Consider the following 144179-nt stretch of genomic DNA (forward strand, 5'->3'; position numbering starts at 1 on the left):
CTGCAATGCAATGTGTGATTGGTAGGCACCCAGGCTCCCCTGACCAATAACAACCCTGCATTGGAGCGTTGTGATTGGTTTTGGTTTTGAGAGTCCTGGTTGGACGCTCAACCAGGGAATGGGAGCATGTGCTTGTTATCAATGCAGGCTGTAATGCAGCCTGCATGTGGAATGGGGAAGGTGTGCATGACTGGTTTGGGCGGCCCTAGAGGGCCAATCAAACAGTCATTGCGCACTTAGGAGTGGGAAAACCACTCCTCCCCTGCCCTGCTCCGATAGCAGAGCAATACCGCCCTCCTGCAAAGCAGCAGGAAGCATAAAATGATAATAACTTAAATTAATATCATTTTACGCTTCTTCTTCGCACTGCTTAAAAGCAGTGGGGCGATGTTCCTCTGCCAGAGTGGAGGAGCCGCCTGTCACTATTTGGACCCTTTTAGAGTCCCTGAATGTCAGGAAGATCCTCGATTCACTTTTAGGCCTTTTAAGCACTCTTGACAATGTTCTGGCTGAACCCATGAAAAATTGTGGAATTTAGATTTCGCCAGAATTGGACAATTACTCACTATGAATCTGACAGCAGATGGCAACATTGATTCGCAGACAAGCGGTACCATTTCTGAGTATATAACCTGCCCCATTCTCGACGCCGCTTCCCCATTCTCTCACAAAACTAGAACAAAAGTGTAAAGCCTGGGTAGCTAGCTGTGAGAGGAAAAAAATAATAGCAAAAGACAATCATGTCATCATGCCCAAGCTTCTATTTCATCAACATTTATTTAAGAATTGAGAATTCAAAGATTTGGGTATAAAAAATGTTAAAGTATGTATGCTGCTTATTTAAATAAGTAGTATTGCTCAATAACTATTGCAATTGCGTGCAAAAGGCAGATTGCATCTATAGGCAATTTAAGTTGTTACTTTTATTTATTTTTAACAACTTTCGTCTTCTGCATCATTTTGGTAGGTATTCCATTTATAAATTTGATTTAATGAAGTTTTGTCATCATAGTTTTAATTATAGCGCCGCTCTACTGTGCTCTGACAGATGTAAGCTACATGACACCGTAGCCACTGACACAGAGTAAACATATATCTCGTCACAAAACGTGTCATTTTCAGACTGACATCACCTTTACTACTTCAAAAATATGCCTTTGTTGTTAAAATAACCGGGTTAATCAATGAAATATGTAGGGTTACTAGAGCTCCAGATTGACTGCAGTTCTGATGTTTTTTTTATCAAACAGGATTTTGTGTATATAAACATGGTGTTATTAACATTTTCCTACCTAGACACATGAAACAGATAGCTTTATTTCATTTGAAGAGTGGAAGTGCATGTTTGTCAGCTAGAAAACGACATGGTGCTTCCTTGCAGTGCTGCTGGTCAATAAATGCACAATGCAGGCTTACAAGACTAAAAGAACAATGTGCTAATAAATTAGAAAGCGTGGGAAATCCTCGCGCACCCCCTCACCCGGGTAATTTTGTTTAGCTTTGGCAGGCACGAGCTCTTCGCAGGAAAGCTGCTGCCACTGTCCTCCGAATTTACATTAAACATACCGCGTCGTGATATCGTTCGCATGTTTAACATAAAGTCGGCGCAGCCAGGCTGCCTCGAACACGGGCACCTACGTGCCATCTGTGTCAGTCCTATTCCTGGGTGCCCCGGCCCTTGTTAATGAAATCTGGAAGTGAGACTGCAAATGAACTCGGTGAATGGTAGATGTCAGGCATTGCGTGATGGGCCATCATCAATCAACCATTGTCAGTTATTTCTGTCTCAGTGAGTAAGCCTTTATTTAAAGCAAGCAGCAAGAATGCTGCCAGACCACAGGAACAAGCCCTGAGCTGTTTGCAGGTGCTGCTATTCACAGCTGTCAATTAAACCCCTGACATTTCCATACTGGCCGAGAGGCAAAGCATATGCAACTGACATAAATATTATTTTAACAGAAAAATAAAAACAATCCGAACAAGTCAATTCATCATTCTCACTGAGAGGTGCCGCGTTCCTGCTTGGCGGAATGTGGAGCTATCTGAGAGGCTGCACGAGGCATGAGAAGAAAGTGCAAAAAGGCAAGCCCGGTTCCAAGATTTAGGAGCCGAGGCGCCGTGTCAGCGCGCCCGGTAATTGGATGGGCGGGGTTTGAAAGCACGAGGAGCTCTGTGCCTCGGCGATGCGATCTGATGAAGCATCAGACCTGAAGGTGCTCTTCGATTACACACCACAGTTCACCGTTTCCTTAGCTGAGCTCGCGGCCAATACAATTAGCTTTTACATTTAAAGATGTATTCCAAGGTCAGCAGTGAAAATAAAAGCATGCACTTGATGCTCTTTGTCTGCTCTGGAAGAAGCTGTGATGCCACATGCTCCTATAGTTCTAGCTATGCAATATTTTGCTGTTAAATAGATGGATGTCCTGTTATGCTGCATTAACAAATTAACAACAGACACCAGTTTTGGGAATTAAACCATCATGGGCAAAGCTAGTAGTTCTCTTCTTTTCAAGCCTGCATTTTTTTGCAAACATATGCCATAGGCAGTGCACGTTTAAAAGTGGAAAAAATACCACCCTCTAAAGGTGGCGTGCATATGATAGCACAAAAAGTAAAATATTGCTTATTCCAACCCCCCCCCCCCCCCAAAAAAAATGAAAACAAATGAAAGTAGAGCATTGGTTGGCTACCACACCTGGCTCCAAAGACCTACTACTTTTTAGGCAGATGTACATGTGTGCACAAGCAAAGTGCGATTCCTCATAGTGAAAACAGCCAATGGCTAAAGTGCAGTGCCCAAATCACATTTCATTTGATGTTTGCAGTGAGAATTGGTAACATAATGTAAATGGTGCTTGGACAGACCAATGGATTAAGAAGGCTAACATTTGTATGATGAAATATTCCAGACCACATTTTCGATGACAGACATATTGTCCAAAAAATATCGAGGACAAAAATATTGACTCTGCATACTTTAATATACAATGTCAAAAACTTCGACAACAAAAATAAAGAAAACCACAATGTTGTAAAAAAAATAGGTAAGTATATAAAATTTCAATTATTATATACTACATTAACTTTCAAACATATATTAACTTTAAAAAATATTATATTTAAAAAAAAATGCTTATAACATAAAATATCTAAAACGTGCATATCTTCCAAAAATAAAAATCCAAATATATCCATTAAAATAATTAGAAAAAAAACGTTATTAAAAAATCTATTATTTATGCATACATTATAAAAAAATTAGAATATTATAATTTCAATCACTAGATATTAAACATTAGAACAAATGATGCAATAACAACATTAAAATGAAAAAATACCAACACAAAAATACATATTAGATGAATAGTTTATGTTAAACAATCAACATTAATACAATAAATAAATATTAACACAATTCAAAAAATAAGACAAAAATAGATTTGGAGGTGTCAAATTTACTACTTCTACTTCAGCTTGACCAACAGTAGGGAAAGTGTTGGACCTTGGAGGAGTTAGATTTATTATTTTCAGTCCAACCTGAGAAATAGTAGAGAAAGAGTTGGACTTAAGAAGGGTCAGATTCACTTTTTCCATTCAACCATAGGCAAGAGGTTAGGGAAAGTGGAGGACTTTGGAGGACTTAAATTTACTATACGCATTCCATTGTAAGAAATAGTAGGAAAAGTTTTGGACTTTGGAGGGTTCAGATTTACTATTCTTACTCCACCCTGGCCAACTGCAGGCAAAGTGTTTGAGTTTGGAGAGGTTAGATTTATTTTTCACACGCCAACATGTTATGTTATGTTATAAAGCACTTCTCATGCGCACGGATACTCAGGAGTGTCCCGGCGCGGAAGCCAACTTCAGAAAGCCCAAAGCACGGAGCGAGGGGGAAGTCCAAGTTAGTTAAAAAACAAGGTATTTAGCTGCTTTTTAAACAGCTTAAGATCCTGAGTATTTCGCAATTCATAGGGAAGGGCGTTCCATGCTTTAGCTGCCCTAAAAGACAAAGAACTGCTCCCCATATGTGTGAGACGAAATCTGTATCATCAGTAACAGTAGGGTAAGTGTGGGATTTTGAAGGAGTCAGACCTACTACTCCCACTCCAGTGTAAGCAACAATAGGGATAATGTTAAGTTTTAGAAAGCTCAGATATAATTCTCCTTACCCTAAATGCAAACAAATTAAATTAAGCATATATGAAAGAAATAAACACAATACAGTTCGGTAAACATTTTTTAAACATTTTTTATATATTATATATGTATATAAATTTCTGCAAACTAAAAAAACAAAATTAACATATACAATTATACATAAAATTATATTAATATTATATAAATTACAAAAATACAATAAAAATATATTTAAAACACTCCATACGTCTTCACCCTAAAATTCCCCAAGACATGAAAACAAATTAAATTAAAAACGGAAAATAACAACACAATACATTATTTAAAACAATATTAGTATAAAATTAATTATAACAAAAAAATCCTAAACAATATATACTTAATTAATATCCAACTTATTAAACAACAATTATTGCAATCAATTATCTGATAAACCAATTATCTAACACAAAACAATGTATTACCTTATTTATAAGATTATCGATAAAATAACTAAAACACTATTTGCATAATTAATTATCTAATTACCAAACTAAATCTCAGTAAAAAATTATAATAAATTGAAAAATAAATAGTTAAAAAGCTTCTCACTCTAATCCCTTACAAACACAACCCATCAGAACAAATTGACATAAAATAAAAAAACTTTATTACACTAATAAAATAAATAACAATTCTTAACAATAAAAAAAATTCATAACACAAAACTAATAAAACTCAACTAAATCATTAAAATATGACATTAAGTAGAACTATATTAAAAAAGATGTAAACGAATTTAAAAAAATACATTCTTACCTTCTATATTCTGTTTCCCAATATGTTTGACATCACATTGTTTTTGACACAAAATTTGTGGCTCGCTATATTTTCTAATCCCAAAGCTGTAGGCAGTAGTGGATTGGTAGCCAGAAGATTTTGAAGCAATGTATATTTCTGACTAATGTAGAATGTAGTAGTGTCCAATTTAGAGTTGATTTATCTCATGCTGACATTGTAAGCGTGACTCTAAGGTTGTATGCCACTGTGACCATCTCAGGAATGTGTGTAGTGTATTTTACCAAACTATAGAGGGTTGTACATAGGGTCTGGCAGAAGGTATCTTTTGAGTGGCAAATTAACACCTGTCAACCTTTTTACTTAAAATTGGAGGTCATGTGAAATCTTTAGGAAGGTAATCCTTTTAAGGTGAATAAACATTTGGACAAAGATGTAGTGTATTGAGTTACTTCAAGTCCACATACCATATAAAACTCTGTCACAATGATTGGATAATGTCATCAGTGATGTCATTAATGATGTCCTTCAACATGCCATGAATGATGTAATATGAGAGGTCATAAGCGGTGCATGACAGGGTGCACATTATAGATAAAACTATAACTGGTGAAGTTCTGTGTTTTCTTTAAAACATTAGCTGTTATCTTATTTCAACACCTAACTATAACATCACTTTAAACCTTGTTGTTTGTTTTTTCACTACATATATAGTTACTGAAAAAAACAAAGGTTACAGGGACATTATAGTTAGGCTCAGATTTCACATGCACAAAACCATAGAAATTCTGCAGTTATAGTTACCTGAGATAACTATGACTTACACCCCCGCAATGCACTGCTTATAACCTCACTTTTAACATCACTCATTAAATGGTCAGTGACATCACTGATGTCATCACTTAGTCATGGGTCTGTGAGTGGGTGTGTCAATGCCTGCATACATTTGTGAGTGGGTGTGTGAGTGTCTATATGGGTCTGAGAGTGGGTCAAAAGCTTGCCCAGGTCTGTGAGTGGGCACGTAACTGCCTGTGCGAGTCTGTTAATGAGTGTGAGAGTATCTGTGTGGGCATTTGAGTGGGTCTGAAAGTTTTTATTCAAAGTGCATCAAGATTCACAAATCTGTCGCGTATTTACATGGGGCCATGGTGAGCCTTGTGCCAAATCCACAGATTCCAGAAGTGGAAAAAAAATGATGTCTCAATTTCGTACCCAACATAGGTCCCTCTAACCTTCCTCTAATACACGAATGGGGTCAGGTACCTCTACCCTGACCCTTCAATCATTTTGAGGATACATTTTAAGGTCTGTGACTGTTCGCTGATACTTAAAATGGCTGCTACAACCTCCCGATCAGGTTGTGGTCAGCCTATCGTGGCGTTGTTGCTGGCGCCTAACTTCGCTGATCTATCGCAGGGGATCCACGGAGGGTCCGTGTTCCTGGATAGCTATATTTCTTTTTTCTTTAATAACTCCACAACTACTGAAGAGATTTACACTAATTCACAAAAAGCACTTTTTGTGGACCAAGATCTAGCTTTCTGCCATATTTGGTGTAATTCCGTTCAGCGGTTCTGGCTGTAGTTGTGTCTAAAATCTCTATGGGAACTGACATGGGAAATAAACTTTTTTTGACCCTCTGCTTTTCCTCTTCCCCACTTGACGGGTCACCCCAAAACTGTCCATGCACAACTAGACCAAGTGGGGCACTTTTTATGGAAAATTTCATAAGAATGTGTCAAACAGTGCCAAAGTTATAAACAAGTCAAAATGTACTTCATGAACAAATCATGAAGCACCCAAAACCTCAACATACTTGTCATACGTTTAAGGAAAATTGCCAACAGTTTCATCATGGCTTTCATATCAGCAATGGACATGTCCAACAGTTCTCAGCAGGACAGTTATTCATGTATTTTACAGTACCAGTACTTATCAGTATTTATGTCATCACTTCAGGCCTGATTACGACTGACCGCCAGTACTGTTTGGACACAAATTCCTGTTTGCACCCATAGTAAAATTACAGTTTGGGCACAAATTGCTAGTATTTGCCCAGTTAATTTTCAGATAATTAAACTGTTCATACAGTTCTGGATTTAGGCCTTACATCATTGCTGAGCTAGAATAAAAGATGTTTGAAAACATGCTCATTAATCTAAAGGGCTAGTAGTGTATGCCTACTGCTTTCATTGTCTTTACAGAAACTTGGCTTATGGTTAGCAAGCTACAATTGTAGTCGCTTCATCCACTCTGAATCTTTGAGCATCGTCTTTCACAATTCACTTTGCTCTGTTCAGAACAGGATCATTCTGCTTTGAAGCCATTTCTTCTGTTGGGAATAATACTGACAGGACGCACAGGAGTAGTGCAGCTTCCTCTACATTGTCTTATATTTTTAGCAGGTTTTCAAGGTTGACATTTTATTCTAGCATATTAGTCATCTGACTTATTGGAAACTCATCCTCTACTATGTGGATTACAGACAGACAGATTTCTACAACAAGCCCATAAACCCACTGATGAACCCTATCAGCAAGATGGCAGAGGCATCTTATATTAAATGGTTCTTCTTCCTTCTAAGATTATAAAGCATTCTCTTCCGAGCATCCCTCTGGATAGCATATATTTAATAGCATCAATAAATCTCAAGGCGGAATGAGTCACATAGGTACCATTGATGCCAACCCCTCCAAAAAATGATGTGCATCATAGTAAGGCCAAGTTAAATCTTCTTGTAATAACCATCTGGTACAGAAGCTCTGTCCTCAAAAGGGAAAGGTTGAATTTTATGCAGTTTTAAATTTACGCAGTCAGTCTTCAAGAAGAAGGAATGACTTGATCCCATGATAGTAAAACAAAACAATACCTCGGAAACGAGTCCAGAAAAGACATTCAGTTTTTAACCCAACTTTTTGTAATTGATGAAAGGGGTAAGACTAATAATAATAATGATACTACTACTACTACTAGTACTACTACTACTACTACTAATAATAATAATAATAATAACAGTAATTCTAATAATAATGAGAATAAAAATATAAATGGTGGGAAAACTCAACATTATTTTTGAATGTAGATTGTTTACGAAGATCATGCTAGGAGGTTTTCCTTTACTTTGCATTCCATATATCTAATGAAATCTGAAATTTACAGATACAGTCGTATACTCATGCTATGGTTTTATAAAAATGAATATAAAGTGACCTACGGTTTTTGAAAACCACAGTAAAAACCGAGCTGCAAGGTTGGTGCAGGTGATTAGAGAGTAACGTGCCGACCCTCTCGGAACTGGATAGAGATGCACTGGACAAGGACTTAACAAGTGAAGAGATCAGGAAAGCCATTGGTCAAATTAAGTCTGGGAAAGCGATGGGGCCTAATGGCACCCCCATTGAGTACCTCAAAGTCATGTCCTCTCAGGTAGCCCCACACTTAAGGGCTATGTAAGAGGAAAGCTATGAGAAGGGACAACTGCCGGCAGACCAACGTTTAGCTATTATCGTTGTAATTCACAAAACTGGCAAGCCAGTTGATAACTGTGGATCGTACAGGCTTATCTCGTTGATCAATGTTGAAGCAAAAATTCTAGCCAAGGTTCTTGCTACATGACTCGGGACAGTGATCTCCTCTTTAGTACTCCCAGATCAATCTGGTTTCATGCCAGGGAGAAATACGGCCCTTAATATACGCCGTCTTCACAACGTAATGGCGCGCAGAGAATTTCTGGAAGAGGACGCAGTTATAATGTCCCTGGATGCCTCCATGGCATTCGATTGCATTGAGTGGCCATATTTATTTGAGGTCCTCGCCAGAGTTGGGTTAGGCCCCAAGTTTATAGGATGGGTGAGACTGTTGTATACTGGCATCCAGGGACAGGTGAGAGTTAATAATTATACGTCCCGAGCGTTTACGCTGAGAAGAGGCACAAGACAGGGATGTCCACTGTCCCCGCTTCTATTCTCCCTTATGCTGGAACCCTTGGCAGCCTGGATACGTCGGGATGTGATGGTGCGGGGCTTGTGATGGGCGGCAGATCATGAGGATCGAATATCCCTATATGCAGATGACATATTATTATATCTTGCCCCCCCCACATAAATCCATACACGCGGTTCTGAACATATTTACAAACTTTGGGAAGTATTCAGGGTATGCGATTAACTGGGGCAAGTCAGTGCTATTTGTACTGCAGGGACATACTCCCCGTCTCCCCAAAGATTGCAAAATAGAAGTAGCTGGAGAAGGATTTAAAAACCTGGGAGTTTTTGCTACAACAGACCCAGCTCTTTTCTATTGTCGTAATTTAGCACCCCCGCTGGCAAGGTTGCAAGCAGACTTGAAGCACTGGAGGTCGCTGCCTCTGTCTCTGGTGGGCCGAGCCGCTCTTTTTAAAATGCTGGCGCTCCCACGATTTTTGTACATCCTTCAGAATAGCCCAAATCGAGTCCCGAACGCATACTTAGCAGCAGTGGAGGGGGAAATACGAACACTACTGTGGGATGGACGGGCCCCTAGGGTGGCATTGAAAAAACTGACAAAAGGTTGGTACGACGGAGGAATAGCACTGCCAGACCTCAGGCTGTACTATTGAGCTTCACAGCTGGTGACTGTGAATCATTGGATGTATTTCCCGCCTATTGACCCGGCCTATGCCCTGGATAGATACCAGACAGATCGCTCAGGCTACTTGGGCGCCATGTACTCCCGCACTAAGAAAAAGAGGTACATTGGTCCAACACTGCATACGATACAGATTTGGCGCCAGGCGAACTCGCGATTGAGATGGGCTAACACCCTCACTAAGGCGACACCATTGTGGTATACTCAAAAACTAGGTATGTTGTGCTATCAACCGGGATTTGATAGATGGGATATGATTGGAATCTCAGTGGTGAAAGATTTAGTTAAAAGGAGTTCGATACTAAAATTTGGGGACTTCCAGAGGATTTATAAGTTGGCTCCCGGGGAGGCTTTCAGATACCTGCAAATAAGACATGCCCTGCAGGCAGCGTTTCCGAACTGTGCAGACATACCGGACTCATCACCACTGGAGGACAGCTTGCTAGATGGGCCACTGCAGTTCAAAGCCATATCCTTAACGTACAAGAAACTTAGCAATAATCTACCAGACAGTTTTGGCATACTCAAAGAGCAGTGGGAGAGAGACTTGGGACCGACAGATGAGGAGGATTGGAAAGCGGCCCTTATGTCACCTAGGGAGGCGGCCATCACGCTTAGATTTCGACTAATACAGCTCAGGGTTTTGCATCGGTCCTATATGACGGGGATAACCCTAGCACAAATAGGAGGAAGACAAGACAACCTCTGTTTGAAGGGCTGCCTTCTATCACATCCTTTGGGAATGTCCGCTGGTCCAGTGCTTCTGGGAGGGAACCACAAATCATATGCAGTCTGCACTGGGAAAGGAAGTAGGCCTGACACCGCAACTGGTCTTATTAAACATTTGGGCAGCCACTCACCGAACCGAAATCAAACAACAGCTAGTGACGCTAGGATACACTCTGGTTAAGAGGGAATTGGCGAGGGGATGGGGCGGGGTGGCACCGCCTTCCACACCGATATGGATGAAAGAACTGGACAGATGCATGATTGCGGAGAAATACGGTTTTATAACCCAGGGGTGCCCAAAAAAATGGGATGGAAAATGGTCAAATGGAATGTTTATAGAGGTGATATATGTGTATCCCCAGTGGTGGAGTTGGAAATGCGCAGAAACATGGACAGAGAAGCGACTTCTTAATGTGATTGCACTGTTGACCTCTGTATAATGTACCATGATGTGAGTAACCAGTCAGCATTATCAATCGGCCTGAGTCACATTTTACAAGCTGCTTATGTGGGTGGCATAATCAGTGCTGCAAGCCCACCAGCAGCATTTGATTTACAGGCCCTGGGCACACATAGTGCACTGTACTTGGGTCTGACAAGTAAATCAAATAGCCAATTATGGAAACACTAATCCATAACACAATTTACAAAAGAGAGCATATGCACTTTAGCACTGATCAGTAGTGGTAAAGTTTCCAGAGTCATAAAACCACCAACAACAGGTCAGAATAAATACAGGAGGAAGGCAAAACGTTCTGGGATGACCCTACAAAAAGGGCCAAGTCCAACACTAGGGATAACTATAACTGGTGAATGTGAGTGTTTTTTGTTGAAAAGGCTATGTTACCACCTACATTTTCACCTAACTATTGTGTCACTTCAATATTTGGTTTGTTCAGTGAATATATATATAGAGACAAAGAGAAAAGAGAAAGCTCAGCAGACACAAAATCAAAGAAACAACAAACCAAATAGAGATGCAAATTACTAAAAACAGCAACACTGTAATTAATCTGTCAAGTGTCAAACTCAATGAAGCAGAGATCTAATTGTTATCACTTGGATTAACCTATTGTCCAGAAAGTGGTTTTAACTATAGCCAAACTCACGTTGACGTATTCAAGTTAATTCAGAAATTAAAGCTTGCAAAATATCATAGACAAAGACAACAACCTGTCACAACACGATAGAAGGTCCACTACAGGATGTTAACCTGGACAATTTGCAAATATCGGATATTCAACTTATGTGTGATCTACATGCACTGCAAATTGAAGGGGCCACTGCTCAACCCAACAAATAATGCAAGAACAAGCTCTCAATGTATTTGGCTCTATCAAGACCACATTCAGACCAAAATCAACGTTATTTCCAGTGATGCCACATGATACTGTTCATATTTTCAATGACAAAGTAATAGAGGAAACTTAACCCCCGGAAGAAAAAATCATGTAGAAAATATGGTGAACATGATAAAAAATACTATAGCCTGATTCACAAGCTGCAAAATAACAACCAGGTCATAATCAGAAACACATATAAAGGAGGCAACATAGTGCTGTGGCCGAAATCAGCTTATCTAATGTAAGTGTATAGACACTCAAAAATGAAACATGCTATAAGAGGATCAATATACAATATAGTAGAGAGATAAAGATCAACTTTCAAGCTGATTTACCAAGGTGGAAAAATCTGGGACTATTAACGAAGGATGAACATTTGTTCATACGTAATGACTATCCTATAATGCCAGTCCTATATTTCATCCCTAAAGTTCATAAGGGCTTTGTTCCGATACCAGGAAGACCTATCATTTCGGCCAGAAACAGTATTTTTGAAAGAATGTCCCTATATGTTGTTTATTTTTTACAAAAATATGTTTTGAGTTTACCATCATTCAGTCAAGATACAAGCGACTTTCTCAGAGTAATATATGCCATACCAATGAATAGTTGAGACTATCCTGTTCAGGGTTAGCACAAATGACAGGAAGAAAAGCCAATATACAAAATACAATCAAAAGAGTGATTAGACCAATATGAGACTAATTACTACGCATAATAAACAAGAAAAACAGTTAAGGTCCATACTTAACAAACAATGGCTCATAGTCTTAGCTGATCCAACTATAGGACCTACACTTCCCAAGAAACCTGTTATTATATTTCGACGAGCACCATCTATGAGTAGTGCTTTGGTCAGGAGCAGTCCTAAATTAACACAAACTAGCAATTGGCTCAAATCAAGAAAGGGATTCTTTAAATGTAGTTCATGCAGGGCTTGCCGATTTGGGGTGAACACGATCCAATACAACACAGCATTCAGTGAGAGACCAGGCAAGCTAGATGGGCTGTTTACATGTAAAACTGAATTTGTGGTTTAAGTTTTAGAATGCACCTGTAAACTGCGGTATATTGGGAGTACTAAATTACAGGTCCACGTAAGGATTCTCCAGCATCTGAAAGCCATAGCAAACTCAGATCCTACTTACCCTGTTGCTAGGCATTTCAAACAGTACCATAACAACAATCTCAATCGTCTGAAATATTTTGTCATAGATACAATACCAAATTTGAGGAAAGGAGGAAATCGAGAGATATTGCTCTGACAATAAGAAAGCTAGTACATATTAGATCTAGACATTAAGCCGCCTAATGGTCTAAACATTGGTGGAGACCTACACAATTGTTTTTAATCATGGTTAGAATTAATTGTTGTACTGCAAACTGACTGCAATTCAGTATTCGTGTGAAATATGAGATGAACCGATTTGCACATATAAATTACACTATAGATATCTTATGCAGCTGGTAAATACTACATGTATTTTTTTAGCACTTCAAGCACTTTATTATAGATAAGGATGGTAGAACCAGACATATTTGTTAGAATTAGAAGTTCATGAATTATAGTTGTCGTTGCGCAATGGAAACATCAGACCATGGTTGCTGTTAAGTACATAAAAATTGTGGGGTACTTTAGTTCTCATACATATCAATGTAAAAGTTAGCTAATGTTAATTGGTTAATGAATTGGCTGATGCTTAATTAATAATTTGTTCCAATGTCAATGACAATGCCCACTAAGGGCACAATTTTGGGACCATTGGAAGAAATAAATAGCTAATATTGTCTATATATTTAGTAAGCCTATTTATATTCAAGCATTTGCTGTTTTTATGTTTTTTTATTTATGAAATTTGTGCCCAACCCGCTTTATATATTAATTTGGAGTGGCCTGCCCTTCACATCGCATATTTTTATTTCTGTGTAAAATTAATTCTTGATCTGCAGATTTTATGACTATTTATTTATATATGTCAAACTATTGATATATTGATATATTAATACCATGGAGTTAATATTGTGTCAACGTTTTTCACATAAGTCTGTCTTTTTGTAATAACGACCAAAAACAATTACATAGTCTGTCGTCAGTTACCGTCATGAAACACTCCATTACATGGTGAATATAAAAAGAAATGTTTAGCCTGCAGTGCGTATGTGATCAAGGGCAACGGATTTGGCCAAAACGCATCATGGACACGTTGCTGACAATAAAATGAATATGCAGTAATAAAATTGGAGTCTGTGCCCGGATCTGTCTATAGAAGACTTATGGGATTTGTGTTGATATTTCTATATATATATATTATACCAACTGGCGGTCGCCAGTAGGTAGTTATAGTTAGGACCTATTTTCCAGAGGAAATCCTCAGCATTCTATTTGAAATAACTTTGGCACCCGTTGACGAGTCTTCGCAAAATTTTCAAAACTTTTGGCCAGCTTCGGTCCGCTCCTATCCTGAAAGTCTCGGGATGATTCATGTAGCGGGGGCTGATAAAAAAAGGAGGTCCCAAAACATGTTTTCCCCATGCAATTTCCCATAGAAACTTTAGCCGCAGCTACAGCCCGAACTGCTGAACGGAATTACACCAAATTTGGCAAAGAGGTAGTCCTCAGTTCAGACTCGTGCCTTTTGCTTAAATGGTGTCAATCTGTTCAGTAGTTCCTGAGAAAATTACAGTTAAATGTACATATATATATGTATGGGCACGGTGGATCTGCACACCCTGTGCGCACCCTGCGTGCACCCTCCCGATCACGCGCTGAATGCTAATTGGCTGTCAAGTGGTTGTCAACATTCGAAACCAGGAACTGTTGGTAGCCATTTTGTGCCTCGGTAGAAGCGAGGCTGAAGAAGTCTGTGGAATAAGTGTGCAAAACGTATAAAGGGGGCAGGGTAGAAATACCCTGATCCTCTAGGCCTGCTTCGGGGGTTACAGAAGGACTCCCAGGGCCCCCCCAATTTTTTTATTTTATTTTTAAACCGCCAAGTGCGTGGAGGGTGCGTGGATCCTGCCGTAAAAATAAATAAATAAATAAAATGGAGCTTTGTTTATAATTAGCCCCCTGGGCGGCCAATTCCTGGGGGCAAAATTTTAAAATTTAAAGGGGGGCCAGAGGGGCTCCCCAGCCCCGGGGACCGCCACCCCCCCGGGGCTACAATATAAATTGTGAGGGGCTCGAAAGCCCCTCCCAGTATAATTTGTGGGAGGGCTCAACGGCCCCCCAAGCCCTGGGGACCACCTCCCCCTGGGGCTTTATGTATTGAGGGAGGGGGGCTCTGTGGCCCCCCTCCTGGAGCCCTCGAGGGCCTGGGGACCGCCACCCCCCAGGGCCAGCTCCTGCAGTGTCCTGGGGTGCCCACCCCCAGGACACTGTTGTTTGCTATGAGAGGGCGGGAGTCTCCCGCCCTCCCATAGCAAACTTCGTTTGGATTTTGAAAGAGAGAGCAGGGAAACCTGCTCTCTCTTTCAAAATCCAAACCATATTGCTTTTCCACACGGGGAGCTGCATGTTAGCAGCTCCCCATGTGGAAAAGCAATGCCGGCTCCTGAAGGATGCGGGGAGCCAGCTGGGACCGCGGGGGCGTTGCGTGTCCCCCCACAGTCCCCAACGTATTTTATAAGCCCCAGGAGATAGGGTCCCCGGGGATAATAGAAATTAGTGATAGGTGCTATTTTTTTTTCACGGTAAAATTAGGAGTCACGCATCCAGCGTGGCGCTCAGCGCGGCCCCCTGGTGTGCACACGTTGGGTGCACGAATCCTATCGTATTGGGAGTACGATTCCGCTTGCAGTCCCTGGTGTGTACGCGTTGGGTGGACGATTCCTCTCGTGTAGGGTGCGCAATTCCTACCGCGTTGGGTGCGCGACTCCAAGCAAAAAGCAATGAAATATTTTTGAGATAAACATCAAGCATATGTGTTTTTCGATCTTGAGTGGCTCTAAAAAGAGCCGTTGTGTTCATTGAGAGATTTTGGTACTTATAAGTATGTACCTATACAGAGTCTAAAGTTGTTGAGGAAGACTCTGTTACCCTCATCAGTAAAATGTACACCATCTCTCCTATAGATGCCTTGCATATTAATACACAGATTGTTGTTGTAAATGGACCCCATTCTATAGTCTCGGAGAAAAGCAGAAACAGATTTATTCACATGTTTCCTAGCTTTCTCAATCTGTGGACAAAAATGATTGGACCAGTTCCATTTCTGCCTTTGGCTTATGTTTGAATAGACAAAGGCAGTTTGAGGGAAAAGTGACATCAATTCTGTCCTTGATAAGCATTTCCAGACCTACCCCAGTCAAAGTGCCTAGATCATTGCCACCACAGTGCACAATTATGAGATCAGGGTGTTGGAGATGCAAAAAGGATTTTACCAATGGCATCAATTGGTGCCCCTTTAACCATCTCTGTCCAATCCATTTAATGTCTACATTTGGCAAACCTAGGTCTTTGTGAAGGCCTTTGTTTTCTGCATACCTTTGGCTCCAGAAAATATAGCTGTGTCCCACAATCCACACTCTAAGCATCTTGAAGGGAGGTCTGGATGCACACAGATGGTCTCTGTAAATGAAATGGCAGTTTGAAAAGTAAGATTTTTCTAAAATGGTGGATAAGATGCAGTTTTGAAAAAAGAAAATAAATTATTGGTTGTTTGACAACATTCTACACTGAAAACTAGGGTGCCTGTTTCTGTTTTTTAAACGCATGATTCTTATTGGTGAACAAAAACTGATTGAAAGGAACATTATATAGGATAAGCTGATATGTTGAAAAGTCAAGCACACTTGCTGTTTTGATTAGCAACATTGTGTGCTGAACTTGTGATCTGTGTGCTCAGTTAAGTGTTCCATGAACTGTTTCTATGGTAACGGGCAGGAGGCAGATTGGGGGTAGGGTTCAAAATTATGTCATTTGGAAAGGGTTGAAATGTGTAACCAATAGAAATGTGTGTTTGCTTTTGAATTAATGTGGGAAGCAATGTGATTTGATGTTTACATGTATATGTGTGTAAAATGAGAGGGAAACTTTGCCATTCTTTGGTTTTGCTGACAGGTGCACAGTGCAGAGATTCTGTATAAGAAAATCTTTTGTGTGACTGACATACTTCTTAATCTACAAAAAATGTGAAAGGTGACTTATTTAATTGTGAGGGGATGTATGTGATCCATTTTGATTTTAATCAGACTAATGTGTTTCTCCTGCTAAAGTGCAGGGAGTACTTTTATTTTGTCTATAATCGTATTGTCAGTGTGTGTGCATTTAGAAACCATTCTGAGATAAGCATTTGTGTTTTTCATGTGTTTGCAGACAGATAACTGTGCTATTTTCATGTTTTGGTAGAATTAGAAACCAGACATTGTTTATGTATTTGCAAAATGAGTCAAGTTTCTACACTAAAATGCAGTACTCTTTCTAGATTATGAAATGTGTTTTGGTAAAATGCAAGGGATAGTGTTGTTTGTCTAGAATCACACAGTGAGTCTGTGTGCATGTAGGAATCATTTTGAGAGAAACATTTTGGTACTAATGTGTAGTAGAAAATGTTGTGCAATATGTGCAGTCACCTTACATTTTGTAGACTAGTGAATGTATTTTTGTAAAGTGCAAGGGATAGTGTTGTTTGTCTAGAATCACACAGTGAGTCTGTGTGCATTTAGGAGTCATTCTGACAGAAGCACTCTATACAAATGTATAGTAGAACATTTTGTGGAATGTGTGCAGTCACCTTACATCTTGTAGACTACTAAATGTGTTTTGGTAAAATCCAAGGGATAGTGTTGCTTGTCTAGAATCACGCTGTGAGTCTGTGTGCATTTGGGCAACCATTGTGAGAGAAGCATTTGGTTACATCTGGTATTTGCTGAGAGATAACTGTTTTAAAATCGGTCATGTTGTCAAGTTTTAGTAGCATTACAAGCCAGTCATTGCTTATGCATTCAGAAATTGAGTCAGGCTTTCACAGTAGTGTGCAGTATTGAAATATGTAGAATCTGTGGAGTCACTTTACCCCTTCCAGACCAGTGAATGTGTTTTGGTAAAGTACAAGGAATAGTGTTGTTTGTCTAGAATCACACTGTGAGTCTGTGTGCATTTGGGAACCAATGTTTGAGAAGCATTTGGGTATTTCATGTTTTTGCATACACATAAGTGCTAAAAACCTATCCTGTTCTTACATTTTGGTATAAATAGAAACCATTTATTGTTTATGTGTTTGTAAAATGAGTCAGGCTTATACACTACCTCTTCAAGAATAGTAAATGTGTTTTTGTAAAATCCAAGGGATACTGTTTGTTTTCTAGAATCACACTGTGAGTCTGTGTGCATTTAGGAACTGTACTGAGAGAAGGATTTGGGTATTTCATGTGTTTGCAGACACATAACTGCTTAAAAACCTATCCTGTTCTCACACTTTGGTAGAATTAGAAACCTGTCATTGCTTATGTATTTGTAAAATGAGTCAGGGTTCTACAATAATGTGCAGTAGTAAAATATGTGGATTGTGTGTACTCCACATACCCATTCCAGACAAGAAAATGTGTTTTGGTAATAAGCAAGGGATAGTGTTTGTTGTCTAGAATCACACTGAGAGTCTGTATGCATTTAGGAACCATTCTGAGAGAAGTTTTTGGGTAGTTTATGGCTTTGCATACACATAACAGGTTAAAAAAACTCTAATCATTCACTCAGTACCCAAGTACTCATGCAGTGACCCAGTCCTTAGCACATGGACGCCTATCCACTATGCATGCAGGCCTCTAACCTACACAATTGTCTTTCACACCTTCAATTGCCCAGTCAGTATCTATATACTCCAATAAACACCCTGTCACTCCCCTTGCACACCTCCAGTGACTCATCCAGCACCATGTACTAATCTATTCACTGCGCCAAAACCCAAACCCTTAAAAGATTCATCCAGGCATTCTCCTTGCAGTACTCTAATCATTGAGTCAGTACCCAAGTACTCATACAATGACCCAGGTCTTAGCACATAGACTGCTACAAACCCATATCTTCAAAACACCCTGTTTATACATATGTAGTTTGGGAATCTCCCTGTCATAGGATATCATGTGACCTGCAAAAGAACAGATTTGATTGGTTCATAATATTTCCCATTGTACCTACTGAAGGACCGCAATAATTTCAATCATTCTTCTTTGAGCATCTTTGGAGACAAAACTCTGTTCTTACCTTAAAAGATTCATCCAGGCACTCTCCTTGCAGTACTCTAATGATTCAGTCAGTACCCAGGTACTCCTGCAGTGAACCAGGCCTTAGCACATGGACTGCTTCAAACGTCTATCCACTATGCATGCAGGCCTCTAACCATCTACACACTTGTCTTTCACACCTTCAATACCCCAGTAAGTATTCATGCAGTTCCCGCAAACACCCTGTCAATCCCCTTACACTTCTCCAGTGACCCATTCAGCACCGTGTACTAATCCATTCACTGCGCCAAAACCCAACCACTTATAAATTCACCGAGGCACTCTCCTTGCAGTACTCTAATGATTCAGTCAGTACCCAGGTACTCATGCAGTGACCCAGGCCTTAGCACATGGACTGCTTCAAACGTCTATCCACTATGCATGCAGTCCTGTAACCACCTACACACTTGTCTTTCACACCTTCAATTCCCCAGTCAGTATCTATACACTCCAATAAACACCCTGTCACTCCCTTTACACTCCTCCAGTGACCCATTCAGCACCATGTACTAATCCATTCACTGCGCCAAAACCCAACCACTTATAAATTCATCGAGGCACTCCTCTTGCCCTACTCTAATCATTCACTCAGTACCCAAGTACTCATGCAGAGAGCCAGGCCTTTGCACAAGGACTGCTTCAAATGCCTATCCACTATGCATGCAGGCCTCTAACCACCTACACACTTGTCTTTCACACCTTCAATACCCCAGTCAGTATTCATACAGTTCCCGCAAACACCGTGTCACTCCCCTTACACTCCTCCAGTGACCCATTCAGCACCATGTAGTAATCCATTAACTGCGCCAAAAGCCAAACACTTATAAATTCACCCAGGCACTCTCCTTGCAATACTCTAATCATTCAGTCAGTACCCAAGTCCTCATGGAGTGAGCCTGGCCTTAGCACATGGATTGATTCAAACGCCTATCCACTATGCATGCAGGCCTCTAACCACCTACACAATTGTCTTTCACACCTTCAATTGCCCAGTCAGTATCCATACACTTCCAGCAAACACCCTGTCACTCCCCTTGTACTCTTCTAGTGACCCATTCAGCACCATGTACTAATCTATTCACTGCGCCAAAACCCAAACCCTTAAAAGATTCATCCAGGCATTCTCCTTGCAGTACTCTAATCATTGAGTCAGTACCCAAGTACTCATACAATGACCCAGGTCTTAGCACATAGACTGCTACAAACCCATATCTTCAAAACACCCTGTTTATACATATGTAGTTTTGGAATCTCCCTGTCATAGGATATCATGTGACCTGCAAAAAAAAAACAGATTTGATTGGTTCATAATATTTCCCATTGTACCTATTGAAGGACCGCAATAATTTCAATCATTCTTCTTTGAGCATCTTTGGAGACAAAACATTCGCAAGCAATTTTCCAAACGGAAATATGTCACTCTTTGTAACAAAGTTATAGCGCAAGACAGTCTTTCATATTTACAAGGAGAGGAAAAGGCACTCTGTCTACCTTTTCTTCTCCATGTAAATACGACCTCATCATACATACCACTTTGCGTTGAAAGGGTGTTCTATACGTGTTGCTGTGTGTCTTTGCACAGAACACTCATAGAACAAGACACATCTCCAGATTTATCATAAATCATAAATCTGAACATGTATGTGAATGCTGCACCATCCTCCAATTGGTGCAGCAATGCACAACAAGGAGAATTGTTTTCACTTCTCCTCATTTTTTATCTTTCAATATATGCTATAATGCTCAGCATACAATGAAGGAGAAAAATGCCTTTACTGATTGTTTTTGTGCAGGAAGGTGTGTCTTCCTGCACAAAAACAAACTCCACATGACACAGATATCCTTGCACCATGGTACAAGGGTGCCTGTGTCACCACATGGCTGCAGTTTAAGCAGTCGTGCAGAGGGATGCATAGACTTGCAACATATTTATGAACATATGTTGCATCCCTGTGCTTTGGAAGTACCATGGCACACTGCAGTTAAAGAGCTTACTTTGTGATGCTCCTCATAGTTCTGCACTTATACATTCACCATACACTACTAATGCATTCGTTCAGTCAATTATGCACTACACATACATTCATCTAAACTTTCACACACTATCATACAAATATAGCTCTTTTTTAACCAGAGAAGTTAGTTCTGGTAAGAACTTTTTTTTTTCTTATTTTTTGTTTTATATTTTTTTGTGCTTTTTTCAACGATTTTGTGATTTTTTTTTTTAAACCAAAAAAGGGAACAGTATGAACAAAATAGTGAACTTCAGGGATAAAAAATAAACAAAAGTTTAACACTGGTGGTTTTTCTGTGCTCTGCAGATAAGGTCAATGGACTGCTCTCCATAGCAGAGCAGTTTGTTGCATTTAATGCAACTAATTTTAAGTTGTCCGAATTCGGGACGTATGTCTGGGTGACCGACATATGGCGATGCCGCAGATGTGCTTGCCACTGCTGGCGGAGGGTTGTCACACACTCTTCTGCACTCTTCCCTTGCCAGGTTGACGGGGTGCAAAGTCCTGAGGTGCTTCATCATACTTGCAGTCCTGCAAGGGTAATTCTTGGTTGGATCACCTCTCGACAGGACCCTCTGGCAGATTTTGCACGTGACTTTAGTTGCATTAGTTTTAGTTTGTCCTTCAGGAAAGGAAAAAAAAGATCCAAACCACTGAGGTGTATCGTTCAGGGCGTGGAAGTTCAGGAACAAACCCATCATCTGAAGAATGTTCTGAATATGATGGTGGCTGCTGTCCAGAAGCCATTGTCTTCAGATGGAAATGAATAGCAGCTGTGGAAATCTGCTAAAAAAAGTTCTTCGAGGTGTGAGATGTTCCTTAAAAGAAGCTCAAAGAAGAATGATGGAAATGGCTGGGATCCTTCAATAGTTACAATGGGAAATGTTATGAACCAATCAAATCTCTTTTTTTCAGGTCACATGGGGTCCGCGCACCCTGCGCATAGGCAGCACGCACCCAGCGCGACTTTGCGAAATCGCATTAAAAACTAATATAGGTTTATTAAAAGTAAAAGTATATTATTTTTATGATTAGGTCAGATAATGTCTTGCCTTAATATTTATATTGAATACATGTATATATCTTTTTCGACATAAATTTTTTTTGCTGGAGTCGCGCACCTACTGTGTCGAATACGTATATGACGTTAAATGGAAGCATGCGAGCGTCGCGTAACGTAATACGTATGTGTCGCATATGCGCCTGGAGTCACGTACCGGTCGCATAGCAATGACACAGGAAAATACGCACCCATCGCACACCCTACGCAGATCCTACACAACAATCGTGAAATGGTGACTAGGTTCCGCGCAGGGATCGAGAAAGGTATGCATTGGGTGCGCGAAAACATAATAATAAAAAAATAGTATAAATATATATTTTTTTAAATTAAATAAAATAAACAATATTAGAGTTTCAATATTTTTTAAAAAAAATTTTTTACATTTATATTAAAAATATGTAATTTGTTTTTTAAATATGTAAAAATAAATAGTTAAAAAAATGTAGAAAACAGTATCAAAAAACTATATATAACTATTTATATATTTAAAATTTATCATTTAAAAAACCTTTGAAATTCACTGAAAAAACCATAGGTTTCAGGGGCGTTATAGTTAGGAATTAGCATTTAAAAAACCTTTGAAATTCACTGAAAAATCCATAGGTTTCAGACATGTTATAGTTAGGAATTAGCATTTAAAAAACCTTAAAAATTCACTAAAAAAACCATAGGTTTCAGGGGTGTTATAGTTGGCTGGACATTTCACTCTTACAAAACCATAGAAATTCCTCCATTATAGTTAGTTCTGCTAACTATAACTCGCGCGCCCGCAATCCACTGCTGATGATGTCACATATTCCATCATTCATGACATGGTCAGTGACATCACTGATGATATCACTGATGACATCTCAAATGACATCACTGATGACATCACTGATGGCATCATTCATGTGACAATCAGATACACCTCATCAAACAGTAGTATAACCTTACATCACTCACTGTAAAATGCAGAGTACCATATTTGAATCCATTGACACACCAATACAAGTTTCTAAAAACCCACTCAGTGATTTCTAGATTTACACACACATCTAATCACTTACCTATAGATTCACTCATACATGCTGTCAATCATCAATAGAACACTATCAAATATACTTATACACCTATATCGTCATTACACACCAGCACACATCCTATTCACTTATGCAGTCATCCTACTCACTTATGCAAACAATGGATCATACTTACATTTACTCAACTACACACTTATACAAACACCACTTCATTTATTCATATAGATAGTAACTCATACTTAGTGTGTTATAAAATCACTATTACAAGTAAACAGTTATCCATACAGTCACTCATATAATCACTGAGTCTTATATATACTTATTTATATACAACGGTCACATACACTGTCTTTTATTTTTCTAGTTTGTTGGGCATGTACCATTGAGAGAAATATTTGCTCATCACCACACCCATAAAGACATTCACTCACCCAAACAACTGTTATAACATGTAGTCTTAACCTCATATACCTACTGAATCAACTATTCTCACATCTTTGGGTAGTCACACACCCCCCACAGAACCACAAACACATTCACTCTCCCATACAAATACTCAGTTAACTAATCAATAACTAATATAAACTTTCACGTAGCTAGTAACCAACTGGTGCATTAGTTTACACAACAACTGACAAAGTGATACAGATATTCACACAGTTTAGTCAGTATCCAATTTATTTAGTGAGACACTATAAATTAGTCAAGTAAACAGCCAATCACACTGTTACTAAATCCTCCATCCAGATATTTATATATCCACTCATTATTCAATGCAGATTGCTATATATATAATACATATTTAAATAACAAACCAAACCACATTCACTGGATGATGTCATCAGTGATGTCATTTGAGATGTCATCAGTGATATCATCAGTGATGTCACTGACCATGTCATGAATGATGTAATATGTGACATCATCAGCAGTGGACTACAGGCACGCGAGTTATAGTTAGCAGAACTAACTAAAACGGAGGAATTTCTATGGTTTTGTATGAGTGAAATGTCCAGCTAACTATAATACCCCTGAAACCTATGTTTTTTTAGTGAATATATATATATATATATATATATATATATATATATATATATATATATATATATATATATATTCACTGAAAAAACCATAGGTTTCACACAAGTTATAGTTAGCTGTACATTTCACTCGTAAAAAACCAATGAAATTCCACGTTATAGTTAGATCAGGTAACTATAACTTGCGCGACCGCAATGCACAATGTGTCATTTCAGATGTCATCATTGATGTCATGAGTGATGTCACTGACCATGTCATAAGTGATGTAATATGTGACGTCATCAGCAGTTTATTGTGGGCGCGCAAGTTATAGTTACCTGATCTAACTATAACGTGGAATTTCATTGGTTTTTTACGAGTGAAATGTACAGCTAACTATAACTTGTGTGAAACCTATGGTTTTTTCAGTGAATTTGTACGGTTTTTTAAATGCTAAGTTATGTATTCATTTTTAATTTTTGCGTGCACGGTGCGCTTCGCGCACCGTGCGCGCGCTGTGGGCACTCGATGCGCTTCGCGCACCGAGCACCCACGTTGCGCATTTCGTACCGTGCACGCCTCGACATTTTTTACAAAATATCAATTGTTTTTTTCTCCCTTGGGGGTCCTTAGATTTATATATTAAATGCGATTGGTAATTCTTTTTTTTGTTTTATTTTTTTTTACCGTATGCGTACGGTAAGCTTACCGTACGCGCACTACGCGATTTTCTTTAAAAATTATTACATTTATTTTTCATACTTTTTGGTCCTTCGTGAACCCCCTGACGAACGCTAGGGGGTCTGCAACTCTCTTCGTTGCCCCCTTTTCATGTTATCAACCTTTGTTTTTCAGTGCGAGAGACAGAAAATGGCGGCCGATACTTTCTGATTTCGACCGATTCGAATGTTTACAGTCATGTAACCACCAATCAGAATTGAGCTCGCGCACGGCACCGTACGCGTACGGTAAGCTTACCGTAAGCGCACGGAGCGCGCTTACAGATATATATATTGATTTAAATGCTATTTTCTCAGGACCTACTGAACAGATTTACACCAGACCTGCAAAAGGCACATCCCTGACCTGAGGACTACCTCTCTGCCCAATTTCAAGTAATTCTGTTCAGCCGTTCGGGCTGTAGCTCGGACTAAAGGTCCTATGGGAAAATACATGGGGAAAACGCGTTTTGGGACCCCCCTTTTTTCTCAGCCCCCGCTTGACGAATCCCCCCGAAACTTTCAGGGTAGGAGCGGAGCGTAGCGCCCCATTAGTTTTGAAAAATTTGCGAGGATTCGTCAACCGGCGCCAAAGTTATTCCAAATAGAATGTTGCGGATTTCCTATGGAAACACGGTCCTAACTATAACTATCTACTGGCGACCGCCAGTAGATAATATATATACACACACACACACACAACTGTAAGAATGGGTAGCAGTGAAATAAACTGAAGAAAATAGAGAACCACGTAGGACACCACACTTAAGAGGCCTTATTTGCAAGATCATCTGTAACCAAATAGATTAGCAAACTCTGGAATCGCTTTGGAAACGTGTTACAAGCACTGCTAGTTGTGTTCAGCGCAAGCACATTTGGGCCCTGAATATGAGTGTGTGGGAAGGGTATGTACTACTTATTGAGCCCCGGCGTTCAAAATCTATTGAGTGCTGTAATTCAAACCTATTCTCATTTATTGCGGTTCAACATGGATTTTGGTGTTTAGCGCACCAAAATCTGCTTGTTACAGTAAATACTGTAGTTTTCCTCTTTTAAACTCTGGCAGCTTTGACCGGCGGTAAGGACCAACATTTTTTACCCACTTTATATCACAGCCATGATGGTAGATGATGTCAAATGTCTCTGACTAGGGTATGACACTATCACGATTTGATATCATTCTCAGGCGTTTCCAGAATGTGACCATGTCTGACTCAGATTCGAAATCAAGTTGCAATTCAACTGATAGGGAGCACACAGGCACTGGCCAGTTAGGAACTGTCATGCTTTGTGATACATAGTTATAATCTAAATCACTTCATCAATATATCTTCACAGGGCACTAAAGTGCTTGTCACCTTCAAAATGCCTCCCTTATTTATTCAGTGTCTCTGTCTTGATATTTCTATTTAAAATTATACATGCGAGGCCATGTAGCATTTAAAGTTTTTATTACGGTCTGAGGGTAAATTTAACAAACATTACAGTCATCAGACAAACTACAGTCAAATATTCTACACAGAAAGCATTTGAAGCAATTCATTCAGGTAGATAAGCTCCCATGTCCATTGTAAAGTGCTCAAATGTCCAGGCTAAAATTGGCTCAGAGAAGTCTGAATCACTGGAAAGGTATCATTCAGAACTGCAAAAATGGTAAAAATATGCAAAATGTGTTCACCCCGTGGCCAACCTTAGTACTGCCCACAACTTACAATAACTTAGTGGCTTTGGCGGGCAGGACAAACTCTTATTCTATGTTTCATTCTGTTGCTAGGACAAATAATATAGTTTAAAACACACAGCTTACTAGTAAGTGGTAAACATTGTTTATTACCTCCCTTAGATTTAATTGGAGTGTTAGTTTTATAGGTAACATACCGTAGAAAAGTACAGAGTTAAAATGTTCCTGGCACCGAAATATCTGGGAGGCCTACCAATATTTATTGGAGTGATCAATATTGTAATACAGCAGTGCTGAGCACACTTCTGCACAAACTCATTTGGCTTTTCATATTGGATTGGAAATGCGAGAAACGCAAACGATACATTAATATGTTGGCTTTTAAGGATCCAATGAAAGCTATGCAGTAAAGACCATAACTCGAACTCTACTATGGATATTTGTCAATAAGCACATTAAGGGAAATTAAAGAGCAAGAAAGAGGCCACGAAAGCGAACTGCCTCTTTAGCTGCTGCCTCTCCTCCACTGTGGCTTTAAATGAACCCATGCTCTCAAATTGCAGATGTCAAAAAGGCGCATTATTGAGAAGTGCACCTTAAAATCTTTAAAAAGAAAATGAAATTACATTACTGAGTCATTTCTTTAGCACCGCAAGAAAACATCTCGGGAAGCGAAATGCTATTTGTACACTATCAGTGCTGGGAAAACATTTGCTTCGCTAACAACAGGGGATTACACAAGCAATACATTATTTACATGATTCTACTTTGAACATTGTGCCATCCTGGCCTGAAAGGAAACTGTAAAATGTTGCATTAAACAAACGTTTGCAACATTTTTTGTGAATGCATGAGTGATTTGCTTTGCATGTTTGCAAGTTATCTAACAGAAAGCTTCTCTTCATAATACTGTGAGCTAATTAATTTGACAGGTCTGGAAACTCGCTCTTCCTGTTCACACTTAATATTCATTTTCTCAGAATGCCCTTTAGGGTTATACCAGCCATTCAAACATGTCATTTGCCTCATTCACAGTATTTCGAGCGGTAATGCTGGCGGATTCGTGGCTCCTTTCTTTCCGGGCAATTCACATATTTAATAGCTATTCAGGGGTGGCTCCTCGGCTAAGGCGAAGGAGCGTCGCCCCACTGCCTTAAAGTAGGCAAAAAAATGGAAAAATAAAACGATAATAACGAGATGTTGTTATCATTTCAGTTTTTCTGTGCTGGGGCAGTTTTGTGGGACGGGGCTAGACTGCGTAGGGGGAAGGAGTGGTGGCAACCTCCTAAGTGTGCATGAATTTTTGGCCGGTCCTCTGGGGCGGGCCAAATATTCATGTGCACTTTACATGTTCTCCATCCAGGATGCATTACAGTCTGGGTGGAGAACATGTCCAGGCTTCCATTCCCCATCTGAGCACCGAACCACAGTGCTCAGACCAATCACAACACTGCATTGCAGTGTAGTGATCCGCTAAGGGGGGCTTGGGTGCTTACCAATCACAACGCTGCATTGCAGCATTGTGACTGGCTTTGGGGAGCCTATCCTGCTTCCTGCTCCTGCTATATATATATTTTCCCTGAAAGAAACAAAGGTTAAAGTGACATTATAGTTAGATGACATTTTCAGCTCCAAAGCAACATTTTAAGCTAAAAAATACCTCAGAAATTCAACATTTATAGTTATTTCTAGTGACAATAACCTGTGCCTTAAGGTAACTATAACTTTTGCCCCTGCCACATATGAATAAATAGGAATGGGGAAGAGGAATCAGAAGAGTGGAGACTCTGATAGAGAATAACATGGAATTAATAAAACCTTGGCTTTAAAGTAGAACTTTACTCAAAGAAGCGCCATTCCTTGAGATGAGTTTAGAAAAAATGTTTTAGATAGGCCTTGAAAGTGCTAAAAAGATAACTGGAACATTGATGCATAGACGGTCTGGGAACTGGGGGTAGCGGATCATTTGCAGATTCATTTAGAAATTATTGAATCCTATTTATTTTTTTCCTGTCATCCATTTTGGGTTCATAAGTTGACCCGAAGATTCTCATTGGCTGGCCTCAATACAGAACAATCTGTTGCATCCACCATTACACCATGCAGGGCTTCATCCCTACATCCTGGAAAAAAGGTGAAAGGAGTACTAAAGGGGCCTGTGGAGCATCCTCTGACTCCTTGGCACAGTTACTGGCAGGCCCAAATGCATTCCTCTTTAAGTTGAAATAAGAAAAGTAGATTTTTGTTGAGTGGTTCTCATACTCCAATACATGGTTCAGAAACTCCAGAACTGCTCCCATGACAGAATGTCCAACAATAATTTGTGGGTCCTTGTTGGACCCCTTCTCAAGTCTACTAACTGTAGTTCTGGGTCCTCAAACCCACACAGGTGTGTAGCCCTTGCTGGACCTCTTGCAGGTGTGGGGACCTGTGGTAGGATAAACAATGGCTCATAAGTCTCTGTGGGTTCATCAAACTAAACAGTGAAATACTGCTAAATGTGTTTTACACTACAGCAAGACCATTCCCTCCCATAGGTTAGCATTGGTACTGCCTTGTAACACTTTAGAAGTGTAACTACCAATTGGGAAAAGATAGCAAGAAGGAGTTTGGTGTCTCTGGACTCATAATTTAAAAACACATTTTTTAGTGAAGTTGCTTTGTAAATTGCAGATCTGAAAATGCCACTTTTAGAAAATTGGTACTTTCTTACTTTAACCATTCTGTGCCTCTGTCTGTCCCTAGAATATATGTCTGGGTTGGATGACAGCTGGGCTTTGCCAATTAACTTTAGACAGTCACATACAAAGGGAGCGGAGGTGTGCCCTGCACATCCTGATGAGGCTTACTGAGCTAGAGTAGTGTGAGGAGCTGACACATGCACCTGAATAGGGCTGTGCCTGTCCCAACACCAAGAGCTGCATACCCTCCTGTAGTGTGTCTGGAGCTGGGGCCAGAAAGTGCAGGGTCTTGTGCACTACAAAGACCTTTCTTTGCAATCTCCCTACTTTAAAGGCGGAAATGGGTACAAGTACTGTACCTCTGACACCACATACTCAGAACACTTCTGCACTAAGGACATTCTGCCAGGAAAAAAAAGCTGTTGTGCTGCCAGAAGAGACTGTCACTTTGCTGTTTGCTATGTTTGCCTGCTGCCTAGTGTTTTCTGCTTGGGACAGAGAGGACTGGACTTTGCTCTTTACAACCTGCATCTAAAGGTTCTGCAAGGACTTGTTGGGGCTTGCCTCCTGTTTCTGAAGTCTCAGGGACAGCTAGGATTTCACCTGCATCTGACTACCACCACCTGGGCTTCTCTGCTGGGAGTCCGGCTCTGCCAAGCACTGCCAACAGATCAACTTCAAAGCATCCTTCGGAAATAACGCATCTCTTCAAAATCAAGGCATCGCCGCTGTCTACCCCGAAGCTTGATGTTTCGCACTGTCTGTGCGACACATCAAGCTCCACTTCCAATGCCCCCTTGACTTTGCCGAGACTTGCGCCTCCGAAGAACCACTGCTGTGTGAGTCTTGGACACTATATTACTGACATCTGTGGTGCACCTTCAACCATGGATGACTGATAGATAACAAGGTAGTGATTCTAGTTGCAATGATATCTAATATGACTCTGAGCGAAGAACAAAGTGGCCGATGGATGTGGGGATTTGTTATTTGCCACCTAAAGAAGATTGAATCGGCTGGAGGTTTGACCAATCTTTAATTTGAATGCGCCACTCTATTCTTAGAATCATCCTGCTTTAAATGTTCTGTTCCGGTTTGACATACAATTTAACGTTTGGGTTCTTCATGCGGGGTATTATTGACGATGGAGGATCTTGTTGAATGATGGGGCATAAATGGAGATTGGGATTTTTTGTACTACATCATATTAGGAAGAGGTGTGGTGCAGCGGCCAGGGTGGCTGATTACAGAACACGGGGGCTCACGGTTCAATCCTTGGTGCTGGTGGCAGGTTAGCCAAGCACCATTTGACTCTGGGCAATAGCTCTCTTATTCTTCCCGACGGCCCCCAGTGCATTGCCACCCTCGGGTAATTGTTCACGCTGTACAAATACTGGTATTATTATTATATAAATCATGTGCGCAGCTATAATTTTAGTAATGCCCTTATAATAACCGTGGAATTTGTCACCTAACTTTTGCGTGCCTTGAGAGGTTCAATTGTTTTTTGTTTTTTTAAAGCTGTCTTCTTTTAGTCACTGTATATATCTTTTTAATGGATGAGCGGTGTCTTAAGGAGTTGCTTCATCCCTTGTGATAATCCCTTCTATCTGTGTATGGTCATCATATCATTATTTTTGTTGTTGTGTTAGATGTTTGTTAATAGAATATGTGTTTTTGTAATATGTATAACGTACTTTGTCTCCATGTGAATATGTATACATGTATTATTTTATGTATTGTCTTGCACCCCGATGAAGTTCACATGCAGTGAACGAAACGCGGTGGCTGTTGTTTGCTATCACCAATTATAGAATAAAGATGGTTTGAATCACATACAACTTTTCTTTGGATTCATATATGAATGGGCTTTAACTCGGCGGTGCACAACCATCTGTGCATTTTTAAAGATAAATAACATTACTGTAAATAATATTGGCCTTTATATGCATTTTGGTACTAATGCATTAACAAGCAATGCTCTCAAAATTTTGATTATGTTTATTAATTATCGAAAGTATTTAGTTTTTGAATTATGATGTTGAGAGCAATTTAATTTAGTTTGGCAGTTATATATAGTTAGGCAAAACATTATTTCTCATGTTTACATCATACATTTGTTTATATAACCCCATCAAGGGTACCTGTGAATAAAGATAAATTATTTGGGCATACCCTTAAGTATTGTTCTTGTAGGATCTGGACCCCTGTAACTATTCTGAAAGTAAAAATATCTAAGAACTGCCAGGCTTGGTTGAGTCCACTAGAGAATGATTAGCTTACTCTAGTGTGGGAGGGTTGCAAAGGATGAAGCATGCCACGAGAAGATGTAAATGAGGCAACCTCTCAAATATCTCTTTTGAGGCTGTAGGTTAGGACGTTTTCCACTTGAAGAAAACATTTCTTCACTAACTTTATTTGATACTCAAGCAGCATTTGTGCTTTCATTCAACAACTGAAAATTGTAAATATTGGGCAAGTATTAATGCATTTGTCAACAGAGCATTTATTTGGAGCATAGTAAGAAAAGAGCTTGTAATTCGATTACAAACAAATCGATTTCTTCTATGTCTATACTACTGAGAATGATCACGTGTCCTTGAATTTACATTGAGCACATTGTGAAAATGGCTTCCTATCATGATCATGGCCAGAATCCTTTTGACATATTGTTTAATGCAATTGGTCCGGAGGCTCGTGACTGGGCTGCACCATCCTCGGTTAGGGAGCCCGCTGTTACAACCGTCCCCGGGTGGATTAATTTTACATATATACTTCTTATTTGATAAATGTAATTATGACAGAACATGAAGGGCAGAGTGAATGTGATTCCAGTTCCCCAAGGTGCAAATGAGAAAGATTTAAGCTCTTTTGTGTGATTGCTGTTGGCACGCTCAACACTGCTCTGTGGAGGCTACCAGAGCATCAGTGAGAAAGCACCAGCCAATGATGCCTGAACACATTTTGCAGACACATTTATATTGTGCTACAATGTATTTCAGAAAGGGATTCTCAGAACAAATTAATCTTTGACAAGTGTCATTGGCCTGTCTTGTTGTGAGCCATACCTTTTTAATTGCACATTTCAGTCAAGCACCATTTGAACGCAAGTCAATTTGCAATTTCATTAGTGTGCAGAAAAAGCCTAGAGTCTAGTCTTGCGAGGAAGAGGGGGGTTAGCTGGCAAGAAATCAGAAAGGATGTTTATCCTTTAATTAATGCTACATTTTGAGCAAAACAGAACGTAGGCTGCAATTTGAGAAGAAGTCTTCCTGCCAAGAGAAACATCTTGTCACACCTTAGGAGTCCTATAAAAAAACACCTTACTATGAAATGTAGCAAAATCCACCGACACACAGCAGCAAGCATTTAAACTACTTTCACATGCCATTTGCATTGAGGCCGATTTATCTGTGCAAGCCACCCTTCGAAAGCTCAATTTAAGTGGCGTACGGGGCAAGGCCGTTTGAATACTGATCAATAAATACTAAAATACAGCATGTGGTTTTAGGATGTTAGGTGCAATGGCTGTTAACAATTCAACAAAGCAGGAAACTCGCAGTTGATAATGTTTCATTCAAAGCACAGCAAAGCTCTCTGCCATGGTAAAATATTTTGCACATTCTCAATGTCAGGCACACAGCACGTGCAAGTTTGTATTCCATGAAGCTAAAATGACAGACATTTCTGATGAGGGCTTCATTGATTAGCTCTCTAAGAAAAGCCTGGAAACAAAAGGACATTTTGCCAGCGTGTGCTGCACAAACTATTACGCTTTATTGAACAAGAGATGAAATGGACATGTTTATGTTTCATAGATTTAATATTGAGAATGTTTCCTTCTTTTTTTAATGTGAGTTTTCGTCTGAACCTATCATTCAAACTAACAGAGCTGCTTTTGCTGAAGCATGTCTCTGCTCATGTTTTTCAAGCAAATCACGTTTAATTTAATAAGATGCCAGCAAAGGAAGCAGTTAAGTGACTTATCAGGGGTTTCAGATGACACATTGATGAGCTATTGTACTCAAAAGTCAATATTTGCTAATCATGTTAGTTCAGGAACTCTTCGAAGCCTACAATTCCTGAATTGCAAGGACATTTAGGATTAATTAAAGCTATCTAATCTCCCTCGTGGTTTGGGCAAATCAATGTCACTGTAAGAGAAACCTAAGTAGTCTACAACATTAAATTTAAAATCTTTTGGCTCCTTAACCCTTGTCTGCACAACAGACATCTCATACAGGGATGCTTCGCAGCTGGAAAGACAGCTGTGATGTGGGTTAACGCCCTTGATAGACTACCGCATCAGGCGAGGAGGAAATATCAGATAAAAAATATAAGTACTCAAAAGTCATGGACAAATTATAAAATAAATGTTAGCAAAATTACCACAAAAAAAACACTACATGAAAGACGTCATTATTCTATTTGAACAACAAGGCCCCGGCTATGAAAGGCTGTGGGCTGTTCAAGTGACGCACTTAGCGTTTTCACCTAAGTACGCCATTATTAAGGCAGTTTATTTACACTCTTGGGAATGGACCCAAAGCACATTCCACAATAGCAAGCCAACCGGTGCACACAGTGTGCCTGCAAACGCATTCCGATAGGGGTGCCCCCTTATTTGCATGTAGACATTCTTTATATAAACAAGCAATCTCCCTTGCCCCGGATGTTAACCACGCGTCGGAAGTTTGCTGAAGCGAGATATCTCTCGATCCATCTTAAATGCACATGCTCTATTTGGCACGCATTCGTTCACACCTCTTATCTTGTTAGAAAGGTTCTACTCTCTCTAGGGGTGAGGCCAGCATTGCCAGAGTGGGGGAGAAAGTTATATACAATGTCCTGGTGCTTTTGAGCATGTGATTGGTTTTGTTAACTGGTGGGCATAATCGTGTGAAGCTGCTTCGAATGTATTGATAAAAGGCATATGTTGGTAAAATTGGATAGAATATGTGGGTAATTTATAGAGACCTGCACATATTTAATGATATTAGGCTAATACTAGGGATCCTCTTTCAATTGCACATGGGCAATCCTTATGCAAATGAGTCAATCTCAATTGCCCCGGTCCCAATACAGGCCAAACTTGAATGAAGCAAAGACTGTTAACCTGAGTGAAGCATAGGATGTTAACCACACGTCTGTGTTCTGTTGAAGAGAGATTTGTCTTGGTCTATCTTAAATGTACACGCTCTATTTTGCACGCAATTAATTCACAGATCCTATCTTATTGGAATGGTTCTGCTCTCTCTAGGGGTGTAGTCAACAGTGCCAGAGTGGGGGAGCATGCTTTACGAAATGTCCTGGTGCTCTTGGGTATGTGATTGGTTGATTACCTGGTGGGCATCGCATGATCAAGTGGAGATGGTTCAAATATAGTGACAAGCGGAATTGTGCTGAGCGTTATACATTGGTTCAAAAGATAGAATCAATGGATCATTTATAGAGGGTTACATATATTTAACAATATGTAACTAGTAGGGTAAAAATACCCCTTAATATGGGTACTCAAGTGCTCCGAAAGCATTTTCTTAGGTTCTGAATTCTCTTCAATAACATGGTCTTCAATATCTTATTTTCCAACATGTTTTCCAACCAAATAGTCTTTTTTTAAAGTAAGAATGAGTATCTTGTCATGCCTTATGTTTTTTAACATTCTTTTCAGTATGTTCCATATATCTGCCATTTCAGATACAACAGGCACAAACAGAGTTTTCCCAATGCCATAACAGCTTTTTTCCAATTCCAGTCCAGGGCCAACCATGAATATACAGAGTGCTATTAAAATGCCAAATACTTTAGAACCTGTGCAGCAAAAAAGCGTGCTTTCTCAAAATGAGCAGGTTGCTGGAAGTTTGTAAATCTGCACCAAACAATTTGTAAGACTATTAACACAGTAAAGTTAAAGCATTGGATTAGGTAAAACCAGCAAACATCAGATGATTCCTGCAGGTCACAAAACAAAATCCACACAGATTGATACACTTTGAAACTAAACTACAGAATCCCGCTGTTTACCATGCGATAACAGTCACTTAGTATTTGTAGGCGTTTGTTCAAATTATTTATCTGAAACTCCTATTCCCTTCAAGAGAAGGACAACTTTCTATGTAGTTTACTCCCATATGTTGTTATTTTAAGACATTTTTTAGGGGCATACATATATAACTCTCTATACATTATCCATGTATCCATTATCGAAGTTCCATTGCAGATGTTGAATGCACTAATTCAAACCCAATTTGGTTACTAGATAACCAAGCCAGCCCTCAATCCACATTCAAACCCCCAGCTAATCCTTGGAAACCACCAGATATCCCTAATACACTCTCAGCACCCCCTGAGACACTGCCAGAAGGCTCTCAGAGATCTTCAGCAAGCATTCTGAATACCAAATGGATAAATACACACTCTGAGTTGACTCTTCACCCACCTTTAGATAGATGTTCCTTACCAGAGACCTTCAGTCTGCCTGCAGAGACTGTTGGTCTGCCTCAAAAGCCTCTGCTTGAATTTAGATACTCCCAACTTTCCTTTAAGCATCCTATTTTATTTTGACCTACAGACTATCAGCACATCATCAAACACCATTATATCACCTCTGTAATCACCTGTAGCTTTGCTTCACGGATTCTAGGCATGCCCTGGGAGAACAGGAGTATGATTTTACAAAACCTCAGCCTGCCCTGAGACATTCCCAAATGGTCCTTACACTCCGCATACTGGCCCTTAGAGATCTTCGGTGCCTGTAAACACCTTTGGTAGGCCTCCAAGCCCTCAGCATTTGTTCAAGAACCTCACCTGTCCTTCAGACACCCCCTGACAATTAGTTGTGATCCTTACCTCACCTTCAGACAGCCAAAGTTGGTCCTTAGACATTCTCCTCAAAGAGGTTCATGAGCCACAAATTACAATTGTTAGTGTATCATCTTATACTTTGTGGCCCACAGCTTTCCATCAGATACCTCCAGCTGATATTTGAACACCCACACATGACCCTCAGAGACCCTTTCCTTGTCCTCAGAAATACGAGGATTCCCCGAGAGACCCTCAACCAAGCTCTAGAAATCTTTGCTTTGCCTTCAGACACCCTGAGCCAACACCCCCAGCGGTGCTCAAACACGTATGGCCCATTCTCAAATTCTATAACAGGACATCAGTTACTCTCCTCATAGCCTCAGAGACATGAAGGCTAAGCCAGCGTTCAGACATTTCTTTGTGTCATTAGGCACCTCAGCCAGCACTTGGCCTCACTGTAGACTTTCACACTTCTTCATTCAATTCCACCAGATTTTCCTGAAAGACCCTCAGTCTGCATTCAGACATTCTGAGCAGTTGTGTGGAGAGTTTTAGCCAGCCATTAGACAGCCTCCTGTGCCTTACAACATCCCATAGTTCTCTCAGATACCCCTCACCATCCCTCAGAAACATCTAGCAGGCTGTGCTCCTGCCTCCTAAAGAATTCCATTTGGCATTTAGACACTCCCACCTGTCCCTCAGCATACATTTAGACACTAATTTAGACACTCCCACCTGTCCCACAGCCTACATTTAGACACTAACATCTGGTATTTAAGAAACCCAGGTGTGCTCTCAGAGAGTCTTTGTATGCTGTGAGACACCTCCAGCATGATATTAGAATCCACAAGAGTGTACTCAAACTGCCTCAAACTGCCCATACCCACAGCTGGCCCTTAAACGCTCTCAGTTGGCCTGAGAGAACATTAGTGTGCCATCAGCTGCACCCAGCATGCATTCAGAGTATACCTTTGGTCACCCACAGTTAGTCCTAACCTTCCTCCAGTTAGCCTTAACAGACCCTATGTTTCCTGTCTGACACCTTTGGCAGAACTTTAACAGATCCTTGGTTCTGGCATGTATCTATCAATATGCCTGCAGGTCCAGTGGTACGAGGGACAGGGGTCTGAGGGGCTAAGTGCACCTGCACCCTATGTATGGAATCTTTTTTTCACTATCAAAACTGGAGATTTGGGTACTTTTATCTTGCTTGCATTAGTGCCTATAGCACACTTGCTACACCACTGCCTGGGTCTCACTGAGAGACTCTCTGTCGGCCTCATATCTCACCTCCAAACACAACCAGCTGCCAAGAGAGTGTCATCCTTCCTTGACTAATTCCATTTTGGTCCTTATACTCAAGTTCACCTGACCTTCCTTCACCCTCACATAATTGGTCTTTAAATGGCCAGAAATGTCCCAGTCTTCAGTGACCCTTGACAACCCTTTAGCTACTCCAAGGACTCTCAAATCTTATAAATGGACTAGACTTATAATGAAGAATCTCAACCCCCCATTCAGAGCTGTGCCTCCTTTTGCTAATATGTTGAGCATTTGTTACAAAGACATACCTCAGAAAACTACCCCAAGATGTCTGCATTGTACCAATAGAAAAGATTGTACCAAGTTATCATGTTAAAGCTGCATATTTTGACAGCCTGATATAAATGTAAGTATCATATACCCGCACATACTGCAAAATTCAGTCCTCACTCGTCTGCTTCTTTCATAACTGATGGTCGTATACAGATATAGCCTTGGAACTGCTGACTTTATTAATTGAAAGAATATAGATATACTTTTAGGTCCAAATTGAGAGTTCTATGGAAAGGAAGGTTCCATCTGTGTCCCACTATCGAAAAGGCCCAAGATCTACTACAACGGATTGCTCAATCAAATGTAAAATAATGGAACTATGGGTACTCAAGCAGAGACTTTCCCATTTCTTTTGTGCTCAAGATATGATGGTTATGTACAGCAACTGAATTTAAAGCTTGAGGCTTATTGTAGATTTCCCAGAAACTAAGTTTATTCTAGTTCTAATCCTACTTATTTCTGACATTGCTACCTTGCTCTTTTTTAGGAAGATGCATTTTGCACAACTGTTACCATCAGGTCATACTAGATATATTGTGTTCGCTGGAATAAGTATGTAGTGGTGGAGGAATAGACACCATAAGGGCTTAAGGGCCTACCCAAGGCTGCACTACTTATTGCACAAGCACTTTATATTACAGATACCCAGGGGCATAACTACCTAAATGGTATCGTTCACAGTGGTGAAGGGGGGGGGGGCACGTGCACCCAGATGCCAAGTTAAGGTGCCTTGTTGATTGAGGGAGGCTACGGAGGTGAGGTAAGGGCTACCTCCCTCCACAGACAGTCTGGGGCGGGCAGGGGTGGGGGGAAATGGGGGTGTAGAATTAAAAGAAATTAGGTGTATAGATAGCGGTCACACTTGGGATAATGGGCTCAATGGCAACACGTTCAAAGTTAGAGGCCAAGGAAAATTTGGCAGTGTTTAATCAAGGAGTTATATGTAACTTTATTAATAGAGCTGGTACACTTGGAAGATTGACATATGAGAGAATAAAGCAGACTTTTCTTAAAGTGGTATAATTTGATGGAAGAATGGTGCAACTACTGAAGGTAATTTCATATAATGTTAATGGTTTCTTGAACGTACAAAAAAGAGGAGAAATGTTAAAATAGCTAGGATCCTTCTCCACACAGGTGATTGTTTTACAGGAAACACATTTTAAATCCAACTCCCCCAACTTTACACTCCCCAAGAAGTATGCCCAAGCATACTTTGCATTAGCCCATGCGGCGGTGCGTGGAGTGGGTATTCTTTTGTCTTCAGAGCTAGATTGGCAGGTGGATAAGGTAATTTGGGATGAGGGAGCAAGGTGGATTCTAATAGAAGTCTCAGTTAATGGGATAGCTTTTGTCCTGCTTAACTATTATGGACCAATAGGGGATGACTCTACGGCCCTGAAACAGGTATACGATCTGTTTGTAAATGCGCATGGGTTTATAATTATGGGAGGAGACTTTAACTTAATCCAAGATTTGGGCCTGGATACCTCCAACAAGGGGAAAAGTAATTAAAACCTAAAACAGATAGACTTTTAAAAATTATGAAAGAGGATTTCGTCCTATTGGTCCCATGAAGGATAGACCATCCAGGTGGTGCAGAGTTCACATGCTACTCATCGAGATTTAAAACAGCATCTTGTCTGGACTTTTTTCTGATAAGCAATCTTCTTGCAAGAGGGGAATCCTTGATTCTCTCTAATCAATTTTCAGATCACTCTCTGGTCTCCTTAGTAATACACTTGCCCGCCCCCAAAAGAAAAATAATAACAGGTGGTATTTTGATAAAACATTGCTCTGGGACCAAAAATGAATTGACGAAACCCGTGATTTTATAATATGGTTTTTTGAGTAAAATGTGAACAGACCATCAGATTTTATGGTTTGGGAGGCTTTCAAGTCCACTTTTGGGGGACGGATGGTGGCATACAGGGCCAATCTTCACAAATTAAGGAAATTTAAGATTGCTGGACTCCAGGAGGCGGTGGAGCAGGCTAGGAGAGAACTTTTCGCCAGGTCAATCAGAGAATCCGAGGAAGAGGTTCTCAAGCAGGAATTACTAAGGGCAAAGGAGGAGTTGAAAAGTTTTTTCATTCTTGAGGAAATTGCTGGAAGTAAAGCTTCTCAACAAAAAATCTACGAAGAGAGCCAGCACATTGGTAAATTTTTAGCCTGGTCTACAAAAATGTGCCAGAGCAAGCAATCAACTCCACAAATTAGAGATCCCAGTACTATGTGCCTGGTTAATGACAAAGACGAAATTGCAGATATTTTTGTGTCTCATTTCGGTAAGATTTATGCGGAAGTCCAGATAGTTAGCCCTCAGCTCTTGCGGATTATGACAGTCCAGCTACCTATGATCCGTGAGGAGGACTGTATGTTCCTAAGTGAACCAATAACAACCACAGAATTAAGTGAAATCATTAAAAAAAGGCAAAGGCAAGTGGTAATGATGGGATCTCTATTGAAGTTTATAAATTGTTTTTAGAAGAACTTTCCCCGTTTGTGGAATCATTGTATAATCAAATTATGGCCGGAGTGGCGATCTCAGATAGATTTACGGAGTCAGTTGTGATGTCTATTCTAAAGGATAAGTAACTGAAACACCCAAGGTCTTACCGCCCAATAAGCTTACTAAATGTAGACTACAAGCTTTTTATGAAAATCTGGGCAAATAGGATCTTGGGCTGTGCGCAATACCTGATACATGCGGACCAAACAGGGTTGATGCTTGGAAGATCGATGGGTGCAAATACTTTTTATCTGATTCAGGTCATCTACTGCTCTTTTGGTAGAAGGGATGGTGCGGCCATTTTAACGAAGGACGCAGAAAAGGCATTCGATCTGGTGGACTGGCAGGCCCTTTTCTTCATTTTGGGGAAGTTTGGCTTTCCATGCCACCTGATCGATATGCTAGAAAGAATCTATAGGGGAGCTACCGCAAAAATAATTATAAACTCTGAGGAGGCGGGAGAAGTAGTGATAAGGCCTGGTACTAGACAGGGTTGCTGCCTTTCTCTCCTTTTATCTTCACTCTTTATTGAGCCACTAGCAATACAAATCTGTTCTAATGTATTAATCCAAGCACCCTTAGTTGGAATGGCAAAAATCAAGCTGTTTGCTGACGATTTGATCCTATACTTGAACCCAGAGAAGTCAAATATCCAGAGAGTGCTTGGAGAAATCCAGGCGTTTACAGAGTTGTGGGGTTATAGGGTAAATCAGTCCAAAACTGAGCTTCTTTTATTTAATGCACTGGGAATAGAACTTCCGGAAGGGATTACATTTCTGCCTCTCAAACCTATTAGATATCTGGGCCTGTACGTCACAGTGGACTTCCTTTAACTTTTTCATCTGAATTATGGTAGAACACTCGATAAAATAAAAGGTCTGCTAGAAAGATGGTCACTTTTACGTTTGTCGATAATAGGCCGAGTCTCTTTGATAAAGATGTTGATACTTCCCTTGCTGATATTCTTGTTTTTAAATCTTCCTCTAAATGTACCAATCTCGTATTTTAATGAAGTAGACAAGGTGATTCTGGAGTTTGTTTGGGCCAAGAATAAACCTCAGATTAAGCTATCCATTTTACAGTTGGATTTAGAGCAGGGGCGACTTGCATTACCTCATTTAGCTACTTATTACAGAGAGAAGCTACTCATCTTAACAACTCAGCTATTGGCCCCTATTTCGAAATGTGATAATTTTTTACTTGGTCTTATGCTAATAGAGAGTGCAATTAAGCTACCAGCATTACAGCGCACCAAGATATAAGGTTGTGAATACACTCTTACGCCATATGCAGCGATTCAATAAAAACTACAACATTCCAACATGCCATGCATACTCCTCTCTCTATGATTGTGAGTTATGGGGCCTTAAGCTCTCGCAAAAGGGGATCCAGCCATACAATATGCTAGGTTTTCGTAAGTTAGATGAATTTTACAATGGCAGCAATTTGATAACGTGGGATGCCTTCGTAAAACAATTCGAACCTCAGAGCCGCGATCTTTGGTTAAGCTTCAGGCAGATTAATTACATGCTTTCTCTTGACTAACTATAGAGAAATCAATGAGAGAGCTAAATTAATTTTAAAAGCAGCCTTTGAGGTAAATGTAACTGGTATTGGCAGTTGGTACAGGATATTGCGACAGGATTCGAATAAGAGCCTTGTGGAAACAATGCTCCCAAAAATTGCTCAGGAAACCAACTGCAGGTTCAATATCCAGGAATGGCAATGAGTCTGTGAGTTTGGACATGGGGCTTTGAGGGCAGCCAATATCAAAAGAATGTCCTTTCTCTCTAGACTGTTTCAGATGTAATTTGCCGGAGGCGGGTGATTGGACACATACATTTTTCACTTGTCCAAGATTACAATACTTTTGGGAGGAGGTATTTAGGTTTATTAGTAAATGTCTGCTAATAGATATCCTACCATGACCATCGCTGGCCTTATTTGTCTTTTCCTATGTAGTTGGCCATTTTTTGTTTTCCTAGCCATAGCAGTAGCCAGATCTTTAATACTGCAGAATTGGAGATCTCAGAAAATCCCTACACTGGATAAATGGCTACTTAAGCTGGATCGGACCTATGAATTTGAAGAGGCTTATGCGAAGGGGATAGGGGCATTGCGGAGATTTGGGCTGACCTGGGAGGGCTATGTGGCGACTACGCATCAAATGCTACTATGTAACTTTAGCGATCTTTTGTTTCAATTTAACATCAATGGTTATTAACCCCCGCATGTCTTCGAAACAGCCAAAAGGTGGGAAGTTCCCAGGAGAAAGCCTAGGGTGTAGAATCAAACTAATTATGAAGTACCCCTTTTCAAAGATGCTGTCAGGAATCCCATAGGTCGTCGAAGTTAGGGGTTACCTGTTATCATTGAGCTGCTATTTAGAATACTGGTACTGTACACCACGTAAAATGGGATATGAATTTGCGCTTTTTATTACGGTATGTTTTAAATATGAGACTGGAAATTTTACAGGTTTAATCCTTTTTTCTTGTATATCTTGCTTATCATATTTATCGTGTAAAAAATGGATTATGAATTTGTCCTAGTTACTGTCTATTTTAATATGAGATTGTAGATTTTGTAAATTTGTCTGCTTCATGTACCTTGGTTATCATGTCTGCTATTTTTATGCTCAATAAAATTTTTTTTTTAAAAAGACCATGTTGAACGATTCCCCTGAGCCAACAATGGTTTCGCTTATCCAAACAGAATACTCTATTATTCACCAGGGTAAAACTGGTGGAGGGTAGCAGTCATCAGTCATCCACCAAGACTATATAGTGATCAGGAGCCTACATAATGAAAAATTCTCCATGTTCAATGTCTTTTGGTGTAGATAAGAAAGACTGTAACAAAGATATCTTCTAGTACCAATATTTTATCCTTAAATGAGTGGTGATCACCCTGTACTAAATCTGGGGCAGAGACTAACACCGTGATCTTGTGGTCCAGTAGTTCATAGGCCGATTTGGAGAGAACATTTCCAGTTTTCACACACACTGAACTCTCCGTACAATCACATAAATTCTGAGGTTTTCTGCCATCATGTAGAGGAGAAACCATGATCCACTGTTTCAAATTCTGAGAATGTATCTAATAGAATTAAAAGGCAATTCTCATTGCATCAAGAATGTTTATGGCTTGATCAATTATTTTTACCATTGAGGTTTCTGTTTTATATCCTAAGTGGAAGCATGATTCAAAGTAAGCAAGAGCCTCTACAACAATTGCTAGACCTGTGGAGAGGAAAAAGTTCTGAAGGTGACTTTGGTCGTACCATGCATAGTGGACGTGTTTATGATTCCAAGCCAATTTGGTATCAGTGCTTGGCTGGCTTTGAGCTATGCAGCAGATTTGCGGAATCTGCTGCATAGCTCACATGTGAAAATTTGGTGACAGGGAGGTAAAATTACTATCTGACAAATATTATCTGAATATTTCATCTGTAGAAGGCTGCTTAATTAATTGTATTCATCTTTAAAGGAATACCGTGTAGTTTTTACCTCATTAAGCTGATAGTGCTTTGGATTGCAGCATAATATCCTTACATGTCATTCTTTTAGATTTTAATAGTCAGAAGGGAGTTTCCTCCACTTTCTTTCAATGCACGAAGGGCTCTTCTTTCTTCATCAAGAATTTGTCTAATACAAGGTTATGGACCTTCTGAATTTCCTCCTCTTTAATTTTATGGGAGTTACCTTGTCCTGTGAGTGTGCGACAATGTCTTTTTATTGGGAAATGAGCAGGAAGATGCCGCCACAATGTGAAGGCATTTATGCCTCCATGTTTAATTGAAATAGCATCCTTGTCCAGAAATCCCCAACACTTTCTGCTCTTAAACCAGTCTCTGATTGGCTCTTTATTTATGGAGGATTAGGCAAAATGCCTGCACCTACCAGGATAGAGGTCGACTTATAGCAGCCCTCTCTGAAGTCCTTGCTGAACTATACTTTGCTTGACTCAAATTGTTCTTCAGTGTCTATACACTACTGAAATTGCTTTCTATGAGCAGTGGCATCTCCTTGTCAGAGGCTCCAGGGTGAAGCCTCCCTACCTCCTGTGATGCCCCACATTCTGCACCCACCCTCTCAGAGTCCGGACACGGCACAATATTTAATTTAGCAGTGTTCATGAAAATACAACTTTGGTGTTTTCATGAACACTGACAGTGCGTAGGGCTGAGGGATGATTGAGGTACAGAGTGCTGTTGAAACACAACTGTAGGTGGTTGTCTAGACTGAACGTGTCTTAAGGGTGTGGTTCAACTGTGTCCCCCTCAGACAGGCACAAATCATTTTATTTAGTAGACATACTGCACGTCTTAGGTGCCACAGTATATCTGCAAAAATGTGCATGTCAGAGTGCACGTCAGTGCATCCCTGAGACCAATGAGAAGACACACAGAGCAGCAGAGGCAGGATCCACAGCTGTGCCACAGATTCTTATACAGCTGTGCTTCCAGTCCCAAGAAGCTGGGACAGTGCTAGAGGTGGGTCTTTCGTGCTTGCTGTTCTGGCTGTCTCCTCATTGTTAATCATGGCTGGCTGGCTGTAATGTCCAGCACCAGGTTTCTACTCTGCTACAAAGGAAGCAAAGGAAGTAAACCATGTTATCTCTGTTCTGTATGTATGTGTTTGTGAGTGATTGAAAGTGAATGGGATTGAGTGATGTGTGTGCATGTATGTGTGTGTGTTTGTGTGTGTAAGTGGGTTTGCGAGCATCAATGAGACTGAAATGAAGCGAGAATGGGTTTGAGTGTGTAGAAATAAGTTAAAGTGAGTATGAGGAGTGTGAGTGTGTTATAAAGAGTGAGTGATTGGAGATTGCGAAAGGGAGTGGGAGTAAGCGAAAATGAGTGAGAGAATGTGAGTTACAATGAATGAGGGGGCAGAAAGTAATTGCGAGAGTGAGTGAGTAAAGCAAGTTTTGACAAAAAGGGGTTAACTCCTAGCAGATATTCCACTCCAATACTTTCAAAGGTCAGCAGCCGCCACTGTCTAGGAGTCATTGTGACACTCATCTGCTCTAATAGCCAGTCTGATAAACTTGTGAGATAATTTTCCTCCTCCTGGCTGACATTCTATCACCCTTCATGAAACCTCCTAGCCACGCTGTGCTCTGTGGTTGACCGACCTTATCATAGTCCACAACATTTGCTTACATGGAGAATGAAATACTAAGAACCTGATGTTGATCATTGTTATACACAATTGTACATTGTTGTTTGCCCAGCAAAAGCATCTCTTTATGTTTTCTGTGTAATCTGATCCACTGGCACTGCTTGTAGCCAATGTTCTTCTCATCACTATTTGCTTTTACTGTGTAAATACTTTATTTTTGACTCTAAGCAGTACTCTATCCTCTGCAAACAGCTTTAGTGGAGATTGCTGCCTATAAATCCTGCAGAGATCAGGATTTATTTTACCTAATGTAGCCTGGGATCATTTACAAATAATTTAAGGATGATGTAAGCACAAAACCTTGATACACACATGTAGTATTAAGAAAGGGGTTACTCTGTTCAGCGATAATAAATGCTGATCAAGGTCTCAATGTACAGCAACTCAACTAAATTAAACATCAGAGGGTCTACAGGCAGTGCACACAATGTGCCTTAAAAAAAAAGCATGACCAAGTTAAAGCTGGCTCTTTAGTTGATGAAGACCAGGAATAGGTTTTCCTTTCTTAGATCTATAGAATATTTTAATAATATTAGCATCTTAAGCATTTTGCAATTGTAATCTGACCCCTACTGAAGTCTACTTTTGAGAATGATAAAACCTAATTTTTTTCAAACCATTTCCATTCTAAAAGACATTCTAAATATTTTACAGGTTGAATCAGTTGGGGACATGGAGTGAACATTTTAAGGAACAGATTTAGCCTCTTTCCTATGCCTAGGAATAATAACTGCACTTCTCAAGCTTTCCAGAATGTTAGAGGAGTCAATTATTGCATTGACGCTCTTGATCAGAAATGTAGAATAAATTACTATATACGAATAGAAAAATATCAGTAGGAATTGAATGTGTGCCCAGGATTTGTTTTTTGAGTGTAACAATTGGTAACTGATTACCTGGGTGAGATATAATTGCATCAGGGAACAAATACCCCAAACTTATTTACACATAATCTAATCTAATGTGCTCTCCATGAAAAGCATCTTTGTTGTATGGTTTTGTTAACTAATTCAACTGTATTGCCATTGTAAAAACTGAATAAAATCTGTGATGTTATCCTTTATACCGCAATTAAAGAGTTGCCAAAATGTGTGGGTGTCAGTATTCACAGCTGTGAAGATTTGGGGCCTCGTTACGATGTCGGTCGGAAAGGCTCTGAACGGCATTTGGATTTTCCTAACCCGTGTTGGAACCCATGTTGGGTCATTCTGAATCGGTTTGAACTGGCATTCAGAGTATCCAAGTCAGTCAGAGTCGAATTGTACAGCTCTATGGACCGCATTTCCGACTGATGTATTACGATGTTGGATTCAGACAGCCTTTCCAAATTGGTGTGTCTGACATGGAACGGCTGTCGGAAACTGACTTAGGGGCCCCGTAGCAGGCCTCCCTTCACCTGGAAGCCTACAGTTAGGGCCGTGGGGTTACCCATGCTTCCCCTCTTTACAACCATGCACAGTGTGGCAGGCACCATGAGGTGCCTGCGAAAGGGCGCAAGATTATCCACAAACACCCCTTTTTTCAATGGGAGGCTGTGTTGTCGGTCGGAACACAGTCTCCCATTGAAGTTAATGTGAGTCTGACCAAACAGTGTTCGGAAACATCATAATCAGTTGGTTGGACTCTCCGAACCCAAGTCGATCAGAACTGATTTCGACAAGGAGGCGGTTGGATTGCTTTCCAACTGACATCGCAATGAGGCCCTAAGTTGCAAGCTAGGTCATTTTTCTGTTCAATTTTGTTCATACTCAACAATCCTTATCAATTAATCCAGCTTGTGCTAGGGGCTGTCTACATTTTTCCTAATGCGGGTAAGCTTATTCTTTAACTCCAACATCACTCAGTCATATTCCTAGAGCAGAGTGGCTAATGAGCTATAAGATGGCATGCAGTCTTTCAAAATCACCAGAAGATTCCAAGTCAAAGTGATACACATTAAACAAATTGAGTTTGCCTTCCTCTCATGTGATCAACATACTAGGGTAGATACAGGGTAAGAGGAAAAGGGTACAGGAAAACAAGTTCTTGGAGAAGTAGGGGAAAAGAGGGGGCATAGCAAAATGAAAGAAGATAGCAAGAGAGAAGAGAGGGGAAGGCGCAGTGGTTCCCACTAAAGATAGAGATGATGGAGAGGGTGGAAGAAAATTAGTGAGGCTCTCCAATAAAAAAGCAAACAAGGGTCCTGAAAAAAAGAGATCAAGTTTTTTTCCCTACAATGGCCATTTATCGGGATGACTTCAGCATCCTGTGAATCTGTTCATTTGGAAACCTTCGAGGAAACATCAGGTTTATTGAGAAACTTTCTCCAGAACATATCTTCTGGAATATGTTTACTCCAGAGTCTCATAAAATCATTGAGCCATTAGTATTATCTCAACTGGATTACAGGTGTGCTCTAACTACATACTGGTCTCCTGGAGGCTGTCCTGCATCTTGACACATACAAGAAAAATGAACACATCAACTCTGCTCTTAACCCCTTTGCTGCTAGGCCTCCCCCCCGTGCTAAGCCTTTTTTGGCTATTTGGGGTAGTTCATGCTTAGGCCCCTGGAAATTTTTGTCCACATAAAGTATCCATGCCAAATTTGCTTCCTTTTCTTCGAACATTTTGAGGATTCTAAAGGTACCCAGGGTTTGTGGATTCCCCTGAAGGGACCGAGAAATTTGCCAAAATACAGCAAATTTTGACGGAGGGGGTTAAGAAAAATGAGAAAAAAGTGCTGCTGAAGAAAGCTTCTGTTTTTTTCCCTGCAAAAGGTATCAACAAAGGGGTTGCGTTGCTAAAATTACCATCTTCCCAGCTTTTAGGAACATGCAGGCTTTTGCCAGAAAACCAACATTTTCCACACAGTTTTGGCATTTTACTGGGACATAGCCTATTTGCCCTATTTTTTGTGCTTTCAACCTCCTTCCAGTTAGTGGTAGAAATGGGTATGAAAGCAATAATGGATCCCGGAAAACTATACATTTCTGTAAAATGTGGACATAATTATGAATTCAGCAAGGGGTCATTTGTGTAGATCCTTCAAGGTTCTTTTATAGAAATTGACAGTTGAAAATAAAAAATATTGAAATTGAGTTGAAAAAAACAGCCATTTGTGCCAACGTTTTCACCTCAAACTTCTTCTAAGTACGGCAGATTTTTAAAGCAATATATCATTATGTCTGCTGGCCCCTTCTGGTTGCGGGGATATATAGGACTTGTGGGTTTACCAAAAACCTGAGGAACCCAGAGCCAATAACTGAGCTACATCTTGCGGTGGTTTTTCATTGTGTAAGGGCATATAGCAATTTATTTGGTAAAATATAAAGGGTGAAAGTAGGTATCAAGGAAACCTATATATATCTGAAATGGGAATACAATTTAGAGTTTAGAAGCAGTGGTTGTGTGCACATCTCTGAATTGTGGGTACAAGCATGTGAATAAGAGAACATTTTCCAAAATGACTTCTTTTTTACACATTGTCTTACATTTGGAAGGCAGAAATGCAAAGAAAGTCAATTGGTAATAACACGTGTTCAACTTTTCTGTGTTCCCCTAAGAATAAAAATGGTGCCTCACTTCTGTGGGTAAGCCTAGTGCCTGTGACAGCAAATGGCCCAAAACGCAACATGGACACATCACATTTTTCCAGTGAAAACGGACCCTTTTTTTTCAATGTGCCTAGCTGTGGAGTTGGGACCCTAGCTCATCTGGCACCTAGGGAAATCTAGCAAACCTTAATTTTTTTTTAAACTAGAAACCCAGGGGAATCCAGGATGGGGTGACTTGTGTGCCTCCCATCATGTTCTGTTACCCAGAATCCATTGCAAACGATAACCTTTGTAAGAAAAAATATATTTTCCTCACATTTTTGTGATGGAAAGTTCTGGAATCTGCAAGGAGCCACAAACTTCCACCCACCCAGCATTTCCCCAAGTCTCCCGATACAAACGGTACCTCACTTGTGTGGTTAGGCCTAGTGCCCATGACAGGAAACTGCCCAAAACACAACGTGGACACATCACATTTTTCCACAGAAAACTGACCCTTTTTTGCAATGTGCCGAGCTGTGGATTTGGGACACTAACTCAGCCAGCACCTAGGGAAATCTAGCAAACCTGTACATTTTTTAAAAATAGAAACCCAGGGGAGTCCGGGATGGGGTGACTTGTGTGCCACTCATCAGGTTCTGTTACCCAGAATCCATTGAAAACTTCAACCTTTGTAAGAAAAAACACATTTTCCTCACATTTCTGTGATGGAAAGTTCTGGAATCTGCAGGAAGCCACAAACTTCTATGCACCCAGAATTCCCCCAAATCTCCCGATAAAAATGGTACCTCGCCTGTGTGGGTAGGCCTAGTAGCCGCAACCGGAAAAGGCCCAAAGCGCAATGTGGACACATAACATTTTTCCAGTGAAACCTGATTCTTTTTTCACAATGAGCCCAGCTGTAGATCTTGGACCGTAGCTCTGCCGGCACCTAAGAAAACCTAGCAAACCTATACATTTTAGAAAACTAAACAGCCAGGGGAATCCAGGATGGGGTGACTTGTGTGGCTCTCACCAGGTTCTATTACCCAGAATCCCCTGCAAAGCTCAAACTTTGTAAAACAAACAAAACACATTTTCCTTACATTTCTGTGATGGAAATTTCTGAAAACTGCGTGGAGTCACAAACTTCCACCCGCCCAGCATTCCCCCAAGTCCTTCAATACAAATGGTACCTCATTTGTGTGGGTAGGCCTAGTGCCCAGACAATGTCTCTAGCTGTGGATTTGGGACCCTAGCTCAGCCCTGACCTAGGGAATCCTAGCAAACCTGTACATTTTATAAAACTAGAAACCCAGGGGAAACCGGGATGGGGTGACTTGTGTGCCTCTCATCAGGTTCTGTTACCCAGAATCCCTTGAAAACATCAACCTTTGTAAGAAAAAACACATTTCCCACACATTTCTGTCATGGAAAGTTATGGACTCAGAAGGGAGCCACAAACTTCCACCCTCCTAGCATTCCTCCAAGCCTCCCAATAAAAATGGTACCTCTCTTGTGTGGGTAGGCCCATTACCCGCAACAAGATACAGCCCAAAACGCAAGATGGACACATCACATTTTTCCAGTGAAAATTGACCCTTTTTTCGCAATGTGCCTAGCTTTGGTTTTCGGACCCTAGCTCTTCCGGCACCTAAGTAAACCTAGCAAAGCTTTACATTTTTTAAACCTAGATATCTAGGGGACTCTAGGATATGGTGACTTGTGTGGCTCTCACCAGGTTCTGTTACCCAGAATCTCTAGCAAACCTCACACTTTTCCTCACATTTCTGTGATGGCAAGTTCTGGAATCTGCAGGGAGCCACAAACTTCCACGCACCCAGCATTCCCCCAAGTCTCCTGATAAAAATGGTACCTCACTTGTGTGGCTAGGTCTAGTGCCCCACAGCAGGTAATGGTCCAAAACGTACTGTGAATACTTCAAAATTATTGATTACAAAAATACCTTGTTTTGCGAGGGAGTCACCAGCGTTTTTGATCCTGGGCTAGGCAGCCCTTTAGGGAAACTGACCAATTTCAGACATTTCTGTAAACCAGACACCCGCGGGAGTCCAGGGAGGTATGACTGTGACTTGCATGGATGTCCCAATGTTTTACTACCCAGAATCCCTGCAAACCCCAAATTTAACTGAAAAACTCAATTTTTTCTCACATTTCCTTGTGGGAAAGTTGTGGAATCACCGGGCTGACACAAACTTTCTACCACCCAACACTCCCTCAGGTCACCCGATAAAAATGGTAGCTCACTTGTGTGGGTGGGCCAAGTATCTGCGACAGGCAAGGACCCAAAATGTATTTTGGAGACGTCAAAATGATCGATCACAAAACTAACTGGTTTTTCAAGGGTACAACTGCGTTTTTGGTCCTGAACTAAGTGGCCATCTAGGGAAACCTACCAAACCCACACATTTCTGAAGACTAGATACCTGGGGGAGTCCAGGAAGGTGTGGTTTGCGTGGATCCCCCATTGTTTCATACCCAGAAACACCTGCAAACCTCAAATTTAGCTAAAGAAAATCAAATGTTCCTTACATTTCTGTATGGGATCACTGAACCGGCACATATGTCCTACCACCCAGCATTTCCCATAGTCTCCAGACAAAAATGATACCTCACTTGTGTGGGTGTCCAATGCAGAATCGCCTAAAAACGTATATTAAAAAAATATAGCGCTTAGAGTTCACTGTGGTATTCCCTCAATCCCTATGTTTAAAAGAAACATAATAAAAACCACAACTGATTACTTCAACTTGGAGTGAATGGCAAACTTGAAAACCTACTGTCATTTTGTTATATATTATAATGAGTTTAGAAATATAGTTTAGGGTAAAAGCCTACAGTACAGAGCATACATATTCCCTTTAAAATGTAATATATATGAGTAATATTCACATATAAGAGTTATGGCATGTTATGCTTTATTATATTATGTTATATGTATTTTTATTGCACGCTAATCACCTGTGAGGGTATCCAGTCACTCTGCAGCTGGTGGGCAGCTGTCTCTTTGTGAGGCTAGTCAAAGAGCCAGTTCTTCTGCTCCTTGCAGAACTCTAGAAGCGATAAGAAGGCTCTGATGTCGAGGGGAAGGTCGTTCCATGCTTTGGGGGCGAGGTATGAGATACAATGTTGTATGCACCAGGACCTTGGAGTGCAGCATTTGTCAGTCGGGGGCAATGCATATTTGCATGTGGGAGCAGATTTATTCCAATCATCCCAAGTGTCCATGCATCCCACCTTTGTAAACAGCACTCTTCCTCTTGCAAAACATGCAAACATTCAATCAAAACTAGATAATCAGTATAGTATGGAAGCATGTTTTACATTACTACAGATTATTATTATTATAATCTTTGATGTTGTATAGCGCTTTTGCCAGCATATTTTACAACATTATTGAGATGGAGAAATAGATATAAATAGTGATTACATAAGACAGAAGGAAAAGGAAAAAAGTGAAAGAAAATGAACAACTTACAGCAGAAAATATAACAGTCTTAAAGTTGTCTTAATATTAAAGGGGGAACCAGTTTCTTCAGAAGACGATATACTGATGATGCTGAACCACAAACAGAATACCAATTGACTTAAGTACCCTGTTTATCTCACTAAATAGAAATTAAGCAAAGCGCAAACCGTCATGGACGAGATAAGATGCTGTATACCGCAAACATGCTTATATATAGTTCGCCTTACAATTAAGGAGCTGTGATAGCGATCACTAATACACTAAGCTTGGTCCTTAGAGTTGCAGGTAGAGAGCGACAGCTTAAAAAAAAATTACCCAACTGGCAACCTCTCCCTAAATTGCAAAATAGGTCCCATGAGCTTCAGGGCTGCCCATTAAAAGACTCATTAACAATGTATGATCGTGCAAAGAAATGTTTACTGAGCAGGTGGGATGTGAACACCTTATGGAAAATAAACAACAGATGATTACAGGGCCAGGTGGGAAATTGTGATAAAAAATTAATGTCTCACTTTTCCATTCAAGATGGAAAATATTTTTATACATTCTTCCCTCATGGAAAAATGTGAGGTATGTCTCCAAATGGACCACGAAAGCGCTCAATTATTAGACGATCCTATATGTTGGTGAATATGTGCCATTTTTGAACTTTTTCTTTGCATTTGCGCTATGACAGCTTACAGTGATCTAGCACAATTCATGATCACCAACATTGCATAACTATTAATTTTACAGGCACGTCCCTTATATTTTTCCATATCGCAGAATGAAGTAGAATTGTTGTAGTTGCAAATTGTATGAAATAAGCACTACAGATGATTGTGTTTGATCTTGTTTTTAGGTTTTGGTGTGATTTTAGGGTTTTTTGGGGTGGAAGGATAGTTGGATGATGTTTTTTCTAGGGATGTGGATTACGTTAGGGGGACGTGTTTTTAGGGTTCAGACTTGAGTATAGGAATTTGGGTTATAAGGACTACGTTGCTTAGGTGTGGGTGTACAGGGCTGTTTTAGACATAGGTCGGGTGTTTTCTAACGTTTAGGGGCCTGAATTTATTTAGTTTTAGGACTGAGGGTGCTGAGTGGTTAGAGGTGGGTGTGTGAGGTTTCTAGGTTTTAGGACTGAGGGGTTCTGGCAGTTAGGGCTAGGTGAAAAGGGTTTTAAGGGTCAAGGCTAGTCGAGAAGGGAGATTTTAGTGCAGCGAAGGGAGAAGCCAGGCTGAGGAGAGAGGGCTAAAGGCTGCAAAGAGAGAGAACTCAGGGCTGAGAGAAGAGAGTGCTCAGAGCTTCTAAGGAAATGACCAATGGCTTATTGCTAGCCATGAGGTCTCAGGGCTTCTGGGAAATGGTGGATGATACATTTCCAGGGCTCAGGGCTTCTGAGGAATGTTAGGCCTGACAATTTAAATGTAATCTTGAAATATTTTTCCGACATTTTGTGTAATTTCAAGACTTTTTTTAAAAACATCGTACCTCCTTCATTTAGTCTAATTTGAGATATGTATGGATCTCACTCATTAATTAAAGAAATGCTGGTAGGTTGACAAAGTGTCAACCTGCTGGCAGGTTATGAAGTGAGACATCTGCCATCAATACCCAGCTCGGCATCTTGCCAAGTAGGAGTGGTCGGAGGCAGACACTTTTTGGTCCAGTGGTTTGTAACATTTCCCTTCTATAAGCGTTGCTGCTCTGGGGTCCTGGTGCTGCGACAGCATGCAGCATGAGCGCTATGTTTTTTAGGCCATGGAGATTATTTACAACAAATTATTCCTAGTCAATATCGTCACAGGAAGGCACCTGTAATGAAAATGTATTACAAAGAAAAGTTTAGATAAATTCAATTCCATCTTAAAGGTTTTGGAGGATCAGGGTAAGACATATTGTGGGGACCCAAAAAGGAACAACATCGAATTTTAGGTGTATTTTTTGCTAATTCATGTCCATTGCTGCTTAACAATACTGAATGGTACAATAAGGTTAGAATACAGCGATAGACAGATGTGAGATAAAGAGAAATTTCTCTTTCCCAGAGGACCACTTGGAAGATCGAGCCCTGGGCAATTTCCCACTTTACCCATGCCCTAAAATGTCTCCAGGTAAATCACTACAATTTGTGTTTGGCACTGAGGTCAGCGACTGATTTATTTGGGTTATTTATGTATATGCAAGGAGTAGCATTATGATCAGGTAAAGAGTTATGATTATGGTTTAAATTATGGTCAGTGTAAGGGTAAAGGTTAGGGTTAGAGTTCGTGTTAGGGTTTGAGTTCGGCTAAAGTTAAGACTGAGTTAAATTTAGGATCAGGGTATGGATTAGTGACAGTGATATGAGCACATTTATTGTGTTGCACATGTTTTTAGCAACTGTGAAAAAGAAATTCACTGCAAAGGACTAGGTGTATTTATTGTAGAAGCAGTTAGTTGTCATGAAATATATATAATATAAAATACGTATATACAATGTCATTCCTCAAGGTAGCAAGGAGCCTGGGCTGTTCCATGATATGTGTGTGAAAATACCCAGCATAGTGCATTTTGTATGGGAAAACTATATGGCAAGATAGGAGTTTAGAAGATCAGTTGAAGGAAGCTACAGACCTGGAAGGACTACAGGCAGGAGCCAAGGAGACAGTGGATCACACTCACCCCCTTATGATTCCTCAGTAATTCATGTTAAGCTGTAGCCACTCAAATACAAGGGTGCTTTGGGCTGGCAAAGAAAGCACAAAGGGGGAAGACTCGTAGGTGGTTTGGAAATGGTGATTTTGATAGTTGTGCGAAGTTAGTGATGGCAAGATTTGAGGAGGTGGTGGTGAGATGGCTATAAATTAGATGTTGAGGAGTACATTTGATTTTGTAAATGCACATGATGCTGAGAGAATAGCCTTTATTCGTGAAACCATGAAGTTAGAACTAATTATCCTGGCTCATCATGTCCAAATATTGGGAAGTTTCAGACACTAATTTACAACCTCCTTGTACCTCAAACTATACTTATGGATGCAATGACAGAAATGTCCCTATGAGAAAGAGCACACATTTGATGAAGCACTTAAAACGTGGCTCTACCTGCTATGCCCTGGAACAAAAGCTTGCAGGGAACAAATTAAAATAATTCAGAAAGAAATCTGGGGATTAGAAAATCAGGCCATTGCCTCATTGAGGTAATTAGGGTTGGCTCAGTCAGTGACATATCAGGTGTTGACTGGCGGAAGATCAATTAAGTTTTTAGCACATTTAATGACTCTTCTCCATTGTCTTCAACCGTTCTCCATTCTCTTCCACCCTTCTGTGCACAATAAGCAACAGATATCCCTAAAGAAGTACCATGTACGGCCCCAGATGCCTTCTGTCACACTTACCTACTTACCAGAATTAAGATTACCTGAAGGAAAAATCTAAAAACAATTATACAGCAGGACAGTTGCTCAAGAATCCAGTGTGGCTTGGATGAGACACTTTGCAAGTAAGGGTTCTCCTCGTGACAAAGAAATAATAGAAAAACTCTTCTACAGAAAATTGGGGTCTTGTTAAAGCATTATAATCACCACTCCTGGTTCTCCTCGTGCCATGGACAGGATAGAAAGACTACTGTTCATAAAGTAGACTTCTAATTATGGGTACATAATATGCTAAAATGTTTGCATCAGCAGTCCCTTCTTCCTCTCACCATAGGTAAAACAGAAGACTACTATACTTATGTAGCGGGCCCGTGACAACGCACAATCATGCTGCGTTAGTCTGTCTAGAGTATCTATTATCTTCATGAAGGGGATAGTGAGGCATGTATCCTACGTTATAGACACATTAGACATGCTTTAATGATCAATCCATCCTCCTGAGCGTTGCTCTTCATGGATATAAAAGAGTCCATAATGTATATATGACCCTAACTTCAAACCGAACAGAACACTCGCATTAGGCATTAGCCACGACCTAAGAATCCCTCGGTATTTTACCAGTTACTTCGTTGAGATCTTTCATTACAGAAACACCCGCCCTGAAGAAGCCCCAGGCCGATAGGCCATGTAGGGGGCAAAACACGTGTTGGCTGTGCCACCTCTTTCTTTATCCTTCATACCCACTCCTATGTAGAGAGTGCAAATAAATGATTACTCACCTTTGGATCAATCTGTATTGAATCGGAATATTTTCCATCAAGAATAAAGAAACACAAACCTTGCCCAGACAAACCTACATAATGTATATAGGATGAGGGGACAGAGGATGCCTGCTGTTCCTGGTCTCCCTCACAGTGCATTACTAAAATGCCCCAACAACTTCCACCTGCCAAGCTTTGGAACTGTTTTTTGTCTGGCTTCTTAAAATGAAAATTGCCTGACAGTGTATGTGATACTGGTTCCAGAGAATATATTCATAAAGCCGCGTTCCAAACTCTACCAGCCAACATTACTCGCACATGCTCACCATCAGAAATAGAACAAGACATTAAAAAATATATTTTTCTGTCATCCACTATATCCACTTCATGCCTAGCAAGAACAACCCCAAGAAATATAAAAACAACTGTATTAACGGGGTTATAACATTGCTCTAAATCACATGACAAAAACAATGACCAACTTGCCCTCTCTATATGTCGTGTCCTACAAAATTAATAGATAAACAACAAAATTAGGTTTGTTCCATAAGGGTCGTGTAAAAACATCAAGGACATATGGGCCTTCGCCTAGTAGAGAGGGTGGGGGCTCACGCCCATGGTGAAAAACATATCTGAGAATACACTTCCTATAGCCATAGGTTTGTGGACAATAATTTAATTTCAAAGAAACACGGTTAAGTCGTGGCATTGTTCTAATGATTTATAGATAGTAGCAAAGTTGCAATTTATTATATAATGGCTATAAGACATACAGGATTACATATAAAACAGTACATTGGCAAAATAATTTGGAGGCTCACAGAAGTAAAGAGGAGTTGATTCATCAGACAAAGTGTCCACACTCCTTCTATCTGGTGAAAAAATGGCACACAGGAACACATTAGTTAAGCAGAGTTGTTTTTACATTTCATTTATTTACAATTACATTTATAGTTTTAGGCACAGGGAAATGAAATAATTCAAAGACCCTCACATGATTTTCAGTCACGTTTCAAAACCCAATCTGCTACTTCTGACCACTAGACCACGATATTCATATTGGTAGTAGTTTTAACGAGCATTGGCAAAACCAATAATGCTGGCTTTAAAAAAAAAAAATATGACAACAAGCAAACAATGCCTCTCACACACATGCGCACACCAATCTTCTCGGCCATACTACCCTATTAAACACATTATGTTGCTGGACACGCAACCACACGAGATTGTCATAGTGATAGGAGTGGTGGTATTACTGGCGATGTTTGATAATGGTAGTTTTAGTGTTGGTGGTGACAGTAGTGGTGATAGTGGTGGTAGTAGTGATGCTAATGGTAGTCATGGTGATGTAGTAGCAGTTTTGTGGGTCATCTTAGAGGTGATGATGATGATGGTTATACCAGTAGCAATATTGGTAGTGTTAATAGTGATGGTGGTGACAGTGATGGTGATAGTAGCGTTGATACAGGTGACAGTGGTGGTGATGGTGGTACCAATAGTGAAGGTAGCAGTAGTGGTGACAGTGGTGAAGAGGCAGTGGAGGTATCAGCAGTGGTTATGGTGGGAGTAGTGGTGATGGTTGTATTAGGAGTAGTGAAGGTGGCAGCAGTGGTGACAATGGTGATTTGCTAGTGATAGTAGTGACAGTAGCGATGACGGTGGTAGAGATAATGTGATGCTGGTGGTAACAGTGGTGGTGATAATGATGATGGTAAATGTGAGGATAATGGCAGTGTTAGTAATGTTTAATAGTTATGGTTGTGGTGAAACTGTTAATGATATTTGTGCTACTAATAGTGGTGTTAATAGTTATAGCTGTGGTGGTTACAAAATTAAGGTACTGAGGCAGTGGAAATAGTGGTAGTAGTATGGGAGGTAGGTGGTAATGGTGTGGTAATATGGTTTGGTGGCAGCATTAGTGGTAATGGTGGGAACATTTATGGTAATAATGTTTGTGGTGGTAAAGGTGATGGTAATCAAAGTGGTATTGGTGATGATTATGGTGGTATTGGGGTGACAGTAGTGGTGGTGGCAATGGCTGCACTATGGTAGTGCTAATAGTAGTGATTTTAATGATTGTGGTAATACTGTAGGTGGTTGTGGGATTATTGGTGTTAATAGTAGTGGTGGTGGTAATGGGAATGGTGGTAATTGTGGTGATAATATTGATGCTAATAGTAGTAATAGTGGTGGTGTTAATGTGGTGGTGTTAATGGCATTAGTGTAAAAACCAAAGGAAATGATGGACGGAGTGTTGAACATTGCAAGCACTCACCCCCAGTCAACTGATCTGGGTTTAATCCATCACCGTTCTTTAGCCCACTCTGCCACCCCAGTTCAGACATGGCCATATGCTTTTTTTTTTTTTTTAACAAGTCTTTATTGAGCTTTTATGACTTATTTTACAAAACCCGACCCAACCCGCCTCCCCCCCCCCCGACACCCAGCAGATTACAGGCATTACAATTGATTTGTATATATATACATTTTACACAAATGTTTTTTTTTTTTTAAATTACGAAAGTTATAACATAGCTACATTTTAATCTGGGTTATGCGGTACCTTCTATCCATGCTCTTAGAGGATCCCAAATGACTAGACCTTTCTTTTTCTTATTCAAACCCTTGCATCTATATATTGCTATTTCAAAGCTATAGGTAGCAAGCAGACGTGCACGCCATTGTTGAAACAAGGGAGGTTGTGGATCTAACCATGCGGCCGCTAAGCAGATTCTTAGTATTGACATTGAAATAAATATGAATCCCCTTGATGGGGTTGGACGAAGCTCCCCCTCAACGCCCAAAACTATTTCTGCAGTTGTTATTTCGATATCTCTATCAAACATTTTTGAGAGAAAGATCGAAATATCCCGTTTAATAGTATAGAGTTCTTTGCAAGTGGCAAACATGTGTATTAAGTCCACTTCGGGGAGAGCACATCTTGGACATTTCGTCCCCTTTCCACAGCTCCATTTTGCAATCTTTTTGGGGGTGTAATATAGCTGAAAGAAAGTCTTATAAAATTGTGCTTGTAATTTAGTTGAAATTAAAATTGATTGCGAGAAGTTAAATGCGGTTTGAATAGAATTATTGGTTATTTCTAATTTATCCTGCCAAATCTGAAAATGTTTGTCAAGATCATCAGGTAAATTAGTGATTAGATTGTTATAAATTTCACCAATTTTTATTGTATTATTGTTTATAATCATATCTATAATCTGTATCGTCTGAAAAGCCATGTTGCCACCCCCTTTTTTCAACAGAAAGTCTCTGACTTGCAAATATTTGTAAAAATCACGATGTTCTAATAGAACTTTATTCTTTAATGACTCAAATGTATTAAGCCCAGATATATTGAAAAAAAAACCTAGTTTTGTAATTCCTGACGTAACCCAACGTTTCATACATGGATCTGTAAAAATTGCGGGGAGGTTTTGATTGCCGTAGATAGTTGTGTAATACGAAAATCTACCAATCCCCAATATTTTGCGTACGTTACTCCAAACTGTGTAAATTCCTTTAAGGGTTTTAAACCGAACTTTTTTAAAATGGCAGTCATAGGTCAAACGCCAAAGATGGTCTCCGGTTGAGGCCCCGAGGATAAGTTCTTGTGGGGTTGGGACTCTAGATGCAAAATTTAGATTTGGGGTTAGTAGCATTCGGCTGTAGTTAAGTGTGCAGGCCCACCAGTAAATTTTAGAATTGGGTAGGGCGAGTCCACCTCTATCTTTTGGTAGATTAATAAATTTCATTGCTCTTCGCGGTCTACTATACCCCCAGATAAAACGAGAAAAGATATGATCCAATTCTGTAAAAATATGTTGGTCGAAAATTAAACAAATGCTTCTAAAAAAATATAAGAATTTAGGAAAAAATACCATTTTTATTAAATTACACCTTCCAATAATTGTCAGATGTAAATTGTGTAGTCTCCTCAATGATAAGTTTGTTTGTTTCAATAGTGGATTAATATTTAAACAGACTAAGTTATTAAGATTAGCTGTGATATTTACCCCTAGGTAGGTCGCATTTTCGACAATCCGTTCATCAACACAATTAATTTGATTATTGATAACTATGTGAGTTTTGTTTTGGTTTAGTTTATAACCTGAGATTTCACCAAAATGGTTAGCCTCTGTCTCAATTAGATTTATAGCGTTAGTGGGATTGGTGGTAGTTAGGGCAATGTCATCAGCGTAGGCTAATGTTTTGGTGTCTCCATGAGGCGCCCTCACAGGTATTATTGCTGGGTTTGATTCTAGCCTCCGAATAAAAGGGTCTATGAAAATAGCAAAAAGCAATGGGGAGCAGGGGCAACCCTGCCTCGTTCCTCTCGTTATTTTGAAATTTTCTGATATGTCCCCGTTTATCACCACTGCTGCTTCTGGGTTAAGGTACAACATGCGAATTGCATTAATAAAATTTTCCCCGATTCCGCTCTTTGACCATAGGTATTGCCAGGAGACCCTATCAAATGCTTTTTCGACATCAAGTAATATCAGTGCCATAGGGTCTCCTGCCACCTCGGTCATGTCAAAGAGAGTAATCACTCTCTGTATATAATCGATGGTAGATCTACCGGGAACAAATCCGTGTTGCCGAACCGATATGATTTTATGTATAAGTGGGGCAATCCGGCTGGCAAGCATTTTAGAGTAAATTTTAGAATCGTTGTTGATTAAGGTAATTGGACGATAAGCCCCTAGTTCGGTTGGATCTTTGTTTTTCTTTGGAAATACAATTATTTTTGCAAGTGCCCAAGATCCTGGTGGCTGTCCACCATTAAAGACCTGGGACATTAACATTGTAAGAATCTCTTTTAGCTGTTTGCTAAATCTGACATAAAATTCTGAAGGAATTCCGTCAAACCCACTTGCTTTACCCGGAGGAAGACTATTAATGGATAGTAAGATTTCCATCCATTGCGGGGCCTCAGCCAGGCTATCTCTGTCAGTTTGGGAGAGCTGAGTCCATAAAACCGTATCCAGGTAGTCATCAATTTGGGATTGATTTTTACAAGTTTCTGTATAAAGATCAGAATAATATCTTTTAAAGCAATCTCTAATTTCTCTGGGATCTTGGGTGAGGCCTTGAATAGGATCGTTTATTTCTTTAATATTGCTATCCGTTTGTTCCTGTCTAGCCCGAATAGCGAGTTGATGGCCAATATTTTCCCCCAGCTCATAAACTTTTTGTTTATATTGGGTGGCTTTACTGATTGCTTTACTGGAGAACACTTCTATAATTAGATTTTTTGAAATGGCTACTTCTCTGATTGCTGCTTCAATGTTTGTATTATCCCGAATTGCCATAATGAGCATTTCCTCTTTTTTGGCTAGTTCGTTTTGAAGTTTTTTTAATTTTAATTTTTCTTCTTTATTATTTCTAATAGAAAATCTCAGAGTTTCTCCTCTAATTCCCGCCTTGAGGGTATCCCAGACGATTTCCAGTGATGCACTGCCAAGATTATTGTCTTAGCAATATTCTTCATTCAGCAAAAGTGCCCTTTCGAAAGTCCATCTGTTGTATTTTGATTCTATATTACAAGTGTCGAGACAAATGATTAAAGGGTTGTGGTCAGACAGTGCTTTAGGTAGTAGATCTATGGAGCTATGTATGGCTATATCATGTGATGCAAAAATGTAATCCAATCTTGCAAATTTACGATGTGGATTTGAGAAAAAAGTATATCCTGGGTTATTTGGGTGCTTCAATTGCCAGCAATCGGATAAACCATGTTTATTACATAGTTCTGCAAGCGCTCTGAAAACTTTTGGTTTTCTGCCTAAATACTTAAATTTATTGTACCCCGTTGTCCAATTTGAAGGGAGATTTAGATTAAAATCGCCACATATAATCAGTGGTAATGACCAATGACCAATGGGCCAATTCGTTAGATAGAAATTCTAATGGACCTGGGTCGTCATCAACGCACCCATATGCTGAGCATATAGTTAGTTTTTTCCCCGTGCCATAATTGCATTCGGTAATTGCCCATCGCCCAAATTTATCTGCGATTGATTTGCCAAATTGGAGACCCACACTACGAGCTAAAATTGCAACTCCCCGCGTTTTATTGCTCTGAGTTATAGCAGTGATTAATTTATATCCATATCCAGAGCAATAGACATGGCCATATGCAAATCAGTCTGACCCTGTGCCTCATGGGAACAGTCCAGCCCGAACTGCCAAGCCATGTCTTCCCTGGACCGGAAACAAGCTTCCTAGGACCGGTTTCTGGCATTTCAGCCGTCTTCAGCCAGGCTTGCTTGAATCCAGTGGCAAAGTGAGCAAGGGACTCACGTCTGAGCATACCCTGCCAACTTATGGCGAACAAAGCAAAAACCAAAGGAAATGATGGACGGAGTGTTGAACATTGCAAGCACTCACCCCCAGTCAACTGATCTGGGTTTAATCCATCACCGTTCTTTAGCCCACTCTGCCACCCCAGTTCAGACATGGCCATATGCAAATCAGTCTGACCCTGTGCCTCATGGGAACAGTCCAGCCCGAACTGCCAAGCCATGTCTTCCCTGGACCGGAAACAAGCTTCCTAGGACCGGTTTCTGGCATTTCAGCCGTCTTCAGCCAGGCTTGCTTGAATCCAGTGGCAAAGTGAGCAAGGGACTCACGTCTGAGCATACCCTGCCAACTTATGGCGAACAAAGCAAAAACCAAAGGAAATGATGGACGGAGTGTTGAACATTGCAAGCACTCACCCCCAGTCAACTGATCTGGGTTTAATCCATCACCGTTCTTTAGCCCACTCTGCCACCCCAGTTCAGACATGGCCATATGCAAATCAGTCTGACCCTGTGCCTCATGGGAACAGTCCAGCCCGAACTGCCAAGCCATGTCTTCCCTGGACCGGAAACAAGCTTCCTAGGACCGGTTTCTGGCATTTCAGCCGTCTTCAGCCAGGCTTGCTTGAATCCAGTGGCAAAGTGAGCAAGGGACTCACGTCTGAGCATACCCTGCCAACTTATGGCGAACAAAGCAAAAACCAAAGGAAATGATGGACGGAGTGTTGAACATTGCAAGCACTCACCCCCAGTCAACTGATCTGGGTTTAATCCATCACCGTTCTTTAGCCCACTCTGCCACCCCAGTTCAGACATGGCCATATGCAAATCAGTCTGACCCTGTGCCTCATGGGAACAGTCCAGCCCGAACTACCAAGCCATGTCTTCCCTGGACCGGAAACAAGCTTCCTGGGACCGGTTTCTGGCATTTCAGCCGTCTTCAGCAAGGCTTGCTTGAATCCAGTGGCAAAGTGAGCAAGGGACTCACGTCTGAGCATACCCTGCCAACTTATGGCGAACAAAGCAAAAACCAAAGGAAATGATGGACGGAGTGTTGAACATTGCAAGCACTCACCCCCAGTCAACTGATCTGGGTTTAATCCATCACCGTTCTTTAGCCCACTCTGCCACCCCAGTTCAGACATGGCCATATGCAAATCAGTCTGACCCTCTGCATCATGGGAACAGTCCAGCCCGAACTGCCAAGCCATGTCTTCCCTGGACCGGAAACAAGCTTCCTAGGACCGGTTTCTGGCATTTCAGCCGTCTTCAGCCAGGCTTGCTTGAATCCAGTGGCAAAGTGAGCAAGGGACTCACGTCTGAGCATACCCTGCCAACTTATGGCGAACAAAGCAAAAACCAAAGGAAATGATGGACGGAGTGTTGAACATTGCAAGCACTCACCCCCAGTCAACTGATCTGGGTTTAATCCATCACCGTTCTTTAGCCCACTCTGCCACCCCAGTTCAGACATGGCCATATGCAAATCAGTCTGACCCTGTGCCTCATGGGAACAGTCCAGCCCAAACTGCCAAGCTATGTCTTCCCTGGACCCGAAACAAGCTTCCTAGGACCGGTTTCTGGCATTTCAGCCGTCTTCAGCCAGGCTTGCTTGAATCCAGTGGCAAAGTGAGCAAGGGACTCACGTCTGAGCATACCCTGCCAACTTATGGCGAACAAAGCAAAAACCAAAGGAAATGATGGACGGAGTGTTGAACATTGCAAGCACTCACCCCCAGTCAACTGATCTGGGTTTAATCCATCACCGTTCTTTAGCCCACTCTGCCACCTCAGTTCAGACATGGCCATATGCAAATCAGTCTGACCCTGTGCCTCATGGGAACAGTCCAGCCCGAACTGCCAAGCCATGTCTTCCCTGGACCGAAAACAAGCTTCCTAGGACCGGTTTCTGGCATTTCAGCCGTCTTCAGCCAGGCTTGCTTGAATCCAGTGGCAAAGTGAGCAAGGGACTCACGTCTGAGCATACCCTGCCAACTTATGGCGAACAAAGCAAAAACCAAAGGGAATGATGGCCGGAGTGTTGAACATTGCAAGCACTCACCCCCAGTCAACTGGTCTGGGTTTAATCCATCACCGTTCTTTAGCCCACTCTGCCACCCCAGTTCAGACATGGCCATATGCAAATCAGTCTGACCCTGTGCCTCATGGGAACAGTCCAGCCCGAACTGCCAAGCCATGTCTTCCCTGGACCGGAAACAAGCTTCCTAGGACCGGTTTCTGGCATTTCAGCCGTCTTCAGCCAGGCTTGCTTGAATCCAGTGGCAAAGTGAGCAAGGGACTCACGTCTGAGCATACCCTGCCAACTTATGGCGAACAAAGCAAAAACCAAAGATAATGATGGACGGAGTGGTGAACATTGCAAGCACTCACCCCCAGTCAACTGATCTGGGTTTAATCCATCACCGTTCTTTAGCCCACTCTGCCACCCCAGTTCAGACATGGCCATATGCAAATCAGTCTGACCCTGTGCCTCATGGGAACAGTCCAGCCCGAACTGCCAAGCCATGTCTTCCCTGGACCGGAAACAAGCTTCCTAGGACCGGTTTCTGGCACTTCAGCTGTCTTCAGCCAGGCTTGCTTGAATCCAGTGGCAAAGTGAGCAAGGGACTCACGTCTGAGCATACCCTGCCAATTTATGGAGAACAAAGCAAAAACCAAAGGGAATGATTGACGGAGTGTTGAACATTGCAAGCACTCACCCCCAGTCAACTGATCTGGGTTTAATCCATCACCGTTCTTTAGCCCACTCTGCCACCCCAGTTCAGACATGGCCATATGCAAATCAGTCTGACCCTGTGCCTCATGGGAACAGTCCAGCCCGAACTGCCAAGCCATGTCTTTCCTGGACCGGAAACAAGCTTCCTAGGACCGGTTTCTGGCATTTCAGCCGTCTTCAGCCAGGCTTGCTTGAATCCAGTGGCAAAGTGAGCAAGGGACTCACGTCTGAGCATACCCTGTCAACTTATGGCGAACAAAGCAAAAACCAAAGGGAATGATGGACGGAGTGTTGAACATTGCAAGCACTCACCCCCAGTCAACTGATCTGGGTTTAATCCATCACCGTTCTTTAGCCCACTCTGCCACCCCAGTTCAGACATGGCCATATGCAAATCAGTCTGACCCTGTGCCTCATGGGAACAGTCCAGCCCGAACTGCCAAGCCATGTCTTCCCTGGACCGGAAACAAGCTTCCTAGGACCGGTTTCTGGCATTTCAGCCGTCTTCATCCAGGCTTGCTTGAATCCAGTGGCAAAGTGAGCAAGGGACTCACGTCTGAGCATACCCTGCCAACTTATGGCGAACAAAGCAAAAACCAAAGGGAATGATGGACGGAGTGTTGAACATTGCAAGCACTCACCTCCAGTCAACTGATCTGGGTTTAATCCATCACCGTTCTTTAGCCCACTCTGCCACCCCAGTTCAGACATGGCCATATGCAAATCAGTCTGACCCTGTGCCTCATGGGAACAGTCCAGCCCGAACTGCCAAGCCATGTCTTCCCTGGACCGGAAACAAGCTTCCTAGGACCAGTTTCTGGCATTTCAGCCGTCTTCAGCCAGGCTTGCTTGAATCCAGTGGCAAAGTGAGCAAGGGACTCACGTCTGAGCATACCCTGCCAACTTATGGCGAACAAAGCAAAAACCAAAGGGAATGATGGACGGAGTGTTGAACATTGCAAGCACTCACCCCCAGTCAACTGATCTGGGTTTAATCCATCACCGTTCTTTAGCCCACTCTGCCACCCCAGTTCAGACATGGCCATATGCAAATCAGTCTGACCCTGTGCCTCATGGAAACAGTCCATCCCGAGCTGCAAAGCCATGTCTTCCCTGGACCGGAAACAAGCTTCCTAGGACCGGTTTCTGGCATTTCAGCCGTCTTCAGCCAGGCTTGCTTGAATCCAGTGGCAAAGTGAGCAAGGGACTCACGTCTGAGCATACCCTGCCAACTTATGGCGAACAAAGCAAAAACCAAAGGGAATGATGGACGGAGTGTTGAACATTGCAAGCACTCACCTCCAGTCAACTGATCTGGGTTTAATCCACCACTGTTCTTTAGCTAAAGAACGGTGATGGATTAAAACCCTTTGGGTTTTTGCTTTGTTCGCCATAAGTTGGCAGGGTATGCTCAGACGTGAGTCCCTTGCTCACTTTGCCACTGGATTCAAGCAAGCATGGCTGAAGACGGCTGAAATGCCAGAAACCGGTCCTAGGAAGCTTGTTTCCGGTCCAGGGAAGACATGGCTTGGCAGTTCGGGCTGGACTGTTCCCATGAGGCACAGGGTCAGACTGATTTGCATATGGCCATGTCTGAACTGGGGTGGCAGAGTGGGCTAAAGAACGGTGATGGATTAAACCCAGATCAGTTGACTGGGGGTGAGTGCTTGCAATGTTCAACACTCCGTCCATCATTTCCTTTGGTTTTTGCTTGGTTCGCCATAGGTTGGCAGGGTATGCTCAGACCTGAGTCCCTTGCTCACTTTGCCACTGGATTCAAGCAAGCCTGGCTGAAGACGGCTGAAATGCCAGAAACCGGTCCTAGGAAGCTTGTTTCCGGTCCAGGGAAGACATGGCTTGGCAGTTCGGGCTGGACTGTTCCCATGAGGCACAGGGTCAGACTGATTTGCATATGGCCATGTCTGAACTGGGGTGGCAGAGTGGGCTAAAGAACGGTGATGGATTAAACCCAGATCAGTTGACTGGAGGTGAGTGCTTGCAATGTTCAACACTCCGTCCATCATTTCCTTTGGTTTTTGCTTTGTTCGCCATAAGTTGGCAGGGTATGCTCAGACGTGAGTCCCTTGCTCACTTTGCCACTGGATTCAAGCAAGCCTGGCTGAAGACGGCTGAAATGCCAGAAACCGGTCCTAGGAAGCTTGTTTTTGGTCCAGGGAAGACATGGCTTGGCAGTTCGGGCTGGACTGTTCCCATGAGGCACAGGGTCAGACTGATTTGCATATGGCCATGTCTGAACTGGGGTGGCAGAGTGGGCTAAAGAACGGTGATGGAATAAACCCAGATCAGTTGACTGGGGGTGAGTGCTTGCAATGTTCAACACTCCGTCCATCATTTCCTTTGATTTTTGCTTTGTTCGCCATAAGTTGGCAGGGTATGCTCAGACGTGAGTCCCTTGCTCACTTTGCCACTGGATTCAAGCAAGCCTGGCTGAAGACGGCTGAAATGCCAGAAACCGGTCCTAGGAAGCTTGTTTCCGGTCCAGGGAAGATATGGCTTGGCAGTTCGGGCTGGACTGTTCCCATGAGGCACAGGGTCAGACTGATTTGCATATGGCCATGTCTGAACTGGGGTGGCAGAGTGGGCTAAAGAACGGTGATGGATTAAACCCAGATCAGTTGACTGGGGGTGAGTGCTTGCAATGTTCAACACTCCGTCCAACATTCCCTTTGGTTTTTGCTTTGTTCGCCATAAGTTGGCAGGGTATGCTCAGACGTGAGTCCCTTGCTCACTTTGCCACTGGATTCAAGCAACCCTGGCTGAAGACGGCTGAAATGCCAGAAACAGGTCCTAGGAAGCTTGTTTCCGGTCCAGGGAAGACATGGCTTGGCAGTTCGGGCTGGACTGTTCCCATGAGGCACAGGGTCAGACTGATTTGCATATGGCCATGTCTGAACTGGGGTGGCAGAGTGGGCTAAAGAACGGTGATGGATTAAACCCAGATCAGTTGACTGGGGGTGAGTGCTTGCAATGTTCAACACTCCGTCCATCATTCCCTTTGGTTTTTGCTTTGTTCGCCATAAGTTGGCAGGGTATGCTCAGACGTGAGTCCCTTGCTCACTTTGCCACTGGATTCAAGCAAGCCTGGCTGAAGACGGCTGAAATGCCAGAAACCGGTCCTAGGAAGCTTGTTTCCGGTCCAGGGAAGACATGGCTTGGCAGTTCGGGCTGGACTGTTCCCATGAGGCACAGGGTCAGACTGATTTGCATATGGCCATGTCTGAACTGAGGTGGCAGAGTGGGCTAAAGAACGGTGATGGATTAAACCCAGATCAGTTGACTGGGGGTGAGTGCTTGCAATGTTCAACACTCCGTCCATCATTCCCTTTGGTTTTTGCTTTGTTCGCCATAAGTTGGCAGGGTATGCTCAGACGTGAGTCCCTTGCTCACTTTGCCACTGGATTCAAGCAAGCCTGGCTGAAGACGGCTGAAATGCCAGAAACCGGTCCTAGGAAGCTTGTTTCCGGTCCAGGGAAGACATGGCTTGGCAGTTCGGGCTGGACTGTTCCCATGAGGCACAGGGTCAGACTGATTTGCATATGGCCATGTCTGAACTGGGGTGGCAGAGTGGGCTAAAGAACGGTGATGGATTAAACCCAGATCAGTTGACTGGGGGTGAGTGCTTGCAATGTTCAACACTCCGTCCATCATTCCCTTTGGTTTTTGCTTTGTTTGCCATAAGTTGGCAGGGTATGCTCAGACGTGAGTCCCTTGCTCACTTTGCCACTGGATTCAAGCAAGCCTGGCTGAAGACGGCTGAAATGCCAGAAACCGGTCCTAGGAAGCTTGTTTCCGGTCCAGGGAAGACATGGCTTGGCAGTTCGGGCTGGACTGTTCCCATGAGGCACAGGGTCAGACTGATTTGCATATGGCCATGTCTGAACTGGGGTGGCAGAGTGGGCTAAAGAACGATGATGGATTAATCCCAGATCAGTTGACTGGGGGTGAGTGCTTGCAATGTTCAACACTCCGTCCATCATTCCCTTTGGTTTTTGCAATGGCATTAGTGTAGACAGTAATGTGGAAGGTTAGTGTTAGTGGGAATAGTGGTGTTAATGCTGATTATCTTACTACTTTTGATGGAAGATAGTAGTATAGGTGATAGTGTTAGTGGTAGAAGTGATAATGGTGACGGTAAAAGTGGTAGTGGTAATGGAAGTCGTGGTGTTGCAATAGCTCTGTAATGCTAGACTTAACGGTAATTGGGTTGGTTTTAATAGTGGAGGTATATTTATGCCCTGAAAAAAGGGTTTTTAGACCAACTGTATTAATACAAGTAACTCCTACAAGCACATCAACACATTTATCACTACATTGGAAATCTGCAGTTCCGGGACATTCCAAAGTATAGTGAAATTGACATTCAGCTGGGACACCGGGGTTTGCACACGTGTCTAAGATACTGGCAGCAATTATGGCATCAGTCAAAGGGCACTTTTCTGACACGAAGACCAGGCGCCTGATCATCAACATGCAGGCTATTTTCAGTACACTATGAGAACCTAATTAACAAGCCTGCGGACACACGTGCTACCAATTTAATAATCAAGGGACCTACTTAAGGCCAAAATCCGCATCCTTCTTCCCACATCGAGGAAGAGGAGCGAACACGACTAGGCACATGTCGGGAGACACACCTTGATGTAGTAAGAGGATGAGTGGTGGTATGAATGCGTGCTTGTGTGCAACTTTACTATCCTCATAGGAAAATACAGAATCTATTATTTCCCAATCATTGACTACAGAGGTTTCTCCTTCACCCTCCTCCCATGGGGGTTAAGGAATCTCCGTTAGGTTAAGGTTGTGAGCTGGTCTCACACTTCTGTGCAATAAACAACTGTGTGTGTCTCAAGTTTGCAGTGACAAGTGTTTCAAACAAAATAGCCACTTTATGTATACTGATGCAAGGGGAAATTTTCACAATGCTTTGACCAAATTTCTCTCAGATACATCTGTTTCTGATGGCAATGTCACTTTGTTTACATTACAGGTTTAAGGAAACTCTTTTAGGTAGAGTCTGACATAGGTTGACCTACCCAGTGGTAATTTCCAACCAACTTTCCGTAAGATATTCTTTTTCCCGTCCTGATGAATGCCGCGGACCCCTTGGGCCATTTGGGTAGAAACATGTTGACGACCTTAATCGCTATGGTGATGGGGTAGTAATTCCCCTAATCCCTATTTTTTCATTTAAAAAATGCATTTTGTCAATTACATTGGCTTTTAAATAATCACTCACTTTCATGGGCCCCCACTTAGATTTAGAAGTGCCTCCCTGTCTCCAGGTGTAGGTCCGCTCTCTACCAAACCAAGTTTCTAGAGAGTGAGCACTGCCAATGATGAAGCATGACACCTGGTGGTGTGTGAGGACAGCCATACTCTTTTTGTGAGATACCAGGTACTCCAACAATTATTTTTTAAACCCTCTGTCATTTTATATTCAGGGTAGCTTATTTTGTGTATACACCTATGCACTAAGGTCCCATAATCCTATGCATAATTCTGTTTTAGGGCAGAATCCCTGCAGCAATTTCTGTGGTGTTTTTGTGGAAGGAGCGGAGTTGAGATGGATGCAGTTTAGCCGGTTGGGTGTGTTGTTGGACAGCTGGGCAGTCAGAGGAACTGGTGTGTTGGGGTGGGCGAGGGTGTAGCTGCAGTTCCAGCAGGAGAAGGGTCCTTAGGTGTCCTTTGGCGAGGTGAGGTGGCAGGCAGTGTGGTATCCTGTGTTGAGGGTGAGGAGGGGTGCTGGCGTTGTATCAGTGAAGGGTCTGAGAACCAGGGTCCGTGGTGCTGGGCGCAGTCCAGGCACTTCCGTGCTTGCCTCTGGAGAGCCATCGGCGCAGCGGCACAGTAGTTGCCATTAAGTAGTGTTCAGGGGTCTGGACAGCTGGGAGGCGGGAAACAAGGTGAGCAGGAAAGGGTCACTAAAGGGGGGTGGGCCATGAGGGATCCCAGCAGCAAGGGTGGTGAAGCACGAGGAAAAGTGCAAAACGAGACAGGGAAAAAGGCTAAAATCTGAAAAAAGGCAGAAGAGGGGAAATGCAAAAGGGCATAAAAAGCATAAAATAGGGAGACAGAAGGGAAGTTTAGCAGCAGAGCAGTGACACTCTTCCACTAGACTACCAGGGATGAGGCACAGGTGGGAGCCTGTGGGTGGAGAAGGGCTCGAACTCCTGACCAAGAGTCAGAAGCAACAACGGAGGCAGAAGCAGCTACCATGCGGAGCTGTGCAGTGAAGTGAGCAGTCTTCTAGAAGGTCAGTGGACTGCACTTTCACTGTGCAGTGGCTGCCATTCAGTAGTGTGCTGGGGTGGACAGCTGAGAGGTGGGAAACGCAGGTAGTGGGAAAGGGTCACTGTAGGGAGCGTGGGATCGTGGCGGCAAGGGTGGCAAAGCACAGGGAAAAGGGCAAAATGAGACAGGGAAAAAGGCTAAAAATAGATAAAAAGTCAGCAGCAGGGGAAAGGAAAAAGGGCAGAAAATGCTGAACAAAAGAGAGACAGAAGGGCAGTGATGCTCTCCCACTAGACCACCAGGGGTGAGGTAGAGGTGGGAGCCCGTGAGTGGAGGAGAGCCTCGAACTCCTGACCAAAGGGTCAGCAGCAACAATGGGGGCAGCAGCAGCCACCAGGTGGAGCTGTGCAGTGAAGAGAGCAGTCCACCATAAGGTCAGTAACTATAACTCGTGCCCCTAGCATGCACAGTGTTGTCATCAATGATGTAATTTCAGATGTTGCAGTGATGTAATCAATGATGTCAAAGGAACATTTCATGAATGTTGTAATATGGGAGGTGAAGCAGTGCATGGCAAGGGTGTGAGTTACAGTTACTGTAGGGAACAAGTGATAGTTACTTGATATAACTAAAACAAGTACATTTCAAGGTTCAATGTTTTTTTAGTTTAAAATGATGTTTTTATCTGACAATTCCCCCTAACTATAACATAACTTTAACCTTTTGAATTTTGGGTAATTTTTCCTTTTTTTTAAGGCCTAACACCTATTACTTTCACCTTAGTTTTTTCTGTTAATTTCTAGTTTTTTTTAATGTAAGTTACTTTCAATATGTGAAATGCAAGCTTATCGGCTAAAAATACTCATTATGAGTCAGTCTTTTTTTACACTCCTTAGGCTACAAAATGCAGCCATAAAACCAACCACAAGGGGTCTCTGCATTCCCAAGCTGAAGAGTAAAAGCAACAGCTCAGGGAATGCTTAAAACTATCCATAACTTTTCTGGGGGTCATATTCTATAGACCCCAAGAAACACGGGGTTAATTATTTTAAGAATCTGTAGGGGGCTGCTGCACAACCTGAAGCCTTCCACAACACTTAAAAACATGCTGGTGGTGCCACTTGCCAGATTCGGGGCACAACCAGCAGCAACATTTATGTAAATCAGCCTATGAAGGTCATTGCGGGGCACTCCGTGCTAGGAGCAGTGAATAATAATAAATGAGCGGCTCTGGCTGCTCATTTATTAGTCTGAACATTTTTTCATTTTTCTTTTTTTTGTGTGTGTCACAGTCCCACCCATGACATCCACAACTTTAATTTTTGTTGTTGCTGGGAGACACAGGGAAGCCCCAGGGGAAACCCCGGGCCCCTGTGGTCCTGTCAACTCCCTTCAAGCTTTTAGGGAAGGCCTTTGGTCCCTGCAGCCCCACTGGCTCCCTTGTCAGCACCCATCCCAGAAGCGGTGGGACCTGCCATTGCTTACGCCCAGTGGGAGCAGCCTTTGTCTGTGCTCCCACTGGGCAGTACACATTTGGGGTTTCTCTGCCCAGGAGAGTGCAGGCAGGGAGAAACATTTGTGCTCCTACCTGGTGGAGGCTTCTTGCTCCTGCCGGGCTGTAGATCAGAATTAATTCTTGCTTGCACTCTCTCGGGAGGGAAACAATGGTATTCCAGGGAATGTGGTACCTGGGATATCATTACTGAGCCAACCCTGGGGGATGGGGTCCAGAGGGCTCAGAAAAAGCTTGAGGAGGGTGCTGCACACCTCCTTCCCTTTAGGTATAACTCAACTTCAGGGGATGGGGTCCACAGGGACCAGAAAAGTCTTGGGGAGGGGGTCATCATGCCCCTCCCCTTTACATCGGAATCTGCACACGTTATGGGGTTCCCAGGACCTAGACATGGCTCTGTGAGGGCGGCTGAATATTGTGTTGGGCCACTCTCACAGGCCGCGGCCCACCTCAGGATTATTTTCAAAAAGGCGGTTGCCCTCTTTATTTTTAGACATATATTATTCAGTGGCAGTCGCCAGTGGGTAGTTATATAGTTAGGCCCATGTTTCCATAGGACATTTCTCACACTGATTGACGAATCTTCATGAAACTTTCTAAAAAAGTATGTTCTTCTCCCTCAACTTCTAACTGAAAAGTTTCAGGGTGATCCGTCAAGTAGGAGCTGCGAAAAAGGGGGCATTCCCAAAGCGCTTTTTCCCCATTCATTTTTCCATAGGAAAATTAAACACATCTACAGTCAAAATCACTGAAAGAAATTACTCCAAATTTGGCAGAAAGCAAGATCTTGTTCCAGGAAGCATAATTCGTGTGATGTGGTGTAAATCCATTCAACAGTTTTGGAGAGATTAAAGTTCAGAAACTTTGAATATTTCATGCTGCAGTGGATCTGCAGAGCTAACAAATTTCAAGATGAGATCTGATTGGTTGCCACCAAATCAACAAAGATGTGGCAGAAGCCACCTGAGGACTCAGGAACTTAGTCTTCTATCCTAGATTAAAGTTAAAAAAAAAGATATAGGGGGCAAGATAGAGATACCCTACCCCCTAGGCCAAATGGCGGGGTCCCAGAGGCACCCCCGGGCTAAAATTGTCAATTTTCTTATTTCTTATAAGTTCCCTGGAACAGCCGAGGATCCAATACAAAATAGGCAATTCTCCCGCCTTTTATGAAATCTGCACCCCGGGTGGCCCTTTGTTGTGGGCCCAGGGGGATGACACATTTGTGAATTTGGGGAGGGGGCAAGCCGTCCATTTCCTTAAGCCTCAGAGCGGCCCCGGGGACACCATCTCTGGGGCTGATTATTTTTTATATGGCGGAATGTGGCCCTTTTCCCAGGCATTGTAGAGGCCCTAGGGACCCCATACCCTGGGGCCAAATTTTTTAACATGGGAAGGGGGTCATGAAGGCCCATCCAAAATTTATGAAGAGGCCCTGGAACCAAATCCCCTAAGGCCAGTGCATTTTTGTTGGGGAGGGGGGCGTGTTTGGGTCTCTCAACCCGAAGATTGGCTCTGGGGACTCCATCACCCGGAGAACGATTGTAGTGTCCCAGGGACCGCATTCCCAGGACACTGCAGTTCCCTGCCAGCACTCTCCCAGGAAGGGAACTGAACTTTTTTCCCAGTCAGATAGGAGCAGTGAAAAAAAGGATGGTGCTGGATGGGGCATATATGGTGCCACAGGGTCCTTGGAGCTCCTCTCGCAGTCCCCAATGACAACATTTTGGTACCCCGGGTGGAAACCAGGGCACCCACCAACAATTGAAGGTGCCAGTTCCTGGATGGATGGTGCAGCGGGGGGCCTGAAGCTCTCCGCCACGGTTCCCAACGGAAATGGTCCTGTGGTTGCTCCCTGGTGAGCACCGAGAAATCCACTTAATAAAAAAATGCTAGCTCTCACCTGTTCCCAAGATTGGTGCCCACTGGGAAGTGGGTAGTTGCCTGAGGAGTCTGCTGGGGCTGCTGGGCCTTGGGGCTCCCTCATACCCCCATAGGAAAATTAAAGATTTGGGTGTCCCGGGTGGACACTGGGACACCCAAAACAAATTAATAAAGAATGAACCTCTCATTTATTTTACACTGTTCTGCAAGGGCTTTTTAAATATATTTTTGGGAGTCTGGTGATGTCTCCTAGAAGGGTTAGGTTCACCACCACACATTTGTTTAATGTTGTGATAGCTTCAGGAAATGCAGCCGCTCCCCCAGCAAAAACAGTAAGTCTTCTCAGTCATTACAGCTATGACCTTGTGGTGGTTCTATGGCTGCAATTTGTAACTTGAAACTGTAATTAAAAAGACTCAAAGACATGTTGATTTTTTAATATAACTTTACAAATTGTTTCAATGACAATCAATTTTATTAAACATTGTACTGTTTAAATTAATGATTGTAATCATGGGTGATTGTTTGACAAAAACAATAGGTGACCTCTTCATAAAGCCAATAGGCCATCTTTTATATTTTGGTGTTGTGACCTGTTGACAATGTCAGTAGGTCTGCCTTACTTAAAGTGAAACCTTTATATTATGACATCTCAAAGTCAGCCTTATCCACCTCCCAATGTGCCTGCACTTAACCCCTCCCCACTCTCAACCACTTGCTGTGCATGGCTCGTGAAAAGAGGGGGTAGGGCCCCAGTAAGGTATGGGACATCAGCCAGGCCTTGCAGCCAAACCCATGCTGTGCATGTCCAAAGGCCAAGCTTAGCATGGGTTTAGCTGCATGTGAGACGTTGGACACTGTGGGCCCTGCCCTGTGGCCAACCCCACGTCATGCACAATCCAAGGCTGTGCACATCATGGGCTTGGCATTACATGTGGTAATAAAATATTACAAAAAACAAAAGGTTAAAATTACATTTTAGTTGGGTGCAGCAATAATATTTTACTTTGCATCAATAAACCATATAATTCACTGAATAAACCAAAGGTTAAAGGGACGTTATAGTTAAGTGAAAATATCAGTTAAAACATACCATCTTAAACAAACAAAACCACTGAAATTCACCAGTTATAGTTAGCTCGTGACCTCGCAGAACACACAGTGCAGCTGTCCAATGCATCAGGTGCACCCGCACGGGTCAGTCCCATTCTATGACAAGAATACTTGTCATCCATTGAGACTAAATTTTCCGCAACACATCCGTCCTCAACATATGATGCAGCCCCGCTGAATATTTCTAACAGACCATGCCCTCACATACATGTAAGCACATCACATTTCTATAACGCGTCAGGCAGTGCCTGGTGAGTATCCCGAGTCGGGCTGTGGGTGTATCTCTGCCCCCCTGCGTCCACACTCATCTGGCCACATACATGGCCCCATGCCTGACTCACCAATGAACGAAGTTAAACTCGGGCCTGGCAGAAGAGACTTGAACTTTTTTCTATATATAGTTAACAGTTTAGTTGTTGTGTTACAGGCGATTAATTTCACTACTGCGTTAAGTTTACTTTATTTGTCATACCCTGACATCCCACCTAAGCTGCTCAAGCAATTGTCATTGTAATGCAACGCATAAGATTATTGACACAAGAATATTACTTCTACAACTTGTTGAGAGACAATAAAGATTTTTTTTTTTTTAAATAGTTAACTCATGACCTAAAGTAACTATAACTTGCACCCTCGCCATGCACTGCTTATGACCTCACTGCTTATTACATCGCTCATGGCATCTTCTATGACATCACTGATAACATCACTGCAACATCTGAAATAATATCATTGATTACAAAACTCTGAATTATCGTTAATTTAGGTCACAAGTTATAGTTACTTGAGATAACCATATAAGTTGAATTGTTAAATATTTTGTTAATTTAAAACAGCATGTTTTAAATGACATTTTCAAATTACCATAACATCTCTTTATTTTAAAGAGTTTTATATAGTGCGAATTCGACCCGAAGATATCAGAGCGCTTTGCACCAGTTATGTTACAGACGGACACATTCATTTCTTTTTTTGGTTGGCACGGGGAGATTAAGTGATTTTCCCAGAATCACAGGATGTTGAGCACCTCTGCCGAGACTCGAACCCGGTTCCCCATGCTACGAAGTTGACTGCTCTACCCGTTAGGCCACATCCTCTCCCCTCTTTAAACATTGATTTTTAGTGAATATATATATAATGTTTGGGTGTTTTTGGTTCACAAAATTCAGTGGTATAAAAACCTATATTTCACATAGAACAGTGGAGTACAGGAATTATTTCACAGCCCCCTCACAGTGCAGATCTTTACCATTTTTCCGTGCCACTAGGATTATGCAGCAAGGTTATGTAAATTGTGCAAGGATATTAAAATTGCGCAGCAAAAGAGGCAATTTCTGTGGCACATTCTCTGGCAGCATTTATATTCATTTTGGCTATAAGCAACACATATATATATATATTATATATATATATTTTTGTTTTTAGAAAACATGAGACTGGATAACTATGTAGTCGCTAAAGCTGTTTGTAGGTGATAAAGGGTTTTTACAAAACATAAAATAAATATTTTATAATAAAAGTGCATTATTAATGTGCAAGCCTAAATGAAAGACAATGTGTATAAAAATATGACAAAAGGCACACGGCCATTATATTTACACGTGCTAGGCACAAATGATTAAAGTAACACCCCTTGAAAGCCTGACTTGCTTAGAAATTCTTAAACTCACACAATGTTATTTCCTGAACTGGCTATGATTACATTAAAGATTGTAGATGTAATTAAAATGTTTAACTCTTGACCTTTACCTACAAACACTTTTTATAATGAAGTAAACATCTGATCAAGTTTCATATATTTCTACAGCATGTTTCTGCTTAAGCAAAGCTTGATGTTGCAAACGATTAGAAATTAGTCTTTTCAAAGGGCAGATTAAATTCATACATGGAGAATCAGCATTTAAACTTGATCTTGACCCCTTAAACTAAATTTTATTTCCTTTTCAGTAAATGCTTGTTGGAAAAAACAAAAAATTCGTTATAGAGATGTTTCAGCTTCTTTATAGCCGTAGATATTAGATTTAGCAGGTTAGAAGTGTACCAGTATAGGTGGAAAAGTTACTCTGAATGAGAAAGCCGACCCATGATAAACATTAGTTGACGCAAAATTAACATTATTGCTGAAGAACTATTGTATTTTGGGTGAGAAGATGAGGAGTGATCCTGTTCTCCAGAGAACTTTGCTGTTTGGCTGAATGAAGACTGAGGCTACACATGTTACTGACTCTCATGAAATGTGTTGTTTATATTAGTGTGTATTCCTAGAGTAGGTTATCCCTCACTAGCAATTACGATTTCCATTTACCCAGACCCTATGCCACGTTGCTCAGAGACTCTACTGAGTTTATTGAGCTTCACTTTATGGGACGTTCTGCTGTATATTTATAACTTATTGAGCTGAATCATTATGCTTGCTCTCACTCTCTCTAGAAGTTGTACTCTTTGTTGGTTCTGACTCCTTTCTCCCATATTCTTAGAATAGGTAATCTTTCCTTTATGAAACACACTTAGTGCATTTATTAATTTTATTATATACATTGATTGATTTTAACAAGATTTAAAATGACTAAACTTGATGAAATATTTGCACACTAATAAAGATGGTCTACTAAAAGACTTTGATTAATAAAACCCTTAACGTTTTCAACTAACTCTCATTATTGACTCAAACTAATATTAATGATTGTGATGATAATGTATTTGCTGCATTGACCTTCTCTTCTCAAAACAATGGCAAAGATCCATTGTGGCCAGACAGAGCAGGAATTAGTCCAGATGATGGTAATCCGAAATCTCCTAAATTTGAAACTGAGTCTCGTTTCAGCATAGGCCAGATCAAAAAAGCTAAAAATGGCAAAACAAATTAGGGCATTGTGAGCTATCTTCCCTGTAAGGTGCGCGTTCGCACCCTGCTGTTGGCAGGCGCGCAGGACCTCTGCTGGAGCACGCATCAAGATAAAGACTTACCAAGCTTTTTAAATCATTAACACTGAAAAAATCTTTCTCTTGGTGCGTGCTGTTATAGGAGCAGTACACAAGCTCTTCCATAGCTGTACTGATGGGGGCCACGGCCTCTGGAAGGGGAAAATGTCAATTCAGGAATAGGCTGCTGTTGCCAATGCCATCTGCTGTCCTGCTTGTGTGAAGTTCATTCATATGTACATGCACTTACAGCTTTACAATCCCTTTCAACTCTATTTTCTTGTCAGCAAGCCTCCATGTGGTTTTGGCAAGCCTTATGGCCAGAGCTGCGGACTTTGGAGCTGATAAAGCAAGTTTGATTCCCGGCATCGCTCAACATCCTGTGATTCTGAGCAGATCACTTCATCTCCCAAAGTTTACAAAAACCAATATAAATGATGCTCATGTATAATGTTCCAATGCCTGGCCCTAAATGAAAACAGCAGAACATGCACAATGCTGTAAAATAAAAGCATTAGCATAAAAGAGTAAAGACAAATGGCTGCATCTTTTGTGGATGATTTGCACAAAGTAAAGCCTGCTAAAACCATAGCTTCCTTGCTTAAGTTGTGCGATCTCAGGCAAATATTTTATTTGACCAAAAAGCAATATTCTTCATTATTGCATATAAAAGCACTTTCAAATATGTGGGTTTAGAATACCAGTTGTACAAAAACCTATTGTGTATGATTTAATAGACTATACTATTGCTCTTTAACAATCTGGGCCACCTACAGGGCTTAAATCACAACTGTCTAAAGGTATTTCTCCTTGTTGTGCCTCCCTTATGCATCCCCTGGGGAGGCGTAGGAATCCAACGCATTCCCAGATTTACAAAACCTTATAAATCTGGGAATGCATCAGTTTCCATGGATGTTGTGTGGGAACACCCACAGCAACACTCATGGAACGCCCCTTTCATGCACAATAATGCATAAAAGGGAACCTTATTTACAAAGCTATTAAAAGTCACACAGGGTGGCTTTATGTGGCCTTTTGAATATGGCCTGGCACACTGCACCGCCTGTGCGTCCATAAAAGTGACACACCGGTGGTGCAACAGGCTTGTGAATAAGCCCCTATCATTTCTAATAAGTACTTCTCAGTGCATTGCTATAATGTGACATATTCATGTCCAAGCTTTTACATGTTAAAGATGTTTGTTGTTTGATTTACATAGCAAGCATTTTTAGGGCTAGGCTCATGCACTGGCTTTAAGATCCAAGCCAGACCCTTGGCTAGGCTCTGGTTTGGCTCCACCACTTAATATGTTGGCTCGCCCACCTTTAACTTAAATAGTGCGAGAGAGAGAGGGTCCATGTAGCCTGATGTTAGAGTTTCTGGCACTAAAATGTACAAATACAAGTTATCTTCTCATCATTTTACTATAATTTTACACTATTCTCTCTTAAGAACATAAAGACACACAGTGATTGTGTTGTGAGAGGAAACTTTATTACAGCTAGTCTGCAAATAGATCTGTGTCTGTGTTGTACAGATATGAAGGTTTCTTATACTTTGGCTTAGAAAACTGAGGGGTGATGAATTTCTTGGGACCTAATGACTAATGCCCCTCCGTTACATTATTAATAATTTTAAAACAAGCAGATGCTGGTTGGATTTTTTTAAACATTTACTGGCTGATTTGTAGGCATGCGTACCATGTTGAAAAAATACGTCTGGCTGGTGTCATTCTTAAAATGTTGTAATCTGTAAAGCTGTTGAAGTTTCATTCTCCACATGCAAGTGGTGTAGTGCAGCCCTGACAATACTCACCTCATGCACAGTTAAAACAGTATGTTCCAAAGAGCTCAATTTATGTTTCAGTTGTGTGTAACTTGCCCAGTGCTGTTTTGCAGACTGCTGATCGGGAGTAACTGAAGAACGTTCTTCACAGGAGGGTTGGTAACGCAGAAAGCCTTTGCCTCTTCACTCACAGTGCACCAGTATCAGACCTGTAAAGGCCCATGTAAATTATTTCACTCCTAGGAGTTTAAATGAAATCTGCACACCAGATCCAATGCCTTATGCTCTCCATGCATTACGTGTTTCCCTACATGAGCCTTGTGCTTGATTGAGACTTCTAATTTCATACTCTGGTTGCACTTCAGAAACATCCTTTGTCCAAAGCAGTGTTTCTCACAGCAGGAAACACTGGAGCTGTCTCTAACCTGGAGCACCTACAACATGGGCACAATGAAGTATGTGATTTCATCACCTGGATGTCTTCATCCTTCCCGAAGCAGTAGTCAGGGGCAGACAAAGGATATACCTGACCTAGAACCTTCCTCACCATGAAAAACAAACTACAGCCAAATCTCTTCTTGCCAATCATTAAACGGCAGTGCTCAAGTAGACTGATCTGCCGCTCCTTGTTAAATAGAGTGTCATTGAATATTTTAAGGTAGCTTGGCCTCTCTGTCCTCACATCAGTGTCTTGGTTTCCTCCCTCCAACTTCAGGAATGCAGTCAATGCACTCCCACTGTCTGGGAAGCTGTTCTCAACTTCAACCTATGCAATGTCAAACCAGAGGCATCCAAATGCTTTCCTTTCGTATTTAGGCAAAACATTTGTGAAGTAAATTTTAAGAGTAAACACCAGAAGACATAGAACCCACATTTGTAGACTCTCCTTTCCATTTTTACATTATTTATCCTGTATATTCTCTCATGTTGCCTTGATCATGAGGGTATTGCATCATTCTAGTGTAACCTAAAGTGCTTAGCAGTTCCCTATATATGCTTCCAGCCATTACTTTAAGCTTCCAACCCCTCAGCTGATCAGCTGTCTCTGCTGAAGCAATAGGCTAGAAGTGGACTTACTGTTCACCTGATTCTGGGGCCTATCCAAAGTGTCCAATATAGGACCATATCACATGCAAATAATGATGTTTCTTTTCACCGTTTGGCATCCTCGGAGTGCATGTTATGCCAAAAGTCTCTGTGCCGAAAAACCCTCCCTGAAAACTTTGACCTTGATTTATAACTTAAAACTTCCAATTGCCACCTCTCCTTTTTATTCTGAATGACCCTGTCCTTGCTGTTCATCCTCTGCATGCTTTCCCTCTGACTCATGAGCATGTGTGCCTCAGTCTCTGTTATTGTATTTGTGCAAATTGCCCACACTTCATCTTGAAGCTTGAAACTGGTCTTTCTTGGTAAATCAGACTGTGCAACCTGGCAATACCTAATATGCTCTAGCTCAGGGGTCTCCAACCGGTCGATCGTGAGCTACCGGTAGCTCGCAGATGCCCTGCCAGTAGCTCGCAGCCTGACTGCCACTTTAGTAACCTATTGGTGTCGTTTTGTTTATTTTTTAGGCCTTTTGCAGTTGCTTCTCTTCCGCGGTAGGAACCAACCTGTCAGCGCCAAGAAACCAACCAGTGAACAAGCGCTCTACAAAACACTTCTAACATAACATAACATAACAACTGCAATTTGAGGCAATCTAGGGCGGGGCGAAGTTGTTGACGTCGGCCAGCGCATGGGCAGTGTTTGCTGCCCACGGAGAACCACTATGCGCGCCTTCTGCTGCATGCCTTCCTGCTATTATCCTGTGCCTCCTGCGGCCGGAGCGGCAGCCTTGAATGCATAATTGGGTCTTCATGCTGAAATACAGGAGATGCAGTGCCAGCCACCTGAAGCAGAACCAGACAGCCATCAGGTTTGTGGCCATGAGAAACTTTTTTCTTTTTAATAGATTTCTGTGCATGCCGTTATTCGAGGCATCTGAAACATGAGCAGTAGTTCGAACAAGTAATAATTTAATCATTAAATTAAAGCAGCGTTTCACAGGCATCTTTTATTTTGAAATAAATTGTGTACCTTGCACGTTGTTCCTGGCCTCAAAACGGAACCGAGAACATAATTTTACATGTCTTTTCATTACATTTTAATTAAATAATGGAAGAAATGTTATGTAAAATTAAGTTACTGGCTCCGGTTTGTGACCAGGGAGAACTTCCAAGAGGTGCTTTTTTAAAACGCAAAATACGTGTAAAACAATGCATTTAGTCAAGTTTCTTGATATCATGCGAGTAATTTAAAATGAAGTGTTGATTTTAAGCACAATGAATATAAGGCTTCGCAGTTCACTTCTAATGTATCCCATTTAAAAAAGTTCCTCACCCTTGCATTGGCCATATGTTTCTGTTGTAAACGAGGCCAATAAATTCACTAGGAGAGCTGAGCATGGGCCAAGCTAAGGTCTGTGGCCCCTTCCTTGCGTGAGCAAAGTCTTGAAAATAATGCAAATAGTGGCACAAAAGGCATATAAAATATGATGGAATGTTTTAGAAAATCACGTTTATTTATTTTACATACATAAGCATTTCGTATGAACAGCATATTACAGTATTTACATTGAGAGGCATTTTTAGAATTAATAACTTTTGAACATGAACCAATCATTGACTCCCACCATCCCTGATGATAATTCTGTCATAATGAACTAAGTGGCAAGTCATGTGCACTATACATGTGGAAAAGGTCATAATTACATGGAACACATTTAAAGTCTGTTATGAAAGAATTCGTACAGTGCTCTCCCTGAACTCCGGCATTTCAAGGTCTGGTCATGTGAGGATATAGAAAAAGGAGGTATGATGTAGTAAAATAATTGTATTGCAGCATTTGTTTACAATCCTTAGTATCCTGCAAGCTAATCCATGTAGGGTTTGTGGTAGGAAAGGTGTTGTATTTATTTTTTGAGCCTATGTGGGAAGTGTTCCATGTTGCGCGAGATGACCACCGATATTCTATTACCGAGTTATGAAGCGTAGTAGTGTGGTGGATGAAAAGGTGTGAGAGACAGATTTGGCTGATTATGGTTTTTAGTATGATTGCAGCTTTGAACAGCACTGCACGACCATATGATTTCTCATGATTGTAGTCTTTTTAGCTGGTTATGGCAGAGGTCAGGAGTGTGCGGTTTGTTGAAGAGGAAAGCCAGGACTAATACCAGGCTCCCTGGTTTCATATTGTGTATTGCAGACACTAAATGGGTGTCTGTTTATCCCTTGTCAATGAAGCTGGGCGTGGAGGGACTTTGGGAATAATGTACAAGTTGCTTGGCCTTTAGTAGCTCGCAATGATTTTCATGGATCAGAGGTAGCTCTCACCGCAGAAAAGGTTGGAGACCCCTGCTCTATTTAGCTCATCTACTGATTGCGACCATCTGCATTAACTCATTTACCCACCCTCACTAATGATCATACCTAACTGATACTAATTTTAATCCACCTCAAAGACACTAGAGTGGACATGAAGAAATGAAATGGTCTCCCTCAGAGAATTAGACTAAACCCTGTACAAAAATACCCACTGGATTAGCCACATACCTTGGCTCCGAGCAAGGTGCTGATTGGCATAAAACACTTCAACACCTTGTTAAGACTATTAAGCGCTATTTAACTGCAATTGCAATACAATGCTCACTAAACGATCTGTAATCTTTCCGTAGTGTCCGCTCCTGGTCCATCCATCCTCTATCGACTTATCAATAGATGACAGCTGAAGAGCTAAGAGTCAGACAAGGGGTCAGCCCTGAGGCGTCATCTTGGGTTAAAGGGTGAGTGATCCCACTTCTGGCAAATACCACTGATTCCTGTAGTGCACTCGCTTGGTTAGTGAGTTGTCACATGTCTTTAATGCACATGACCTTGACTGCAGTGCGTAGAGTCCATTCACTGCGGCACACAGGAAAAAAAAATAGAGGAACATTGATTGTGAGGGGTCAATTTCTTCAAATACATTTGTAGAATGTAGTCATGTACAATCATCGTCCTGTACATTTACGCTTGATGTGTTTCGGGCTTCTGACTTTGAAACTCCTGCTGCCTTTCAGTTACCTGGACATGAACCCAGATGAAAGGTACTGTGAACTTTTGCGTTCATTATATTAAACTGTTGAACTGTTCCCCTCGCCAGCGGCAGGCTGTCGCTTTGACAAATAGCAGTGCCCAAACTCTCTCAGAATGCCTTCCGGCCATGGTGTAAATCATCTTAAGACATGCAGAAGTATGTAAGTTCAATATTTCCATGTCTGACAATTTGATAGATCTCATAGAAAGTTAGTCTGACATCCTAGAAACAACACTTAATATTTAAATAAGAAAATAATATGACATAGTTCTTATGTTTGACATAGATATATTTTTCAAAATTTGGGTTCGTTCCAAACGTTTGTGATATCTTTCCTAATGAGTTAGAAATACTGCTCATGATTGTTGCATCTTTTTTATCACATGCCTGCACAAAATGTAAAAGCCATATGTTAATTCATAAGCACAGACAAGGGTTCAGACTCAGGTTGTCACGCGGTCCTTCCTCCAGCAGAGATCATACATCAGAGATTACTATCTTTCCTGCGTTCTCCTGTGAAGGAAGGAGCGCTACAGCGATCTTGTTATTTATAGTACAGTGATTGCTGAGGTGGTAACATTTATTATATATTTGAACTCCTCCCCACAGATGGGGCTGGCATTAACCACACAGTCATTCGGTGTGTTCATGCCCGTGATAACCTGAGTGATCCTGGCCATGTTTGTGAACTGTTTTTGAAACTGCAGTTAGGAGGGAGTTCTTTTGATGGGGAGAGGGCCTAACAGAAATGAAAGCCCACCAAATATATTTGGAGAATTTTTGTTATTTGGCTATATACCTCAAGTGACTACAGCTTCAAGGACCACATTACAGGGCAGTAATGCCACCCAATATTTAATATTGCCAGTTCATGAAATTAAAACAAAAATACATCTTATAAAATTACAGACACACAGTATTGGCGTTCTTTTACATTTATGAGGGTGCTATTGACCTGAGTCCCAAATAATAACCTATCGGTCCTTTACAGGGATCCTTATTCACTTATTAAAGTTAGTACAGAGAGATCCCTGTAGATCCCTTAATAAAGTTAGTACAAAGAGATCCCTGTAATCCACATAAACTTGTTTGCAGCAGTTCTCTCTCCGTTCGCTTCTCAGTTCCTCTCTGTTGAGAGGTCACTCACCCTGCCAGTTACTCGTAGCAGTAAAATACCCTGTCTATGCTGCGCTCTTGGGATGTGGTTCTTAAACGACCTGTACAAAAGTGAGGGACGTCCTTTCCACACAATATGTGAATCCTATTTGAAATTGCTTCAAGTTTCGCAAAGTTTGGATAATTTCACTTTATTATAATGAAAAATAAATGATTCAAGTAGAAATATATAAATGTATCAATTAAAAAATTATAAATATCCATTAATGTGCAGTGCTCTGTTTCTAACCAGCTAGGTCCTGCACCTAGACCTGGTTCAATGTCTACAGAATACAAACGTAAGACTTATTTGCAATCTTCAATGCAGCTTGTTTGTTGAAAATGGGTTTCCTACCTATCACAGGTTACTTCACGAAAAGAGGTAAGATGAAAATAAAGAGACCTCAACGCCACAGGCTATTCTACACCGCAAATCCCGTGGGGGCATACGAAAAGCTATATGCGTGGCTTCTCTTAAATCATGTTTAGTACACCCTAGCACAGTACAAAAATCAACAAAGAGGGAATGAGAGGAAGATTGTTCTATACACCAAATGAAGTAGTATGATGTTACACAAAAAGATAGGGAGATCATTTTGTCCCAGGCCTAACAAAGAACCATTTTTATGATACAAAAACCCTCACCCACTTTTGTGACATGCTTCATCATGGCATTCTACTTGTTTGGTAGACAAAGTTTCCAATGCGCTAATACATATGGGAGCTCTTGGCGGGGATCTTTTTAATTAAATACATTCCTGAGATTTCTGAAAGAATAAGCTACAAATGGTAGCCCTCGAGAAGAAAAAAAAAATGACCTGAAGGTGAGCAACAAACCTATTTTTTAGTGTTCCCTACTGTAATATTAAAAATATAAATTGCAATTAATTAAGGGTCACTATTGTCGCTGTAGTTCTATCCTGTCGACAACATGTTTCTGACATCATTTGCCCAGATGAGTTATTGGCATTCATCAGGAGAGGAACAGGGGCTCCCTCCTAATCCCCTACACTAACCCCAAACTAGCTCTGTGTATGGAGGTGGATGTGCAAGTAAGTTAGAAATAATGTATAAACAAAAAGATTATATTAAATAGTCATGTAGTATTCTCTGAGACTTGGGAAATAGCATATAGCCTCTTGTCAAATACTTTCTCTTCTAATAAAACTCAAAACTTTTTGAAGTACAATTAAATAAACCTCCCATGGAAGTGCCCTTAGAATATGTTGATTGAACATTGAGCCCATCCAGCTTCATGTTGATGGTCTTTCATGGATGGGAGCTTGTTTGGTGTTGTTAGTGTTGAGGGTAAACTCTGCTCTTGATTGGGATGGGTGAGAGCAAGGCAGACATTGACTCTTTAATGATGAACGGTTTCAGATTATTTTGTGTATTTGATTATATCTTTGGCATGGAGGAATCCAAGAGGTTTCAAGTACAGGTTGTAGATGATGGAGGTGAGGATGGATCCTTGGGGTACTTGACCAGTCACTGGTAAGTGCTCAGATATGGAGGTTTTCATCTGGATGAGCAGATGTTGGTTGAAGCAATTGGAGGAGTGTCATTAAAATACAGTCCCATTATCTTTTGTAAAGTAATTGATGAGGAGTTCAGTGGTAGATCAAATGGAATACATGCCTGAGCCCATTTCTCAAACGATATTTTTTTTTAGCTTTTGCAGTGGTTTCTTCTGAGTTGGTGCCTCCAGCATGCATGTCCCAGAAGCAAATTGGCAAATGGCACCCAGTGGTCCTAAAATAGGTCCAATTGCTGAGCCAACAAGCAAGCATGCCGGCATTTTGACATAATCATGCTAGTATATATAAATATTGTGTGTACTCTTCACTTGTGTGAAACAGCAAAAGTTCCTATTTTGCTATACTATACTTTAAGAATATAAATATTCACTCGTGCATAAACAAGATTTATTCTCATGACAAAGCGATATCAAGAATAAAGTTTTCCTCCTTCACTTGCAAGAGCACAAAAAAAATCTGGCACTTTTAGATTACAAAGTTAGTTCTAGTATTGGTTACTGAGGAGAAGAATGAACAATGAACTGATTAACACACTACACCTTTGGATTAGACTTCTATATTGTCAAACAAAATCATGCTTTCAATAAAATACTTCTCCTCGGTGTGAAATTGACTGAGAGCATGTAAGTACATAATAAACATTTTCGCACTCATCTGTCTGCACAATTTGACTATACAAACTCAACGAAAAAACAAGCATTGACTTTATGACTTCAATATGTTGATGTATACAAACACATGCATGCACACATTCAAATAAACTTGAATTCGTCTTCCAACAAGGCTTAGTGAGTTGTCTTGGTGCTGTTTAGCATTTCCTCATCTATTCTAAAATCTAAATTACAAATGTGTATGCATTTGCCTAAGGTTGAGTGCAAACTTGTCAACCTGCTATTGTAAGCTACCCGTTTAACTTTTCTTGCCTATGCAGCAGTATGACCTGAAACACAGTTAAATCCACTAGGATACCACTTCATGGAAATATTGATTAGAAAAACTAAGAAAACCCAAGTGATTGCCTTAAGAATGTAAAGATCATCCAATGATTAGTGGCCAACTAGTAAGTTTAGCTGTGGTTGACTCTTAGGTCTGTTTAAACATGGAGCTTTCTTGCACGGTTTCTTGAAAGAATCCATAAACAAACTCAAATGAAAGACCCATTCTGGCTAAGAAAGGTTCAACCATTTTCAATAGAGATTATGAGTGATGTCCACCAAGCCTCCTAAGAAACCCTGTGTATGGAAAGCGGTTTACGTGTTCCCTCAACAGTGATAAACTAGAGGCGCAATGCCGACAACCTTCTATATCCCTTGTCTGCTCATCTTGTATCTGAACTCTGAAATTAGAGTTTGGTTTATAATTATTTCAAACTATGTTAAAACTGTGGGGAGTTTTTTTTAAGCAGGCTAGGGACAGTGGGGAGGTGTCTTTATAAATGTACTTTGGAATGGGAGCAGTTGTTGAGGGGCAGAGTAGAGCTGTTTAAATGAAGATAAAGGGAGTGGAAGAGTTGCATTTATGCAGATGAGAGCCAGCGTCAAGCCTCATTCATGCAACTGAATAGTTTACGAGAGCAGTTTTTATAGAGACAAGGGACAGAAGGAAACACCATTTGTATGAGTGAAAGGTAGAAGAAAGATGCAGTAATGCAGGGTAGCTACTGTGCTCCACTGAATAGCTTGCATAGAGTGAACCACGTGTCTTGGCCCACAAAAATGAAGTACTAGAAGACATTAATAGATATTAAGCTGTACCTCACTGAAAGAACGGTAGCTTTACATTTAGACAGACCACATTGACCAGAAGCTACTGCAAGTACTACAGAGTTGTGGCTCAGGTCTCAACTATGCAGTAGCTACACCCCGGGGTATGCCACTGTGAGGTTTGACAGGAGTGCCCGGAGAGTTAGGGGTCTAGCTATTATTTTTAAGGAGCTGTTGAGTTGCGCACTAGAGCCCGCTAATACCGCTGCCATTGAGGGTTGCGTGCTGGGTTATTTTAAAATTAAAAATAGAAACATACTGACTCTAGCTGGATTGCTGGTTTACCACCCTCCTGGTCCTAAAAAGCAGTTCATTTTGAACTGGAACTAGGTGCTTGAACCCGTCATCTCCTGTAGCAACTTCACCATTTTAAGAGATTTTAACCTCCATTTAGAAGAGAAGAGCGATAATGATACCAGGCCCTTTGCGGATCTTATGAACAGCTTTGCTTTTTATCAATGGTTAAAGGCCATCACATATATAGTCAGTCACATGCTGGATTGGATCTTTACTAACCAAGATGCCTTGATTGTTGGAGATTGTTTTTCCTTAAGCTGGTCTGATCACCACTCTGTGTTCTTAGAGTGCACAGGGAGCTGGCGGTGAAAAGTACACTGGGCAGTGCCAACTGTTTGAGAAAGTGGAGCAAAATCTAGGAAGAGGTATTAGCTGAGGCCCTCGTCCAACTCCAAGATAGAGACATTAGTGGTCCAGGATCCCTTGCACAGAATTTTAACAATTGGGTGTTGTCAGCTATTGAGGAAGTTGCTCCTCCTGTCAGAACTAAACCTAATGGCAGGAAGAAAACCTCTGTCCCATGGTTTTCTGAGGTGCTCAAAGACCTCCATAAGCAATGTCGGAGGCAGGAGCAAAGACGGAGAATGCCCTCAATCTGGAGAAGAAAAACAAACATAAAGAGCTGATTCTCAAATACTAAAGTGCCATTAATGAGTAAAAATCATCTTACTTTTCCCAGATGATAAGATCTAGGATCTACATTCCTATGGAATTATTTAAGACAGTATGTACTCTCTTGTCTCCCCCCACGCATCAGGCGTCAGAAAACTCACAAGATTTCTGTAAAAAGGTGGATGTGTTTTTTAGAGATAAGATCTTTGCAGACTTTCCAGAAACCAATGACAGGCCAGCAGCTTCCTGCATGGAAGCCCTAATGACAGGCCCATTGCTTCCTTTAGGGAAGGCGCTACTCCTAGACAGCCTACCCATAGCTGTTTAGCCAGGTTCTCCCCGATTTCGGTGGCAAAAATGTAAATCCACTTAGGAGAAACCACTTCAGGATCACCAGATGACCCTTGGCCACCCAGGGTTCTGCAGTTGGTCCCTGACTTAATTGCGGAATCCTTGGAGAAAGTCTATTCGTAGGTCTTGGAATCAAGAGTGTACCCTTAGGGTTGGATGGAGGCGATTTTCATCCCCCTTAAGAAAAAGTCTAATGGAGATTTGGGTGACTCAAAAGAATCTGTGCCCAATATCTCTGTAGCCTGCTCCAGCAAAAATCTTGGAGAATTATATCAAACAAAAACTGGCTCAGTTGTTCATTGACCATGAACTCCTGGACCCCTCTCAAAATGGGTTTAGAAGGAATCACAGCACTGAATAAGCACTTCTAGCAATAGATGATTAAATCCATAGGCAAGTTGACCAGGGAAATGCAGCCATTTTGGTTATGTTAGATCGGTCTGCAGTATTTGACACCATATTTCCATCTTTGTTGGTGCAAAGGATGCAGCAGGCCAGGCTGCGGGACATGGCCCTTCACCTAATGGAGTCCTTCTTAGTGAATAGGACCCTTACAGGCAGCTGTGGGGATTTTAAGGCTGAATTTCTTTCAGTTTCCCTGTGGAGTTCCTCCCTCAGCCTCACTTTATTTAACTTGTATGTAGCCCCCCCTAGCGAAACTGGTGTGCTCCTTTGGTTTCCAGGTGTCATCCTACACGGATGACACTCAGATCATCATTTCCATCTCCGAAGACTGGGAAGGGGTGGTGGACAAGTTTAGGTCCAGTATGGCAGAAACAGTGAGAAGAATGAGATTGTGGTTTTTAGAGCAGAAAACTCGATCTGGACTGATCGTTGGTGGCCAGAAACTTGTGGTACTTTACCTGTTCCAGGTAACACATGGTTATTTTTTTAACTATGTTGCCTTGAGAGCTGCCCGGAATTTGCTTGTCTTACTCTGTTTGGGTCCCCCACTTCCCTATGGTGCCTTATTGGGCGTTGGCGCTTTGATGCCTTTTGGTTTAATGTGCTGTTATAAATCTAAATTACAAATAAGTTTGTAAATGTTACGCAGCAAACAAGTTTGGCACTCAGTACCTGTTGTGCTCCACTGAATAGCTTGCTGAGAGAAAAACAGGTCTTGGGCCAAGAAAATTAAGTATTAGAAGAAATTAATAGTTTTCAAACTTTGCCTCACTGGTTGAACTGCAACTTTGCAAAGATAAACCACATTGACAAGAATGCATTGGGAGGACTTTCTCCTGAAACCCACAGTTAAAGGCTATTGTTGAGTGCCACTTGGTTTTCAGTGTGGCCACAAGGAATTTGTTGTTTCACAGAATTGTTCCCCTGGCCAATGGCTACACACAAGAAGGGTATGTTCTTTGCAGTAACATGCTAAAGGTCCTAGGCTTTAATTGTTATGCAGTAACAACATTTATATATAGTTTTTAAATGTTATTTTTTTAATCTATGTCTAGATGTATTTGAAATTTAGTAAAGGTCTATGTCTATGTAATCATTTATTATAAATGATATCATAAATTCAATACATTTTACCTCAATAGTATTTGTATTTACAATTTGTTATCCTATATATATCTATGTATGCATCTATGAATAAACATTTGTCTTTCTAATTTTTTTTCTAAAAGGGAAGGTAAATAAAATAAAAAAGTACATCCACTTTGGTTTTTCTTCATGGTAAGTTCGTGCAGATCCGTAAATCAATGGCCTAAAAATAGGGTGTGTCCTAAAAGTGACATTTATCATTTTATTTCCTATATGAGTCTTTCCTCCTTGAAAAATTATTGTTTAAAACGTCTTGAACTCTATGAATAAAGGCACACCATTAGACAAGGGAGCATTTTCTCCCTTTGTGCACTCTGGGTTCACAAATCTGACTTGGAAATCACTAATCCACTGCACTCTGATTGGCTGGCTGACACTCAGAAATTTCTCTTACGATCACCATTACCCAACATGCTGCACCCAACTATGTAGAGAAACAGAAAAAGGACCTAAGGGGTAAGAATTAATCTACCCTGACCCTCAGGGCCATGGTAGGGAAGGGGTGGGGCAACACCGAAGGAACTCCCCGGCAATATGATGAATATTGAAAAAATATATTTGTATTGCAGATTTATTCATTCCAATGCCGGATTCGCAAGTCCTGGACCTTCCTTGGTATTCATAATTCCAGAATAGATTCTTGAATACTGTAAAAACAAAATCTACAAATGGATTAGGTGCAATGGGAATTGAGAGCAGGGTCTGGTCAATACCCCCCACTACAAACGGCCAAATGTCATGCACAGCTGAGGTTGGCTGCCTGTGCTGTGATGGGGCCCTGGGGCAAACACCTGCTGTGCAGAGCCACAGGCCTTGTGCAGCGAGGCTTTGTGGCCAACCCTCTGCTGTACATGACCAATATTAATGTGCAGAGGAGTTGGCTTCCTGTGGAGGGTTCTGTACATGGAATGTCCGAAGGCCAAGTATTGTGCCCCCCTTAATGCAAGGATAAAGGCACAGTGAAGTTGATCCTCTGTGGGAGGTTGGGTGTAGGGCCTGGTGACTTCTTGTGGATAACCCCCACAGTGAGTTGCCAAAGACCTTGTGCAGCAGGGGCTGGCTGCTCATGGTGGGGTGGGCATAGGGAACTGTAGCATGTGTATATGGTGAACAGAAACACAAAAAATGACTGATAAAACAAAGGTTAAAATGATGTTATAGTTAGCTTTGTTTATAACGAGAAATTCACTCAAAAACCGCACATACCGCAATCACTGTATCATACCTTTTTTTTGACATTTTAACTACTTTTCCTATAAAGCAGCAAGACTGCACCTCATTAGTATTACTTAAACACCTGAGTAAAGCCATGGGACATTGGCAAAAGATGTGCCACTACACAGAACCAATTGCTCCAGTTTCTATTTGAGTAACATTTGATCCACTTAAGCAAACATTTTCTGCGTGAAACCTGAAATGTTTACCGCGGATTGCATGACAAATGCAAAAAATCCAAAATATGCATAAAATGCTGCAGATCCAGAATCGCTTAAATCAATTGCCTTGAATACAAAAAATAAAATACATTATAAAATATCCCGGGAGGTGGATTTTCATCTCCTTTATAGACTTTACAATTAAACCTGCCAACATTAATTACAAATATAAAATTTGTTTCTAGAATATCCACAGGGGCATTCATAAGGTTTTATCCCAAAGTCATAGTTGCAGTTCCTAATTTGAAATATTAAACATTAGTAAAGGAGACTTTTTTTTAACAAACCTGGATGAGTTACTCTCATTTATTTTAAGAATTAGAACGTTAAATGTACAATTGTAAATTATATATACATGATTTGCCATGGTAAAATAGGAAAAAATATATATTTTCAATTACGTTCTTTCATACAAATATTGAACTTTTCAATGGAGATTGGAAAAACTGTCTCTCAATGAATATGTCACACCTACTAGATTTATAAATCCACAAGGTGTGACTACCGTTTGCTTTTTCATGTGTCTAAATTAACAGATGTACACCACTTGAAATTATCTCCTTTTTCAGGGCTGAGACAGCTGCTTATTTTATCCATGTTTATTTATTTATTTATTTTAAGTTCTGGGACTTAGCTCCTTACTTTACAAAAGAGCGCCATGAATTCCAATTCGACTTGAGAATGATTTCAACAGTGAATAACAGCATCACTGGACACAAGCCACATGGATAAAGGTGCGTACCAAATCCTACTTCAGTAAAAGAAACTCATTTGATTTTAAATGGTCATATGAAAAAAGAAGAAAAAAACAACATGTTCTTATAAATAATCATCACGTCAGACAAAACCAAATACTACACCAACACTATCAATGAATCATCCAACAAAAATAAAACACCCTTCAAGATACTCGGACTTTGCGTTAACCCCTCCCAGATCCACCAGTCCCACTCCACTGACAAATGTTACACCAGCAGCCTAAATTCAGTAACTTATTACAGAAAACCTGACAGCACATCACCAACACAAACCCTAAATCCTCGCCTACAACTATACCACTGAGCTCAATCCTGCATTTGTCCTCCTTCAATCTCGTCTCGCTCTCAGATTCTACTGACAGCCATAATTCCTTGAAAGCTACCTCCTATAAAGGTAATGTCCTATCTGCATCTTCCCATCCCATGAGACCATGTCTTACTCTTGTTTGCCATCATAAAGGCCTTCCACACCCAAGACATCTTCAAAGAAGCCCTCAAGACTGTTTAGATCCTACAGAAAACAATACTTGGCCCAGAAGACAATACCAATTACGAGCCAATCGTGCATCTATTCTTCATTGGCAAGATTATCAAAACAGTAGTCTACATCCAACTCCAAGAAAAACATCAGCAGCAATCTTCATATAGTAGATGTCATGCTTCTGACCATACACAAGGAGGAGCTGTGTCTTCTAATACCTCTGGGCCTCTCATTTGCCTTTGACACCTTGATAATTCTGATGGGATTTGCTAGCAGTGTCCTCTGAGGGTTCTCCTGCTACCTAAATGCCATCTCTGGATCCCAAAAGCTCCCTTTCACCTGCAGTGTACCCCAGGGCTGCTGCTGCGACCCTTCACCTTTAGTTTCCAGATGAAGCACCTCTGAAACTTACCAATCAAAAGCCACACCATAATTCACTAATACAGTAATGGCACAAATCTATCTGAAAGTCTCCTCTTCACATTTAGCAATTGAGGTACTGCCCCCACCTCATTAAGTCCTAAATGTCCAGTCCCTACCAGAAACACAACCCTACGACGAACCACTTCTTTTTTCCAACAAGCAACAACTAGTCTAAACCTGTCTCTTTTGCATGAATTTGGATGGCTTCAACCCTGAACTCTCTGCCATCATGAAGTAAATCAGATTCACCCTCAACACCAAGCTTTCTATCAAGCAACATATCACCAAGAAGGCCAAAATGGCACTGTACCAGTTCTCTTGAAAAAAGTGTAACTGTTCTTCCCTGCGCATGATTTCAGAACTGCCATCCAAGCTATTGCGCACTCACATCTGAAAGAAGGCAACATCTTACTCTGCAGTCTAGCAGACAAAACATTGGTCCCCCTTAACAGCACTCAGTCACATCATGTCTACCCTGGCGAAACTCCTCTCTCTCCTGTTGCCTGCATGCATTATCTTCAAGGCCAGTTGCATCAACTACAAAGCAACAGTGAATGGCACCCTGCCTTTCTGGCTAATGAACAAACTATCTCCCAGAGATCCCGAACAACCTTAGTCAGGACATCACCAGATTTGGGATGAAGAAATGTAAGAAAAAAACACATGAAATGGGCTCAATCTATGCATCAATGATTGAGAATAACAACCGCATAACCATGTGAACTCGATCACTACTCCAATTCAGGAAAGAGCTGAAAATTCACTTGTAACAGAACATTACATCCTAACATGTTTGAAAGTTTCGTCTATTTCCTGCCTACAGAAATCTTGGTCACTGGCCCATGAATGGCGCTATTGGCCCACTCCAGGTTTGCACTATACAAACATCCACGTACATACAACATGCAGACATCAAGATCCTCTAGAAGAATGGCAAACAAATGTACCAAAGTATAGAGAAGCACTCGCGTTGGGCCTGCCGTCAGGCCAGGGACAAACCCTGGTCAGTCTCTGTTCTGACTTGAATTGCAGGCCCCAATAAAGAATATATTTTCAAAAAAGGAGTGTAACCCTCACCCACATCATGTGGAAAGCTTCATTATTGGATTCCTCCTCACCATGACAAATGTTTTCACACCTGGTGGCCTCCTGACCTTCACTCGACTGTGGAGTCTCCTAATGGTAAAGCATAGGGAAAAGTAAAAAAGTTTATTTAACTCAAAATAAATACTAAAAATATTTTTATAATAAATATTATTGTAAAATCATTTTATATATTTCTTTTAATTGGAGAAGAAAAGAAGAAAAATGCTACTTAATTTGTTTGTATTAAAATGTAAAATAATTTAAATCAATAACATCAAATAACATTTATTTTTCTTAAGTTTAAATTAAAAAATAAATTGCTGTTCGAAGTAAAAAAATATTTGTATTATATATTAATAATGATTAAAAGTGAAGGTAGAATCAATTAAAAGTAATTTAATTATATTTTAATTAAACTGGTAGATTAATTTTTAATTTCAGAAAAGATTATAAACATTTTATAATAAAATGATAAATATGTATTCTTTTTATTTATGTTTACTATTACATTATGTTTACCTATATTTTGAAATATTGCGAATAATTACATTTAATTTAACATTATTTACTATGGGGTTTTATTTTTAAGTCCCTACCTCCATTTTTAGGTCTCGCCTAGCGAACGCAGCGCATGTGTTGCCCCGCCTTGGCAAGACTATTGTTTCGGTTTGGTGCGCGAAGGGAGACAAACCATGTGCCCGTACGGACAGGCGATGTGCACCCGCATGGCGTCTCCTCTCTGCCTCACATGCTCCCACCGCATGCTCACACACTCCCACCGCGTGCTTGTTTTTAGATGGTTTAACACCGTCTCAGAAATTAGTCACATAACGCATTTGATTTTTTTTTAACTAAACTGAGGTGACCGCTCTGCATGCAAGTCAAACAAAATACACAGTTGAGATTTATGATACTTGGAGTATTTCTGAAATACGTTTGTAAACGATGTAAAAATGATCCCTCATGTACTTCTGGCCTCATGGTGACCTTTTTTTCCCATTGACCATGTGAAAATTAATGGTTTGCTGCCTGTGCCGCTCTGTTTTAGAAAAGCAGAGCTACTGGATTCCAAAAAAGGGATCGACATTCTGTTCGGATACATCCGCTCTTCCGCTTTTAGAGTAAAGAAGTGGGGCGTGGAATCTGGGAGTGTATTGCAGCCCTGTGTCGTTTCCAAGCCTCTTCAGACACTAGCAGGTTGGAGATCACAGAATCATTGCCGAGGATGCCCCATTAATAATTCTAGATTTGGCCCCTTTTTCTTGACCGTGCCTGGATTTGCCTCTTGCGCTATAATCTATTCACGTACTTGAGCACCTGCGAGAGCGCACTTGTCCCCAGTGCCAGTGGAGCTCTTTTGATTCCTTGTAGGGAGTGATGTGAACAGACTTGCCGCTGGGGACCAAGTGCCATGAAGCCTCGAATAGGCTTGGTGTCTGTGTTACCGCTGCCCCGCTAGTGATGGGTTTTGCGTGCTCATTGCAAGACTGACAGAAGAGCTCATAGAGGTTACCTCTACTGCTTTCCCTGAAACACAAAAGGACTTCGAATTTGGCACAAACCATGTCGCTAGCAGGACACGAACAGCGTATGGCTTTGTTACTTGGTAGCATTTTATAAAATGAAACCAGAAGTAGGTGAGCCTATTTAATCTCTACAAGGCCTGAAGAGAGAACCTTCTTTAGTGAGGCTAGACCCAGACCTGTTGGCCTGCTGGGAGGACCTGGCCTGCTGACCCGCTTATTGTGGAATGAGAAACTCATCGCAGGGACTTCTAGTGTAGCACAATGTTACTTTCCGCAGCATTGAGGCACAGCTAGTGGTTGGCATGGTCTTATCCTGCCAGCCTGGGTAAGTGCTTTGACCCGCTGGAGGTCTCTGGAGGAAATACGCTGTTTTAGATCTGTCCGTTACAGTTCATTCTTAGGTATGTGCGAGTATCCCTCTGCTTGGTTACTAAAACCATTTCACAAGCTTGTTGAATGTGATTTGCACCAGTTTCTTAAAGGTGATGTGACCTTTCTGTGCAGGCTACTGTGAGCAAATTTAAATTATTTCTAATTCCATTATTTTACAGCTAGAAAATAATGTGCCGTAAACAGTTCCTTGCCTACCATGCTTATAAACTCAAGAACATGACAACAGCAAACCTTCGGCGATTGATTGTAAAACTGTACAGAGGGCCAGTATTGTAGCAATACAGACATAACTGTTCCTCGTGATTGGCGGCCTTGCACTACTCTGCCCTTGCATGGGTTAATATCCGGGAAGGAAGGAGTTACAGAAATAATGAGCATGTGGGTAAAATTCGTAAGAACACCAAAGAGTCTGTTTTGTCATGGAATATGGAAAAGAGCTCTAGGCTCTGACCATAATGTTCCCTTGTGATTATTCAAAGGGGGATATTCATTTATATAGAATGCTCAACATTGTAAAATGTTTACACAAGAGCCAACCCTTTTGCTGCTTCAATTATGCTTTTTTTAGACCGAGATTGATAATTGTGTTTTTCTCCCTTTCTATGAACAAAAGAGGATAAATGGTGGTGGAATTCTATAACAGATTTTGTTGCTAGCGGGTCAAGACTTTGTATGTGAATTACGAGATCTTAATAAATAGATGAAATGCTATGTTGCAATGTTTTCTCTTCGTTTTTGGGCACCAGGCATGATAAAGAAGATTGTGGAATTGGAAAATATCAAAGAAGAATCGCCAAATTAAATATTGAGAGACTTGGATGATGGCAGGATTTACTGATAAAGACTGTGTCCCTCCTGGAATATAGGAATTACAGAGAGGGGTGTAACTATTGAAACTGCATACTTGAAAACACCTCTAGCTTAATGCTATGAATTAATAAAATAATGGCTGTGAGTTTTTCGAAGGAGAGAGAGAGCTTGTTCCTTCTGTTGCTGCCTGGCCTGCACGTTATGTTGCTCTGTCACAGGATTTACCGTCGGTTCTGAAACTTTTTAGTTAGTAAGTTGGCCCATGCCGGCAGAAGTTTCTTTTCAAACGAAATTCCGGTAAATGCTTAGAGGAGACATGATAGATCCTTAATACGTCATGTATGGAAAGGAAACTCTTAACAAGAGTATGGAAAGGAAACTCTTACATGTGGATTCCTGCCTAGTGCGCCTCTGGCACGTATGTCATGCTTAAGTGTAGACTTCCTTCGTGCAGGTCATAGACGGAGAGCTCTGTTTACTGTAGTGTGAGCTCGGCTGTCTTCTCCTGGCGTCTGTCAGTTTACAGACATGAAGACAAACTTAGGGGGGCATAGAGTGCACAGTGGATTCCTAGCTTTTAATATCCATTCCCAGAAATTAAGCAGAAAAAGAAGAAAATATCTTCAAGCGATCTTGACATTTTTGTACACTGTGAAGCCGATTCCGGCCGCAAAACGAACCGACCGACACGGACCCGGACTGAATACCGACCGACATGGACCAGCGCCGTACGACCTGTGCAGTACGATGCAACGCGTGTGAATTACAACCGACACGTACGGAATACAAGCCGTACGACCAAGCCGTAGGGAAAATAGTGATCCGGACGGAAAACCGACGCGATTATCACCGACCGACAAGAACCCGGAATGAACATGACCGACCCGTACCCGCGATGTACGATTTGCGCAGTACGATGCAATACGTGTAAAACCAGACCGACACGCACGGAGATCAAGCCGCACGACCGACATGCACAGACAACCCGGCACACAAGCAATAGAGACCGCCGCGACCGCGGCGTACCAAACACAGAAGATAGGCAGCGTGAACGAGGCAGAGAAGCCCGCACGAGACAACAGCAGCGTCCGTTTCCTTCACATGAACGTCTCCTTCATGCCTACAAAACCCAAAGTAAAAAAGACAAAAAAAGGACCAAACAAGCAATGACAAAGCCAATAAATACCACAAAAAAAACATGGGACAAAGACACACCCACAACTCCAACTATATAAAGGACTACAATCACAACCATCATCCCTTGCAAACAGGAGACACAGCCAGCAGCAAACACCAGTACACAGCAACCACAGACACACTCACAACTCACCCATCACACAACTCACACACCATCAGCACCTCATACAAAAGCACAAACACATACAGCCAGCAAAACCAACACCAACCCACCCTCACTTGCACCCTCACACACACATCCCTCACCACCACCACCCATCACCATGCCCCCAAAGGAGAATCCAAAGTTCACAGATAGTGAGTTAGAAGTGCTGGTAGACGAGATCATCAGAGTAGAGCCACATTTGTTTGGTACATTGGTCCAAAGGACCCCCATCTCACAGAAAACCAAGATGTGGGCAAGGATTGTGGACAAGGTGAACGCCCAAGCACCAGCAAGGCGCACAAAGGACGATATCCAGAACAGGTGGTATGACGTGCGTAGGAGGGTCAAGAAACTCATCGAAAAAGATCACGCCCTGACTATGTGCACCGGCGGTGGCCCTCCTGCCAAACCAGTCTACTTCAGGACCTGGGAGGAGAACGTGCAGGACATCCTACCACCAGAGAGCGTCCATGGCCTAACAGACATCCCAGAGCCTGGTGAGTACACAAACAACATACCCAAGATTGTGTGGCAAGGGGACAGTGAAACCATGCACCGCAAGCAAAGCTACACTAACCAATAGATAATCAACCCAAGATGTGTATGCCAGTCAGAAAAACACAATACCTGCCATCTCAGAGTGACTGGGAACTTTGTCATGACATGCACCAACCTACAAACAAATAGAGCAAGCCAGTGGCACAGAGCCAAATAGACCCTGCCAGACAGTTTGTCACCACAAACACAGCACCTCACAGTGCAGCTGACTGTCAGGAAAGTATAGTGGGGATGCAGGTGAAGTGAGTGTAGCCAAAAGCATGATGGGGCCTGTAGTCACAGATAATGCTCCCCCTCCTGATTGGCCCATCAAGACCTCTCTGAAACATGCCCACATCACAGGGAGTGGAAAATTACTGACAAGATGGCTGACACTAGGTCCTGCTGTGGGGAGCACAAGGCCCTGCTCGGGGTTGTGTGCAAATCAGAAGCAGGACAGCACTGACTGACATCATGAAAGATAACTTGCACGCCCTACAATGGAAGCACGTTTCATGATGGGAAGGAGGACTGACAGCCCTGACCATACTTATCAGCATGGGGAGACACCCCCCCAACACAAACTCCACACAACTCACCGGGTACAATGCATTGACACACACCTCATTGAAATATCAGCAAAAGATACCCCGTAGTGGGTGCTGCTGTGTGAAGTACAGGGGCTCACTTTGGACTTGTAGCCAAACAAACATCAGGACTTCAGTCAGCCATCTTGCCATTGCTGTCACACCCCCTCACAGGGAAGCAGAGTCAAGAGGAAGGAAGTATGTGCATGCTGGGAAGGGGGTGTAGCCAAGAGTATGATGGGGCTCGCAGTCACTGACAACCTACACCCACCCACATGGCCCAACAAGATCAAACTGAACCATACTCGCCTCAAAGGGAGGGGGAAGGGACTGACAAGATGTCTGACACTGGGCTCTGTTGTGGGGAGCACAAGGCCATGCTGGGAAATGGCCAACAACAAACATCAGGACTTCACAGTCAGCCATCTTGCCATTGCTGTCACACCACCTCACAGGGTGTAGCCAAGAGTATGATGGGACTCGCAGTCACAGTCAACCTACACCCACCCACATGGCCCAGCAAGATCAAACTGAACCATACTCGCCTCACAGGGAGTGGGAAGGGACTGACAAGATGTCTGACACTGAGCTTTGTTGTGGGGAGCACAAGGTCATTCTGGGAAATGGCCAACAACAATATCAAACTCTGTCCGTGACAAGCTGGGAAAAAGCAGTGTACAGGCAGGCATCTGTTCGAAAAGTAGAAAAAGTCATGTTTGTGAACCAACGATGCATGTAGAAACATAAATCACATTGTGTGTCTCTTCCAAACACAGGTGGTGCTGGGCACCCAGCACCAAATGATGAGGATACCAAGTCCCAGACTCTGGCGGACACTGAGCTCTCTGCTCTGACTCTCTCACTGTCCTCTTCGGATGACGACGACCAACCTGGCCCCTCCGGTGTGAGCCATCATGCAGCACCAGCAGAATCAACATCTGCACCCCCTGTACCCATGCCTCCAGCATCTGGACACTGACAGGGCACCCCCGCCAACATGGACAGACCAAGGCCAATCAACACCCACAGCACAGGGACACAGGAACCCCCGGAAGCTACAGCAAACACCACCAGCAACACCACCCAAGGGGTCCCAGTGTCACCTGTGCGTCCCGCCGCTGGTCCTGCCCGTGTGGAGAGGGGTGCTGGGAGGGGTGCTGGGAGGGGTGGGAGGCACAGGGCGCGCCTTGCAGAGGGGTCTGGACTGCATGATGACCCCCACCTGGCTCGCATCTTATATGCGTACCAGGATAGCAATTGAGGATTTGGCCAGGTAGTGGGGATCCTCAAGGACATTCAACACGAGCAGGTCGCCCACCATGCCCGCATGGAGGCCAAGTGGGATGACATTACTGCGGTGCATCGGGACATACTCCAATGCCTCCGCCAGATCAACACCAACCTGTCACCCACACCCCTGTGTGCCCACAACATCTGCCACAACACCATCTGCCATCTCCACAGGGAGGGAGGAGGACTCTGGCGGAGAGTCCCCTGCACCGCAGAGGCCTGCACATGAGGATCCCCCCCCCGAAGAAGAGGGGTCATCCGAAGAAGGATATGTGAGAGGCAGATGTCCCAGAACATCCCCCGGGACCTCTAAACCTGTTCTGGACAATGTCCTTTGTGCGCAACCCGTTCACCTGTTCACCTTGTCCAAACGCACACAACTCGCCCACATGACAAGGAGGGTTCATGTTGGGCCAATGTATCAGATGACTGTGGACTTTACTCTGGACATTTCTTCTACCAGCACTTCCAACTCCAATGTGAACTTTGTATTCCCAGACCAATGTACAGCACCCACCATCCTGTGGACTTCCCTCACACATGTCTGTAAATAAACTCACCAGTACACCATACTTGCCTCTGTTGTGATTCCAACTTGTCATGTTCAGGGAGATATCGATCTGCTACACAACACAGTGCATGCCAAATACTGCAACAATGTGACCAAAGTAAGGTGAGTCATGGGGATGTGCCACATGTGAGGGAGACACACCACTATGGCAACACAAAACATACTCGCCATGTTACTCATCACACACAATGATGTTGACCTGAAACGCATTGGCATGCACAGACACAACATCAACCCCAGTCAGTGATAACAAGTCCACAGGTGAGGTAAGCAGATGTCACTCAGATGTGGGAAGACAGACAACGCACATAACAAAGCGTAGCACAAGTCCATTAAACATCAGCAACACGTTTGTTCCACAATAGTTGCACGGTAATTCTACGTAACAGTGGACACGTGCTCTCAATGTGTTGGAGAATGGAATTCCAGGGATGTGTGGTACATCAGTTGATGGGAATTGTCAGCTTCCACACTGGTGTTGGCTTCTGGGTGTTGGGGGTCAGTGTTGACCACACAACAGGCAAAGTACCCTGGGAAGGACAGACAAGATACAGTCAAAAGCACAGAAGAACAGGAGAGAAATGCAATACACATGCACAAAACATGTTGCAAGACACCTACATAAACACTAGTTAGCAGTACTACCCTATTGTGGAGTACACACCACCTGAATGGACACATCACAGCACGCATCCAGTCAAGTGGCACACAGACACACTCAGACAGCAACAGAGTTGGCACAACACATTCCAGGCAACCTCCGTATATTCACATAACAACCCTGGAAACTCACATTCAGGTGAAGAAGTTGTTGATGAGCTGTGAGCGGATGTCACCATCATCTTCATCATCAGTGGCATCTTGGCCCAGGCCGGGATCCTCCACAGGTGCCGGACGTTGGTCATCGTCATCCTGGATAAGAGGCACCTCCTTCTGCACCGCCATGTTGTGTAGCATACAGCAGACAAGGAAAATTTTGCACATCTTTGCAGGCTCATATGGGAGGGTCCCTCCGGTCTTGTCCAGGCAGCGAAAGCGGCTTTTCAGGAGGCTGAATGTCCGCTCAATCATCCTCCTGCTCCGACCATGTGCCTCATTGTAGCGCAGGTCGACTGGTGTCACATGGCTCCTGAGGGGTGTCAGCAACCACGGCATGTTGGGGTATCCGGAGCCACCTACACAGACAAAAATGAACAAGTAGCTGAGATTTGTAGGAGTGCGGAATACAACATTGACAAACACACACAATGAGAAACAGTCAGTACACACCGATAAGCCAGGCATGCTGAGCTGGCATCTGTGACATCAGCATTGCAATGCGACTACTCCTCATAATGTAGGCATCGTGCGCAGAACTAGGGAACCGTGCACACACGTGTGATCGACATGTCAGCAAGACAGACCACCAGAGCATTGATCGAATGGTAGTGCTTCCTGTTACGGTATGCCTGCTCATGTGCCTGTGGTGGTATCAGGGCAACATGTGTCCCATCAATAGATCCAATGACGTTTGGCATCCTCCCCAGTGTATAAAAGGCATCCTTTATTTCAGGGAGTTTACCTGGGCTCGGGAACTTGATATACAGGTCGAGGAATTGCAACATCCCCTCCAAGACATCGCGTAGCACCCGACTAAACATCGTTTGCGACATCCCACCAGCAGTAGCCACAGTGTACTGGAAGGTACCAGTAGCAAAGAAGTGCAGGGCTGCCATCACCTTCACCTCTGGGGTCAGTCCTGTAGGGTATGTCCAGCCAAGTAGCAGATGTGGCGCCAACTGCTCCGCCAACTCCGCAATCAGTGGCCTGGTGAAGCGGTACCGTCTGATGCAGTCGCGTTCCTGCATGGTTGCAAGGTCTGGGATCGGCCGATGGACAGCTGGTGCCCTGCAGTACAGAGATGCACAAAGGAAGATTGTCAGTTCATCCACCCATGTGGCCATGACCACGATCAATATCACATGCTAGATCATGACATTACACAATGTACTGAGGTGTGTGCTGTTGGTCATGGACACATATGTCACCTACAAGACCACCACCTCACATCTCAATTCCACATGTCCACATGAGTCCCATGTAGTGCAATGGCCAATCACTGGCTGTGTCACCCAACCTATGTGCTGCTGCAACGTTCCAAACACACACCACAGTGACAATTGAGGCCTCATGTCTCCCAGGCATCACAGATCTTTTCCATGCAGAAACCCAGGGTCCCTGTATTGCCACATCAACACAGCAATTGACATGGCGTAGCATATACACACCACAAGGCAAGCGTAAGTCCCACAGGTAGTGGCCACTGTTGTTCCTGCCGGCCCTACATGTACGTCTCTTTGACACACACCCCATCAGTGTTGATGCATATACCACATGGATGTGGAGACTGTCACCCATTGGGCACATTTGATCAGACACATCTGAGACAAAACATGCACACAGACTGTGGGTGCACATCAGTATTGTGGCTACAGGTCTCACTATGACGTACATGCCATCACCCCCAGGACTCAGGGTGTATGTGACCTGTCCTAAACATATCCAACCTGACACTGTGTCCGTGACTCATGCCCATTACTGTCCAATTGCACATCACAGTGGTAATGTGCACAACACACAAAGGATTCTGCCCCCATGTACACGTGCACAGCCTGGGAGTGGCTGCACAACGTGCCAGCCAAAAAAACTGATGTGGCCCCCCCCAAACACCAAGGGAATGCAGCCTTACATGCCATGGGACGCTGTGTGGCCAATGCTGTAGTGTGGTAGGTGTGCACAGGTGTCCCTGGCCAGTATATGTGTGTTGCATCGGTATAATAGTCACACTAATGAGGTCCGACGCGGGTGACAATGCGTACGCATTGCACGGGTCATGTCCGAGTCGTGCGTACGCTTTGTCATTGAATGCAATGAGGACCGACGCAGGCGACAATGCATACACATTGCACGGCTCATGTCCGAGCCATGCGTATGCTTTGTCATTGAATGCAATGAGGTTTGACGTAGGTGACTATCATGCATACGCGTCGAACAGGCATGGCCCGAGACAGGCGTACGCCTTGGCCATTGAATCGTATGGAGATGGGTGCATGTGTATTTTCAAGATACACATTGTACAGTCAGTTGAAGGAGCCGGGCGCACCCATTAGCTCCAGACTGTCATGGAGACAGATGCGGATTCAAAACTTGTAAGAGTTGTGCACTGGAAATTCAGTTGGATGCCTACAACAATGTTGCAATTTCAAGTGTTCCATGAAGGTGAAGATTTGAACGATGCGAAGGCGTGTACGAGTCGTACTTTTAAATGGATTGGCCAGATTCATAGAATGAAACCGTGTTGGACCTATCACTTGGGACAGATGGCACAGATTCTTCCTCTGCAGCACAGATATAAGGCTTGCTGGCCCCCAGGGAGATCACTTGCCTGCACTACATGCTACGGGACCACATCCCTGCTACCACTGCTGCTGTCTCTGCATCCTCTGGCTCCTGCTATGGCACGTACTCTGGAGAGGGCCCCAGTCTTCACTGAGGAGGAGAAACAGGCCCTGCTGGACGGGCTCCTTCCACAGTACAGCAAGCTCTATGGTAAACCAGGGGAGCAGGTGAGTGTGCAGTCCACTGACTTCCTAATTATGCATGTTGTCTGACTAGCAGTACTAGCAGTGTGTACACCAGTGGCAAGCATTCTCACTGACTACTTTCATCCCCCAAAGTGTGTAGGTACATGTAATGAATAGGTTTCCTGCTGCTAAAGTGCATTATTGCAAGCTTAACTATCCAGGCATTGTTAACATGTCAGACATGCAGGTGATTTTTCCTTTCCCATGGTTGCACTACCTGTGTAATTAATTTCCCTTTGTGATGATGACATGTATATCCAAATGTGTGCTGCACAAATCAGGGGCATGTGTGTTAATGTACTTTTCACTTTGTCATCCTCACAGGTTGATGCCCACCAGAAGCAGGAGATCTGGCTGACCATCGCCCGGGCTGTTCGTTCTGTGGAGGTCTACAAGCGCTGGATCCGCAACTGCCAGAAGAGGTGGCAGGACCTTCAGGGCTGAACCCGGAGGATAGCTAGAGTCCAGCTGAAGCTGTCACCTCCACACAGGAGGGGCGGACACCGGACCCTGACTCCCCACGTGCTCAGGATACTGGCGGCGGTCTTCCTGGACCTGGATAGGCAGCTGAAGGCCAGACAGCAGCAGGAAGGGGGTAAGTCCACGCCTAATCTGTGTACTATGTCTGACATTCTAATAGCAGTCGTTTGGCCTGGTCACACTTCCACATTACGTAGGTCTTGTAGTCCAATACTCAGGTCCCTCAATTGTGTGATACACCCTCCTCATCTGTTCCACAGGTGTGGCCCCTACAGTCTGTTGCTTGTGTCACTAGGGCACTGAGACCCTGCAGTCAGCTATGCTTCAGCTACCGGCCAGCATCTGTTCCCGTGACTCTGTTGTGTGTTTCATGGGTGGGTCAATTGTTTACACAATGCCTGAGATCTGACATGTGATCTGTGTGTGCCCTTGAGATGTGTACCAATTGCTGTTCTGACTCGCAACATGTGGCTGGGGTATTCCAAACAAACCCATGCAGCAGGGGACTCCAATTTTGGGGCCTCAGGAGTATGTATATCAAGTATGTCACACTTGCTTAGCCACCTGACTACTGTTCAGGGCCAAACACTGTTTCACGTAGACCTGGCCAGTCATGCCTCCTCAAGGGCATTTTGAAACACTCTGTATTCCCACTCCTGTGTATGAAATTGCAGGTTGTGCTTAGTGACATGTGCCCTCAGGTGTCTGCCTCTGTGTCATTGTGGTGTGGCTTGTTGTTATGTACAACTGGGGTGTCCATGATTCAGAGGGTCAGCATGACATCTGAGATGTGACTGTGAGAGACAAGACCTGTGTGACATATAGGTGTGTGATCATCTGACAGCGCATAATGGTGTATGCAACTGTGTCCTTCATGCAGCTGGGTTACATGCATGGCAGACTGTGATGCGTTATTGTACAGGGATTTGTGTTTGCAGAGACTCATATGTATGATTTGCATGATGTGGGGTCTTCTGGGTCCTGGATGTGTTGTTTGCATGGGATGGGCAAGTGTGCCGGTCATCTGCAGAGTTAGCTGTACCCCTGAGCTAGGATTGTGAGTCAGTGCATATTGTTGTTGTCTGGATGCCCTGCCCCTGTGACAGGAGACAGTGTTGACTGACTTTCAGGGCATCCCAGTGCCATGGCATTGAACTTGCTATGAGTGATCCTGCATTGTGTTCAAGTGTGCACCATGCACCCCATTGTGGCATTGCCCATCAGGACATGGGTACATCATAGTGTGTGTTGCTGGCATGCATCACACACATGTGAAATTAGTCTCTGTCCATCCCTTCATCCAGACACCTGTACTGAGTCAGTAGCAAGAGATGTGATGTGTGTATAGTGACATACTCCTACATGTTCACTTGCATGTACAACTAATGTGTGGGTGGTGCATGTTGGCACATTGGGGTGTTAGCATCCAACATGCAACAGACATATGTGTGAAAGTCAAGGAGGGATATGTGTGCCATGGTTGATGTTGAGAATGACAATTGTCTTATTCTAAACAGTGTTGGCACTTTGAGCTGTGTTCAGCTGATGATGCCAGGGCTTGCCCTGTGATGTGATGTACTCACTGTGGTGTGTGCAGTCGGTGCAGATGACTGATGTTGTTCTCTTACTTCCTATTCCTATCCAGATACATCCACGGCCACAGGAGGGGACAGCTCCATGGACCAGGAGGGCCACAGAGCCTTACAGGGACAGAAGGAGAGGAGTCGGGTGGACCCAGTGGCACGGAGGGCGAGTAGAGCCACACAGAGGAGTCATCAGCACCATCACCCCCAGCTGAGGGCCACAGCAACTCTGAGGATGACTCCCTTGTGGAGGTGGGTGTCAGCAGCCACCAAACCCCAGCTAGTGAGGCTGTCCCTGCCACCGCCACCACCAACACCACCACCACCACCCTCCCATCGGCTCCCATCTCAGAGGTCCCTGTGGGCTCCCGTGTTCGTGAGCATGTCTCCTTTGTACCAGGCACCACACCCCCTGCCCCTGTGTCCCCTGCTGCCCTGACTGAGGAGTCTGTGGACTTACTTAGACAGATCCATGTAGGGCAGACGTCGATGTTGAAGGTCCTCCATGCACACACAGGTCTGTTGACACAACTGGTGTCATTCATGGAGGGCATTTCCTCGGGCATGTCTGTCCTACAGAGGACCAATCAGTCCGTGGCCTCCTCCCTGACGCCAGCAGTGTCCCTCCTCCAACAGTCCCGCACCCCTCCTACCCCTGCACCACCAAGGATTTCTAGCACCCTACATGTCCCAAGCACAGCAACCCCCAAACCAAGGTCTAGACGTGCACACAAGCAAGCGCAGGGGACTGATACCACACTCACAGGGGCTAGTTTGCAGACACACACACAGTCATCCACAACCACTCCGCAGTCCTCCGAGACCTCTCCCTCCCAGCCCCCTTCCCTTGCCTCACCTGCAACCCCATCTCCCCAGAAGCTCTTCCTCTGTAACCTTGGCCTCTTCCCCACCGACCCAGCAGATCCTGATTACAAGGGGAAGAGGAAGTATTTACACACAGAGGGGAGTGCCCCTCACACCCAGACACCCTCCCCCAGGCGCAGTCAGACAGAGACCCCACCCGCAAGTCCACACAGCGCCAGAAGAGCAAGACCCCCCTGCCACCACGCAGCTCCAAGGCAAAGTCTCCGTCCTCCATCCCCCAGGCCACCACTCCAGAGGTTCTCCTGCCACTCCCTGCCCCGGGTTCCCCCACCCACAGATACACCATCCCCAAAATGCTAAGGCCATCCCCCCTAGCACTTGCTCCTCCACACCTGGTCAGACGGTTAGTGCCACTGATGTGGGGACCGTGTCCCCCCTGCCCTGCCGACCTCACCTGCCCCCCATTCCACTCCCATGGATGTAGGCACTGCATTGGAGTCCACGACCACCCCATCTGACTTTGGCACTGCAGCGGTGAGCCAATCCCCTCCATTTGACCTGCCCACTGGAGTTGTGCCGGCACCCACACCATCTGACTTGTGCCCCACAGTTGTGACAGCACCCACCACTTCAGTCAGCTCCACTGAAGTTGCAAGTGTCTCGCCTGCATCCACCACCTCTTCACTGCCTCCTTCTGCTGCGCCCTGATCCTGTCCCTGCGGTGCCTGGCCTGCCCCCATGTATGCCCCTCCGAGGGGATGACCCCAGTCCTTAACAGTCCAGGCAAGCAAGGTGTGACAGTTGTCACTCTACTTCACTCCTTGGCATTTGGACATGGACTGGCCATTGGACTTTTGTTTGAACATACGTTTAACTTTTAATATGCTGAATAATGCTTTTTTCTTTATCCCTGTGAACTAGATTTAGCTGTACATTATGTTGATGATGTTTAACATGCCCTTGCACCTATGATGCTTTGTTTAAATGTTGAATACTGATTTGTTGCTGTGAGGTACTTCCTGTGGTCCATGAGATATGTATCCTATTCTGGTGGGTATCCATGTCATCCTTTGCAGCTACCTGGGTGTGTCAGGATCAACTATTTGTGGACATCTCTCTGTGAGAATTTCATTTGCATAGTCACATCTCTGGCTTGCACCCATGCACATATGATGTGCTTCCCATTGTCCAATTTGTCATTTCCACAGACTTTGTGCTCATCACCACTGGACCTACAGGTGTGGGCATCATTGTTATAGGAGCAACTGGGTCCTCTGTGCAACTTGCTAGACATATGTTTTGGGTATGTGCAGATGACTTAGGGGAGACTCACGTACCCAGGCTGTTGTGACCAGAGCCTTCATTGTGTTGTAACTGATGGCTGACTGACCAAGTGTGCTGCAGACATGAGTGAGACTTGCGGTGAATATGTTTGGCACAGCTGGGATTCCACAGGAGTTGGGTCCCCTCAAGTAAGTGTGTTGTCCATTGACATGGCCTGGGCCCATGGTGTGTGTTGTATGTGCATGTGTGTGTGTCCACATCTCTGCATACACAGACAGTGTTCCCTTGATATGTTCCTGTTGTTGATGTTTGCTGAGTGGTACTGGGTTCATCCCACTACTTTTCCAATGGGCTACCAGATGTGTCGGTGCATGACACACTACTGTTAATTGGTGTATCCTCATTGGGATTTGTCAGTTCTGAGTGGTGATGATGTTGTCAGACACAGACGGGACACAGTCAGGGTTCCTCAAGGCACCTGTTTATTTGCTAAATCATGTAGTTGTCCCTAGGTGGTAGTGTTCAGTGATTGAGACATTTGTATGTGTGTGTGACTGCTCCCACTTGTCGGGTTCATGGCTGCGATACTGGCATGTGTGCCTTGTGGTTCTCCTTTGCTTCTGCATTGTCCTGGAACTGTGGCAGGGATTCTGAAGGTTACGTGAGCTTTGAGGTCATGGCCATGTACCGCATACTGTGCAGTATGTCTGTCATTCCCCAGGGTTGTAAACTGTCCTTGTGTGATGTGTGTGTGCACCTTAGTTCCTCCCAACATTCCTGTGTTTGTCATGGGTGCATGTGCAATGTCACCTGTCCATGTGGGCTTCACAGATACACATTGTTGCAGTTCAGGGTGTGTGGCGTTGAGGGTAGACTGTTGTGAATGTTTGCATGGATGGTCCCCTAGCTCCCGTTTGTCCATGGATGAGGGGCCATGCTGAGTGATTTGTGTTTGTGTATGTGTGATGTACGTTTGTGGCACAGGACACATATCTGGGTTTCCCAGTTTGTACGATATCTGCCTTTGTCATCACAGTGGAGGTGTCATGCATGCTTGTGTCACCCCACTGTCTGGTCCCTGGGGGTAGTGCTGTTGTGTGTCAGTCTCTTGCTGTGTTAGTTGGTGTTCATTCCAGCTTGTGTCACATGTGTCTGTTGTGCTCCCTCTCATCTCCCAATGCCTGATTGCCCACTGAGGGTGTCCCAATGATGGTTTACGTTTGTATGGCACTGTGTCCTCATCTGTGTCACTGTGGTTCTGCCCCCCTCATGTGTTGTGTAGTTGCCTGGGGATACTGTGACACACACACACACATGCTGTGTCAGATGTACAGTGTGAGTTTGCCTGTTTGTGTTTGTGCATCTGCACCAGTGCATTGGTATTGCTGTTGTGGGCCTTTGTCTGGATGCTGTTTCTGTGATTTTGCCTGCTGTCCCTATGAGTCATATCACATGATTGTGCACATTCATCCTGGTTGTTAGGTGCCATTGCTGGCATGGAATGTGAGTTTGTGAGCTGATACCTACAGTCTACACATGTTGTTTTGATTGGTGTGTCTATTTTCGAGATGTGTGCATGCTTGATGATGGTCACTTCTGCTCTTGTGTTATTGTACACTGTATGCATTGTCAGCCCCCATGTGTGGTGCTTGTCTGCACATGGCCGAGAGTGTGTTATGTTTTCACGGCACTGTTAGCCTCACCACATCTGTGTGTATGGGACACAACCACTAGTTTGCCCCAGAAGTGTTTAATGTGTTGGAGCAGGGATCATACATGCTGATTGTTATTTGCAGCTTTGACCATGAGGACACTTACCTTTTGGTCACTGTGATGAGGGGGGGTGTAGTCCCCATCACCACAATGCTCAACATCTGCTGCATTTTGGAAGCCCACACTTAACTTCTGTTCTACACAGTGATTGGTGTTATTTTTACATTGCCACAGTGCTATGGTGATGCTTGCCTTGTGTATGTCACACTCATGTGTTGGTCACACATGTGCTGTTACTTACGTTGTATGTTCGTAGCCATAATCACTGTGCTGGGGGTGGCAGTAGTGATGGTCAACATGAGCCCTATGGGTGGGGGTGGCAGGGGTGATGGGCAACATCAGCCCTATGGCTGGGGGTGGCAGTAGTGATGGGCAACATAAGCCCTATGACTGGGGGTGACAGTAGTGATATACAGCATAAGCCCTATGGGTGGGGGTGGCAGGGGTGATGGGCAACAGGTCCCCTATGGGTGTGGGTGGCAGGGGTGATGGGCAACATAGGCCCTATGGCTGGGGGTGGCAGTAGTGATGGGCAACATAAGCCCTATGGCTGGGGGTGGCAGTAGTGATGGGCAACATAAGCCCTATGGCTTGGGGTGGCAGTAGGGATGGGCAACATAAGCCCTATGGGTGGGGGTGGCAGTGTTGATGGGCAACAGGTCCCCTGTGGGTGGGGGTGGCAGGGGTGATGGGAAACATCAGCCCTATGGCTGGGGTGGCAGTAGTGATGGGCAACATAAGCCCTATGGGTGGGGGTGTCAGGAGTGATGGGCAACAGGTCCCCTATGGGTGTGGGTGGCAGGGGTGATGGGCAACATAGGCCCTATGGCTGGGGGTGGCAGTAGTGATGGGCAACATAAGCCCTATGGGTGGGGGTGTCAGGGGTGATGGGCAACAGGTCCCCTATGGGTGTGGGTGGCAGGGGCGATGGGCAACATAGGCCCTATGGCTGGGGGTGGCAGTAGTGATGGGCAACATAAGCCCTATGGCTGGGGGTGGCAGTAGTGATGGGCAACATAAGCCCTATGGCTGGGGGTGGCAGTAGTGATGAGCAACATAAGCCCTATGGGTGGGGGTGGCAGGGTTGATGGGCAACAGATCCCCTGTGAGTGGGGTGGCAGGAGTGATGGGCAACATCAGCCCTATGGCTGGGGGTGGCAGTAGTGATGGGCAACATAAGCCCTATGGGTGGGGGTGTCAGGAGTGATGGGCAACAGGTCCCCTATGGGTGTGGGTGGCAGGGGTGATGGGCAACATAGGCCCTATGGCTGGGGGTGGCAGTAGTGATGGGCAACATAAGCCCTATGGGTGGGGGTGGCAGGGGTGATGGACAACAGGTCCCCTATGGGTGTGGGTGGCCGGGGTGATGGGCAACATAAGCCCTATGGGTGGGGGTGTTAGTGGTGCTGCCCATGCAACCCCTATGGTGGCCTGTTGTTTGTGGCCAGGATGTGGATCCCCTGTGTGTGTGTGCCATTTTGCAGTTCCATGTCATTTGTTTATGTGGTAGGTGTCTGACTTACCGCCTGCGCCTTCGGCGTCGGTTCCTGATCCGGTCATAGATGTAGAGTGCTGGTATGACCTGCGCGATGGGATTCATGATGTGTTCGTGTCTTACACACTGCTTGTTGCTCTGTCTCGTACCCGCTGCAAGATGGTCCGTCTCGTAGCCGTGTATTGAGTTGTGGCGCGAGTCGTAGCTGATATGCTTGTTTTCCGGATGCTGTGACGTCCCGTACGTGGCGACCCGTCCGGCGCGTAGGAAGTACGCATCGTACTTGTCATGCCGGAAACTGCTATGGATACTGCTTCCGGGCGACTCGGTTCAGCGTTAGGCGTTACGGCTCGGAAGGAGAATGGAGCTTGAATCACTGCCTACGTGTCGGTCGGGTTTTTGGCAGTTATGCGCATCGTAATTACTCTACAGGACGGACCGGCTCCGGGTACGTGTCGGTCGCACGGTAAGGCTACGGACAGCTGTCCGACCGGCTATTGGAATCGGCCCCTGTGTGCTGTGCAGTGGTAACACAAATACCACAAAGGTAAAGTTGCATCACAAATGTCAGAACTATTTTGCGTTGAAATCATGATAATTTTTAGGTCGAGCATTCAAGATCTCTTGTATATACTTAAGTATATACTTACATACTTTGGTATATATACAAATATGGGTATCTACTTTGTGGGCTCTGGAGATCAGCCCTAGGACTTGTCTGCTTCTGCTTAGGGACTTTTTTTCTGTTCAACTGACTCTATTTAACTGTCTTGATAGAAAACGACCAGCAGAGGTCAGTAAAATACCAGAATCACTTCAGCATTCTCTAGATTCCAATCCATAGAAATTGTCTTCCACGAGCACCTGTAGACAATATTTTTTTCAAATCTTGTATTTTCAGTGATATGACCACCGAAGGCCCTGATTTTATTTTAAAAACAGAGTTTTGGACTATACCATTTTCAGCTGAAAGGGAATATTTCTCTCCATGTGTTCCCATACCTGGCGTGTCACGCAGTTTAGTGCTTACTTTCCCTCTATGTTAAAGAACAGTAGATGTTTCAGCATCCAGGCTAATGTGCTGTATAGCTAAATACATATAAGATCCCAAAGGTGAGACTGATTGCATTGCAAATGCTTGTTGTTTATGGGAGGGTGTTGCAGTACGAGTGGTTGACGATGTCTGATACTGGACTTGGAGTAATTTACTACCGTTTTGGGTCCCTTTTTTGGCTATAGAATCTTTAGAAATGTAGTTTGTGAATAGTAATGCACAAAGGGTCACATCTATGAAACGGTGCGATTCGGTAAAATCGTCAGTTTGCAAATGTAAAATAGCCTTTCATGATGTATAAAATGCTTTGCAGTCACAATTTTAGGCAATCTCAGAAATTGTGATTACCTAAAATTGTGACTGCAAATAGGGAATCGCAAATTGTGATTTGCTTTGCCCATGTATGAAGCATTTTCCAAATGCAAACTGTGCATTTGGGAAAATGCAATAACCATGGCAACCATGTGTAAACTTTAAAAAATGCTCAAAACTGCATTTTTCAAAGTGCCATGTAGAGCACACATATCCCTAGGGCATGTGTGTGCTTTATATGTGCACATTTATTTTTTGGGGGGTGCTTCGGGGGACTTCAGGCCCCGGGCACCCTTAGTTTTGCACTACCTAATTTGCGATCACCAATTAGGCAATCGAAAATTAGCTAATGCAAAACCATTTGCACCTTTGGGCCTTTCGGGCCATAGGAATGAATGAAGTAATATTGCTTAATAGCCGTTCGCTATTTACCAAATCGCTATTAGGTAATATTAAGGAATCGCAAAATCTTTGGTGATTCCTTACATACATAGCATTTTGCGATTACCAAAAAGCGATTTGGTCAAAATCGCTATTTGGTAATCATAAAATGCTTATTTGATACATGTGGCCCTTACTGTTTTGTTGGTGGGTACACGCCTCTTCCAAAACCCCTCCCTAGCCCTCTCTAAACCCCTCCTTAAACCTCCCTACAACCTCCCATTTAGTAGTAAGTATCCCCCTTGTTACAATCACTTCCCCTGGCCCCTCCTACCTTTACTTCTAAGTAGTAAGCGTACCTGTGTGAGGATGTCCCCACAGAAAAGATAGGAGAGAGGGAGGTGGAGATTTACACTCGAGGATTTCTGAATAGCATTTTGTAGTTCATTCAGTAGTACAACTAAACATACCACAAAATCCAGGTTGTGAATTTACCCATGTCAGTTTTAGTTCCCCTTGTATATATCTGTTCACCCTAACACTACTCGAGCTGAATGTCTGTATTGTCGAAAAAATGCTGGCTTAGGTGTTCTATCAAAGTTGAGTTAAGTTTTGTTTCTTCTAATGAAAAATAGGCTAAGGCAACAGTCATGTGTTTGATGATGCTCACAATATTCTCCTGGAAATGTGATTTCTTAAATAAGATGAAAAAGGGATCTAGCTTTTCGACTATTGAGTCGATCCTCTGTACACATATTTTGTAAAGCCTTTTTTTTTTTTTAAATTGTGATTATTCAGCACAGTTTTTGAATGGCTGCTGTGAATCCAAAATGGTTGTAATGTGTAGGAAGTATTGACTAAATTCTATTCAATTTGTACATTTAATTTTCAAATCAACTATGTATTTACAACAACACTAATATACATGCTGAGATTTAATATTACCCACAAAAATGCCATAAATGTCTTGAATAGCTGTCTCAAATGTAAGTGTTTTTTGACAGATTAGTACCATCAATTTGCTGCATGCCCATGACTAGTGACTTTTGGGCAAATAGTTATTGAAAGGCATCTCTTATATTTGGATGCCATTAAACCATCATCAAATTTCATTAGATTGAAGTGGCTGCTAAGAATTGCTATGTGCACACTTACACGTGCCAAAAAAGAAAAAGATTTCGCTCTAAACCTTTTCCTTTTACAAAGGATTGTACTGTAAACTCTTCTAAATTTAGAAGTTACCAGTTACTTTGGCACACAGGAGTATGCATTTTATGGTATCTTTCCCGTTTTTGCATTTTACTTGTTCGTCATTCACCCATCCATCCATCAATCCTCCATCTCTCATTTACTCATCCCAAACCTCCTTCTACTACTATGATCTCCCAATAAACACTTTCTAGACTATTCCCGCTTCTATCCCTCCATTATCCTTTTCAATTCAGCTGACAGACTTGCATGTCCACCGCTTCAATTAACTCCTATTTCTCTAAATTAATTCACCACTAATTCTTCTTGGGTTCCGGAGTAGCGTGCTACTCGCTGAAAATTACTTCGACGCCTTGTCAGGGGTAGAAGCACTATATAAATACAATTACAATTTGTATGAATGCTAACACTATACCTGACCTTGGACCCCCGCTTAGAAGCCTCGCTTACTATCAAACTGACCTGTTTCCTGTGTTTGTTGACAGTGGAACGTCTCAGTGCAGAGCGACTAAGAGGTTCAATTCCCTTTTTTTTAGAATATAGCTACTTATTAGAAGGAACACCATGGCCTGTTTGCAATGTCCAACTTATTCAGAGTTTATCAATACTGAAAATACATTAAAACGTAAAAATTTCACAAAATTCGAATTTACTTTGTTTAAACAGATGTGTCTGCAAGCAAACATTTACGATTTTGCATAAATTCTGGGATACTTGCAACCTGGCAACTGGTAAGACAATGTATGACGTTCCAAATTTTACAACATACAGTCCAAAATGGCAAAACATGCACACCTAAATCCTTTGTCCAACTACAATAAAAATGCCACTGTTTTGATAGAATCTTGTAATTAGAACCATGGAAAAAGAGCAGACAGTGGCATCACACTTTGAAAATCATAAATGTTTTATGAATAGAAGCTGCAGGTCAACTCCTAATACAACAATGATTTATCTGGTTGGATAAACCAGATACATTAAGCAAGCATACATAAACTCCTGCCAATTTATGTACCATCAAAAACAGACAAGATGGTTGTTTCTAGCCAGTAAAAGCAAAGGAAAGGAATGAAAACAATATATTTAAAATGCAACACAGAAATTAGCTGGTTAAAGAGGAGCAGACATGTTGAGTTTAAAAAAATCAGGGTGCACCATTTACTATGTTGTCAAGTATTTATCCAAATGGATCCTTCATCTGTTTTTGTTGCCAAATAAGCCTGACAAGGCCTAACATAAATGTATTCACCCTATTAACAAACATAGCTCCAGGGATCAGTCCTTTCTCCAGAGATCAGTACTTTCCCCAGGGATCAGTACTTTCCCCTCTCCTTTATATGATCCCTCTAGCTCATCTAATTCACTGTCATTTTTTTGTGTGTACATTTAAGCCAATGACACTTAGGGCCTCATTACTATGTGGGGCTGACACCGTTGTGGTTTGGAAGCCTGACCTTAGGTTTGCGGTTCCGACCGGAGGATTAGGATGCGACCGCCAAACATACATTTTTCATTTGAAGCTTGTGCGGTGGGAGGAAAAGGCCCGCAGCACAAGCTTCCATTGAAAGCTTTGTCAGGGCTCACTAAAGGTAACCGAACACTTTCAGAATACTTATAGAGATTCAATTTCAGTGCTTGTGGCGTATGAAAGCACTAATACAGAAAATCCGATATAACGAATCAATTGAGGTACCTGGAAGATAAACCAGTGGAAGGAAATAGCCAACTCAAGTCAAAAAAGCGTTCCTAACAATCAAAGAAAGGCAGAGGCATCTATGGCATACGAGACTCCCTTAATAAAGGGTGAAAACGGTACTGAGCAAGTTGCCAATACAGGAGCGGTAATAATCGCTCAGGTAATAATGATGAAAGACCAGTGGATCCCCACTATCAGGTTTCTTGTCAGTAAGGAGCATGCGAACAGCCTGATAACCGTCGGCGACGCGGATCAGTAGGATTTCCTTCCACTGGTTTATCTTCCAGGTACCTCAATTGATTGGTTATATCAGATTTTCTGTATTAGTGCTTTCATACGCCACAAGCACTGAAATTGAATCTCTATACGTATTCTCAAAGTGTTCGGTTACCTTTAGTGAGCACTGACGAAGTTCCCGTGGCACTAGGGGACGAAACGCGTTGGCTGTGTGCCTTTTTTAGTTTAACAACTACGAATAAAAGGAGAATCGTTTGGATTTCCAGTGTATTTTCTATTCTGGACTTTTATTATAGTGCACCTTCCATTTTTTGTTTTGGACTTTTTGAAAGTTACCATTTTCCTGCTCTTAGCCATTTGGTGCCTGCAGCCTGTCTTATGCCACATGACTGGATGTAACTGAGTGTCAAACTTAATGAATTCCTCCCAGACAATCACACAATAGAGGGATTAGGTGTTCCGGAATGGGCCATCTGCTGGCAGAATGTGAGGGGGGGAGCAGGGCACAGCCCCATCTGCAACAAATAGGCTGTGCTCTGACTTCACACAATGAGCTTGTCACCTCCACATTGTCTTTGCAGCCAGCTTGGAGCGAGGGCAGGGGAGTCAGGAAATCCCAAGAACTTCAAAAAGAAACATCTAGAAACTTCTCACAACTTCGAAGGAGGCATCAGGTATAAAAATAGGACCCTCAGACCCACTCTTCAGTTCACTTTCGAGACTAGCGGAAGGACTCGGAAGACTGTCTGGTGCTGTGACCTGCTGTGCACTCTGAAAGACTGCTTTACTGTACCTAGAAGGACTGATGTAGTGCCTGGAGCCTGCCTTGAACCCACAGAGGCCAGCGGTGCTGTTTGAACCCAAACCTTCCCCTGAACCCAGGACTACCACAGTGAATCCAAGGTCTAGTTTGTTGGCCTCTTGTTCAGAGCCACAGGTACATATAAGGGTCCCACCATCTGGAACCCGCACTAATACCCAGCCTGGACCCTAGGTTGTGTTGCTAATGGTGCCCAGATAAATAAAATCCAGAACTTAAAAAATGTTTGGCTAAAAACTGCTCTGAGAACTGAGAGAAGACCGTGAACAACCTGCTCGTAGACCCGCCTTAGGTGCATAACCCATCTGCTTGACTTTACGGCTGCTACTGCTAATTTCTAATTCACAGCAACAAATCCAATTCAGTGGTCCTTCGTCACACAGGCATCCGAGCTCCTGGAAGTGTCTTCAGCTACAGGCTCCTGCCTCATCTCTCTGGAGATTTTTGACTTCCATAAAAGGGATTAAGTCCAAATGTAGAAATGTTCAAAGTGCCATCCGTGTGGCTCACAGACAACGATGCTCCCTCCTCGGACACCACCAGCCACCTTGCCTCGCCGAGCTTTACATTCTCTGAAATGTTTTAGTGAAATTCTTCTAACTCCGAAAGGTAAGCACTAACCTGGCCTAATCCTCTTCTTTTATCCAACCTGCATACCATTGTGATCAGCTATATTTTTTTTACTTTGACCTGGTTTTGCACAGCTGGGTGTCAGCAGTTCCTACTTTGTTTTTTTTGGGTTCTACAGATTCTATTTTTGTCATTGTTTATTAAAATGTACTCTACTTTTCTAAATTGGTGTAGGATTTTTATTGTGTTGTGTTTTCCGTTTGCGTGCTGCTTAAATACTTTACACATTGCCTCGAAGTTAAGACCAACTGTTTTTTGTCACAAGATACCCAGGGTTAAGCGGAGGTTGATTTAGAGACTTTTTGTGGTTCACCGTGCCAGTGACTGTGGCTGTTGCTTGACCCGGGTCACACTCCAGTCAGCCACCAATCCAATTTATTACAGCCATCTCTCTTTATCCTGGCTACAGAGTCCATTAGAGCTTAATACATGCTGTATAAGATATATCTTATTCAAAGAAAGTATAAGATGTCAGTACTCCTCCCCAGTATTATTTGTACAGGATATTTAGTTATTTTGCATTTTTTAGATGCATACATAAGTGGAATTCAACTATTACTCGGGTTTGTTTCATGTATAAAACACTCTGCATCCCTAATTACACACTGAGGTACTCAATGATGCCATAGTAATGTAATGTAATGTAATGTAATGTAATGTAATGTAAATGTGTCTTGTAAAGCGCACTGCTACCCTGAGGCCTCGTGGCGCTGTAGACCGCTGGGGAACCCGTCCTGGCTATCCCTGTGAGATGGTCCCTCCTGGGTATCTCCAAGGTGAAACCAGGCATCCCCGGCGAATGTGGGGGGCCGTTGTGGAGATGAGGCAAGCTAATGCCCAGAGTTGCCGAGTGTGTTCCTGGTGAGAGTAGGTAATGTCATATGCCATCTCATCAGTGGTGTGATCAATCATTTCATTTGAACTATCAACAGTGATGTAATTGACTATATGATTTGCGATATCATTGGTTAGGCCAACTGCGCAGTAATGAGCAGTGCATGACAGAGGCGAGAGTTATGGTTTTCATGGCTACCCATAATTGGGAAACTGTAGGATGCTGTAGGTTTTGTTTCATTATCTGTTCATTTTAACTGTAGTGCTTTAAGGTTTTTAACATACTTTAGTGTGTTGGGAGGAAATAAAAACTATGCCTAACATCTAGCAAAGGATATGAAAGATTTTTGATGATTTATTATCCAAGCATCCTAGGACCGGTTTCGGGGTTTCACCCCTCTTCAGACAGGATAGCTTGATTCCAGTGGCATGGAGAGCACCGGACCCACGTCTGGGCATACCCTTCCCACTCGGGGTGACAAATGCAAAAACAACAGTTGATGGACAGAATGCAGAACAATGTCATACACTCACCCCAGTACAGAGATCTGGGCCTATATCCATCGTTTTTTTGCTCACCAAGCACTCACTGGGGGTGAGTGCTTGCAATGTTCAACACTCCGTCCATCATCCCCTTTGGTTTTGCTTTGTTCGCCCTAAGTTGGCAGGGTATGCCCAGACGTTGGTCCCTTGCTCACTTTGCCATTGGATGCAAGCTAGCCTGGCTGATGACGGCTGACTAGGCAGACCCCGGTCCCAGGATGCTTATTTCCGGTCCAGGGAAGACATGGCTAGGCAGTTCGGGCTGGACTGATCCCATAAGGCACAGGGTCAGACTGATTGGCATATGGCCATGTCTGAACTGGGGTGGCAGAGTGAGCTAAAGAATGATTGATTAAACCCAGATCAGTTGACGGGGGGTGAGTGCTTGCAATGTTAAACACTCCCTCCATCATCCCCTTTGGTTTTGCCAGATTTCACAACAGGCCTGTGTTGTTAGAAAAGGTGTAGGCTAGAGCAATTTCAGTCAAATGTAAGTCATACCTGACTTGTGATGATGACTGTGCACAAGCCCAATATGGCTTAAGAACAATGACTTAGTGGCCTGCACAGTTGTGCAATAAGGGAGTTCAGCCAATACACACTGAAGTCTTGGCCTCTCAGCTGTGACTGAGACCTAGTGTTAGTACCACCTTTAAAAACAGCACCTCAGAAACAACAGAGGCGCCCATCACATCCCTGTATTATTCAACATAACATCTACCTGACCCCCTTACCAAAACGTGTTAAATCATTCATCTCCCCGTTTACAACTATGTAGATGACATACAAATCATTTAAAAAATGTTTGGCCTGAAATGCCTCTCCAATTTAAAACATTAGGACTGGCTTCAGGCCACAGGGATGATGAATAATCATCTAAAGCTCAACACCACAAAGACAGAGATTATGACTGGTGGACAAAGGCAAAAATAGCATGGTACCACCATATGGGCTAATGAATATGAGGCCTCTCCAACAATATCAAGAGAAGTCAGAAGCCTTGGGGTATCCATGGCTTCAGACCTATACTTGATACTACATCTTAACAGACAAATTGCTTTCTACACAGTGAACATGTGCTGCATCTTCAAATACCTTGGACGACAACAGAAACCACAAGCCATCCTCACACTTCTCATCTCCAAGTTTGATTATGTCAATAGCATATACATTGGTGCACAACATCCATCATACACAAAATGCAACATATCCAAAATGCTGCCTCAAGACTTCTCCACTGTCACCCAAGGGAACAAATTAATCTAGACTTGCAATCAATCCACTGGCTACATATAGCTAGAAGAGCAATGGTCAAGGCACTTTGTAATATCCACATCACCTATTAAGTAAAGGGTCAGCAATACCTACAAGTTCAATTCAAGTAATACAAACAAAACAGGACACTGCGCTCCAGGCTTGCATCACTTACCACCAAACCAGTTTACCATAAGAAATCCATAGGAGGCACTTCTTTCTCAGCACAAGCCACCAAGCTCTGGTACTCACCACCAGCCAGCATTTGAAGCATCCGGGAGCATATACATGTCATAGGACAGTTGAAACATGGCTATTTTCAAGACAACACCACCATCCACCTCCGCAACAACAGACCTGGGAAAGACAGTTGCACCCTCAAACCTCAATCTTCAACTTACAAAATCCACAGATTGGAAACAATCCAACCAAGAACCAATTTCGATAGGCAGGTAAGTTAAGGAGGGCCAACACATGTTTTGCTGATTACTATATAGTTATGTAATTCCATGTGGAACAATTCTGGCCCACACTACTACTAATACAATAACACTCAGCGGTCCGATCGGCAGCCAACTGTAACTTACACCTCTCACATTCACATAAGATGTATCTTCTACAAGGGTTGCCCATCACCAGTACAATGTAGCAAATAAACCAGCCAGCACCAAATGAACAGGCATGGAATAGCTGAAGAGATATGTCACACACTGCAGGTCAATCGGAGATCTTTAATGCACCACTGCAGGTCCCAAATATCTATACACTATAGAGCCGTGTGGGTGACTCACAGGTATTTTATCGTAACAAATACACAAACACGTGAGGAGGGTCACCCACCATGGTAGCAGAAGGAAATGAGGAACTCACCCTAGTCGGGTCTCTTAGTCTACTTCATCAATACCCGGCAGGCAAGACACAAGGAAGTTCCCCATGTCTTAAGCGGGTTATGGGTGAAAGGAAAAAAGGGGTTTGAAGCACATAACATAAGTTGTTTTTAGTAAGTGATTGTCAAATGAAGCAGTGGAGGGGTAGGTTGCGTCTAGCAAATACTGATTGAGGAGCAGAACTCACATGTTATAAAAAGGAATCGATGCAAATGGAGCAATGTTGTTAACGGTTAACCATGAGCTGAGTGTACATCCTATTTAAAAAAACATATATGTGTATATATCGTAGAGTCGGGTAATGGTAAAAGTGTCGGGCTCTATTAGTGGCCTAATAGCAGACTAGAAACATTTCAATAATGGAAGGCATCTGCTGTATGTATCTAGAGGAAAGGCACCGAAGGTCTATGGTGAAGTCAGCAGAAAATAAAGACAGTGAGTCACAGCTGAGTGATAGAATATGCTTGCGCTTTTAAAATGGTTTCAGAAGCCGAAAGCCAAAACCACCGGTGACCAAAGAAAGCTAGCGTTAGCTCGAGGCGATATAGTGCCCGAGATACTCAGCGTTGTAGGTCTAGCAGAGGGAGAGAGAAAGGAAACAATAGTACTCACGTTTGCTGAATCAGCAATGAGCCAGCTGACCTGCCCACTTCTGCCGGGATCCGGGAGGTACAAGGTGAACCGGTTGCTCTGTTTAAATAATGGATGTGAACTGGCAGGGGTGGGCGGGAAGCTCACAACCAGCTCAAAGTCCGCTCTAGACTGCTGACATTGCTGGAACAAACTTAGTATTCGGTGGGGGACATATTGAGAGAGGAAAACACTGCTCCGGAATCCCACCGTGTTGAAGATCCCAAAGCGAAATAGGATTTCCTCTATCTATGTCAAAGGACCATGTCAAAAAGTTGGGCCGCGTGGAAAATAAAGAACCTGCGAGGTACGCCACTAGGCCATGTTGCTTGATATGTTATTAGAGGAAGGACTAATCCGAAGACCCCGCCATGTTGTGCTAGGTATGGAGATCACATAGCCAAACTCCAATAAGATCTTTCTGGGTAACAGTATGAAGACCAAACGTCTAACAGCAAGCACCTATGAACCTGCAAGGTACACTGAAGAGTCATGGTGCTCACTGGGGTTAAGGGTTATCTGTTGATGTGCATGGTGTGTTGCAATCAAAGGTTCTTAATCATCAGACTATGGGAATGTCAAGCATTAAGTGTACTCCAGGGGATTTCTTCATTCAACCCTAGTGTATGGGTGGATAAACGGTGAACCCATCTCCGCTTTTTCATAAAAAGGGACGCCTTACTAATCTTGGGGTGTGCCTCAAGTATTAGCCATCACAGAGTGTCCGGTGAACGCTGTAGTTGGTCAAAATGTGTGCACATTTTAGTATTTAGTTTGTGGCATCTGAAATTACTACTGTGTACCATGATGCGTGTCTTCACAAGTCGTGCAGTCATATCTATATACCTGAGAATACACGGGCAGGTGATCATATAAATGCAATTGGATTTATTGCAATTGGTGTGAGTTCGTAATTCCCATGTGAATGTGTTGGAGAAAGCGATTTCATTTATCACTTCGGTAAATGCAAACACCGTGCATGTCCCACAAGGGAAATGGCCCTTAACTGGCAGGAAGTCCCACAATTGCCGTTGTTAAATCGCATTCTGTGACTTAGGTCTGGTATGAATTAGCATATCCTTGAGATTTTTTGTGCGTTTAAATGCAAATCTTGGAATGTCTAACTCTAAGGATCCTGTTATCAATATACCCCAATGTTTCTTGATAATGTTCCTGATTCTATTGGAATCAGGGTTATAGGTAGTCACACACGTAATGGTGTCTGTTTGTTCTTTCTCTCTAGGTTAGAGTAGAGCTTCTCGGCTGTTATTCCTTGCTCTTTTTTTTTTTTTTTTTTTTTTTTTAAGAGAGGACAATGCTGCGTTGTGGGTATTCACTTCTACTTGAATTGTTGGCAAGCAGTTCTGCCTCAGTTTGGTGGTCCTTTGTGTTGCCACAGTTTCTTCTCAACCTTGAAAGCTGGCCAAATGGCTGGTCCGCCTTCAGTGCTCTTGGGTGATGGCTACTAAACAAGAGCAGACTGTTACAATCTGTAGGTTTTCTATAGACTGTCGTGCTGAGGTTGCCATCTTCGAGCATAATAGTGAGATCAAGGAAAGGGATCTTGGTTTGGGATATAGAACTAATGAATCTCAGGTAGGGATTAAAGGTAGTTATCCAGTTGCAAAATTCTTCACAGATCCTCAAGTCACCTTTCCAAAAGATGATGATGTCGTCAATAAATCTCTTCCAAAAGAGTAGATTGTTGCGGTAAGGGTTCGAGTCATTGAAAATCAAGCTCTCCTCAAAAGCTGCCATGTACAAGCAGGCTACACTCGGGGTGAAGGTACTCCCCATGGAAGTACCCTGGGTTCGGTGGTATAGTTGCCCCTTAAACTCAAAGTTTTCAGTGAGAGCGAGTGTTGCACATTCAAGGACAAAACTGCATGGAGTGGGAGAATCCCAGTTTGTCCTGCTGAAAGTCTCCTCTATCACACCCAAAATGGCTCTTTGGGGGATATTAGTATAGAGGGCCTCCAAATCACGGGTGACCAACAGACACACCTTGCGAAAGAAGTTCTGAATTTCACATTGCTTGTGAAACTTATCTATTCTGGGGGTAGGTACATAACCTAAGCCTTTCTGTAGGACTCTTTTTTTTTTAATGTCTGTCTTTGGTGTGGCTCTAAGACTCCACTACATTCTGTTGTGGTTCTTCCCATTGTACTCTTTTTTGTTGTTGGTTGCCTCTTCTTCGCCCTCACCCTCTGCCCCAGCCTCTGTCTAAAAAAGGTTGGCTGTTGCCAGGTGGGTAGATCTGTGGGGGGGAGCTTGGGGGAACACTGTGTATTGCCAAAAGGCCGGTCCCTGGTACTGTGGCATCTGGAACCCTGCCGGGAATTGATGAAGTAGACTAAGAGACCCGACTAGGGCGAGTTCATTTCCTTCTGCTACCATGGTGGAGTGTCCCACCTCACGTGTTTGTGTATTTGTCATGATAAAATACCTGTGAGAGTCACCCACACGGCTCTCATGCTGTGCTTATTTTTAGCCATCACCACTGTGTGTTGTGAGCATGTCATACAGGGGACATGAGTGTTTTGTTTTTAATATTGTATTCCCATATCTAACAAATGTTTTTATTCTCACCAGGTGAGATGTTCTAACAGGTACTACACTGAGTATGGTTTAGGTTGGTTTATCAAGGCCTTTTAAACCAGACAACCACCCTTGTGTAGATAGATTTGATTTTACTAGGTCCTGACGAATCGCCGACAGATTGATTGACTACGAGGCGAGAAACACGTTGACCACATAATAGAGCGCCAAACCTGAGACATTACCTCAGGCATGCACCTCTGTTCTTTTTAAATCAGGTTGGGAGACCAATTGATTAAAATTGTTTTCTTTGGTACTTCCAATTCTGTTTTAATCTTCCTTCGGGTCACACACTCACTCATTCATCTACACTGTTTATGCTCCTCACCACCCAAGGTAATTTGGAATAGAAGTTCTCCGCCAAAGAGCCCCTCATAGGGAGCCCGTCCGGTATTGCAGCGCCGACCTGATGAAGAGCAACCCTATGATGAAGCATGACACCCAGCCGGGTGTGTGAGGGTCCTAAATTCCAACAGGAGAAACCCCTGTTCCCCTGCACTTCATGACCACTCAAAACCGGTTTCCCCACTTTACCCTCCTCTTGCAGCTAGGAACGGCATGCTTATTGCATTTCTACAAGTTTGGGCACGTATGCTGGACCTGTTCAAAAAGCCCAGAGTCCCCCCTTTGTGATTGCTCACAAATCAGAACCATGGTAAAGTAGCTCTGTGAGTTATGCCCATGCTGCAAACTGCACGTGGGCTGCTAGGCAACTCAAAGGTTAGTTAGACTAACATGAAAAATGGTGCCTGCTGGATAGCATTCAGCACTTCTTATTAAGACCCAAAAACAATTCAACAATAAACGTGTACTGTGGTTCACAGAGATGAACTCTCACTACAGATACATGTGGTAATCTGCAGGTCACAGTTTAAATCCCAGAAACAGCCCAGCATTTAAGCATACAGAGATATTTAATCAACGTTATTTGTACAGTACGCGACTACCTCAGCAAAAGAGTCCTGGCACTCAATGCAAGACTGAAGAACAGGATCAGCGATTGCTATCAAAATTTGAACGAAGAACTAGGTTTTTAAATCTTTCCTGAAACAGTGTTCGGACTCGGCTATGCGAACATGGATGGGCAGGGTGTTCCAAAGCTTGGCCGTCGGTACCGAAAGAAAGACCTGCTGCATCGACGAACATTGGCAAACCTTGGGATGCGCAGAAGTCGCAGGTGGTAAAATCTCATGGCTCTCTCCTGATGGTACAAGCTAAGCTATTTCCAAGGTATTGTGGAACTTAGCCCTATTAGCTCTGAATGCCAATGTCAGGGCTTTGAACTCAACCCTCTTGGCAACCAGAGGCCAATAAAGCTGCTTTAAATGAGGGGAGATGTGATGATGAAGGGGACCCGTCAAATCAGCCTGGCTGCCGCATTCTGTATCATTTGGAGTCTATGAGTCAAGAAAGCTGGAAGACCCAGATATAAGCTATTATACGATAGCCAAATACGATGTCACCAACGCATGACTTATGATCTTCGGGTATCTTCTGGAAGAAAACACAAGAGCTTTCTGTCAGATCTTAACTTCAAAAAGCAGTATGATGAAATCTGCTGAATTTGGGACACGAAGGAGAGGTAAGCGTCAAACATAATCCCTAAATTTCTAGCTGAAGTAACCTGTGTCGGTGGGGGATTTAATTCAGAGGGCCAACAGAGGCTAGATGGAGAGGGAGCACCTCAGTTTTGTCGGCGATCAGTTTCAAAAATATGTTGTTCATCCATTTTGAAACATCTTTTAAACACTCTTTGAAATTGAGAAAAGCTACTTCTGAATGTTCTTTAAACGAAAACACAAGTTGTGTGCCATCTGCATACGAAACAACCTTTACTCCCCGGGCCTCAATAAGGGTGGCCAAAGGGGCCAGGTAAAGGTTGAACCCAGTGGGACCCCACAAACCAAAGGTTTGGACAAAGATGAAAATGGACGAAGGAAGACTCGTTGAGCTCGATCTTCTAAAAAAGATTGTACCCATGATAGCACCGTGCCCTGAAAGCCAAAATAGCTAAATCTATTCAATGTGGTAGAATGTGCAACCGTGTCTAAAGCTGCTGATAGATCAAGCATTACTACAATGGCGGAGGCACCACCATCCAACATGCCTCTCCAACAGTCTCAGACACTTCCAGTAGAGTAGTCTCCATGCTATAGCCTGCATGGAAGCCAGATTGAGTGTCATGTAGCAAGTCATTAGCTTCTACAAAGGTAGACAGTTGGCAATAAACCAGCTTTTCTAAGATCTTCACAGGTGCAAGTAGCAATGAGATGGGTCTAACATTGCTAAGCATCCAACGGCTGCATTGGGCTTCTTTAGCATCGGCAATAGGAACGCCTGTTTCCATAAAACAGGAAAAAGGTGAATGCTGTTAAATTGGGCAATAAAACCTATTTACAGCATTTAGAACTGCTTACATTACGTATGGCACACTTTTGATTATGTTGTGCCACATACATGTGAATTATTAATGCGATTAAATCCATAGAAAGACATACATAACATTTCTACAAAACATAAACAGACCACCATAGTCAACCTAAATACAAATCTTCAGAGTCAAAAATCATGTTAATATCTCAGTGTATCGCTTGCAAGCTTATGAAGTGACAAGCTGACTTTACTCTCCCGATGGCCTGTATCTACTGGACCCAGCGCACACTGGCATTACAGACACCACAGCATGAATCCTAGTGTTACAAACTGAACTAAGAAAGTGGTACAACGACTCACCTAGCAGTTTGTTGTTACCCAATTCTGCCCACAGCTCAGAATAGTGTGCACGAAACCATACTGCTGCCAAACACACAGAGAAAAAGTAGGGTATACAATGCTCATAAGTTTATAAAAACAGATTCCCCGTTCTGTGATTACTTGGATGGCAAGTTTTACTATCCACTTTGCTTTCCTCTCATGGGGCATATCTATTATTGAGGTTGCACATCAAGACAAAAAGCTGTCCCCAAACCATAATTACTCTAGTACAGCATGTTATGCCCAAGTGAGATTAGCTGCAATGCTGCTCATTCTCCTGGAACAGGTTCTGCTTGCAGGACACTGCTTTTTCACCCAGTGCCACAGTCCCTGTGCTTTTATTGTCCGTTGTCCTCGCAAGGAAGGTCCGGTTTTAGGACAAAGCTTTTGTTCTGCTTTTAATCCACATGGACATAGTATTGCTGCACATAAATATCATGCGTGATGTGTGGGTCGATAAAACGGTCTGTTGTAGTTTGCTTTATAGTTCCTGCAGGCTCACTTTCCCTGATCTCATCTTGCAACTACACTTCCCATCCCATGAGGGAGCCATCCACCAATATGATTGCTTGCGATTGGAGTTCTTTAAAGGTAGGCAAGTAGGTCCCTAAACAGTCTAAACGTGGACACATTGTCCTAGTCATTTTTGTGCCTAGATGTACCTCATCCAGACGTGCCTGTCACGGACACATTTTCAGCTTTGCTGATATTACTGAGCTTGAGACCATTACGTTTAGTGTCTCCACTGTCAGACTTGCTCATTTATGGAATCGCAGATTATTTTTAATTTCCAGGGTTCTTTCAGCCGTTTTGGTGCGATTTTGGAGCCTAAGTACTTGCTGTTCTGGGTAAGCACTAGACCGGATTTTCCTGTCTTCAATGTGAGTCTCAGCTGGTGCAAGAGTGGCCTGTAATGATTTGCGTGATCACAGCACCTTATTATCGAGGCTCTTAGCTTACGTTCACCCAGGTATGACAAAGCCTGTCTTCTCGGGTGAGCTAAAATCAACGGAATATTTTATAAGCACGGTTGGTTCAGATTTTATTTCAAAATGGAAGATTGTGAACAAGTCTGGCCTGCCACACCAGCCAACAACAAAGCACTTGTTTTGCAGTGGGACATCTCTCATTGGAATGCAACTCTCTGCTCTCTTTGGGAGCATGCCATGGAATGTTAGCATTAAAACAAAGCCTGTTGTGGTTGTAAGCTTCCTAAGTCTTGTCAAATCTGGGAAGACTGCATCTCTCGAAGCTTATCCTGTTTCTAAAGGAATATGCTACTTACCAGTATGCATCTGTTCTTGGCATGTAGAGCTGCAGATCTACACACTTTTGCATAGATCGCCATCTGGTGTTGAGCCCGGATGTTTGCAGTTTGTTTTTCCTCTTGGAAAGTCTTTGGAAGTCACAAGGTCGGTGACTCCTGCTTTGGATCGTATTGCGCATGGGCTTCGTCTCCATCCTCAGATTGTTTTTCGCCAGCAGGGAAAGATGGAGCGTAGTAGTAACAGTGAAGAAACCCATGTGTGTTGTATCTAAATAAGGTAGACTGGAACAGATACAGGTAGCCGGGGAGGCGGGTGGGCGTGTGTAGATCTGCAGCTCTACATGCCAAGAACAGATGCATACTGGTAAGTAGCATATTCCGTTCGAGGCATATGAGCTGCAGATTACACACTTTTGCATAGACTATATAGCAGTTCCCAACCTTAGCGGCGACCACCGGTATCTGTTGCAGTGGTTTGAAATAGTGTTTTTAGTACAGCCTGGCCCACACTAGCTTGTTGCTTGGTTTGCACAGTAGTGTTTAGTGAAAGTGTGCGGTGTTGACCATGTAGCTGCTTTGCAGATATCATCTAATGAGATGTTCCCTAGAAAAGCCATAGAAGCCCCTATCTTCCGTGTAGAATGGGCTTTAGGGGGAACGGATAGCGTTCGTTTTGCTTTGTGGTAGCAAATCTGGATGTATTTTACAATCCACATAGCTATCCCTGATTTTGAGATGGGGTTGCCCTTGTGTGGTGGAGAGAAAGAGACAAACAGTTGTTTGGTCTTTCTGAAAGGTTGTGTTCTTTGGATATAGTAAAGTAAGGCTCGTTTGACATCTAGGGTGTGTAGAGCCCTTTCTGCAACAGTCTGAGGTTGCGAGAAAAATACCGGTAATTCTACAGATTGGTTTAGGTGAAAAGGGGAAATTACTTTAGGTAGGAATTTTGGGTTGGTACGGAGAACAACCTTGTTCTGGTGCATTTGAAGAAAAGGTTCTTGTATGGTAAGTGCTTGTATCTCACTGACCCTTCTAAGGGAAGTGATGACTACAAGGAAAGCTGTTTTCCATGTGAGAAATTGCAGTTCGCATTTATGCAAAGGTTCGAAGGGAGGCCCCATTAGCCTTGTGAGAACGATATTTAAGTTCCACACAGGTGAGGGTGGTACTCTGGGGGAAATTATTCTTTTTAGGCCTTCCATGAAGGCTTTAATGGCAGGTACTCTGAAAAGTGATAAGTGCTGCCTGTTTTGTAGGTAAGCTGCAATTGCTTAGAGGTGTAGCCAAATGGAGGTATATGCTAGATTACACCTTTGTAGGTGGAGTAAGTAGCATATGATGTGTTGTATAGACACGTCTAGGGGATTGATTGATTGTGTTGTTATGGCAATAAACAACAAATCTTTTCCACTTGGCAGCGTAGGAGGCTCTAATGGTCGGGCGTCTAGCTTCTCTGATGACGTTCATACAGTCAGGGGGAAGGTTTAGGTATCCAAATTCTAGGATTTCAGGAGCCAGATCGCAAGGTTGAGCTGAGCTGGGTCCAGGTGCCTGATCTCTCCATGGTTCTGGGTTAGGAGGCATGGTGAGAGGTGTAGCTTTTGGTGTGGTACTACCGAGAGTTCCAGCAGCGTGGTGTACCACGGTTGTCTGGCCCATGTTGGAGCTACTAGGATCAAGTATGAGGGAATGATGTTGTAGCTTTCGCACCACTAATGGAATTAGTGGGAGAGGTGGAAAAGCGTACGCAAATTTGCCGGACCAGTTCATCCATTTCGCATTTCCTTTGGACAATGGGTGTGGGTATCTGGTGGCGAAGTTTGGGCATTTTTTGTTTTCGTGGGTGGCGAATAGGTCTATCTGTGGATGCCCCCACGTTTGAAAGAACGGGTGAAGAACCTTCGGGTGAAGTTCCCACTCGTGGATCTGTTGCGTCTGTCTGCTGAGCAGATCTGCCATGGTGTTTTTGACTCCTGGGACATGTTGGGCTAGGAGAAAGATTTTGTGTGGAATTGCCCATCTCCATATGCTCTGTGCTAATTGAGAGAGCTGTGGAGAGTGTGTGCCGCCTTGTTTTTGAATGTAATACATGGCCGTCATGTTGTCTGTGCGAATGAGGACTGCCTTGCTGAAATCTGTGTCTGAAAATATTTTAGGGCTAGAAAGATTGCTAGTAACTCCAGATGGTTGATATGGAGTAACTTTTGTTGCGGCGTCCATGTGCCCTGCACTGTGAGGTGTAATAGATGAGCTCCCCAGCCGGAGAGTGATGCGTCTGTTGTTAGTATTATTTGTGGAACCGGGTCCAGGAACGGTCGACCTTTGGAAAGGTTTGTGGTGTTCCACCACTGCAGAGAGCGATGGGTACGACCGTCTACCAACACCAGATCTGTCAGTTGTCCCTGGGCCTGGTTCCATTGGCACACTAAGCACTCTTGGAGTGGACGCATCTGGAGTCTTGCGTGAGGCACTATGAAAATGCAAGAGGCCATCATCCCTATCAGTTGCATAAACACTCTTGCTGGAAGGGAGTGTTGAAGTATGAATCTTTGTCGCAAAGCCTGAATGCTTGCAATCCTGGCCGGATTGGGGTAGGCTATTGCTTTTGAGGTGTCTATGGTGGCACCGAGGTATTGTTTTATGTGGGATGGTGTTCACCGTGAAACCTAATTGGTGAAGTAGTTGGATTGTAGTGGCGGTGTGGTGTACACATTGGTTGTAGGACGTGACTTTTATCAGCCAGTCGTCCAAGTATGGGAAGACGTGAATGTGCTGTCTTCTGAGGTGTGCCGCCACTGCCGCTAGGCACTTGGTGAATACCCGTGGTGCTGTTGTGACTCCAAATGGGAGTACCTTGAACTGGTAGTGTTGCCCGTCCACTACAAATCTGAGGTACTTTGTGAGCATGGTGTACTGGAATGTGGAAGTATGCGTCTTTCAAGTCCAGTGTGGTGAGGAAGTCATTCTGGGAGAGGAGCGGAAGCACCTGCTGAAGCGTTACCATGTGAAAATGGTCTGAATGTATGTATGTGTTTAGGGGCCGGAGATCTAGAATAGGTCGTAGTGTCTCGTCCCTTTTTGGTATTAGAAAATATAGGGATTAGACCCCTAAATTTTGCTGATTGACGGGAACTTGTTCTATTGCATGTTTTTGTAGGAGGGAGACTACCTCCTGTTTTAGTAATGTGGAATGTTCTTGTGACATTGGGCGTTGCCTGGGTGGAATGTTTGGGGGGGGGGGTAGATGTTAATTACAGGCAGTATCCTGACCGAATAATTTGGGTCACCCACTTGTCTGAGGTGATGGTCTCCCAGACATGAAGGAAATTTTGAATTCCGCCCCGACCGGAGTGGGATGGTCTGGAGGGAGCAGGGGGAAGTCATTGGGTAGGCGGTGTGGCAGAGCGGGCGGTATATGTTTTGCCTCTGCCTTTATTATTATTGCCCCTATAGCCGCATCTTTGGTAACCCCTTGTGAAGGTAGACTGAGTGGGGGATTTGTAGGGAGTGGACGCGTTATCTGAGGAGTAGCCTCTAGATGTACTCCGAAAGGAAGAGCGGCGAAAAGAGCACCTAGGAGGGTGTGACTGCAGGGCTCCCATGTACTTCACAGTATCGGTGTCCTTCTTCATTTTTACGAGGGCCTCATCTACCTTTGGGCCGAATAGGTGTTCTTGGTCAAAGGGATGATTCAGGATGGAGGCTTGTACCTCTGGTTTAAAACCGGATATTCTTAGCCAAGCATGACGACGGAGGACACTAGTATAAATGGCCCTGGAGGCTGTCTGCTGCATCTAAGGCACAGCGTATAGAGGTGTTAGTTATAGTCTTTCCCTTTTGAATTAATTCATTGGCCCTAGTTTTATATCTTTCAGGGAGGTGGTGCATTATGGTTTCGAATTCATCATAATGTGCCCTATCGTATCTGGCCAATAGCGCTTGGGTGTTGGCAATATGCCATATATTGGCTGCCTGTGACGCAGTGCGCTTTCCCGATACGTCCAGTAGCTTTGACTCGTTGTCAGGTGGTGGTGCTTCGCCTGACGCCTGGGAATTTGATCTTTTTCGTGCAGTGGAAAACACTAGGGAATCTAGTGGCGTTGGCCCTTTGATATAGGCAGGATCTGTTGGGGCAGCTTTGTATTTTTTCTCTATGCGTGGGTTAATGACCCTGGCCCTGACTGGGTCCTTAAAAACCTCTGGCGCATGTTTTACCACCCCCTTAAGCATAGGTAGTATGGAGGTAGACCTTTGCGTGGTATCAAATGTGTCGAGGAGGAAATCCTCCTCCACTGGGTCAGTGTGCAACTCTACCCCGTGATAGTGTGCCGCCCTTTGAAGTAGGTGGTGGAAACCTAATGAGTCTTCCGGTGGAGATGGCCTGGAAGGGTAAAGGTCATCTTGTGGGACGTCAGGAATATCTGGGTTATTGTAGTCGTCCCATGGGTCTGGGGATCCGATAGGGGTGGGGTCTTGGGGCACATCCCCTGTATCGTGATATGGGTCCCCCTGATCATCATTGTCTGGAGACGGGGTCGGAGAGCGATGAGGTGGGGGTGGAGAAGGCGGAGGTGGAGAGGGTGGAGGAGGTGGGGAAGGTATTCTGAAAGGGGAGGTAACAGAGTCCTTCCTCTTTGCAGGTGGAGGCGGAGCCGGTTTGTACAAATGTTTCTTTTTGGAAGAGAGTGCCAAATGTCCAGTTTTTGGATCCCTGGTGAGAGTTTTTTGTAAGGGATCCGGTGTAAATAGTTCCTATGACAGTGTTTGGTCCGTCAGCGCCGAAGTCTTCGGGGCCGATGACTTTTTAGGCTTGTCCGTGTCAGTTTGCTTAGCACTAGGCTTGGGAACCTCCGATTTCTTGGTCGGCGCCGAGGTGGCCTTCGACTTGGAAGTGTTGGTGCCGAGGGCCTTATGGGGGTTGGTCGGTACCGAAGATGGCGTCTGTACGGAAGCGCTGGGTTTCGACCCCGAGGGCTTCGGTGCGGAGCTCGGTGTTGAGGTAGAGGCCGGTTTCTTTTTCGGTGCCGAAGTGTGTTTCTCGGCACCGCTGGCAGGCTGGCTCGAGCCCGAGCCACCGGAAGGCTTATTTGGCTTCTTCACCGGGCCCGAAGGTGGAAGGTGGAGGGTGTGAAGCAGTGTCTCCGGGGGCGAAGGCGTGACCGAAGCCTTCTTGGGTGTTGGCGCGGGTGTGGGGGGGGGGGGTATAGGACTCACGACCCTCTGCGCCGGAGTGATGTCCTCCACATCTGAGTCATCGGCCTCGGAAGCACCGACAAGGTCCTCTTCGGTGCGCTGCTTTCCCGGATCTTCGATGTCGTCTCCAAAGATATCGACTGGAACAGAGGTCGAGGAGTGAGACATGTTTCGTCTGGCTCTTTGGACCCGAATAGTCTTTTTCAATCTGAAAGACTTACAGGCCGGACAGTCTCAAGCCTCATGTTCAGGGGAGAGGCAGAGGTTGCATACCTCATGAAGATCGGTGTGGGGGAATTTGGACCCACATCGAGGGCACTTCTTGAATGGAGTTCTTTCCATCAGCCGGGACCGGAGCTTGGGTAGGCCCGAAGGCCGCCGTCGACGACTGGAACCGAAGATTTGTCGATGAGAAGGTGTGTTGATTGAGGAGATCGCGATCGAAACAATACCGCGATGTGAGGTGAGGATTCCGCTTCGATCATCGAACTGGAAATGTTCGGAACCGGAGCGCGAAGATTACATCCGAGCCTGATGGCGGAAAAAAACAATCTGAGAATGGAGCCAAAGCCCATGCGCAATACGATCCAAAGGAGGAGACCTCGTGACTTCCAAAGACTTTCTAAGAGGAAAAACAAACTGCAAACATCCGGGCCCGACACCAGATGGCGATCTATGCAAAAGTGTGTAATCTGCAGCTCATATGCCTCGAACACTCAGTTTCTGGATGATGCTGTCCGATACTGACTTGGAGCGCCCTACTGCACTATTACCTGGCCATTACGCAGTTACTGAGACTTTGGCACAGGCTGACTTTATTGTGTTATGGTTTGCTACTAGACCCACAAGTGTCATCTTTGCCGCAATGCTTCCCGAGCTTTTGACAATATTCTTTGGGTACGGTCTTTCTTTTACCACAACGACATAAAACAACGTTCAAGTTATCCTAGAATAGCTAGGTCAGGATATACTTTACAGCTTTACAAATATTTTAAACACCTGCAGAAGTGTAAACATTTGTATGTGTTCATATGAATTGAGAGGTTCTGTAGTAGGGGATCTCTGTGTATAGTCATAATCTAGTGAATAGTCCCGCCCATGTGCGTGGACCCCGGAGCAATAAAAAATAATCTCTAAAGGTGACAAATCATGCAGACCTGCATACACCTTTAAGAGAGGATTTAATTTAAAGACAGATAATGCAGCCTATACCCACAGGCTACACTGTCCAGAACTTCAACTAGAATTCCACCAACATCCACAAACAGCACTGCCTGTCCAGCTTTTCTCCACATAGGACAAAACCCTGCCTCTACCAGCAAAAGCCTCTGGAATGATAGAGAGGAAGGAGTGGACAGACAAGCCCCATAGGCTGCCATTATGTGGCTTAGAAAAGGATACTGTGCCTTTAAGAAAACTTTCCAGAACTTTCCCCAGTATCCCAGAATGCCCAGCAGGTCCCTTTTACTTTCAGTTCTTTTTTCCGGCCCCTGCTAGCAGGACCCTGGAGCATTGAGCTCTCCCCTTTTCAAGGGTTTATTGTAGTTTGTCAATTTTTGTCACTTTTTCAAGTGCTTAGTGGCTGGTACTGTCAACATGCCTGGCTTGTTCAACAAGTGCCCGGAGTGTGGTAGAAAAAAGGCTAAAACAGATCCACACGAGGTGTGTATAGGTTGCCTTCCCCAGTCCCACGTGCCTGAAGACTGTGAAATCTGCCACTCGTTCTCAGCCAGGACCCTGAGGGACAGAATGAAGATCAGGCTTCAAGTCCTGGAGGAGAGAAGGCTGAAGGCACCAGGTGGGTCTGGAGGGGCTGATTTGGCCCATACTGAGGCCTCTGGGGGGCTCCCCAGGGGCAGGAAGACCAGTAAGCGTCCCCACTCCCCGTCGATGTCGAGGGCGTCGACAGCGGCGTCGAGGGGGATGACTACCATCTGTTCGCCGTCTCCCCAGGGCTCTGGGGAGAAGCGGCGTCGACGGTCGAGGGACCTGAACAGGCCGCCGTCGACTACATCGGTATCTTCTGCGACGACGCCGTCGACGTCGCCGTCCAGCAGTCGGCGTCGAGATCGGACCCGGCGTCGGCGCTCGCCGTCGAGGGGAGATCGCCGTTCGCCGTCGGTGAAGAGGAGACGGTCGACGTCGCCGAAGAGAGGTTCGACGTCGAGACGATCGACGTCGAGGCGCAGATCGCCGTCGAGGCGAAGGTCGCCGTCGAGGCGAAGGTCGCCGTCGAGGCGAAGGTCGACGTCGAGGCGAAGATCGACGTCGAGGCGAAGATAGACGTTGAGGCGAAGATCAACGCCGAGGAAGAGAGAGTCATCGGGATCGGTGTACTCTGTGGTGTTTACGCCTCCTCGGATGCCTACGCCACCGCCTCCTCCTCCACCACCTCCGACTCCGCCTCCACCACCACCGCCAACACCACCGCCACCACCGCCTCCGCAGCCAGCACCACTGCCTCCGCCGCCCCCACCTCGGTCGTTACCACGCACTCCGTTGGGGCCGCCGGCAGTTCCTCCGCGGTCGGTTTCCCTTCCGAGGTACCCGACTCCGCAGCAGGGGACTCCGAAGCCGCGACGTCCGCGGTCGCCGGGACCGGCTAGACCAGCGGGCAGACCGAAGCCGAAGAGGTCGCGCTCCCGCTCTCTCAGGAGGAGAAGATCACGGAGCCATGGACGGTCATCGTCGGACTCAGGACGACGCCGTAGGAGGCACAGGTCCAGGTCGCACACACTGTCCTCGACCAGAGATTTGTCCCCGACGCTGTCGGACTCGCCGGGGACTAGGGTGTCTCCGGTGGACGATTTGGTCTCTTTACAAGAGGTGCTGTTGAGAGGGGCAGCAAAGTTGGGTATCACGGTGACAGTTCCAACACCCACTACGTTCGTGATATTCGAGACACTTCATAAGAAACATCTGTCTCGCCCTCTACTGCCTCTTGTATCAGGACTGTTGGAGCACGCGTTGGAGCTGTTCCTCACTCCCGCGGTGACGAAAGCCGCCCCCTCCAGGCTCATGAAAAAGTATAGGGCCCCGGAGTCGGACCCTACCTTTTTGAGGGTGGACCCGAAGCCGGATTCGGTCATCGTGACGGCGGCGAGGAAACAACATGCAACCGCTCCTTCATCGATGGCCCCGCCTGACAAAGAAAGCCGCTGGCTGGATTCTGCGGGCAGGAAGGTGTGTGGGACCGCCGCCACCACCATGAAGGCGGCGAGTGCAGGGGCTTTGTTGGGGCGTTACGACCGGGCCCTGTGGGAGTCCCTGCAGCAGTATGCGGACCTGCTGCCCCAGGACAGGAAGGAGGACTTCTTGGAAACAGTGCGTGAGGGCATGCTGGTTTCGAATCAGGTGATCGGCGCGGCGGCGGATGTCTCCTTGTTGGCCGCCCACGCCTACTGTCATGGCGTCCACCAGAGGCGGCATTCGTGGCTGCGCCGGACGTCCCTCAAACCAGAGGCGCAGCACAGAGTGGCCAACCTGCCCTTCTCGGGGGAAACCCTGTTTGGAAAACATGTGGATGATGAGATGGCCCGCATGAAGGCGGAGGCGGAAACCCTTACGGCCGTCGGGTTGGAGTAGGCCGAGAAGAAGAAGCGCCCGTTCCAGAGGCGGTTCGGGTCTACGGGCAGAGGGCGTGGGCAGGGTTCGGGACAGCAGCAGCACCAACAGCAGCAGTTCCGGAAGCCCTTCCAGAAATGCCAGAGGGGTAGAGGAGGCCAGCAGGCGGCTACCACTACCAAGGGCTCGGCCCTGAGCGGCTACTTCCCCCTCAACTGTTACCCACTCCAGTTGGGGGAAGCATTCAACTTTTTCCGGCAGAGTGGAGAAAAATTACTCAGGACAAGTGGGTGCTGAATATTGTTTGCAATGGATACAGTCTTCGGTTTATCAGCCCGCCTCCAGCGATTCCGCCGGTCAGCTCTCAGTTCCAGCTGAGAGAGCTCCAGGCGGAGGCAGACATCTTGTGGAGAAAAAAGGCGGTAGAAGAGGTACCTCTGTCTCAAAGGGGAAGAGGTCTGTACTCTCGGTTCTTCCTCGTTCGCAAGAAGGACAAGAACGAGTTCAGGCCCATTCTGGATTTGCGACAGGCAAACAAATGGATTCGCAGAGAGAAGTTTCGCATGCTATCGTTGCATCAGATTTACCCTCAGCTGCAACGGGGAGACTGGCTCTGTGCCATAGATCTACAGGATGCGTACTTCCATGTGCCCATAGCACGGAAGCACAGGAAGTTCCTGCGATTCCAAGTCGGCGCCAATCACTATCAATACACAGTACTGCCATTCGGGCTAAAGTCTGCGCCCAGGACCTTCTCGAAGTGCATGGCGGTGGTGGCGGCACATCTGAGAAGGAACAAGGTTGTTTGTCTACCCGTATCTGGACGATTGGCTGATCAAGGCGTCATCCTACTCGGAAGCGCAAGATCACTTCCGGTGGACGTTCGCTCTCTTACACAAGCTGGGGTTACACGTCAACATGTCCAAATCGGTCCCGACTCCGGTCCAGTGCATACAGTACCTGGGAGCCTCCATCGATACGCGGTCAGCAAGCGTGTATCCTTCGGAGGAGAGACGGTTATCACTCCTTCGGAAGGCTCAGGACCTCAGGACTGCTCCATCGACGACAGTGAGGAAGGGGTCTTCTCTACTGGGATCGATGGCCTCCTGTATCTTCCTCACGCACGGCTACACATGAGACCACTGCAGGAGTGCTTGGAGGATCAGTGGGATCAGAGGACAGGCTCTTGGGACGACAAGAAACGACTGTCTCTACATGCTCTTCAGTCTCTGAAGTGGTGGTGTTCGGCGGAAAACCTCCTCAAGGGGGTTCCCTTCCACAAGGACATTCCCACGACGAGTGTCGTGACGGATGCGTCTCTCCAGGGCAGGGGAGCGCATTCCGGGGACTTGCAGATTCAAGGAAAGTGGTCTCCTTTGGAATTGCCGTACCACATCAATTTCCTGGAACTCAGATCTGTCTTCCTGGCACTGAAGGTCTTCCTTCCGTCCTTCCAGACCAACTCGCTGCTGATACAGACGGACAATACAACCATGATGTATTACCTCAACAAGCAGGTGGGGTCGAGGTCGCGCACTCTGTCGCAGGAGGCGCAGGCGATCTGGCACTGGCTTCTGGCCCGAGGACTGACGATTACGGCCACGCATCTGCCAGGGGTGCAGAATGCTCAGGCGGACGCCTTGAGCAGGCTGATTCAGGAAAACCACGAATGGGTCATAAACGACGAAGTACTAGGAGAAGTCTTCGCAAGGTGGGGGACTCCAGACGTAGATCGGTTCGCCACTGCCGAAAACAGCAAATGCCGAGACTTCGCATCCAGGTACTACCAGCGGGGGACGCTGGGGAATGCGTTATGGATCGATTGGTCGAACAGCTTTCTGTACGCTTTTCCACCCATTCCCCCGATTCCGGCAGTGCTCATCAAGCTGTCCCAGTCCAGGGCGCGGATGATCCTGATTGCCCCGGAATGGCCTAGGCAGTGGTGGTTCACGGACCTACTTCACCGGTCTCTCCTTCCTCACATGCGGTTACCGTGCAGGCCGGACCTTCTCACGAAGTTCGGGGGGCGGATGGTGCACCCCAACCTCTCGTCTTTGAGTTTGGCGGCATGGCTCCTGAAATAGTGCAATTTGGCCATCTGAATCTACCAGACGATTGTATGGACATACTGAAGGAGTCTAAACGACCTTCCACTAGGACATCCTATGCCTACAAGTGGAAGAGGTTCTGTATCTGGTGTAAGTCCATGAACTTTGATCCGACGACATGTAAGGAAGATGTCATCCTTCCGTACCTTTTACATCGGGCGCAGTCTGGCCTTAATTTCCATTCCATTAAGGTTCTTCTGGCTGCTTTGACTGCTTACAGGAAATGCCCTTCACAGACTTCCTTCTTTCAGATCCCTGTGGTCAAGGATTTTTTGGAAGGCTTGAAGAAAGTGTTTCCTCCCGTCAGACTTCCCTCGCCTTCCTGGGACTTGAATGTGGTGCTGTCCAGACTGATGAAGGAGCCTTTTGAACCCATTCACAAGGCTTCATTGCAGCACCTATCCTGGAAGGCGGCGTTCCTAGTGGCCATTACATCGGCCCACAGGGTGAGTGAACTTCAGGCATTATGTTGTCAAGAACCTTATACCGTATTTCATGCTGCTAAGGTTGTGATGTGTACTCACCCTAAATTTCTTCCTAAGGTTATCTCTGATTTTCATGTCAACCAGACCATAACTTTACCTACGTTCTTTCAGAATCCCTCTTCGCCAGCGGAAAGGTCTCTCCATTCCCTGGATGTTCGGAGGGTGTTGAAATTTTATCTGGATAAGACCAAGGATATTCGTAGGTCTGACCAATTGTTTGTTAATTATGGATCAGTCAGGACTGGTCTTGCGACCTCTAAGCAGTCCATTTCTCGGTGGATTGTGTCCTGCATACAATTGTGTTATCAAAAGGCTAATAAGACCTTAGGGGGTAAACCTAAGGCTCATTCCACCAGGGGTGAAAGCTGCCACGACGGCTTTGCTGCATAATGTTCCTATTGCGGAAATCTGCAAGGCGGCCACTTGGAAGTCGGTCCATACCTTTGCTGCGCATTACTGTCTGGACTCGGATGCCAGGGCAGATGCTCAGGTTGGGCAGGCTTCGCTGCGAAATTTGTTCGCACAGTAGTGGTTTTGTCTTGTTTGTTCTCCACCGCTGTTGTTGTGTGGGGATGGGCTTGCCATTCTATTCACTAGATTAGAACTATACACAGAGATCCCCTACTACAGAAGGAGTAGTTTCTTTTCTGTAACTCCAGTTCTGTGGTAGGGGTATCTCTGTTATAGTCATAAGCGCCCGCCCTCCTCCCCGGTGGAGAGATAATTATTCATATGAAGAATGCTACAGGTCTGGCGTGCTACGCCTTCAAAAAGAACTGAAAGTAAAAGGGACCTGCTGGGCATTCTGGGATACTGGGGAAAGTTCTGGAAATCTGGAAAGTTTTCTTAAAGGCACAGTATCCTGTTCTAACCCACATAATGGCAGCCTATGGGGCTTGTCTGTCCACTCCTTCCTCTCTATCATTCCAGAGGCTTTTGCTGGTAGAGGCAGGGTTTTGTCCTATGTGGATAAAAGCTGGACAGGCAGTGCTGTTTGTGGATGTTGGTGGAATTCTAGTTGAAGTTCTGGACAGTGTAGCCTGTGGGTATAGGCTGCATTATCTGTCTTTAAATTAAATTCTCTCTTAAAGGTGTATGCAGGTCTGCATGATTTGTCACCTTTAGAGATTATTTTTTATTGCTCCGGGGTCCACGCACATGGGCGGGACTATTCACTAGATTATGACTATAACAGAGATACCCCTACTACAGAACTGGAGTTACAGAAAAGAAACTACTCCTTCTTATTGACCACCCATTCTAATAAGACATTGCACATAACACTAAA

This window comes from Triturus cristatus, chromosome 6 (genome assembly GCF_964204655.1).
Source record: "Triturus cristatus chromosome 6, aTriCri1.1, whole genome shotgun sequence".
NCBI classification, from domain to species: Eukaryota; Metazoa; Chordata; class Amphibia; order Caudata; family Salamandridae; genus Triturus; species Triturus cristatus.